General features: G+C 43.2%; 1 protein-coding gene across 1 annotated transcript; it reads left to right on the plus strand.

The window, feature by feature from the left end:
• The first annotated feature begins 21,669 nt into the window (after positions 1-21,669).
• Positions 21,670-84,406, plus strand: EPM2A (EPM2A glucan phosphatase, laforin). Its single transcript, XM_083176130.1, has 5 exons — positions 21,670-21,780; positions 30,193-30,453; positions 75,850-76,024; positions 78,627-78,868; positions 84,017-84,406. The coding sequence occupies exons 2-5, from the start codon at positions 30,198-30,200 to the stop codon at positions 84,292-84,294; spliced, it is 951 nt and encodes a 316-aa protein (XP_083032256.1). The 5' UTR covers positions 21,670-21,780; positions 30,193-30,197; the 3' UTR covers positions 84,295-84,406.
• Positions 84,407-144,179: the final 59,773 nt, after the last annotated feature.

Consider the following 144,179-nt stretch of genomic DNA (forward strand, 5'->3'; position numbering starts at 1 on the left):
ACACCCTTTTTTTTTTTTTTTTTTAAAGTATATGTCTTATGCTGGGCATACACTATCTGATATGTCTGTCAGAACAGCAGATATTTTATCTGATATCCTGAAACCAACAAATATTGCGGCCATACACAATGAGATCTTGTAGTGTATGGTCATATCCTTCCCTGTAAAGGGAACCTTTCTCATGCCTTCTGTGACAGAAAAGGAGAAATGAGGGGCGGTCAGCCATGGCAGCACATACTGTTCACTGCCAGATGCATACCTCCCAACATGATTCCTTACAGGAGGCGCACACACTAGACCATATTTCGATTTTGTCATTCCGAACCATCGGAATCTACAAACTCATTTAAATTGTTGCCTAATGCTTTTAACATTAGACTGCCTATTGAACCAATGATTTTGTCATTATTGATGTGTAAAAGTAATATTTAGTGCAGGTACAGTATAAGTAGTGACTGTAACATTTGGTATTCAATTTAAACAATGAAGAGGATTTCAAAGGTATTGGGTAAATCTAGCAATAAATCATATTGGTTGTGGCTGGATGGGGTAAATATTTTGAATGAAGCTTCTTATCAGCAGATGTGACATTGAGTGTAACCATACACATTTAACCTTTTTTGCTAATGAATACAATCAAATACTTATCTACAAATAATGACAACGACAACAGAAATGCCATTAAAATCAGTCAACCTTTTTATTTTGCAACACTTTAAATAAGCATGGTGGGAGAAAGAAAGAACGGCCATGTTAATCAGCGATACGATGTACACTGATCCAATGTGATGCCTATGGGCCATTCTCTAATAGAATGTATTGAGGCCCCAACTCTCCTCCCAATACACCAAAATAGGCCCGCTAGACAGCCAATGCCCCTGACCCCCAGGAGGGTAGGTCATACTAGATCAGTGTATTGGTCAGATACATAAAGTAGCACATTAGCAACTGGACTGCCGTTTTTTCCTGCTACAAAGAGGTTGACAAACCCCATTGGCAAAAGAAAAAAAAGGTTTGAATGGGCTATGGTGGGTGGTGAATTGAGGGTAAAATGGGCAGCCCATAGCTAGCATAGAATCAAAATGTCCCCAACTGTTAATTCAAATAACCTGACTAATGCCAAGTGAGGGGAGTGAGACGACTTGGCCTGAGGTAAAAACCTGAAAACCTGAAAATAAGGCACGGAGAACACGAGCCAATAGTGTCACCGTGTATTCAGAAGAAAACCGGGAAAAATCCCTCAGGACCCTCACCACTAACGGTGACGAGTGGCAAAATGCTCCCAAGTCGTGTCCATTCATGAACATCAGTAGTTTGCTGCATGCGCTGCTACAGTGTCAGGTAATGAATCAGGCCCAATATGCTAATTTAGTATATGAGTGTGTTTGCCCTAGGCAACAGGAGTGTGGGAGGAGTGTAGTAGAAACAAATAACCTTAGTAATGCCTAGGTAGGTGAATGGGACGACTTGGCCCAAGGTAAAAACCTGAAAACCTGAAAAAACCTCACGGAGAACACGAGCCAATAGTGTCACCGTGTATTCAGGAGAAAACAGGGAAAAATCCCTTGGGACCCTCACCACTAACGGTGACGAGTGGCAAAATGCTCCCAAGTCATGTCCATTTGTGAACATCAGTACTTTACTGTATATGCTGCTACAGTGTCAGATTATAATATATATGCTAATTTAGTATGTGAGTGTGTCTGCCCTAGACTATATGAGTGTGGGAGGAGAGTAATAGAAATAGCTGAATGCTGATGGGTGAGTGGTGTGGATGTATGTGGAGAAGTGGAGAAAGAATAGAACAGGAAAAGATATGGAAATAGAAAAGGGAGAGACCAGAAAACAGAGAGAAATGGAATAACAGCTGAGAGGAGAGCTATAGGAGGAATTACCATCATGTACGGTTTGAATGGGATATGGTGGGTAGTGAACTCCTCAACTTTTGATACAAATAACATGACTAATGCCAAGGGGGATGGGGGGGAATGGGACGACTTGGCCCAAGGTAAAAACCTGAAAACCTGAAAAAACCTCACGGAGAACACGAGCCAATAGTGTCACCGTGTATTCAGGAGAAAACAGGGAAAAATCCCTTGGGACCCTCACCACTAACGGTGACGAGTGGCAAAATGCTCCCAAGTCGTGTCCATTTGTGAACATCAGTACTTTACTGTATATGCTGCTACAGTGTCAGATTATAATATATATGCTAATTTAGTATGTGAGTGTGTCTGCCCTAGACTATATGAGTGTGGGAGGAGAGTAATAGAAATAGCTGAATGCTGATGGGTGAGTGGTGTGGATGTATGTGGAGAAGTGGAGAAAGAATAGAACAGGAAAAGATATGGAAATAGAAAAGAAGAGAGACCAGAAAACCGAGAGAAAAGGAATAACAGCTGAGAGGAGAGATATAGGAGGAATTACCATCATGTACGGTTTGAATGGGATATGGTGGGTAGTGAACTCCTCAACTTTTGATACAAATAACATGACTAATGCCAAGGGGGATGATGGGGGGGGGGGGGGAATGGGACGACTTGGCCCAAGGTAAAAACCTGAAAACCTGAAAAAACCTAATGGAGAACACGAGCCAATAGTGTCACCGTGTATTCAGGAGAAAACAGGGAAAAATCCCTTGGGACCCTCACCACTAACGGTGACGAGTGGCAAAATGCTCCCAAGTCGTGTCCATTCGTGAACATCAGTACTTTGTTGCATGTGCTGCTTCAGTGTGAGATTATGAATCAGGCCCAATATTCTAATTTAGTATGTGAGTGCGTCTGCCCTAGACTATATGAGTATGGGAGGAGTGTAATAGAAATAGCTGAATGCTGATGGGTAAGTGGTGTGGATGTATGGAAATAGAAAAGAGAAGAGTGCAAAAAACAGGGAAATGAAATAACAGCTGAGAGGAGAGAGAGAGAGAGAGGAGGAATTACCACGATGTACGGTGGCATGGATCTTCATGTTCATGCTCTGTTCAGGAGATACGAAGCAGGACCGGCATCGGAGAGGACTGTCTGCGGCACATGGGACAGCTGGGGTTTGCGTCCGTCCACTCGTAGATGCAGCATGGATGGTATCTGTGGCCGCAGGGCAGAACTGTCACCCGCTCTCCATTTCGGAACTCTTGTCAGACAGATGACGCATGATGGTGGTGTCTCTTCATCCTCTGCAATAGTGCAAGATGGGAATCCTGTGATCTCTACAGTCCTGGGCGGCATTTCATCCCAGTCGAGCACAACCTGCAAGGCTTCAGGATTATGTGTGCTGGCATCTACCTCGATTGCCAGTAGGTTCTGCTCGTTGATCTGTAACATCATTGCTGGATAACGAAGCCCACTCATCTCTACCATCGTCGCCGACTGGACATGCTGCTCATTGATGTCTACCACCATGGTCGGCAGGGCGTTCCGTTCAAGGATCTCTCTCATCCTGGCATTTATAATCTCCCTGTCGAGCTCAACATCTATGGCTGGGGGATTCTGCTGGTTGATGTTTTCGACTATTGCTGGGAGATTCGGCTCATTCTCAGCTGGAGGTTGAGGACCTGGATCTGGGAACAGATCTGCGTTTGGTCCTTCTGGTGGTCTCTCCAGAACAGCAATAGGAGAGCGGCTTCGGTCTCTGTTCTCCCTTTGAGGTCTTTGTACATGAGCACCTCCAGATGGTTCTGCCCGGGCTTGCTGACGATTTCTTTGGCGCTCTGACCGCAGCCTCTCCTCAAAAATGGTCTGCGCAGAATCGTCTGAAAAGATATACCATTTATATTGTAGCTATAATAATTACCTATAGATAACATGAACAGTGCAATAAATGAGCAGTAACTTTACAGTTACAGTGATAACATTTTGGTATATCATTGATAAAAGGGTGAATATCAGGGTTACATTTTTCTGTGAATTATTTTATTGTTTGTTAAGAAAAACAAATACAGTAACAAAGAAATAATGCACAGGTCCTACCAGAGAGCGTGGGGGTGGGGTTCCCGAGGCCTCCAACTGGCAGGAAGCCTCAAAGTTGATATTTTTGTGTATTTTTGATTTAAAAAAAAACTGTGCATTTGCTAATTTGCCAATTAGGTTAAAACCTAGGGTGACATTCTATGATTTGACTTAAATGCGCATGTTTTTTTAGCGCACCACATCGCCCCAAATTGCACTTTTTAAAATCGCACTTTTCTGTCAAAATTCGCATATTTAATGTGATGCATTTTTGAGGCTGAAAAGTGCGAAGTGGTGCGATTTGCGGCGAATTGGTGCGCTGTCTTTAGTCCTGAAAATGTTCGATTTTCATGTCTGAAAATCGCACGTTTTCAGGAAAGCGCAAATAAAAAAAAAAAAAAAAGATCGCGGGGTCCCCCGCCCAACATAAAATCAGGGTCCCCGACAAATAGGGGTCCCCTTGATTTCATGAAACCAGCACCAGGCTCAAGGTCCGGCGCTGGTTCCCAAAATACGGGGGACAAAATGACTAGGGGTCCCCCGTATTTTAAGAACCAGCACCGGACACAACCAGCCAGCAGGGTAATGCCACAGCCGGGGGAAACTTATTATATAAGCTCCCGCGGCCAAAGCATTAACCCCCTGGCTGGTCGGCAGGGGTCCTGGGGAAGTGGGGACCCCCCCAAATGAAGGGGTCCCCCCCTCCAGGACTTACCAGCCCATGCTGATAGTCCGGGGCTGTCCCCGATGCCCCTGGGCGGTGGGCATCGGGCTGATGGCTTGTGTAAAAAAAAGAATAAAAACTATTGTTTTCTACTGGCGAACTATGAGTCCCAGCAAGCCTACCCCGCATGCTGGGACTTGGAGAACCACAAGTCCCAGCATGCGGGGCATTAAAGGGCCCGCTGGCACTTGTAGTTCTGCAGTACAAAAAATAGTTAACAAAAACACACTGACACACTGTAAAATAAAAGTTTAATACACACAAAACACACACACACTGATACTTACCTACCTTGAGCCCGTAGGTCGGTCCCTGGATCCTGGGTCCGGGCTCCGGGGCTCCAGGGCAGAAGAGTCCGGTTCCGGGGCCTTGGTCCTGGTTCCGGGGCTGGTCCTGGGGTTCCGGGGCTCCTGGGCTGCAGAATCCGGGGTCGGGGATCCGAGGTAGTCCCCAGGGGTACCTAAGGAAGGAAATCCTACTCACCTGGTCCCCGGCGACGACCTCGGCATCCTCTCCGGTGATAGCGCTGCTCCCATCTGGTACCCGGCTCGCAGGACTTTGACAGGCGCAGAGATGTTTCCTCCTCGGCGTCTCTAGTCAGAATGATTTCTGGCCAATCAGGAGCCGACTTTCTCGGCTCCTGATTGGCCGAGAAATCATTCTGTTCAGAGACGGCGAGGAGGAAACATCTCAGCGCCGGACAACCTCCTGCAAGCCGGGTACCAGTCTGGAGCAGCGCTGTCACCGGAGGTCGCCGCCGGGGAGCAGGTGAGTTGGATTTTCCTCCTTAGGTACCCCTCTGGACTACCACGGATCCCGGACCCCGGATTCTTCACGCCAGGAGCCCCGGAACCCCAGGACCAGCCCCGGAACCAGGACCAAGGCCCCGGAACCGGACTCTTCTGCCCTGGAGCCCCGGAGGAAGAATCCAGGATCCAGGGACCGACCTACGGGCTCAAGGTAGGTAAGTATCAGTGTGTGTATTAAAGTTTTATTTTACAGGGTGTCAGTGTGATTTTGTGCACTATTTTTTACACTGCAGAACTACAAGTGCCAGCGGGCCCTTTAATGCCCCGCATGCTGGGACTTGTGGTTCCCCAAGTCCCAGCATGTGGGGTAGGCTTGCTGGGACTCATAGTTCGCCAGTGTAAAACAATAGTTATCATTCTTTTTTTTACACAAAGCATCAGCTCCATGCCCACAGCCCAGGGGCATGGAGGACAGCCCCGGACTATCAGCATGGGCTGGTAAGTCCTGGAGGGGGGGGACCCCTTCATTGGGGGGGTCCCCACTTCCCCAGGACCCCTGCCCATGCTGACCAGCCAGGGGGTTAATGCTTTGGCCGGGGGGACTTGTATAAAAAGTCTCCCCCCGGCTGTGGCATTACCCTGCTGGCTGGTTGTGTCTGGTGCTGGTTCTTAAAATATGGGGGACCCCTAGTTACTTTGTCCTCCGTATTTTGGGAACCAGCGCCGGACCTTGAGCCCGGTGCTGGTTTCATAAAATCAAGGGGACCCCTATTTGTCGGGGACCCTGATTTTATGTCACCGGCTCAGTGAGCCCGGGGCTGGTTACACTCGGGCGGGGGACCCCGCGCTCGGTTCTTTTTTTTACAACCTTGCGCTGTCCTGCAAATGTGCGATTTTCAGACATGAAAATCGCACATTTTCAGGACTAAAAACAGCGCACCACTTCGCTGCAAATCGCCCCTATTCGCACTTTTCAGCCTCCAATGCGCATCACATTAAATATGCGCATTTAGGCTGAAAAATGCGATTTCAAAATAGGCGATTTGCGGCGATGTGGTGTGCGAATTAAACATGCGCATTTAGCGCATAGCATAGAATGTCACCCCTAGTGTCTAAGCTAGAAAGGAAATTGTAATCACAAAAAATGCACTATATTATTACAGGTATATAGGGTGAGATTTAATAGGATGAGATATTCAGAAAGTGAGAGATTTGGGAAGAAATCTCCAGTTTTTTTAAAGTGGCAATCATTTACACTGCAAAACCAGTTTGATTTTGCAGTGTAAATGATTGCCGCTTTAAAAAAACCTGGAGATTTCTTACAAAATCTCTCACTTTCTGAATCTCTCATTCTATTAAATCTCACCCATAGTATTTTATTTGTACTTTTTTTCTAAGAAAGAGGTGGTGGTGGCCTCTCATCACAGCTCATCTAACATCTATCAGTGACTGGAGTGTAATAATGTATCAAGTCCACAGTTCAAAGGGCTTTGGATAGGCCGGAAAGAGCTACGTTTTCCTAAAGGGGGCAAGGAGGGGTAGAGTGTTGAGTAGTAGCCCTCATTCTGGTTGACTCACAAAGCTGTGAAATTTGCAGCATTGCGGATCATCTAAACGTCGCCTGCACAAGCCCCCCCTCGCACGCTGATTTCCGTGCACGCTTGCGAATGGATGTTTAGTATAAACATGCGCCTCGTCACCAGCACATTAGCATAGGAATGACTAGCGTTTTAATGGGGATGCCCACGAAATGCATTCCCATTGGTGCTATCCTTCGTACGCCACCCCATATCCCCTGTCTGCACTGCTAGGTGCAAACAGACTTGCGAATAATCAATTTGTGCACCCACTCGCACAATGCGGCTGCACGTGCACATAAATGTTTATGCGTGTGGGCTAAACATCGCTCCTCTGTGCGAACGCGCAGCGGAGCGATCAAACAAATGTAATAATGGACACTGCTGGATAAATATAGATTAAAATGTATTTAAAAAAAGAAAATCACAACAGATAAGGAGGTAATGTTACAGTAGGCCTAGGATGTGTACTCTGTATAAGTGAGGACTGAATGCTCTGTGATATTATTATTATACTCTGCCATGTAAATGCAGCTATGAGAGAATAGGGGTGGTATTGCACTCTACTCAGTACGTGCGGGGTGGTGCAGCAAATTCTGGGTTCCGTCTACTAACCCGGTAATCGATTTGGTGAGAAAAGGGGTGAATTGCGCACTCGTGATAAATGCAACCAGTAACCTTACTGGATTACTATGTAGCATCTGATGTCTAGAATAAACAGATGGGTGTAATGCAAAGCACTTTATTTATTAACACTATAATTCTAGGTCAAAACCAAATCATGTGCGGTATCATAAATAAAGGTGCTGCGAGTCAAGTGCTGGATTGAGGTGGAGGGGGGATTGGTTGGCTGGGGTATGGGCTGGGGAACGATGTGGTAAGCTGAGCACCGCACCTTTCCTAATGGGGCTGAGGGAATATGGGGGTGCCGACACTGCATTGGACAGTCGGCACCCCCATATTCCCTCATGCATTACACTCATCTGTTTATTCTAGACATCAGATGCTACATAGTAATCCGGTAAGGTTACTGGTTGCATTTATCACGAGTGCGCAATTCACCCCTTTTCTCACCATTTAAATGTAGCTGGAAAATTATATTGCAAACGTATTGTTTTCACACAAATTTAGTGATAACTTCTTAAGCCGCATACACACTAGAGGATATTAGGGCAAAACATTGCACAGAAAAGGGTTTTGAGCAATATATTTTAAAATATCCTCTAGTGTGTATGCTCAATGCCCCCTCGACTGAACACGCAGATCAATTCTCTTCACCCAAAATCTTTTCATCCAGCTCATGCTTCTAATCCCTCCATCCTGACCCACATATCTGCCCTGCCCTTCCTCCCCTATTCCTGTGTACTTTATAAAGCAACACCTGGTTATAACAAACTCGCACTTATCCATTTTCTATTCATTTCATAACCCCTCACACAGTGGCGTAACTATAGCACCGCAGCCCCCGCGGTCGCGGGGGGGCGCTATGCATATGGGGGCACCGGGGGGGCTGCGGTGCTATAGTAATCCCCCCGCCCCCCATCCCCCGCATGCTTACCTGTCTGCGCGTCCCGGCTCCCCTCCTGGCTTCAATCAATGCTATGGAGACGGACCACGATAAAATGGCCGCCCCATAAAGCAGACTGTTCTCTGAAACTGTCTGCGGTATGGGGGCGGCCATTTTATCATGGTCCGTCTGCATAGAATTTATTGAAGCCAGGAGGGGAGACGGGACGCGCGGACAGGTAAGCATGCGGCAATGGGGGGAGGGGGCACGGGGGGCCGGACGGACGGGGAGGGGGGGCGCCCCCCCCATTAACGGCGGGGGGGGGCGCCCCAAACAAAGCTACGCCGCTGCCCTCACACACCATTGCCACTTAATTTTGACACTCAGAGCCCACATTACATTATCATCAGACTTTATAGCCCCCCTTTATTGGTCCAGCAGCTGAATTCAGATGGCAGTTTTGAAGTTAGCCTTGTTTTAGGTGTTACCCCAATCCTCAGCACCAGTTTGCCAACAGTACCTACAAATGCTGAATGTTTTGTATATGTGGGAATAAAATGAAGTGTGAGGTAGGATAGAGAAAATCTCCAGCTAAGACCCCCCATACACTATTACACACACAAACACACAAAAAATTCACAGATCCTCCAAAAAAAGATTCTGTGATTATTTGTACCCAATTTTCCCTAATCCAGTCTGCACCCACACATTACATATATATATATACTGTATGACAGTGATTTGCAGATCATGTTCAGCAAATACAGGTCTACTGTGCAATAAAAGGGTCATCATTTTACTAGCAATGGTCTGCAAATCTGCTAACAGTTACCATGCAATAGCTATCCTGCAGCTTCAGCTGATCGGTGAAATTCAACATGACCAGCCTGATTTACCAATGCCAATCACTTTTTAGTCAGTCTGCGATCTATAAACCCCTTACATCATAGTTTTTTTTTTTAGAGAATCATCCGCATAATGCCAAATAGCACCAATTGATTTATACGTGGGGGCCAAATCTCCATCTGACACTCGCATACCACGCAGGCTAAGTGACACAGTGGTAGCTGTCAGTTGGAGAGAGAGATAAAGTAGCAGCCAATCAGCTCTTGACTTCATTCAAACCTAGCCTATAACATGGTAGTTAAGAGCGAATTGGCTGGTTCTTTATTTCTCTGATACTGTATATCAGTCTCTAAGGCTTAGTATATCTCCCCCTCAGCCTGTAAAATTACAATTAGTTGCTGATCGGTTTATACTTTAGAGTCTAAAGTCTGGAGATAAAGCACCAGCCAACCAGCTCCTAGCTGCCATGTTACATGCTGTGTTGGATAAATGACAATTATGAGCTGACTATCTGTCCACATTATCTCTTTCCAAGTCTTAGTACTGTACATAGACCTCTTTGGGGCCCATTTATCAACAGGTTAGATCTAGCCAATCAGCTCCTGTCATGTTTTTGAGACATTACATTTGGGGGCTGATTGTCTGGAGCACCAGTCTTCATAAGCAACATGTTTTAAATGGCTAAAACTGATTCAAATATTGGGCCCTGTATCTGTTCCCACTAAATCTCTCTCCAAGCTTTCATGAATCTCCCACAAAATGATAGGTAGGACATACAGCTCATGTGCAGCTAACTCCAACTGCCACCCGCATGCCGCACAGAGTGAGAGAAGGTAGGGAGAGATATACCATGCCATTTAGAAAGTCGGGTGATAAAGTACCAGCCAGTCAACTCCTTTTACTTTTAATGCCAGAAGCTGATCGTTTGGTACTTTATCTCTCTCCCAGCTTTTATAAATCTATCCCTTAACTTGGAATAACTACCCCAAAAAGCTCACTTACCATGATCTTCTTGACGGCTCCATCTTCTCTGGTCCTCCTGGAGCCGTCTTAACTCTCTTCTGCTCATTTTGATGTCCGAAATAAGCACACAAATAAGTGAAAAATAAAAGTGTTCAAGAAAGCACAGATTTTATGGTGCTCTGAACAGTGTGATCTTGTCAAAAAAGTGCCGGAAGTAAAACACTAGCTGTCGACGCAAACTAGTTAGCTCTTCCAGTGGCAGTCTCTGTCTTCATCCACAAGTGCACCAACTGACAAAATGCCACTGATTATGGGATGGCAAGATGGCCGAACTGCCTATGTCACTGCAGCCAGACAGCCATATTTGTTACTGGCATTTAGAAAATCAGCTACTGAGTATCTGTATTCTGGTGAATTGAGCTAAGCATTGCTGCTGATAAGTTAACAGATATTAATGATAGACAAGCTAAGATGCGTAAAACTTCATTAATTGAGTTGTGATGGTTTATTTGGATGTCTAAAATACATGTTTAGTCAGGAAAAAACAGATGCCGATCGAATTAAATCCCTCTAATTTGGAATACTGTTAAATAGAAGAGAATTAATTTTACCACTTTCTCAAATAACTTTTGGTTTAGTCCAGTGGTTCCCAAACTGTGTGCTGTGGCTCCCTGGGGTGCCTCGGGACACTTGCAGGGGTGCCCCGGGTTGGTGGTCCAGGACCAATTTAAATAATTTATTATCAATTATTTATGGACAAAACCAGTGCTGGTGGCTGCCAATCATAAAATATATGTACAATCAGAAGCAAATCCTGCGCTTTAACACATAACTGAACCTAAGAAGCACATATAAACACAATCTACTTCATTATATATATATATATATATATATAATTTTTTTTTTGGCCTAGGGGTGCCATGGAAAAAATTCTAATACCCTACTCTAGGGTGCCATGGTTTGAAAAAGATTGGGAACTAATTTTGGAGTCCCAGCGCTTATCAATGAAAATTGCACTAAACTGGGCTCATCATTCCTCAGGCATTCACCAGTGGGATCAGGATTTTGCTGATGAATATGTGCTACTTTAATAATGTAGCAGGGTACTGGTAATATATGTATACACTATGTATGCACTATATATATATATATATATATATATATATATTTTTATTTTTATTATTACTATTGTATTTATAAGGCGCCACAAGTGTTTCGCAGCACCGTACAAAGGAACAGTTCAGGGAGACAAAACAGTATTACATTGAATAAATAATAAAAATAGAGTACAGGTAAAGAGCGTGACAGTTCAATACACATTACAGCTTAAATATAAGTATTGAGGACTCAATCAACTTACTACTAGAGGCTCGTGGCCAATGATGGAGATGAGTATGCAGACAAAGATGGTTACTGAGTGTGAGTATGGGAGAGTTGTGAGTGACATGTGAAGAGAAGAGGGCTTTGACAACAAGAGGGAAGAGGAGCTTACAATCTAGTAAATTGTATTTATTATAATTCTCCAGTAAATACATCACTCATACAAACTTTATCCGTGATAATAATCAGTTTAGGTGATACAGAAAAATAATACATACAATCACCCACCCTATATCCCTTCATCTCCACACTGCAGATGCCTGATGCTTCGCTCCGCACTCCACTTCAGGTGAATTTACTTTTTTGATACTTTATTCTATATTTGATCTAAACATGTAGGATTAGTGTATCCCGCAGCAGACACCATGGACCATGACCTCACACTCAACTAATGGCCAGAGGACTATCCAGAAATTCATTTGCCTGAAGCGGAGGGTGGAGCGGAGCACCCGGCGTCCGCAATGTGGCGATTAAGGGATATAAGGTGGGGCTTTCGTATGCTGTATTTCCTATACTGTCATTTATAGTATGGGATGCTAGAAATTTTTGTATGTTTTAATCAATAAACCAATTGAACATTGCATCGGTAATGGATCCAGGACAAAATGGATAGAAACCAATTGATGACATCGTTCCCACATCTAGAGGATAACACTTAATACAAATATGGCTAGTATTAGAGCTGCTTGTCCAAGTGGCAGCTAAAAAAGCCACATATACAGAAAAATTCAGGTGTGCAAGTAAAGTAATTAAAAATATATATTTAATAATAGTAATAAAATGAATTAAGAAATTGCAATTAAGCAGAAAAGCGGCAGATGCAGTGAAACATGTCAGTCTCTGTATACCTCCAGGTGATGCTGTGACCACTCCTCACCCACAAAAGCTACCTTATTCCAAGTGACCACCCTAGACCAATTGTGAGACCCCGTGCACCCCTTTTGGATTCTGACTGTGATACCCATGTGCCCAGTACTCCTCATCTAACCACAGCAACCAATGGTGGAGGAACACTACCTCTCTAAGCCTGGAAAAGGAGGTTCCGGGACTACAACTGCACTTATTGTTTTAGGGGCTGCACCTGCATTTGGCTCCACAGAAAGAGGCACTGGAAAGCTGGCAGTCACTAGACTTAACCATTGGAGTATGCACGGCCTCTCCCATATGTTATTATGAATATATCTGTAGAGATAATTGCCTATATTGCAATTTCTTATTTCATTGTATCATTACTATTATTAAATATATATTTGTAATTACTTTACTTGCACACCTGAATTTTTTAGCGCAGCTACCGTTTCTGTCTGTAGTGAGCTCACTGTGTAACATTGTGTAACATGTGATTAGTGTAACTGCCATACACCCAGCAGTTACACTGAGGAGGTGTCTTATCTATGATGTATTCACTGATGGCTGTCTGCATGTCTTGAAAAAGGCTCAAATTGGAGCCGAAACGTTGACCTAAGATGTGGCAGTGTGTTTAATAAAGAAGCATTTGAAAATTTCAATTACAGTCTGGAGAGTGGCCACATACTTTACTGTACCCACGTTTATATATATATAGAGAGAGAGAGAGAGAAAATGGGAAGCACTCGTCAATTTCAATTATGCAGATAAAAAGCTATGTTTTAATCAGAATTTATGTCATCATCATAGCAAATGGATACTCAACGTTTCCGTCCCCACAGGGACCATCCTCAGAAGTCTCAACCATTACATCAGAAAGAAGTACAGGGGCACAGCATAACCATGCAGGCTGTAGGACTTTGCTGCGTGGATAAGAGCGTGGTTGCAGGACAGAAAACAGAGAGTTGTAGTAAACGGAGTACAGTCAAAGGAGGGAAAGGTTACAAGTGGAGTACCCCAGGGATCTGTACTTGGACCGGTGCTTTTTAATATCTTTATTGGTGATATTGCAAATGGAATTGAGGGTAAAATGTGCCTTTTTGCAGATGACACAAAGGTATGCAACAGGGTAGACACACCAGGAGGGGTAAAACAAATGATTGAGGATCTAGGTAGATTAGAGGAATGGTCAAGAGCATGGCAACTACAGTTTAATGCAAAAAAAAAAAAAGCAAAATCATGCACTTGGGACCCAAAAATCCAAAGACTAAATATAGTATAAATGGCACTATAATGGAAACTACTGAGGAAGAGAGGGATCTAGGTGTCACTATTTCAGGGGACTTAAAAGCAGGTAGGCAATGTAACAAAGCAATGAAGAAGGCAAGTCAGATGCTTGGTTGCATAGGGATAGGTATCAGCAGTAGAAAGAAAGAAGTAATAATGCCACTGTATAGGTCATTGGTACGACCTCACCTAGAGTATTGTGTTCAGTTCTGGAGGCCATATCTCCAGAAGGATATAAATACATTAGAGACTGTACAAAGAAGGGCAACTAAAATGGTGCATGGCCTACATCACAAAACATACCAGGAAAGACTAAAAGGTCTTAATATGTATACTTTATAGCAGAGAAGGGAAAGGGGGGACATGATAGAAACTTTCAAATATATCAAGGGTTTTAACAAGGTACAGGTGGGAGACATTCTTCACAGGAAGAGGAGCAACAGAACACGAAGACATGCACTGAAACTAGAGGGAGGAAGATTCAGGGGAAATGTGAGGAAGAATTACTTCACAGAAAGAGTAGTAGATAAGTGGAATAGTCTACCATCAGAGGTGGTAGAGGCAAATACAGTAGTACAATTTAAACATGCTTGGGATAAGCATATTGATATCCTTACAAAAAAATAAGGATCAAATATGGTTTGAGGTAACATGTTTAAAAAAGGGGCAGACTAGATGGGCCAAGTGGTTCTTATCTGCCGTCAAATTCTATGTTTCTATGTTTCTATGAGGATATTTTTTGTGTGTAATCCAGTGGGGAGTAATTCTGGTTTATATTGGAAATGAATTTCTGAGCTGTTATATCCGTGTAAATACAAGAATTTCAGGACACTCTCTATGGGTAACCTCCTTGCTCTTTCTGAATGCAGAGCAATTCAGAGTCAAACCCCCCTTTTAATATATATATATATATATATATATATATATATATATATATATATATATATATATATATATATATATATATATATATATATATATATATACTGTATATATACTACAAGTATAAACAAATGGCAGCAATCAAGGGTCTTGGGAATAAATCTTCTTTACCTTGCTTGAATAAGTTTTATTTGCAAGTCCCTTGAGTGCCCCCATTTGTTTCTTTTGAATACTGATACCGGATGGCACCAGGTCATTATGTACTTTTTAAGGATCCAGTGCCAGACCTATTAACTACTATATACTGTATGTGTGTGTGTGTAAACTGTTAATACAACCCGCAGTTAAAAGCTAAAACTAGTACACACCCACCAATAATATATGCCTATTATTTATTTATTTATTTACAGTTTCTTATATAGCGCAGCATATTCCGAAGCGCTTTACAATTGGAAACAACAGTGATTAAACAAACTGGGTAGATACAAACCGAAGTGGAGGTAGGAGGGCCCTGCTCGCAAGTTTACAATCTATAGGCCTATAATATATGCCTATTCCAAATAACATTAATAAACCTCAAAAGCATAATATCCCCTCCAGGAGACACTTCAGTACATCCCCTCAAATCTCCAGCACACCCTCCCATCCTTGAGAGCATTAATAGACTCCCCCCCCCCCCCCCCTTCTTAACATCATTACTCTGCCTCAACAGATACTTAAACCTTACTGTGTTTCCCCAGTACTGTAGTGTCAGTGATCACGGTTAGTGAAAAAAATGTTGGGTCCCGAGGACACCCTCACTTTAAAAAATTAAGGTCCCACATCACTGTTTCTGGTCCCATCACACATTATGCTTTTTGAGCTCCCCATACAGCACCAGACCACATACACATCCCCATAGATAGGATGGAAAGGGGAGATACAGTATGTGTAAAAAGCAGTTGGGTTAGAGCAATGGGCCAAAGAGTGGGTGAGGGGGAGTAAAATGCTTGGGTTAGGGAAGGGATGAGGTTAGATAGTAGCTGGGTCAGTGCTGGGGAGTGGGGAAAGGTACGGGTTAGGGGCAAGCAGTGCTGGGGTAGGGAGGGTATGAGCGTAGATCAGGGCTCGACAAATTTCTTTCAAATCTAGGAGCCAAGATGAAAATGTAGGAGTTTGACAAACTAAAAATAGAGGCAATGCACGCCATAATGCCTGTTATGTCACACACCCATTACATATTATACCATATGCCATAATGCCCATTACACATTATGCCACACACCGTAATGCCCATTACACATTATGCCACACACTGTAATATCCATTACACATTATGCCACACACCTTAATGCCCATTACACATTATGCTACATGCTGTCTCTGTCAAGGATTTGACAATGTACTACAACATATCAAAAATACTGTCTGCCCGTGCAGCAGGTTGTGAACTAACTTAAAGCACTTGGTAAGCAGTACTCCAAGGTGCATGATCACAACCATCAGCCATGATTAAAGCAATGCAGTGTGCATCATCTTAGCCAGTCATTTAAAGCTGTTCTTTCAACAGCCAATAAAAGTTGCTCTTAGATTCCTCACACTTGTTGGCAATGCAGACCTGGGAACTAGTATGAATGGGACAGTGTGAAATGAGGTCTGTGAGCTGAGATGATCTGTGCCCACATATTATGCCCACATATTATGCCACATGCTCGTTGCTGTGGGTTAGCATGCTTGGTCTGCCATGGGGTTAACATGCTGGGTCTGCCATTGGGTTAACATGTCTGGCCTGCCATGGGGTTAACATGCTGGGTTTGCCATGGGGTTAACATGCTGGGTGTGTCATGGGCTTAACATGCTGGGTCTGCCATGGACTTAACATGCTGGGTCTGCCATGGGCTTAACTTGCTGGGTCTGCCATGGGCTTAACTTGCTGGGTCTGACATTGGGCTAACATGCTCTCCGACTCCTGGTCTCAGCAGCCTCAGCGCTGGCATCTACTAATAATCACTGCACTGAAGCAGCAGTACAGGAGCAAGCAGTGTTCCCATGCTGCTGCTTCAGTGTTCTGATTATTAGTACAGTAGATGCCAGCACTGAGGCTGCTGACACCAGGAGCCAGAGGTCTGCATGAAGATGCTGATGCCACCCGCTGCTGCCTTCAGGTTACCGGCTTCTGATGCTCAGCACTGCCTACAAGGGACCCACTGCTGCTCAACCACCAATCGGAGCAGGAGGACCCGATGCTGCCTTTTGTATACTATGTCTTCTATAATGAAATTGAAGAGTGTGCGGGGCTGGTGGAGCACAAGCTTCAGGAGCCGTGGACGTTATAGGTTGTTTTGCCGGTGACCTTCTCCTTCATTATTCAGCAGGCTACCCTTTCTCAGCGGCTGCGGTGCCCGCAACCTCTTTAGACTGGCCTGCACCCCTTTAGACTGGTTTCTCTGGTGTTCTTTGTTTTTGATTGTCTAAGTGATACCATGTTCTCATTTCCGCCCCTCAAAATCCCGCATTTTTGCCAGGGCAAAGATCATCTCAGCTCACAGACCTCATTTCACACTGTCCCATTCATACTAGTTCCCAGGTCTGCATTGCCAACAAGTGTGAGGAATCTAAGAGCAACTTTTATTGGCTGTTGAAAGAACAGCTTTAAATGACTGGCTAAGATGATGCACACTGCATTGCTTTAATCATGGCTGATGGTTGTGATCATGCACCTTGGAGTACTGCTTACCAAGTGCTTTAAGTTAGTTCACAACCTGCTGCACGGGCAGACAGTATTTTTGATATGTTGTAGTACATTGTCAAATCCTTGACAGAGACAGTCTTCTTTATTTCCTCCTCCCCTCTCACAGCCAGAAGCTCCAGCACCTCCTCATTCCTCCTGTGCGCCATCTCCTCTCTGCAGCATTAAATGGACGTCATATGTCACCTGATCTCATTCCCCAATCAGCTTGCTTTTTTACATACTGTGTGAAAATCCTGGGTCGCACCTGGTTCACACTGGCGGACCCCCATGTGATTCCCAGGAATAATCCTACAAAAAACCTGTGTGCAATTCCCAGAGCATTACCACTGGGAATTTCACTCACTCCCATTCACACTAAGACACGACACAGGAAATTACCGCTTGCCCTGGCAAAATCCCTGTTTTTTGTGTGTCAGAAATGTGGTATAACAAAACCAGGAGGTTCTGTACCTGATAAGTTGATTGACAGAGTCAGGGTTTATGGGTGGTAACCAGTCATTTTCTGGGTGTGTCAGGGAAAATGCAGGTGTGCCTATGCATTTTAGGTGAAGGTTTGTAACGTCAGCACTGGCTGTTTCTATTACAGCCGCTGAGTAAGTCCTGGGCTATGCACAGACTGCATACACTTGAAAAAAGCTATCGATGGTAAGTGGTTTGCCAAAGGATTTGCAGCTAATCACAGAGCTGCGATATTTCTGCAAGCCGTGCTAAGCAATTTGCAGCCTTACAAGGGGTGGGATCTCACTCTGGCTAGGCGGCGTATACCGGATCGCAAGGCTATGCTAATTAGCAGCTGTGTGATCATGTCTGAATTAGGCCCATTGTTCTGTAAGCTACCCCAGTTATCCATACTTGCCTACTTTTGAAAACTAGTTTCAGGGAGATTATAGTTGGTAGTGGAATTTTGCACAGCACATTGAGGGGGCGTGTCATGCACCACCCAAAGGGCGTGTCTAGTTCCATATATGGAATGATTGTGAAAAGAGATTGTGCACGTTGCACCTAGAAGCGTGGGTGTGTACTGCTACATCTGAGGAGATTCTTTTAAAATGACTTATACCCAAATGTATATGAGCCCCAAAGCAGTTAGTAAGAGCTACTATACTTGGTAAATTGCTGGGAAATGGTGCTGATAATTCAATGTAAATGTATCGATCTCTCATTCCTTATTTTCTCAAAAATGTAACATGATAAAGTGTTATGTGGGTTAGGTAAAATGAGGGAGATTGCTAGACTAATGAGGGAGAGAGGGAGATTGCTGCTATTTCAGGGAGTCTCCTGCAGAATGCAGTTATCTGCGTTTGTAAAACCACATGGGAACATTCGTGGGGACAATAGCTTTCAAAGCAGACTCCCACTTATAATGCATTCCAGTTGCAAAAGAATAAATGGCTGAACATGGAAGGAGTAAAATATGACCCAAATGGCAACATATATTTTACATTTTAGAAATTCCTTCTAGTCTGTAAGTATATTTTGCTATGATGGCTGTAGTCTGACAAGCTAGACATTCAACTGAAGAGTGATACACTAGGCACAGTTGCTCAATGGCTTTGTTTATTATGTATTATGTATGGTACCTTATGAAATATGTGTTTGTTCTTTTATTTAAGTTCACCATACAAACATGATTGATGCATTTGCAAGAGTAGACGTTTCATAGTCTGGCTTCTTTTTTCTAGAAGTATGAAAAATGGAGGAAATAGATGTGAGGTTCTCATTGAGGGCCAGATTCTCTAAGCTTCAAAAGTGATAAAATAGAGTGATAAAAAGCCAGCCAATCAGCTCCTGCCTGACATTTTTCAAATGTCAGTGACATGGCAGGTAGCAGCTGATTGGCTGTTATCACTTTTTAAGCTTAGAGAATCTGGCCCATATTCTACATAGTACATATTTCTCCACTAACACATGCTGTGCTGCATTTTCTGTCTTTGCCCCTATGCTTCCACTAATTAATAACCCAAATGTCATTACATTCATATGTCCAGCCAACAAGTGCAAGGGGATCATTACATTTATATGTCCAGCCAACAAGTGCAAGGGGTTTTGTTTATGTCTCAATACAATTAAGAAAAATAAAAAGTTATACTTTTGGGAAATAGGCATTTGTAGTGAGGAGCTGCATCACACTTTTGTGGTGATTCAGAGATGGCCTCTGGCTGCTGCGCTATTGCATATCTATCTGTATTTAGACTTGCCATCCCTATGGCGAGCATCATTTTTCCATCTGAACATGGTCTCCGGTGTAAGTGTAATATACATATCTATATATTAAAAAGAAGACCAGGATACGGGAGGCGAAAAGAGGAGGTCAGAGTTAAACGGAAGTGATGTAAGGGGGGAAGCAGGAAAAAGAGGAGCAGCGTGGGGGAAGCCAGGAATAGTGATGGGCAAAACGGGTTGCTAACGAGAGCTGGGATCCAGCAGATCAGTCAGTGAAAAGATCGGTATCTTTTAGGCGGATCAACGGTTCACTTTGAAAGAAGGGGTAATTGATAATAACGAAGCATAATTTGTTTTACAATCATTTATTGGCATTTTTTTTACTTTTTTTTTTTTTTAAACAGTGAGCTGAACAAATAAGAACATACATAACCGAGTAAAACACTGATCGATGGCTGGGTGCAGAATCGCCATCGATGGCAACCAGCAGCAGCAGCCTTATTATTCTTTCTTTTACTTGCAGTAGCAGCACTGAACTCAGTTTCCTGAGTTAGTACATCTCACAGTTTCCAGACAGTTGGGATCCCGACAGTCATTACCTTGACACTGGGATCCCGACAGTCAAAACCCAGACACTCAGGGTCTCGACGGCCACCAGCTATTCTCCCTCGTGGGGGTCCACAACCCCCATAGATGAAGAATAGAATAGGTGGAGAGCGTAGCGAGACAACGTGCCTGCAGCGAGCCCACAAGGGGTTTTGTTGCGCTCGTCCCGCTGTCTGAGTCTGGCCAGTCGGGATCCCGACGTTGGCCTAATGACTGTCGGGATCCTGACTGTCGGACCATATACCACACCCATTTAGGTCAGCCCCAAAGCAGTTAGTAAGAGCTACTATACTTGGTAAAGTGCTGGGAAATGGTGCAGATGATTCAATGTAAATATATCTGTCTCTCATTCCTTTTTCCCCCAAATATGTAACATTGTAAAGTGGGCTAGGTGACATGAGGGAGATTGCTGAACTAAAGAGGGAGAGAGGGAGATTGCTGTTATTTCAGGGAGTCTCCTGCAGAATGCAGGAGGGTAGGAAACTATGTGTAATACCCATTACACATAATGCCACACACCGTTATGCCCATTACAAATAATGCCGTACACCACAATGCCCATTACAAATTATACCACACAATGTAATGCCTATTACACATTATACTACACACCGTAATGCCTATTACATATCCCACAGAAGTGAAGCTTACCTACTTTATTATTATTGTTTCTTTATATGGCCCACAAAAGTTCCACAGTGCCTTACAAAACATAGATGAGTAAAAAATAATAATAATAATAATAATAATGATAATAATAATAATGATTTACAGTACAAATTCAAATTAAATAAAAGACAGTTGAAGCATACACTGATGCGATGCTCGTTTTCCAGGTTTAAAAATGACATTACATGTTTGTTGCTAGGGGGAGAGCTGCATGCTCATTGCTAGGGGGAGAGTTGCATGCTCTCGCCAGGGAGAGATGTGAATGTTCGTTGCTAAGGGGAGAATTGCATGCTCATTGCTAGGAGGAGACTTGCATGCTCGTTGCCAGGGGAGACTTGCATACCTGTTGCCAAGGGGGGACTTGCATGCAGCGGAGGCAGTACCAGGACAAATAACCCTTTGCTTTAAGTATGATTCCCTTCTGCAGTGACCTGTCTTGTTGATTATATTTCAGAGAATAGACATAAAAATAAATGACTCATGAGTGAGAAGGTACAATGTATACTGTGTCACTGCTTGGAGAGGAGTAGGGCATACAATACTGTATAAAGGATAATAATAGCTTTCTCTGTGATATGTAGCATAGCACAGCTGTATAACATAAATATAGTGAAACATCAGCAGCATGTATGTTGTTCTTTATATAGTGGCTTTAAATATCACTTTCCCCCACCACAGCAACCTCCTCCTCCTTATAATGATGTCTGACCCATCCCACACACACATACACATACACACACACACACACACACACACACACAGGGAAGGAGGGGGTGCTCGCCTCTCTGCTCAGGGAGGGAGGGGGTGCTCCCAGCTCCAGGACTTGTCTGTGCCAGCTTCCCAGCCAGATCTGCAAATACAACCGGGCTTGTCCTCCAGGCCTGAGCTGAGCTGCACAGGAAGGTACAGGAACAGTTATACATATTTACATCAGCCTCCTGTACGCCCCAGTATTCATATTTACAGACTAGGGGACCTGTCAGGTTTGTGTCGCTGGCTGCTTGTTGTTATACAGTGCTAGTATGGTATGTATAGCTTCTCTGCTTCCTCCCCCTTATAGGGCGGAGATACAGCAGCACAGAGAACAGCAACACTGACTGGAGTCACATGGCAAGACTACATAGATTCAGAATTTGGCTGCTTTCCTCACGTCACATGGATCCTCTGCTATTCTTGGCTTTATTTATTATTAAAGGTGCCCATACACATTGTGCAATGCTCCCGCGGGCATCGCATCGCACAGTACAAAAATTATGTGCTGCACATACTTTTTGTACTGCCAACGCATGTGTTGCGATGCGATCCACCCGATAATGCGTTGCATTGCACGCTGTTATCGCAACATGTATGGGCACCTTAGCTGAGCCTATTATTTGTTTAGGTGTGCACACACTGTGACATATGGTCTCTCAGTGACATCTGTTTTTTTCAGCGACTGACTGACAAGTCACTACTGAAAAGTCAAAACTAGCAACCATTTAGGGCTGGCTGCGGGAGCGCACTCCTTGCGATTTATCACCCTGTACACACAAAAAACAGGTGATATGGTCGCTCAGCGACCATTTAGCCTGGGATACTGGCTAATATCACCCCCTGTGTACTTGGCTATAAATCTAAATTTAAATCTAAATTGCTTCAACTTTTTAATAAACACGTCTCACAATATGGGGTAAATTTATTACATGGGATTTCTTTTGAAGATGGGTTGTTGCCCATAGCTAGGGTTACCAACTCATCCCTTTAATTCGGGACACATATTAATTACACAGGTTCTGTGGCAGTTTAAAACCAGGTGAAAGCCAGCCACAGAATCTGTGTAATTAATATGTGTCCCGGATTAAAGGGATGAGTTGGTAACCCTACCCATAGCAACCAATCAGATTTTATTATTTTCGAGAAGGTGCTAAATAAATAAGTAGAATATGATTGGTTGCTATGGGCAACATCCCATCTTCAAAAGAACTTCTTAAATCTTAAATCTTCAAATTTACTCCTAACAGTGCATCAATGCCTACAAAAATGTACAATAAAACAAAAACAAATTTTATCACATCTTTAATCATATTTTTCTGTTTCATCTATTGAGGAAATAATACATACTGTAATATGCTAAAATGCCTGTATATTTGCTACATTGCTGGAAGTATCTGTGCTTTACATGGAGTAAATGAGTAAATGAGGCACATTGTGCTTGGGGGATAATTCAGACCTGCTCGCTAGGCTGTGTATATTCGCAGCCTAGCAAGCAGGTAAAGGCAGCCCTGCTGATGCACACCCACCAGCCGCCGGAATCCCCGCACTACGCAAATCCCCTTGAGCTCCCTCGGCAATACCACAAGAGGGGCTCCCTTACGATTTGGCACTTGATGTGCCAGTTTTACATGTGATAAATTACATGCGATTTATCGCATGTAAAACTGGGGAGCTGCGGGGGGGGGGGGGGGCAGCCAATCAGCAGCCTTCCAGCTAGACGGCCAGTCTTTGGAAAGTGTTTTTTTGAAATTCTGCTGCCACTTTCTGTCCCGCCTCCTGACACCTGCTGCTCACTGCTGCCTGGCATCCACCTCGCAGCTGCCTGGCACTGGCAATGCCCACCCCACCACTCATCACTCTCTGCCCTTGACCGCCCCTACACAAAGGTGTGTGCCAACGGTGATTCACCGCTGGCACACACCTATGGAATCAGATCCAATTCATTGTGGGTGCTAAAACATCCATTCACATGCTGAGTGAATGAACCTGGCGTTCAGGGGGGGGGAGGCGTACCAACATTTGAAGGGCGTGTTCTGGTTGACTCGCAAGGGTGCTAATTCAGACCCATGCGAATCAACCAGAATAAGGGCCACTGTGTATGCTTGGTATTTGGGTGTGGTATGATTGCCGACAGCCAGTATAGCGACACCCTAATCTCGACTGCCGGTACTCTGACTGGGGGGGTGACGCAAAGAATCCCCTTGCGGGTTCGCTGTGCTCTCCACAGGTTCTAGTCTCCCTCTGTGGACCCCCACGAGTGAAGATAGCCCCTGTCAGTCAGTATCCGGACTGTCTGGCATTTGAACAGTCTGGATTCAGATGTCGGTATACAGACCATCGTAATCCTGGAATATCGGAACATCAGAATATGACCACAGCTCTTCTAACTTGTAATTATTCATATATTCCAACGACAACCTGCCCCTGGTAATACGCAGACAGCTCCTTTGCTTCCCTAGATCTCGGCTGTATTACCGTGTACTGAGAATTGTGGTTCTAATTGTTACCTGTGCTCTGTTTTAGTTTATCAGTTACTATAATGTTTATTTCTGTGTACCCTGTATCGTCCTATCGTGTGCCATATGTACAGCGCTGTGAACCACTTGTGGCACCTTATAAATAGAATAGAAGGTACTTATGTATTATCTGGGCTCCCATGTTAAATGCACCCCATTTTTTCATACCTCTACTATCCAACTACGCATGGAGTTGATTTTATATAGTGTGGCGAGTGCAGCGAGCCACCGTGCCTGAAGCGTGGCGAGCGGACGCGGTCTCATAAGAAAAACGGGAGCCCAGATATTACATAAGTACCGAATAGAATATAAATATTATCTGGGTAACGTGGTTTAGCTACAGTTTAGTGCTAGTCGTTACTAAAGAATGTGTGTAATATGTCAGCCCACTTGCCTTGGTGTTCATATCTCTCAGACCAAAATAATATATATCAGTATAATATATCACAATATGCATAATTCAGAGCTTTAAGTTTTTCTCTGATTTAAATATTGGATTGTCAAGTGCAGTTTACTTCAATTTCTACTTGTAGATACTGTAGATCATTTTAGTTAAGTTTTATCATGCTGCAGTAGGGGCTGCGACTTTTGCTACTGAGAATTTATGCTAATGCTACAGGTGATCTGTCTACTGGGATGTCCACGAGCTGCCGCTGTAGTAGTCTGATGCGGTGCACAAATAGTCACACCATGAAGCGGACACCAACCGCACCATCAGACATGAGAGCAAATCTATGTTTGCTTACAATGGGCCTAATTCGTGTTTGTATGCATATGCAATCGCAAATTTCTCAGCTACAGAATTACAAATGTTAGCAAGTGAAGCTTCCGTTCTGAAATGAAAAGAGATGCCAACTGGAGTGATCACAAACTCATTTGCCACTATGTGTACATTAGCATTCTATACATGAAAACGAGAAACGTCGGGCATAATGCTTGTCCCATCGCTAAGCAGGATTGTTGCAAAAGTGTCAACACTGTCAGAATATTTTGTCTGCATAGATAATCACGCCCCCAACAGATCATTTCTGTCAATCACTCTGTGACTGTGGGCCTTATTCTAGTTCACTCTTAGAGATGAACTAGATGTTACATATGCCCCCTGCAGTGCACATGGTTTTGTCCAACTAAGAAGGAATTTGCCTCTAAGAGTGAACTAGAATAAGGCCCTATATTCTCATTACAAGTGCAAGAACAAAGGTCCCTTGGTGCATGAGGACTGCGATAGTGGCCTATGCTGATCGGCCCAGAATGCCTCAAGGCAGTTCTGTCCACTGACTAATGACACTCCCCACAAAGGAACACCTATTGTAATTGCATGTATCCCCATGCAATTCTGATCAGCATTCCCTAGCATGTTACCATCGGTGTCCAATGTTTTAAATGCACCCACCTTTGAATCAGGAAGACGAAGTGTGTAAATACTGTAGTTACATAGGCACTAGTTACTTGCATGTACTTAGTGCAACCAAAGAAATAGCTGATAAAGTTCTAAGTGGTGTGATATCAAATATCAGTTGTGGAAAGAAGACTGCGCATGGGGGAATATAAAATATCAAAGTTCAGGATGTTGACAAGGATGGTAGATAGACATGTTTAATGTCAAAATTCAAAATGTCGACATTGCCAGAGTGTCAACATTGGTAATGTTGACAGTTAGCATCCTGACCATGCAGTTGTTTCCTGCGTTGACATCTCCATTATTGCGCAATGAATGTATACCATTCTGAAGGCCCCCATGCACTGCTTCGATACATTGTATGGCCACATTTAGTTATACATTGTTTTCTGATTATAGGGTTGTAAAGCAGTTGCTTCAATATGAAGGGGGGGTTGCGGGTGCTGCGGGCTGAGGGGTAATACGAAAGTGCCAACTCCTGCTCATTGACAGGAGCTGGGTGCTGCTGCTATTGTAACATTACGTGTAGCAGCTGGCTCCTGAAATTGTGTAGGAGCTGGTACTGCAGCCTTTATGGAGTGATGAAAGCGGAGGTTGGCAAAGAAGCCACGCCCCTCCCGTTGAGGCTATGCCCCCTCCTGGTGTGACAACACCCTATTTTCCCACTGCATGCTAAAGATGCATTTATAGAGTCCTCCTGCTGCACCTGGTGTCTGAGAGGTGAGCAACACCTCAGTACATACTTGCCTACTTTTGAAAAGCAAAATGAGGGAGATTTTAGATGCTAGCAAAATGCACCGAGAGCAGCGTCGCGCACCATTGAAGGGGTGTGTCATGTTTCAAAGGGCGTGTTTAGTGACACATACTGTATGCGTATATATATATGCGTATCTATGCTGTTAATAGGATATCTATCATGGTGCTGTGCCTATTCAACTGTGGCCTAATTCTGTCTCCCCCATGCCAGGTCTCGGTTAACGTATCTGTTCCTAAATAATCTTGGGGAGCTGTCCCTATTTGGAGACCTGAATCAGCCACTTGAGTGATACTCCCTCGTAGAGGGACTGCCTTCAGGCACCTCTTTACTGCAAATGTGTGGTGCCACCCTCACTGATAAATCCCTACCACCTACAGAAAGCAACCAAGCCACAGGGATTCACATATACACAGGGATAGATATAGATATATCTATCTATCTATCTATCTATCTATCTATCTATCTATCTATCTATCTATCTATCTATCTATCTATCTATCTATCTATATATATATATATATATATATATATATATATATATATATATATATATATATACACACACATACATATATATATACACACACACAGTGCTTGAAGTGGAAATTTGAAAGTGGGGGTATGGAAAAAGAAAGGATTTATTTGTGCGCGCCGTAGGCCACATACCCCGTATACACATTATACACCACACTAGTGGGACCCCTTATACTATCTAGTACTAGTGCCCATTACACATTGTGCTACACGGTATGAGCCAAAATTCAAAGACAGCAAATCCAAAGGGACAGGGAGAGTGACAGCAGAGAGAGACTGACAGTGGGAACACAGAGAGAGAGAGAGAGAGTGAGACAGCAGGGACACGGACAGCCACATATGTATAATGGACATCACGGTGTGTGGCATATGTATAATGGACATCACGGTGTGTGGCATATGTATAATGGGCATCACTGTGGTTCCAGGTTGAACTAGATGGACGCAAGTCTTTTTTCAGCCTTACCTACTATGTAACTATGTAACTGTGTGTGGCATATGTATAATGGGCATCACTGTGTGTGACATATGTAACATTCAGAGATTCTTACCTTCTGATGTGTGGGGTGTCAAAGAGATGCAGTTTGTGGTTCTTGTGGTGCGGGGTGCCTAGGCAGTCATAGATGGTTGAGCTGGGTCCCTCCTGCTGAGGTCTGCAGTAGTCTCCATGTGATTGGGCTGGAGAAGAACCATTTCCCTTCTCGTCCTCCTCCCAATTCTGGATCTTGGGGCTCTCATACTGCGTTCGGTCGCTGGGGAGTTGGACTCCTAGAAGGCCTCTAGTCTTTTCCCGTGCTGTCCACCTTCTCACAATCACTGTGGGATAAGAGTGCAGGGGGAAGCATGAAGCACGGATGTCAGTGGAGCACACTGAGGAATACGTGCCCAGTTGGCATGGATGTGGACGTCTGCCCCACAGAGCAAATGTGCTGTGTGCTCAGCACCATCTGCACCACCCTAGTTACAACTCTGGGATAGACTGAGTATGGACAGAGTGTATAGGTGACTGGCTGTGACTGGTGGGTAGTGGGTGACAGTCTGTGAGTAGGAAGGTAGGTGTAGGTGAGTGGAGACAATGGGTGCGGGGTGATGTGCTGTGACTAGTGTGTAGATGCTGTGGAATAGCAGGTACTGACAGGCTGTGTTTGGAGTGGGAAGGTGGGGGTAACAAGTGGGGGTGACAATGGATGTTGGGTGACTGGGTGTGGGGTGACATTCTGAGCAGGAAGGTGGGGGTAAAAGGTGTGGGGTGACAGGAGGTGTGGGCACAATGGATGTGGGGTGACAGACTATGACTGGTGGGTAGTAGGTGTGGGGTGACAATCTGTGAGTGGGAAGGTGGGGATTAAGGGTGTGGGGTGACAGACTGTGGGCAGGAAGGTGGGGGGCAATGGGTGCGGGGTAACAGCAGAAGTGGGGACAATGGTGGGTAGCAGTGGCGTAAGTTCGTCCATGTCGCCCAGTGGCAAGATAAAAGATGGTGCCCCCCATAGATAGATAGATAGCTAGAGAGAGGGAGAATTATAAATAGGGGGAGAGAGAGCGATAGGGAATCACGGAGAAAGAGAGAAACAAGAGTGTCAGAGAGAAAGAAATAATGTCAGGGGTAGAGGGGTGCATCAGGGAAAGTGAGGAAATTAGACGGGAGAGTGAGAGTTTCAGGAATAGAGAGGGTGTCAGTGATAGTGAGAAGGGAGGTGAGAGGATTTAAGGGTAAAAGAGAGGGGTTAGGTACAAAAAGAGAGAGGGTGAGAGGGGAGGTCAGGCAGAGGGGGGGGGGGGGTTTATGGGAGAGAGAGTGAAAGTGGGGTCAGGTGTAGCAAGGGATGGGGTACATATATATATGCACACACATATATATATATATATATATATATATATATATATATATATATATATATATATATATATATATATATATATATATATATATATATCTTTTAAGTGTCCCTTGTAGGCAGGCAGGCAGGCAGGCAGCTAGTAAATTGTCTTTGGTGCCAGTCAGGGACCAGTGGTGGTGGGGGGAGGGAGCGGAGGATCAATAAGAAGCAGGCTTAATGGGTGGGGGGAGAGAGGTACGCTGTTACAGTCCCAAAGTTATACTTACTGCAGCTGCCGCTCCTCACACAGCTGACTGCTGAGTCCTGTCTCTGATTGACAGTTGTGCTTCCTGCCTCCAGTCCCGGCCGGCTCCCGCTGCCCGACTCACTGCCTCAGGCCACTGTCGCTCCTGCTGCCGGACCACACAAGTTCACCGGCCAGCACTGATTCCTCACAGCCCCGCGGTGGCCATCATAATGACGTCAGGACGTCGCACATTTAGGCCACGCCCCCGCAATGACGCGTTCGCGCATGCGCAGTCACTTTTTTGGGCAATGGGGATGAAAAACCGGGAGGACCCAAGGGATTTGCGGGGGGCCGGGAGAATGATTGACAAGGCGGGAGACTCCCGCTAAATGCGGGAGGGTAGGCAAGTATGCCTCAGTACAGTATTTGTATTTTGCTGAAGGCATGATTCATTAATATAGTTCATAAATGTTTCATTGATATAATAGTGTCATTATATGTATAAGGGGCATACACACGTACAGATGTGTGCTAAGCAATTTTGCTAAGCTATATAGTGTAGGTGATTTCCTTATGTCCAGATCGCTCATAGAGAGCACATACACATGCAGTGATTTGTGCTAAGCGATTTTGCTAAGCAATTTTGCCCCAGCATGCATTTTTAAAGTGCTTTTGGACAGCTTTTTATAAATTTATGCATCTTTGCTTTTACAAATAAATAAATACGGTACATTGTGTGAATTGCCAATAACTATGTAGTTAATGATAAATGCACTTATGTGCCAACAAGGTAAATGTAACCCTTTGATTTCCAAGTTAATTTGTCAAAATAGGTGTGAAAATTACCAAGCAAACATTTTAATTCATCATAATGACCTGTAATGTTTACCTTTTATATGAAATATAATGCATGTTTTTTACACAACATTTTTAATTTGAATTCATATAACAAATGTGAGTGATGCTGGCATTTTTGCATATCTCTCACAGAGCTGTTGGCACTGAAAAGTTAAAAAACAAAATACATTTTATACAAAATTTTCATATTGTAAAGTGAGATACTGTAGCAGTGAAACACTCGCCATGTGGAATGGGTACTTGTGTATTATCACGGTGCCCACTTTCCCTACATACGTTAATGTAGTGAAATCACACGCATGCTAATATTGTATGCCATGCGATGCGATGCAATTTTACCCTTCCCGCCCTCTGATAATCCCGCCCCTTGGCACATCTGGCAGAATTTCACTTTTTTTTTTGTTTATTTAAAAAATCCTACTCTTTTGCAGTGGCCATGAAGCAGATGCTGTTTCGGTTTGGTGTAGTCATCACTTTGAGTCATACAGACACTGAACTGCTGGTGACTGGATCGCGAGCTGAGATGGGAGCCTGGGACACTCCGTTTGCTGTTGCAATGAAGCCCACTCGCTGTCCTTTATCCACGAGTGAACCATCCCTATGGGTGGGGGAGGTATTTCTGGAAGAACCGTATACTGACAACTTTTGGTTCAAGTATATAAAAAAAGAAGTTGGAGTCCTAATTTGGGAAGGTACTGAAATGAAGGCATTTTCATTAGCTAAATGTAAAAGCAATATACAGATGGAGACATCCTCATCTGTCCCTTAAATAGGATTAAGTAAGCCAGAGCTGTCGGATTGAATCCAATGCTAATCCCCTACTGTATTGAGCCATGGCTCTCCAGAGAAGGCTAGTTGAGGAAGGCTCCATCTGTACTGTCTATCAGAGATCGAAATCTTTTTTATTCTATGTTCTTAAATAAATACTTAAATCACATCCATTTTGCTAAAGCCTTGAAAGCATTATACAAAATTACAAAGTTTCCTCTTTTGACATTTTTAAAATTTGTGTTTAAAAGGTGCACTATGTGCAGATATGTGTTTTAATGTGGAGGTTAAAGACATGGACTGAAACAAGTTCATTGGCATCGACTGGGAATTTGCGGCCTGATCGATAATCAAAGGTTTGCACATAAGCACAGTATGCAGTGTGCATGTGCGAGCTCGAGTCCGCCCGAAGGCAACAAGTGAAGGCTAGACTACGCTTGCTTCTTGCAGGGTGAATGACACCCTGCGGGCATTTGGGGGCGTGCACCAGCTTTTCTTGTTGTCCCCCAGAAAACTCAGGCGTTCCACGGCCTTCGCAGTGCAGAGTGTGTTCTTACACATTCAGCGCTGAGAGCAGGGGAAAAATAATTTGATAGTGAATCATTTCCCCCCTGTGTTCGCAGCCGTTCACAGGGGTGGGGGGGGGGGGGGGCGTGCATTCGGCGGGGTGGCGTTTACATGCCCCCTGGGCTCCAGACACCCGCAGCTCAGACTGATTCAGACCTGTCAGCAAGGCTGCATTTTTTTGTAAAAGGACAAAAGCATGCTGCAGTGCAGGTGAGGCAAATGTAACATGTACAGAGACCCCTGTGAGCCATTCATTGTCTGGCTGCAAAAATGGAAAAAATGGAAGCAGCGCTATAAGAGTTAATCAGTTAACTGCAAGTGAATCAATGTCTAAAAATAACAATTTTAATGGCACAAAATATACATTTATCCGGATGTAAGAATAAAAAATAAAAGCAACAATAATAATAATGAAGGTTAAAAACAAGTAATATTGTAAGTGGATTTTTGTCTTTCATATTATAAGACCTGCACTGGACCGGGCGTGAGTCCTTAGTAGAAAGTCCTTGGGGGAACCAATGGATTATGGAGGCCGCTGGAGGTGTAAGTCCTTGTTGAATTAGGGCAAAGGGTACCCACACGATGGAACAACCTCAACGATGTTTGCGGTGTTTTGTATCCAAGTTTGGAAAAAAGTTCTCCCAGGATTTGGAGCTCAGGTCCAGAGGATTAAGCAGATGAATCCAGTAGGCAAGGTTAGAAGGTGGCAATCCACAAAGCACCTATGCGTTTTGCTGACCCCTGTCAGTTTTATCAAGGTGTCTTGGTAAGGGTGCCTTGGGGTATATATACCCATACTTCCTGGCTGCTAATTAGCATACATAATTGATTCACTTGTAAATATAATAATAATGATAAAAAAGAGATACTCGAAGACAGACTCGAATAATATACATACTGTACAAATAAAATTAAGCTAAAAAGTGTAACCTAAATCAATAGAAAATATATAATAAATTTCTCATTTGTAGCACAATGTTTTGTTTCCGGGTCAATCCCGGGTCATTCTGAGCATATTGTGTAGTGCACATAATAAATCAAGTGCCAATAAATATCCCCAGAGAGGTCTAATGTTTCTCTCATGTCCTATATAAATTTCTTTACATAACGTTAATAATTCAACATGTTTGTAAGCTATTTGCCTGGCTGCAAGCTGGGAGGTAGGTGGAGAATTCTGCCTGGCCACTGTGATTGTGTGACCACCAGGCAACCCTTCTGGAAGGCCCTTAGAATTGTGGAGCGCTGGGCAGCCACTCAGTGAGCCTGTATAATAAAACGACAGCGCATGGGATTAGTAAGAAATGATTACGCCATTTATTTTATTGAGTTGTTGTTGTATGAATATTTCGTATCTTTTTCTCTTAGTGAAACACCTTCATTAATGAGTTTGTATTTCAGAATGTACAAATAAGAACTTTTTGTCCATTCTGATTTTATTTAATATAATAATAATGGGTGTTTTTTTTATCTGTTTCTTTCAGTTGTATACTAGTGTTTACCTAACTCCATTGCTTACCTTTAAACTGCAGAGGTCATGTCAAAAAGCATGTAGGAAATAAGAAAAAAATTATATACGTAATTCCCACCAAAGTGAGAGGGCTCGGTGATCACATCGGGAAAAGACACTGTCCAATGTATGTGCAATGATTGTAGTCCTCTGTTTATATCAAGTGTAGTATCTGTTCTTATCCCTCTGGAGAGAACGGAGAACCAGGAGGTTAGTACCTGTTCTTATGCCAGAGGATGAAGGGGGCCCATTGGTGGAGAATAGTGGAATACCTGTTGTAGTATCTGTTCTCTAGGGAGGGCTTGGCCAGGGCCCCTGGTGGAGAATGGTGGAATACCTGTTGTAGTATCTGTTCTCTAGGGAGGGTTTGGCCAGGGCCCCTGGTGGAGAATGGGGAACCACTGGAAGTAGTATCTATTCTTATTCCAGGGAAAGTCTGGTCCCCCAATGGAGAATAGAGAACCTCCTGGTGTAGTACCTGCTCGTGAGCCGGGGGTGGGCTGAGCCGTCGATGAGAATGATGAACCATTTGGTTCTCTGGCTGATGGACAGGCAGCCTGAAGTGCTATGTGTCTGTAAATGCACTGGCATTCTAAAGGTGATTCTTCTTTCTTAGTGGATGCATCCTTCCCAACTTCTATGAAACAGATAGACATTTTATCACTGTTGATCACCGTTGTGATCATTTATAATGTGAACCTACATCCGGCCTGAAAATTGATGCCAGCTTCGATTTGAGGAGCAGTGCAACCAAATCTCTGTGTCCAAGGAAGCTAGGATGCCACTATATATTATAACCAGATATATATGTATTTAGATTCAAGTGATACAAAATATATACTGTGTAAAGCCACATACTTACATACCAAAAGTAGTAAAATACATCAAGTAAATATATTTATCTCAAGAAATAGAGAGAGCAACTAAAGTCCCTATAATAAAATTGAGTTATATAAAAAAGAAAGTGAAATTAAGAAATCTGAAAATTTAAAAAGGGGGGGATGTGGTTCTACATCACTAGGGTACAAAATGTATCCCATTGCACTTACTAAAAGAAAATATAGCATTGCACAATACAGGCATGTGTCTTTTTATTCAATTATTTTCATTATACGTTTTTTCAATTTTAGGCTTTTTAGTTTGATTCATCAATTTACATGATTTTTACAGTTTAATTGACTTTAATAGGAGCTATTTTAGTAAATGACATGTTTGATGCATCATCCTCTCGATCTTTATTGCTTATTGTGTTCTGTGCTTGCCATGAATCATATTGTGCATTATTGTTGGATGTTTGTTCCCACAGGCTCTTAAAAACTGGAACATTAGCTTTATAAATGTACAAGTAATTTAACAGTCACAAAATGTAATATACACAGTGCAGTCATTAAACTGTACTCTGAACAGAAATTAGTTTTATTTGGGGAAGCGTATACTGAATTTTGGTGTTACAAAAATTATAGGAAATTGTAAATGACATTTTCAAGGGGTTTTGTATATAGATTGGATACTCTGGACGCGTTACCTGAGTGGTATTAAAAGATAGATTAAAGTGAAATGTGAGATTAAAAACACATTTAGATCGATGTAACAATAATGCAAATAAATGTTTAGAATAATAGGTTCTTTCTTATTATATATATTGTATAGGAAGACATTCAAATTGTCACATGGGGTGTATTTGATGGTGTAGTGCGGATTTCAGGAAGAGAGGCGTGACCAGCAGGAGATGGGTTAAAACGAGCAGGTTTAATGAATGAACTCATGCAAAGAATATATAACTGACATCAATACTTCTTGAGTGCATTAAATAATAATAATAATAGGCAAGTCTCTGATTTATAACAAGGCAAATCAAGAAAGGCAGTCCTTTGCACAAACAAGATAATTCAGGCAGGTAATTCTTAGAATAGAGGACAAGAATCAGACGACTTGAATTTGAAGAATAAAGATGATGTACCTGAGGATTGAGGAAAGGAAGATTGAAGATTGGATTATTTGAAAATTGGATGATTGGAGATTGGATGATTTGAAGATTGGACGGTTGCAGATTGGATGATTGAAGATTGGAACCAGGATCAGAACAGGAGGGTTTTGAGATGAACTGAGGAAGATCCAGGAAGGAAGGCTAATGGAGAGTGTAGCACACCAGAGACAGCAGCGATAGGATCAGAAGCCAGCAGGGACAACCAGCTGGAAAGCGCAGCGTGCATAGGCACTAGGATAGCCAAGACTTCCCCAGATGCTTACAGGCTGAAGAGACAATTTGCACTGACCCAGATTACCCTAGGCAGATCCCCTTTATAGCAAGGGAAGGACTTCCATAGGCCGACTGGACAGAATGGGAGGAAAAGACCTGACCTGGCCAATCACTGCTTTTGCCCTCAAGCAAGATGGCGACACCGTTACCCAGTGCCAGCCTCCTGACAGCCAGACTGCCGCGCTTCTGTGGATCCATGCTGCCGCTCACAGTGGCACAACGTCAGCACCACCCGCGCGACCAGGACCCCAGCGGACACACACCAGCCGGCGGCGTGCACGGACGGGTGAGTACTGTACCCGCCGTGCGATGCCGCGGCGGCGTGTGACACAAAACCCTAGCAGACACACGCCAGCCGGCGGAGCGCACGGACGGGTGAGTACTGTACCCGCCGTGCGATGCCGCGGCGGCGTGTGACACAAATCATGCATCTAAAAGTACAGCAGTACAACTTTAATCATGATAAATTAACATCATAGGCGAGATGTAGTATATGCGATTTTTATAAACGTGTGGTTTTCCTTTCCTTATTCCCTCTGGGGATAACATTTTGAAAATGGAGCATAGAATGCCCCGATATATAAAAAAAGGAAATGCCCCACATACATGTGCACCACAGTACCCCTATTGCGGATATATACATTAACCGGTTCTCTGGTTAATGGAACGCACACCTTGTGTTCCATTTGGGTACAGGAGTTTGTGGGTAGAATCTTTAATAGTTGCTTGTTTCATAGGCCCTTATTCTGATCGGTGCGTACTTTCCCGAATTCCTACGGTGCTGTCCGCACGCAACGCTGTGCGGTGGCGTGCGGACATCGTCCGTAGAAACGCCCACGAGTCCTCCGCATTCGGACGGACTCACTCTTTAAGAACAGGGCGTGTGTACGGACGACATACAAACCTTGCGTGTGCTGTGGACACGCACAGATTCTGCACGGTCTTACCGCGTAAGCACGGTCTTACCGCGTTAGAACGGACGGAAAGCTGGCCGTACGCACCGATGCGGAGTATTTACGCTCAATACAACACTTTTTTACTGAGTACACACAGCGATCACATGACCCACTTAGGCAATTAGGCAACCTCATTAAAAAGGGATTGTTATCTATTTGAATCAATTAAATCCTAATCTATATTGAACCACATTCCTAGTACATTCATTACACACATTAACCCTTACAGCATGTGACCCTAACATACATCTATATACACTATTTACATTTTTCTAATTTAAAAGATTTGAAACAAGTTACACATATACTTTCCCATTTTAAATAAACACACAGACAACTTCAAACTGTAATAACCAATTTATTTACATAATTTTTTTTTGTTTAACCCCTTACCGACGCAGCCTATTTTTGCCTTCCTGACAGAGCCCTTTTTTTCAAATCTGACATGTATCACTTAAGTGGGGATAACTTTTTTTTGCTTTTACTTATCACAGTGATTTTGAGATTGTTTTCTCGTGACACATTGTACTTCAAGTTAGTGGTAAATTTTGGTCGATACAGTCTGTGTTTTTTTGTGAAAAATACCAAAATATCGTAAAAAAATTGAAAATTTTGCAAAATGTTAAATTTTCTGCTTGTGAGACAAATAATCATACCACTCAAAATAGTTAATAACTAACATAGACCATATGTATACTTTATGTTTCCATCATTATTTCAACCTCCTTTTAATTTTTTTGGACACTAGGAGGCTTAAAATATGAATAGCAAATTCTCAAATTTTCAAGAAAATTTCAAACACTGATTTTTTTAGGGGCCAGTTCAGTTCTGATGTGACTTTGAGGGACTTGTATGTGAGACACCCCCATAAATGATGCCATTTCAAAAACTGCACCCCTCACAGTATTCAAAACAGCATTTTGGAAGTTTGTTAATCCTTTAGGTGTTTCACAGGAATTAAAACAAAGTGTAGGTGAAATTTCAAAATTTCATTTTTTTAGCAGATTTTCAATTTTAATACATTTTTCTAAGGAACACAGTAGATTTTACTAGAGAAATGTGACTAAAAATTGATTCCCCCAATTCTTTTGTTTTCATAAATATCCTATATGTGGCCCTAGTGTGCACGTTGACCAAACCACAGGCTTCATAATAGAAGGAGCACCTACTTGATTTTGGAGCCTCCTTTTTATGAGATTATTTTTTAGGCACCATGTAGGTTTCTAGGCACCATAAGATGCTAAAAGTTAGGAACCCCCCCACAAGTGACCCCATTTTGCAAACTACACCCCTCAGGGAATTCATCTAGGGGTATAGTGTACATTTCAAACCCCCAGGGGTTTCACCAATTGTGGTACAACTGGGCTGTGAAAATGAAAAATTACATTTTTTACACAAAAATGCAGTTCTGGCTCAAAATTTTTCATTTTAACAAGGAATGAAGGAGACAAAGCACCCCAAAATCTGTGCCCCAATTTCTCCCGAGTACGGCAATGCCTCATATGTGACCAAAAAATACCATTTGGGTGCATGGCAGGACTCAGAAGGGAAGGAGTGATATTTGGATTTTGCAGCACACATTCTGGTGGAATGAATGGTGGGTGCTATGTCGCATTAGCAAGACCCCCGAAGCACCAATACAGTGGAACCCCCCCACAAGTGACCCCATTTTGCAAACTACACCCCTCAGGGAATTCATCTAGGGGTATAGTGTACATTTCAAACCCCCAGGGGTTTCACCAATTTTGGTTCAACTGGGCTGTGAAAATGAAAAATTACATTTTTTTACACAAAAATGCAGTTCTGGCTCAAAATTTTTCATTTTCACAAGGAATGAAGGAGACAAAGCACCCCAAAATCTGTGCCCCAATTTCTCCTGAGTACGGCAATGCCTCATATGTGACCAAAAAATGGCAGGACTCAGAAGGGAAGGAGTGATATTTGGATTTTGCAGCACAGATTCTGGTGGAATGAATGGTGGGTGCTATGTCGCATTAGCAAGACCCCCGAAGCACCAATACAGTGGAACCCCCCCCACAAGTGACCCCATTTTGCAAACTACACCCCTCAGGGAATTCATCTAGGGGTATAGTGTACATTTCAAACCCCCAAGGGTTTCACCAATTTTGGTACAACTGGGCTGTGAAAATGAAAAATTACATTTTTTACACAAAATTGCAGTTCTGGCTCAAAATTTTTCATTTTCACAAGGAATGAAGGAGACAAAGCTTCCCAAAATCTGTGCCCCCATTTCTCCCGAGTACGGCAATGCCTCATATGTGACCAAAAAATACCATTTGGGTGCATGGCAGGACTCAGAAGGGAAGGAGTGATATTTGGATTTTGCAGCACACATTCTGGTGGAATGAATGGTGGGTGCTATGTCGCATTAGCAAGACCCCCGAAGCACGGTGAAATGATGAACCTAATAATCCATAGATGTGTGGTATATTTTAAAGCACTTCTTCATACATAGGCCGGGTTTGTCAGGGCAAGTTTCACAGTGGAAAATAGTTTGCTTTCGTATTCCCTTTTTATAGCAAACTTTGCACCTTTTTTGTGTCCTGCCCTTTTTTCCAGTGGAGGGGATTTCGTTAGGAAAATGCTGCCCTGATACAATACGGGGGCCAGTACTAGAAGTACTGGGGCCAGTACTAGAAGTACTGGGGCCCTCTGCCTGCTGGTTCCCAAATATTAGGCCCTTTATGACTTCCTCTTGAAAGTGCATAAATGTCCCCGTCTGGCTGGTAGAACGGAATAGTACGTAAGCGTTATACAGTGCCATCTGGATGATATACACGGCCAGCTTCTTATACCATATTTTTGTTTTCCGCAGGGCACTGTACGGCTTCAGTACCTGATCTGAAAGATCCACTCCGCCCATGTACTTATTGTAATCTAGGATACAAATAGGTTTTGAGGTGTGGGTACTGGTACCTCGTACAGGGACGGAGGTGGTACTGTCTCCGTGAATTGTTGTCAGTATAAGGACATCCCTCTTGTCCTTATATTTGACCAGCAACATATTTTCGGTGCATATTCCCCTGCTTCCACCCTTTCTCAGTAATTGGGCAATGTGCGTTTTTGGGAGGCCTCTTTGGTTCTTGTGCACAGTACCGCAAGCTGCTGTACCTCTTAAACCAAGGGCCTTAAACAGGGGGATGCTGGTGTAAAAGTTATCCACATAGAGGTGATAACCCTTATCCAGGAAGGGGTGCACTAAATCCCAGACAATCTTTCCACTAACACCTACGAGGGTGGGGGGGCATTCTGGCGGTTCAATTCTTGTGTCCTTCCCTTCATATACCCTAAAGGTACTTTCGCACAGCTTATACATTTTTATGCCATACCTTGCCCTCTTATTGGGAAGGTACTGGCAGAATTTAACCCTTCCTTTAAAATGTATAAGTGACTCGTCTACACAAATGAATTTTTGGGGGATGTACATCTCAGCAAATTTGGCGCTGAAATGATCAATGACCGGCCTGACTTTGAATAGCCGGTCAAAGGTGGGATCATCTCTGGGTGGGCACTGTGCATTATCGTTGTAATGCAAAAATTTAAGGATCGTCTCAAAACGAGTCCGGGTCATGGCCATACGATGAAGTGGGGTGCTGTACAGAACATCTGTACTCCAATATTGCCTAATTTCTGGCTTTTTAACTATGCCCATATGAAACACCAGACCCCAAAACGTCATCATCTCTACTGCATCTACAGGGGTCCACCTAGCAAATGATGACGTGGGGTTTTGGGCAATAAACTGTTGGGCATATAAATTACTTTGGTCCACCATTAAATTTATAAAATCATCAGAGAAAAAGACTTTGAAAAAGTCAATTTCTTTGAGGCTTGTAGTATCAAATTGGATTCCTGGGTTGGCCAAAAACTCAGGAACCTGGGGCTCAAAATTGTCTGGTGGTGGGGTCCATATGAGATCAATCATTGGGGGGGGGGGGGTCTCAGCTGCTCTACGGGGGCGTCTTTGAGGGGGTCCCTCATCACTAGAGGAGGAAGAGGAGCTTAAGGCGAATGCAAATTCATCGCTTGCATTACTGGCTGTGTCAGTGTCAGGGGCAATAAGGGCATATGCCTCCTCCGCTGAAAACAGTCTTTGCGATGATTGGGACATTTTTATTATTTTTGTGTAGGCGTGTATAGTGTAGGGGGGTACAAACTTTATTTCAACACGGGGGGTATGTAGTGTGTATGTAGTGCTTTAACACGTGTAAGTTAAAAGAAAAAAAAAAAAGTTCCTGCGCCAAAAATTGAGCACAGATGTTGGTCAGTAACATCCGTCACTGATCAGCGCTCAGCGGGCACAGGACACCCACAAAAGCACCGTGGGTGTAAAAAAAATAAAAAAAAAGACTCCACAGCACCCTCCAAAAAAAAAAAAAAAAAACAACTTCTGATGAGTCAAAGACAACAGGAATTTGATCCAAAAAAAAAAATTAGATCAAAAATGCTGATCAGTGATGTACGTCACTGATCAGCGCTCAGCGGGCACAGGACACCCACAAAAGCACCGTGGGTGTAAAAAAAATAAAAAAAAAGACTCCACAGCACCCTCCAAAAAAAAAAAATTAAAAAAAACTTCTGATGAGTCAAAGACAAAAGGAATTTGATCCAAAAAAAAAAAATGCTGATCAGTGATGTACGTCACTGATCAGCGCTCAGCGGGCACAGGACACCCACAAAATCACCGTGGGTGTAAAAAAAATAAAAAAAAAACCCCACAGCACCCTCAAAAAAAAAAAAAAAACTGCTGATCAGTGATGCAACACTGATTAGCAGTGAGGGGCAGCAGGCACACAGCTGTGGGTGCAACCTGACAGGGTATATATATAAAAAAAAAAAACCCTGCACCCCAAAAAAAAATGCTGATCAGTTAGTTTACACTGATCAGCACAAATGGGGGGGCAGCAGGGGGCAGCAGATACAAAATTATATCACACAATTATAAATCTCTGACACAATGACGCTGCTGCAGCAGCAGCACCAACAGCACAAGCACCAGAAAGTCACAGCAGGAGCTGGCAGCACGGATGCCACCAACGGTGATCAGGTCAGTATAGGCACAGATGGGCACGGAGACCGCTCTGCACGCTGTTCCTGACCGGAATGGCGGCTGCAGGGCTGTCTCCGTTATTTCATTTGAGGTGAAATGGCTGTGATTGGTACGTCGGTCCGACGGACCAATCACAGCCTTTGGGGGCAGGTGGGGTGAGGTGGGGTGACCACCAGTGACACCCTTACACCCGGTGGTGATTGTTGCTGTACTTAACAGCACCAATCACCACCGATCCCTGTGTCACCGGCGAACGTTATTCGCCGGTACACAGAAAACGCTGTAATTGGCTGTTCACATTGAACAGCCAATCACAGCGATCGCCGATGGGTGGGGGCATCGCTGCCCCCCCTGGGCAATGAGGGAAGATGTCTGCTGTCAGGGACTGCAGACATCGTCCCTCTGTCACCGCGTCTATAGACGCGGTGACAGTTTAATGGCATGACGTACATTTATGCCATGTGTCGGGAAGTACATCCCGACCATGACGTAAATGTACGTCAAATGTCGGGAAGGGGTTAAACTGGAAAAAAAAAACAATTACAAGTCCCCCTCAACTAGCTTGTCGATCTCAATCAGCACCTGCCGCACGTGGCCTCTGATCCGTAAGAGGGCCCCACGGAGACCCTCTTGTGCTTGTGCTGGCTCATCTGTGGACCAAATCAAAATTGAAAAATTATTAATGATATTCAGGCATACATTTAACATAGTCATACCTAAATTTTAAACATGCACCGTGACAGGTGTGTGTGTGTATATGTATATATATATATATATATATATATATATATGTATGTATATAGACACATATATAACTATATATATGACACATACAGCTATACATACATGCATACATACTACATGGAAAGCCTGTTTTTTCCCCTCTACCCTTTACTCTGTAGAACACCTCAGTCATAGTGCTCCTTCTCAATCCAAACCCACCCATGACTAAGCTCTGAGAAGCATGTCACGCGCTGCACCAATCCCAATTCTGCAAACAAAGTTCAGTGTCTGTTATATGATGGAGCGTGGCAGGGGAGTTACACAACTCTCAGGAATGCTCAGTACATTTGTGCAATCAAGCATGGCTTGCCTGCTGATGGTCTGCTCCAGAAATCATTGTCATAATGCCAGTTAGGTGAAGCTGCAGCACTAACCCACTCCCATGCACAAAATCATTACAAACACAAAATCATCAAACAATTATGGTGCCAAACATAAATGCAGACCGCAGGGGGTGGTTAGCTACAGGAGGGCCCAGGGGCACTGACCACTTGTTACTCCAGTCTAAGCCACGCCTGTCCATACTCCATTTATGCCATACTGAATCTAGTTTACAAAGATCAATCACCAGTAAACTCTACTCACCTATATGAGGCTACAGATTGTATGCTTGCAGCAGGGACATGTAACCCTTACATGAGCAAGTCATCCCTTTTCTTCCAGGATACAAATTAACTACACAGGTTCAGTGGCACTTAAAATCGAGCTGAAAGCCATCCGCACAACCTGTGTCATTAATATGTGTCCAGGATGAAAGGGATGGTTTGGCCACCCTATCTAACCCCAAAGTGTGTCTGTTGCTACCCAATTTGTTGTTTGACTTTATAGTATTTTCAAACACAATTGAATCACCAGTGCTACATATCAAATAGTAGATGACAAAAGGAATAATGATTCTTTATGTATACATACCACTTTCGGCCGCCTGCTCCACCTCACAGGCCTCCTCATCCTCCCCCTCTTCCTGGCCCTCCTCGGCTGCCACCACCTCCTCCTCGGCTGCCACCTCGTCCTCCAATGGCACCACCTCCGCCTCCACTGCCCACACATCCTCCTCCACTTCCTCCCTTTCCTCTGCCTCCACTTCCTCCGCCACCCTTCTTCACTTTCACCCTCCTCGGCCATAGCTGGCTCCGCCTCCTCCTGGGCCTGGGACGCCTCTGACTCCTCCCGGGCCTGTCTTGCTCGATCACGTGCTGTGTTTGGGAAAATTAAAAAAAGTGCCAATTAGTGGTCATTTGTATGAAGCCTTATCAAGCTATAAATGCAAAGGTTATAAGTACTGATAATTGTACAGGCAAACAGCTCCTTAGTGGCCTTTACAAAACACAGCCTGTAACATGGCAGGTATGCTGTGACATTTGGGCCATTGTAAGCATCACAAGCATTAATCCTCCCCAATAACATATTTTATGACCATTACAGGGTGTCAAACAGGAAGTAGCACACATATAGTGTATGCCATGTTTAACTCATGATCAGGTTGGTGACCTTAGTGGCTTAAATAATGTCAGGTAAGCAATCTGGTACAAATGGACATTTACTGTAGAAACACTCACATCTAGCAATACTGCCCCTGATTTGCTGGAGCAAATCCGGCTGCCGACGCCTCAGGTCAGACCACCGCCGCTCCAGCTGAGCGATGGTCCGCCGCACCTGTGTGCGGGCGAATATGCGGCGGCGGGCCACCGCATACGCATTCCGCTTCTGGCGGTTGTTGATGAATGGGCCCGCCCGCCCCAGCCTGGTCTCCATAACGGAGACCAGTGTCCTGAGCTCCGCAGCTGAAAAGGGTGCTGCTCTTCCATATGCCGCCATCTTAGCAATGGCACAAATCAAGCAATCATGTGCTGTCATTGGTTGATCAGAGTGATATTTGGTATTAACTTTATTGTTCGTTTTTACACTAACAGCGTGTATGCGCCCGAACAGACGGCTAACCCATTGCATCGCACACCCACACTTGCTGTACCTTTGCATAGTTTAGCAGACCATCCTAAACAGACAGTGTCAAATAAGATGGGAACCCATTATATATACAGTAATCTATAACAATCACCAAACATGGGTATAAGCAACAGGTGAACTAGTCTGCATCACTAGCCACTTACACCTAACTCAACAAGGTACTAAACAGCTATTTTATAATGAAAGCTATGCAGCAGAAACATAGCAAATAGTGGCAGAACTTTTCCCAAAATTAGGCCATGCTGCCATGTGTACACTTACCTTCTACTGGGCCATACTAGAGAGGTGGAATGAAAAGTAGCTAGCATCAAGGCTGAATTTGGAGAGCTTTCACATGTGATTTGGATGCTAGCACTGATTACTTACCTAAGTGGTGGACTGGATTTACATATGGAATGGGTATTGTCATTTCTACTACATACCAAACCAGTGCACAGTACAGATGTACATTCACATATCCATTTCATGTCTGACCTCAGTTTTATTTGGTGATTGGTGTACTAATCTGCATTTACCTACTAAATCAGACTTACTCAGTTTGCCTGGTTTTTTTTTTTAAATTTTCCGCAGCTAGGGGCGTGGCCTATGCGCCGCACGGTTGACGCTGCCATACGGAACGCGGCCGTACGGAACGCAGGGTGGCGCTGATGTACGCCGATTACAGAAATAGTATATAAAGGTGTGTTTGCCAAATGCAATGTGGTTGCACACATGTCTGCATCTGAGGAAGAGCAGGAGTTGCAGGACCTATTTGCTCAGATGGACTCCAGCACCACCTATGTCCCCATCAACCCTGAACAGCCATTGGGGGAAGAGCAGCCAGATGGGCCATCGACATCACGCCAATCGGCAGCTGGCCCATCCTCAGCATCAGCAGAATCATTGGGAACACAGCAGGTGGCTTCCCAACAGAGTAGCCTGGCCAGCACTTCAAGTACAGTAACCGGTGGCCATGGCCGTGGCAGTGGCGGTGCCAGTGGTCGTGGCCGTGGCCGCAAACGGGCAACAGAGGAACCAACCACCAGAAACATGGCATATGAACCGCAGGAGCTTGCCATCCTGGTGACCCGGGCACGGGATTTGATCGAGTGCCCACTGGAAAAGTTGACACACACAAGGAGATGGAAGATCTGGGAGGACATAACGGCGGAGATTAATACGGTGGCTCCACAAGTTCGTGAGGCGGAGCACGTTAAGAAGAGGCAAGTTCATGTGTGTTACATTTGAGCAGTACAAGTCCAGTAATGTTTACATTAGATATTAGATGGAGTTGGTCAATGGGCGGTGACATTGCTTCAAGCCACAGACATGTTTGCCATGTCATTGAATTGATAGTTATTGGAGGGTGAGTGTGATTGTATCTTCTAAGGGTTGTTTTTCAAAATTAATATAATGTAAGTTTGGTGTCAGGAGGCACATGTTGTATTATGTTTCAGATTGCAATGGGTGCTACAGCAAACATGAGGAGTGACATGTATTAAGATGTACACTTTGATTGCAGGTGGCACGACTTCAAAACAAACCTCAAAAAGAAATTGACCCAGCGGTGGGAACACAGCCACACCTCTGGGGCTGGCCCCATGCCTTCAAAGCTGCAGCTCACCCCCCTGGAACAGATGGCAGAGTGCTGCATTGCAGTGGAGGAGGTCCGGGGGGTGAGCACCATGGACAGCGAGGCCCCAGCGGAAGTCATGGCTTCTTTGCTTGAAGGTAATTATTTGCCAGGCCATAAGTAGATGTTTCGAATTTTGCATGGAATGTGTGGTAATTGGAATTTTCTCTTTCAACAGCATCCCCACCGCTTGGTCAACAATCTCTTGAGGAGGTTGTGGAGTCTGTGCCACCTGGCCCCAGTAGCAGGCCCGTGCAGCAGCAGCCGCCAATGTCCGCGGCTGAATTGGCCACGTGGGGGCATGTGCTTAAAAATATTGTGCAGCAGGGAGAGTCGGCATCAGAGCGGGTGCGTAGGGCCGAGGAGGTGTTGCAGGGCTTGACCAGCAGCCAGCAGAGTATTGCTGCGAGCCTGCAGGCTATGAGTGCCAGCCAGCAATCTATTGCTGCTGGCCTGCAGGTGCTGGCTGATCAAGCCCTGCGGCAAAATGAACTCCTCCTCCGCCATAATGATCTTATGGTGGAGCTAGTTACCACCAATAGGGTCCTAATGTCACCCGTTTCTGGTGCATTACCACCATTATCACTACCTGCTGCCAGAGGGAGAAGACGATCCACCCCCTCCCCAGCATGTGCTCCACGTGACCCACCATCTGACCGTGGCCGTGGCCGAAGAGCTGCTGCACGTGGCAAGGAGCCTGCCAGGGGCAAACGTGCCCGCAAATGAACTTGTGTCCCCATTAATCTCCACCCTTATGTCTTCCCAAATCTTCCATTGAGCTGTGTGTGTCAGCATCCTGTGTCAAATTCCGTGCCGAGGGTCACTACATTTGCCCTCGGTTCAAATGTCATGTTTGGTTCCCCTGTTGCCCTGTTTCGGCTAGCATTACTGTGTGCTGTACTTGAAGTGTTGGTGCTCTTCTTTTGTTGTGAAGCCACCTGATGTGTTCCTAATGATTCTGCCGTGGCTATGTATGTCTATAATACATGCATTTATTATATATTATTTACTTTTAGTCCTGCTATGGTACCATTTATTTTGTGACGCTTTCGAAATTATTTTATAAGTTCATTTAATAAATGTTATTTTTTCCCCCCAAATGTGTGGTTTAATTGATACATGTAGAAGTGACATGTGTCTTTGTATTATTAATATTAAGTTGTGGTCATTATTTGCAGTGTAAAAGTGTGTGAAAAGTGCAGCATATATGTGTGTGTTTAGTAATGGACCATTTAAGGTGCAATGGTTCCAATTGAAGCAGTGAGAAGCGTGTAATTAACAAGTAATGAGTAAATTAGGTGATTGTATTGTGTTCAGCTGACATTGGTTGAGGTGCGTCCGTCCTGATTAGGCGTTCCGATTGCCTAGCGCATGACCGAGTGGTGTCCGCAAAGCAATACTTGCTTATGGACACCGCACATTTCTTCCCTTTTTGTTCGCGTGCATTCGGCGTGCTATCCGAATGCACGCCTACCAAAATAAGTGCACTCCCCCGTGTCCACCCATGTTTCCGCCCAGTTTAGCCCACTTTGAAACTACGCCCCTGTGTCATTCCGAATGACGCCCAAAACACGCCCATATTTCACGAGTGATTGCGGTGCACATTTCTGTACGGTATTAGTGAGAACAAGTACGTAGACCATGCGTGGCACATGCGCATGGCGTTCCCCACGCATGCGCAGATGGCTAAAAAACGCTATCCGAAAGAATACGGGAAAGTACGCACCGATCAGAATAAGGGCCATAGTGTGAAGGTGTCAGTACTGTCCCTTTTTAACTACAAGTGGAATAAGAATTCTGGAATGCAAATAGCATTCAGTCTGTACACACAATTACTTTTTCCTAGGTAAACTAACCACTTCTACATATTTACTATAAATATTTACTATAAATATCATGTATACAAATACAAATATTCATGCTAAGAAATAGAATATAAAAAATGCTAAAAACTACAAAAAATATATAAATAAAGTAAATAAATATCTTGAAATTCAGACTTAAATTAAAATTAAGTTAGGACCATTCATAAAAAAAAAAATATTTAATCTCAAAATACATATTGCATCGCTTAGGGCTAAGGGTCCCAAATGAAAAACAATTTTCAGTCAGAAAGTGAATGGCTATCAGCATGCTGATTGGTAGATGGCTGGATCTATCCACCAATCAGAGTACTGACACTTATTCACTGTATGGAAGGGACCATAGAATGGGTAAGTTAAGAATTTTTTTTTTACAATTATTCCTGCGAATGTATGGGTAGTGACACCAGTTAATTGATTTGTTCACAATGGGTCAGATGTATTAAGCCAGGAGAAGAGATAAAGCAGCAGCCAATCAACTCACAACTGTAATTTTCAAACACAGTTCATTGGCTGGTGCTTTTTCACCTTTCACTTTATCTCCAGTTTACCTCTTCTCCAGGCTTAATACATCTGTCCCAATGCTTGTTAAGATGGCCCTGCCCATAGTGCCCCCATGTCTTTGCTCTCCTTATGGTATCTCCTTTGTCTTTACTCTCCTCATAGTGCCCTCACTTGTCCTTACTCTTCCCATAATACCTCCCTCATAGTATTAAACTCCTAGTGCCCACTTGTAGTATTGTGTGGTCATACCCAGTGTCAGATTTAATGGCCTGACAGTCTTTTTGGCGTATCCCCGCAACCTATTTTTATTATAAAGTTATAAATTACAAATTTAGTTATAAATTATTTAAAAAAAACAAAAAAAAATCACGCCACAACTTGCCACCCCCAGCAGGTGCCGCCCATAGGCCCTGCGTAGTACACATTCACGAGGCTGTCCTGCGATAAAAGCCTGCTACTTTTTAAAATCGCTGGCCGTGCGCAAGGTGATTGACAGGAAGCCAACGTTTGGGGGTGGTAACCGGCAATTTTCTGGGAGTGTTAGGGAAAATGCAGGTGTTCCCAGGTGTTTTAGGTGAAGGTGTGTAATAGAGCCCAGATCAGCCGGTTTCTATTGCAGCCACCGAGTACATCCTGGGCTACGTACAGACTGCGCACACTGGAAAACTCATTTGATGATAAGCGGCCTGCAAATGGATTTGCAGCTATTCGCAGGCCTTCGATATTTTCGTAATCCCTGTGCTCCGACAATCATGTCTGAATAAGGACCTCAATTTGCTTTTGATTATTGTGTGGAAAAAGGCCCTTTTACACTACATAAAATGTAGAAGTAATCATAGGAATGGTTAAAAAATGCAAAGAACTAGTACTGTACATCAGCTTTGTGCATGAGCATTACAGTGTTTAAGCTATTTCACATGGCAGTAAGCTATAACAAGTACAGCCATTAGATGTCAGCATTTACCTTTTTATTGTGACTACATGGCTCACTCTAGATACCAAAAGGAACCCCTATGAAAACAGCTAAGTAATTACTAAAGCCGGACCCCTTTCCCTGCGGATGGTACTGTAGTCTCTGTAAATGACATACGTGAAGGCTGCATAAATTGTTTCTATATTTTGATAGTAAAACACTTTTAGAATTATACGAATGGGTTCTTCTGTATCAGCTACTGTGATTTTCAGCAAATATTTTTTTTTTCAATTGTTCAAACTATTGCTGAAAACATGGTAATATTTATTTTCAGTTTGGAAGGAAAGGGTTCCAATTTAAGAAAGACATCTCTAATGCTGCTTTCCCACTGCCAAACCTGCTTTGACACGTTTTTTAAACGGTTCTTTAAACGGGTCAAAGCAGGTTTTAACCCCTTTCCCACTGCATGTAGTAAATGGTATATTACTGGTTAATTACCGTTTTTGTACCTTTCACATTGAACCCCTTGTGAAAGCTACAAAACGGTAATTAACCAGTAATATACCCCCCTTCCCCTGGTACCTGCCCTGTGCCCACCCTCCCCTGATACTTACCTGCATGGGGGATCCGGGCACCGGGGTTCACGCACTGCTGGGGAGGCATCGGGTCCGGAATGGGCACAGTACTTCGGGTCCCTCTGGATGCCGGGCAGTGGGGACGCAGCGGGGTCCATCCCACATGGGCACTGTGCTGTGGGTGCTGGTGGTGCAGCAGGGTCCATTCGAGTTCCATACGGCGTCGGGGCAGTCCCTGCAGCTGATGGGAACTAATAGTTCCCACTATGCGCATATCTACTGAGCGCCGTGCATATCAATGAGCCGCTCATTACATATGCGCATATGGGCGGTGGGCGGTGGCTAACTACTCGCAGTCATCTGCAACTTTACAGATCAGTGGTCAGGTCTGAATAAGGCCCTATATTATTAACGAAACACGCTCCCGTGGGTCCTTAGAGATGTCCTCCATCATCTATACATGCAGAATGATGGAGGAGCCATGATTGGGAATGTAGAATGGCCCTGCTCCCTCCCCCCCAACGTTGCTCACCACATTGGCAAGTATGTATGCACTTGCCGATGCCAGCTACTCTGGCAAGTCCTGTCACTCCAGATATCACGCTAGGCACACGACCCGATCCGGACTGGCCCACTGCACCCCACCTGTGCGCTATGACAACTGACCTGCTTGTCATAGTGCTACAGCGTCTGATGTCACGAAGAAAGTCCCGGCCCGTGTTTCCCCCTCTGCTCTGTTACTGCATGGCTGGGGAGGCAGGGGGATCGGGCAGCGCTGCCGCCATCGTCGTTGTCACAAGGAGCCCTGCAGTCAGTCACTGGGGGGAGAAAGCAAGGCGGAGGAGCAGAGCAACCCAGGCAAGAAGGAGAAGGTATGCGGCCAGCAGCATAACATGTCATGTAGCCTGGCCCCATCCCTCCTACTCCTGGGTATTGCCCCTCTGCCGAGCTCAGCCTCCATAATGGGCTTATTGCCCTGCTGTCTGTCCCTGTAACTTGCTTGCTGCAGCGTCTCACCCCAGCCATGCTGCACAGGGTGTCCTCTATATCATTCACCCAGAGACACACAGCATGGGAGAGCTACCTCCTGCATTGCTTATGCCCACACTTTCCTTATCACTAAGGCAGGTACAATAGTGGGATCCTAGGATACCACAGGGGCAAGTATAAAGGGCCTACTATTGTGTTTCATGATGTGTATGTTGTGCTACAATACAAAGACACGCCCCCTTTTGAGTGACCACACCCCCTATTTCTGGAGTGCGGCCCTTGAATATCTGCTGGAAGTATGAAGTGGCCCCCCAGCTGAAATAATTGCCTACCCCTGGTCTAATGTGTACCCAGCTTAACTACTTGAAAGTTTTAATGGGTCTGCCTCTCCATTCTTTACCACTGTTCAGGAGATAAAAACCTGGATCATTGTCTAGTCTGAGACAAAAGTAAAGGTGCCAATAAACAGGAACGATTGTTTTCAATGCTGCCTGTTTGGCCACCATCAGTAAAAAAGAAATGGTCATGTACTATTCCATAAAAAAATATTGAATTAAATAATTTTTCTTTTACAGTCTGTCCCTGTTTCCTTATAGGGGTGGAACATAAAAATAATAATAGGCCTAATTATGTTTACTTTATTGTTTCAGTAATAATAAATTGAAGTACACCAGCAAGGAATACCACACTTGATTGGGCATATAGGGGCAAATTAACCCTTTCCTGGAAACTCAGAGATAGCCTGCAGGCAGTGGCCTTATCTATTTGTAATATACTATTTTCTATTCTTTTTCACACTCCATATTGTTATATTTCATGAGATATTATTTAGGTTTAAATATGAAGTTATATTTATGATCTATATTTGATCCTCAGTGCACCACAAGAATACTTTATTTTCTTGTTGAATGTTTAAGTTCTTTACAAAAGTCGTGGGTAGCAGCACTAGAGGAGTATATGGAGAAGAGGATCTGAAGAACTGTATTTTTGGACTGGTGAGGTTCTTTCTCTGTATGTCTGCAGGCCTATTTATCTTTGCTTTATTTTCTTATAAGTTATCAAATATTGACATGTTTTTTTTTGTGTCTATGTCGATTTACGTCGATCCTATTAGCGCCAAAGGGTGGGAGGTGCCATTTGGGTGCCGTTTAAAATGGCACCCGAATTAAGCCGATATCGCACCCTTCGCTGTGCTGAATTCGTTTAAATTGCTTGCACCCCGATGGAGGTGTGAGCACTTTTAAGTGAATTCAGTCTGCTGTAAAGTGCTCCCGGTGCACCTAATAGGATCGACCTCTAAAGGCCCCCTTACACTTGGTCAACTTATTGTTCAACAAATTGAACCTGATTGACTCGAGATTTATCCTATGTGCAGGAGGTTCAATCTCATCCAATCTCTTGTTCATATCCAATGGCAAGGGATTGTGGATTGTGTCCTACACATCAGGGCACATCAGATTTTGTCAGATAAATTGACTCAAATTGGATAAAATCTTACAAGTGTAAGGGGCCCTTAAGTGTACCACGTCCCCATGTACCATGTCCCCATGCATGGCTCGCTTTGCTCCCCATGCAGGCACACTATTTTATTCTCCCTCCATGCCTTAGTGTATGCTAGAGTATGAAAAAACACCTTTTTTGAGAATTAAAAAAAAAAAATGTTGACCCTTTTCATGTCCAGTTTTTTTTAAAGCGGCAATCATTAAATGGCAAACCTGGAGATTTCTTACCAAATCTCTCACTTTCTGAATCTCTCATCCTATTACATTTCACCCATTATATTTCAGAACGATGTTTTATAAACACTCCATTATTCTGGAATAACTTTAGCTACATGAAGAGGTTTCTGCACCTTTTAGGAGATTGATTTTCATTTTACTTATTTTCAAAGTATGTGTGAGACATTTCCCAGAACACGGGAGCCCAAAAATCTGCCTAAACCTTTGAATATATTTTTCAGTTATATTTATTTTATCTCATTAAGTGCTATTATGAGAGAGTGTGCTGAATGAAAATTATATGCGCTTGGCAAAAAATGTACAAAATGTAAAAACTGATAAATAATTCCTTTTGTGCTAGCCAAATGGAAATAGCTCTGCTATGTGCTGTCATTACAATATCCAGTAAGGGAATAGATTTGCAGGCTGGGTTTGCAGCATCTCGCATACAAAGCACCTTCTATTTGTCAGCATCCTTTGGGTATTTTTTAAACTTATTTATGCTAAAACTATTAAAAATTATCAAAAGGTCACTTGGTAGCCATCATTCATACAGTTTGCATAAAGAAACCTATTGATTGCACTCAATATACCCTACACTATTATGGAAATTTGAATGCGTATAATCAGTCATATGCAGATTCGCAGTCCATTTTTTATTTCAGTGTTGTTATCTTGCACTCTTATATTACACATATAACAACTGAATATAAAAACATTAATTTATAACTGAGATAAATTATTGGATGTTTTTGATTTGCAGCGTAAAGCAAAACAATTTATCTATTTGCTGCATGTATTGACCCTGATGAAGAATTAGCTGCAAAATGGCCGTTATTTTCCCCCAAAAAAGTAATACGTTTTTATATTCATTTTATTTATATGTACAGTAGCTCATTGCAATCGATGGTGAAACCCCAAGTGCCACCACTACTATGCAAATCACCTTCCCCATGCTCTGACCAATCAGGGGAAGTCCTTCTGTGTTGCCTATTGTGCCAGGCCCCGGACCTGTAATTCGCTGTGTGACTCCTCCGAGAACCTCCCCTTTGCATATTTGCCTGCCAATGGGAAGGTGCATTTGGTTTCAGTCTCAGTCAAAGCATACCTCCCAACGTTGCATTTCATTGAATTGGAATCTGCCTCATCCCGGGTCCCCTCCCCGCACTGAATAGATGCTGTGTGCTGCTTTTCAGAGCAGAGCAATGGTGATCACTGGCTCCCCCAACTGTCCCTTCTGCCCGTGGGACACTGCAACCCATGGGTGGAAAATCCTCCAATTAGCGGGACTGACCGCTGTAATCGTGACAGTTGGGAGGTATGGCCAAAGTTCTATCCCAGAGTCCAGTGAAACCCAGTAAATGTAATTCTGGGGGCTGGCTTAGAAGAGTAGTGCCAAATGCTGAATCTAGGGTGCTGTGCGGTGGCTGTGATAGTAGACACAGCATGTACTGTATTTGTGCAATTGGTATCATGCTCAGGGCCGTCGAGAGGTATGTTGGACCCCGAAAATTTTCAGTCAATGAGACACTCATGCTGAGCCTGCTGTCAGCACAACACATGCTGTAGGTGCGTGCTGCTGCCTGGGATGGACGGAGGGAAAAGGGGGGGTCAGACCAGCAAGCCCCTTGGTAATTAGTACCCCCCCCCCCTCGGCGGCCCTGATCATGCTATGTAAGTTATGGGTATGATAAAGCTTGTACTGTAGTTATACAATTGGCACCATGCTTAAGCAGTTATGGTCTTACTAGAATCTGCGCATGCGTACCTTCCGCAATGCGCAGGCGCGGCGACTTCACAACGCTCACGGATGGGTCTTTCCGTGCGAAAAAACCTGTCCGCAAGAGTACGGTCATTGTGGGCGGCATAGGGGCATGTTGAGGGGAGCGACCGAAATAATGAGGGAAACTGGGCGTAAACATGGGCGTACACGGGGATGTGCAAAAAAATGTACGGTGCTACTACCACTCGATTGGCGAAAGCACCGTGCATTTCGGACACAAAACAGGCGGCCGCCACCGACACCTCCAGACCACCCCTACAGATACCGCATGAGAGCGGACGCCTGGGTCTGCTAATTAACGCTGATTACTGGTCAAACACATACACCTGAATGTAATAAGCAAGTCCAAACCATTATTTCACTACCTACAAGCCACACACAGCCCTCAAACACATTTGAAGCATATCTTTCTACACTTCTCTACATGTAAAGGTTGGTTTCATTTTAGCTAAGATTAATTTTAAGACCTGCTTATATATGCCAAGGTAGTTATTTTGTAACCATTTACACACATTCAGTAAGTGTTTTCATATACTTTAAACAGCAGCACACTCAATCTACACAAGTCGATATGTGTCAACGTTTTCACTGTAACACCAACATAAGTTGTTTTAAAAGTAACAGCAATGTGGGGACACATAGATAGTGATTAAAATGCAACATTAGAACATAATAAATATACATGTAAGGAGGGTTAAAATGTATTTTTATTAGGGTGTTCATTAAGGTAGACAATTGAGGTAATCGAAAATAATAATTGATGAACAATTAGAATAATTCATTTAATTGGCTTAATCATAGTTGAAAGGCTAGATTAGCAGGTCCATATATGTGAAGGGTATGCCAGCGTGCACGGACGTATGCTCACTCTCACGATCGGTGACATACGCTGAGTTTTTCATTGAAAACAGGCGAGACCCGTCCGTGCAAGGTGGCGAACGCTCAGCTAGCCGTAAGATGTCGGTGTGAAAACGGACGAGACCCGTCTGTATACGGTGGCGTACGCTCTGTTGTATGCTAGTCGTCGGTGTCTAAGAGGAGATCCGTCCGTGTACGGTGGCGTACGCTCAAGTGTACGCCACTCCCCTTTGTCAGTGTTTGTGACCGTCCGTATGCGGATGTTTTGTGGGTGGACTTTCGCTCAACGTCTGCATACAGGAAACGTACGGTGATACGGAACGTACGTACGTTTGGCCGGCCGAACCAGAATAAGGTCCAGAGAGAGGAGGAGAACGCAGTGAGAGAGGAGGAGAGGGCAGATAGAGAGAGCATACAACACCAATATTCTAGGAGGTGCACAATAGTGTAGTATTTTTTTAAACAATTTTTTTATTTCAATAAAACAGCCCACTCACACAAAGTCACCAAAGTGACGAAACACATTTGGGGATAGAGCTGAGGGATTACAATGTGACATCACATCAGGGACGTGCAGTCAGGAGAGGCCGGTGAGGCAGTGCCCCACCTGTCATTAATGAGTAACATAATAAAATGATACATAGAAAATACTTATGACACATAATGTGTCATAAGTACAGTTTGTGCTGTATATTATTATAATCATGTTCACCCCATTTTCTTTTTTTTTAAATGGTTTAGGAGGCACCAAGTGCGGTGCCTCCCGCTGGCAATGTTAAAATACAGAAATAGGGGCCGAGAAGTGAGCGGGGCCAAGCACCGGGCTGTCAAAGCCCATTCAAAAAAGGTGTATAAGCGGCACCTCGAGCAGCGCCTCAGTGACAGGGACATGCTTTCTGCCTCCATGAAAGTACTACCCTATCGAGGCAGATGTGATTGAGCAATCACATCTGCCTCAGTGACAGGGGCGTCGTGCTTTCATATAGGCAGAAATCGCATGTCTCTGTCACTGGGGCACTTCCAATGCCATTTCTACAGGCGGGCGGTGGCACTGGCTCTTACAACTGTGCCTACTCTCCTTCCTACCATCAGCTTCTGTTACAGCTCCGCAGCGCTTCTTACATCCATAAGCAGGAAGACCACGGAAGCCTGCTGGAAGCCTGCTATGATGTACTGCTCCCGGCTTCCTTGTTTGCGTGTCTGTGCACCGTGTGACTGCAGTGCACTCAGCTGACTCTGCCTCCTAAACTAGAGGAACAGAGCTCAACGTGCTCTAAGTACTGGTGCCTGCAATTTAAGACCAAAGGTATTTAGGTGGTGCGTGGGTGGGTACAAGATATATTAGGTATATACAGTAATAAATAAGGGGAGTATGGTGGTCCGGTGGATGGGGGGGGGGGGGGGGTGTATATACAGTATATAACGTGTGTATTGGGGAATGATAGGTATATAGTATTCCAAGAGTGTGGGGATAATAGGTATATTAGTATATTAGGAGTGTGTGTGAGGTGTGATACTGTATGTATTTAGGATGTAACATGTGTGTGGGGATAGTAATTTATGTATATATAAGGTGTGGGGGAGGTGGGTTGATAGGGGTAAAATATAAAGGGGTGTGTGTGGTGATAGAAATTTAAGTATGGTGTTATAGGCATAAAGCAAATAAGGGGTGTGGGAGTTTAAAGGTTGTGTGTGTGTATATTGCAATATTGGTAAATGTGACAGCATCGCTGACGGCTCTGTCGGAAGCGCTGGGTCTATGTTGCTTCTGCGCTGAAGCAACCTGGACCCAGCACTACCCACAGAGCTCAACAGCGCTGGCTCCAACAAGCCAGTGCCTCACTAACCACTAACCTCACCGCACGTCACTGCATCACATACCTGCTGAGGAAGGAGTGCTGCCAGTGAGAACACAGTGACTGTCTGCAGGGTGATATACCCCTTATGTATAGCAAGTTCTATCGTCTGAGAGAGAAAGGGATGTAGTTTTACTCGCTGTCAACAGATGGCAGTGTTTCGGAGACACACAATCAGACACTAGACACTATATATATATATATATATCTATCTGTAAAGAAAGGATGAGAAAGAGCGCCTCCTAGTGTAATATCTCTTATTCGTGCGATACCCTTCACCATGTGGGAAATTTATCACCCCAACAAATGAAGGTGTACCGTAAAAGGTGGTTCACCAACACTGTAATCTGAGCCTGTATACAATGCCCCCACAGACAGTTGTTGCAGTCAGGGTTCCCACAGCTTCTATAGTTTTCCTCCTATATGGAACCTGGTATATCCCACTGTTTGCTCCACAATGGTTTTATATATATTAAAAAGCAGAAATGGAGATAATAGTGTAATATGTAAACAACAGTTTTATTACACGACACAATGAAACAACAACAAGGGGGTGTCTCACATACAGCGCTCTGTGTATAACCTTAAACATAGAGATATCACCATTGGTTTGTTTCCCTTTAAATGGAGATCTCAAATCTGCAGGCTTTTTGGTGAACCTGAAATGATATACACCCAATCTCACAGATTATGTGAGAGGGTGAAATAGGAGAAAATATAGTGCAGATTATCCTTGGTTTTAAAAAGGGTTTAATTTGCAATCCGCACTTACAACATAAAAGCTTTTTAACAGCATGTAGTACAATCCACCAGGCAAAAACAGCTCACAGTCAGATGGAAGAGGGTCTTACAACCAGGGGTCCAACGTCCAGTCCGGAACCAGAAAGCGGGATCCACCGATCAGCACCTTTAGACGACTTGTGTTCAGCCTTGGATGGGGATGTGCACCGTCAAACACTCAACGCGTTTCGAAGGAATCTTCTTCAGGAGTGTAATTCTCTGTATGTCTGGCAGGCATATTTATACCTCCAGGCTAAATTGTGCCAGCTGAAGCGAATACGCTCCGTCCATCAGTACCGGATGTCCGGGTAGGAACAGCCGGAAGTGACGGATTTTGCGTGTCATATGTGTTAAAAGGAAGATGGCCGTGCGTTCCAAACGTCCGGTTTATCGGACGTATATATTTGAGAACAACACTGTATGAATATACGATTATCTATATGGGCGCATCTCAGCAATAAAGCTAGAAACATCTAATAACCCAAATAAATGGAATATAAATGGATAGATAAAATATAGCAGTGGATAATGGCCGTGCGTTCCAAGTAAATAGACTTTGGAACGCATTGCGGAAGTGATCGCGTATTATACTAGTTAATCATTACAGGCCATCTTCCAAGAACACAAAATACATTTCATGAACATAAAATCACATTATATCACAGATTTGGCTAGTATAAACCAGATAAATACAATTTATTGTAAATGAATCTACGTATAAAAATTCATATAAAAAACATCATATATAAAAAACTTAATTTTAGACAAATATATAAAAAAATTTTTTTGATATAATCTGGTTCAGTGACTAACCTTCCTCTAGATATGTACATTAAAATATAAAAAACAATTTAATACATGAAAAAAATGTATTGGATTGGCACATAGATCAAAATAGGTCACTTTATCCAGGATGATCTATAATAGATGAAAAGATTGGTAAATATTTTGAATATTCACTGAGAACAATAAATAACCAAACCAGCCAGGGATAGAAAAGAAGTGGGTGTGCAGAAAGAATTAAGTGAGAAAAGGTTTCAACTCGAATTCACCATTGAGTCCTTGTGGGACCAAGGTTCTCAATCGATGAATCCACCTCATTTCTGTCTGCGAAAGCTTCAACTCCACTCCTCCAGAACACCAGTTATTTGTAACCTGTTCTATTCCCCAGAATTTTTTTATCTTACATGGGTTAGACTCATGATGTTCTTTAAAATGGGCAGATACAGTATGTACAAGTAGGCCTTTTTTGATATTGTATGTGTGTTCCGCGAGGCGGACCTTCAGTTGTCTCGAGGTTTTCCCGACATAGGAAAGGCCGCACTCACATTGTAGAACATAAATAACGTTTTTAGAGTGGCAGGTAATGAATTGCTTAATTTGGTAGTTCTTTCCATTATTCTCAAATTCTGTAAATTTCCTAACAGAAGACTTGACAGTTTTGCACATAGTGCACATGCCACATCGGTGAAAACCAATTGTCCTTACACTCTTCCGAGTTGACAGTTCGGAGGAGCTCCTCACCAGATGGTTACGTAGTGATGGTGCACGCCTATAAATGAACCTAGGTTCTGCAGGTAATAGGTTGCCTAAAATTGGATCTTGTGTTAGGAGTTTCCAATTAAGCCTAAAGACTTTCTCTATATCTTTATGCTTTGAATTATATTGGCTAATGAACGCCCATTTTAGGCCATCGTCTGCTGTTTTTTCAACTGTATTGATTTTTAAAAGCTCAGCTCTCTCCACCTCATTGATTCTCTTCCTCGATTTTTCTAAAGAGTCCTTGGAATAACCTTTAACCTCCAACCTCCAAGCGATCGGCTAGCTCATCAAGTTGGATATTACATGACACAATGACAACTCAGTTGCCTTTACAATCAGACACTAGACAATATATATTCTGCTGAGGAAGGAGTGCTGCCAGTGCGAACACAGTGACTGTCTGCAGGGTGATATACCCCTTATGTATAGCAAGTTCTATCATCTGAGAAAGAAAGGGATGTAGTTTTACTCGCTGCCAACAGATGGCAGTGTTTCGGAGACACACAATCAGACACTAGACTATATATATATATATATATATATATATATATATATATATACATACAGCAGTGCAATGTAGCCACACTATATATTCAATTGCCCCCTCTGCATGTCTCTACAATTGCTTGATACTGATCCCGCATGCCCCCTGCATCAAACTAACCTACCTTTCCACCCATCGGATGGTGCAGTGTGGCAGGCATATAAAGGGTGTGGTCATCAGGAAGGTGGGCTGCCCAGGGATGTGGCATCATGATGATATCATTGTGGCTCCGTGCCCTGCTATATAGTGCCCAAAAAAACAAAGCAGACACTGTACAATGGGTGATGAGGCTATGATTGTTCGACTTGCTTCATCAGGTCCCCCTTGGACATCCACGTGTTTCTGTTTCAGGCGGATTGGGGGGCCTCTGGCGGGGAGAGCGGAATTCTTGTCCACCTTTCTGGGGGGCCGGGTCCACCACATTTTTTGGGTGCCTCCCGGCCATTCCAGAGGGGTAGGCAAGTATGACCAGCATTAACCCACTCCTGCCTGTATTTGTTAATACTGTATGTTCCTTTCTTATGCTACATTAACCCTGTGTTGTCTTGAGACCCTATGTTCTACCTGGTTAATAAATCAATCACTTTTCATTCATTTATGTGGACTGATGACTATCACACACCACTGACTATGTTTTTTATAGTCAAAAAGCACACTTACAAAATGTGCATTTTCCAAATATGCTAATTCTTTTCAGTTTGTTCAATGTAAGCCATTTGCAGAATTGATGGGTCATGCAGAACTGAAATGGCTCATAGTCCATATTAGTTTTCAAACATAAATGTATCCACTTTATATACAGACAAAAAATAACCCACATACGGTAAGTGAAACCTTGCAGGTACTCTAATTAGGTTTCACATCTGCTCCTACACCAGAGATTGTGACCTTCGGGTCCATATGGCTCCGTTTTTGATAGTGGGGTGCCCGTGCATGTGTGAGTATGCGCATGTGCAAACCCAATGTGAGGGGCAGGAAGGGGGTGGCCGGGGGCTGGAACAGTGGAACACTTAGCGTTTTATGGGTGTCCCCATAAAAAAGCTGGATGTTCCCCTGAAAATGCAGATGTGGCGATGCCTTGCTCAGACGGGCTGGTCAGCCCCAATTAAGCTATCTGCAGGCATAATGGGGATTTATGCAACCCTCATTTATGTCAGTGGAAAAGATTTTGCTCTTAAGATTATGTCAAAGCCGTTACCATTTTCTTTACAACAGCAAACATTTCATGTAACAGCCTTGGATCACAGCTGTGTGAGGAGATGATCAAAGTGGATTTCACAGCCACAACAGGAAAGACTCTTGTGATATACAACATTTCAGAGATTATCAGACAGCTCTTATCAGTGTCCCCATGTTGCAGTCATGTACACGCAGATATGAGTGTGGTATAGTTAATCCATAAGAAACTCAAATGTCGTCTTTGCCATTCGATATATGTTTTTTTTTAGTTACTACAATTTTATTGTAAACCTAAGAGTGGTTTATTTGTTATCAGTAAACATGTTTTCTCTTGCCTAATCTCATTAGGGGCCAGATACACTAGGCTTCAAAAGAGATAAAATGGAGAGTGATAAGCAACCAGCCAATCAGCTCCTACCTGACATTTTTCAAACCCAGCCTGTGACATAGCAGGTAGGAGCTATCCTAGAGAGCAGGGTCGGTGGTATTGGAGAGAGTGGGAGAATAGAAAAGTCAGTATTTTTCTATTCTCTCACCGCTCGCCACTCCACCGGACTCTGCTCTCTGGTCCTCGCTCCACGCCTGCCTCTACCACGGACCCTGCCGCTACCTCTCCTGCTGCTACCCCGCCTGCAGCTCCGGTCACCACCAGCCTCTACCACAGACCCTGCTCTCCTGTCTCTACCCTGCCTGCAGCTCCCCCGGGTCTACATGTGATAAATCGCATCCGATTTATCACATGTAAAAAATGGCACATCAAGTGCCAAATCTTATCAAGCTGTCCCGGGGAGCTCAGGGGACGACTTGTCCTTAGGAGAAATCGTCCTAATGTGTGGGGCCTTTAAAAGCAGTGGGTATGGATCATTGTATACACCAGGCATGTCCAAACTATGGGCCTCCAGCTGTTGTGAAACTACAAGTCCTATCATGCCTTGCCCCAGTTGTGCTATTAGGGAATACTAAAACTAAGGCAAGGCATGCTGGGATGTGTAGTTTCACAACAGCTTGAGGGCCACAGTTTGGTCATGCCTGGTATAGACAGACATTAGGTCTACAAGCATTAGGTCAACCAATGTAGTGTTAATGGCTCTGAAATGGTATTTACAAGTCATGAGCAGGTCTCAGAGGGTGATAGGCTATGCCCCTTGTGATTTCACCAGGCACAGGTAGAAAGTAAACAAAGGAGTTCACTCTCAGCCCCTTATTCTAGTTGAATCGGACGGATGCGTATTTTGGACGGGCACCAAGTGTTCTTAGCCCCTCCTACCGTATGGATCGCTCACACCGTCCGAATGCGGTAAGACGCTGAGCGAATGGACTGCGAGTGGATGTTTCATGCGGACCCCTCCCTCATCTGTGGGAACATCCCCCATTCTCTGATGGTCGAATGATGGACCGAGCGGTCAGGCAGCACCGAGTGCTCCCGACCATTCGGACATTTTTCCATATGAAAGCAGACTTTTTTACACCAGTGCATACTGCGCAGAGAGGAGACTTTATTTTTACCTTTTTTTACTTCTAATTATTTATTTTACCTAACTTTATTTTTATTTTTACCCACCCCCTCCTTTTTATGCAGTAAAAACGTCATATGTGATCCTGTGTCGCAGAAATGTCTATTTAAAATGACATCCACTGTTTTCTATGGGTGAAATGGGTTGAATTCGAATGGTAAAAAAAAACCGGTATTGAAATGGTAATATACAGTACCAGTTACAACATGCAATGTGAAAGGGGTTTAACTGGCTTTAGACACATTTTAAGAAACGTTTACAAAAACGGGTTGAATGCAGGTTTGCAATGTGAAAGCAGCAGTATTCAGAGCAGAAAGTACCAATGCAGAAGTGGATTTATTCTAAGTAAAACAGTAAAACGTGAAGACTCATTTTACCCTTATCTCTATAGCAAATCACTTTATCACTATTCAATGCAGCTACGTATTCTTGAATATGTGTTTGTTTACTATTGATTATAAAATACTAATTTTATACCCCTTTCACATCGCACTTTTAAAACGGTATATTGCCGTTTTTTTCCCTTTTTAAAACGTTTAAGGGTGCACTGTGAATGCACCACAGGCAATTTACCGTTTTAAATTAACTGGCATTTCGAACCGTGTAAAAAGCAGAGTCCTACACGGTTCCTTGCCGTTTTTTGTGCAATGTGAATGTGTACAGTTTGTCTGAAACGGTATTTCAGGCAAACAACACAAGCACAAGCACTGATATCCACTCACTCGGCACTTACTTCCCAGTGATGAACTGACTCCTGGAGGGGGAGCAGATCGGCTGCACATAGTAGTTCTCCAGCTTTACTCCGTCGAGACTTGGCAGCAACAGCAGCCGGAGGTGAGAGGACACACTCCTCCTCCCAGCAGCAGCAAGGGGACAACCGCAGCCTGTGCCCGGCCAGCCTCCGCTCCCTCTGTCATCCCCCTAGTAGCTGCGTTTTCACCTTGCTGCCTTTGAAGTGGGAGCGCTCCATCTAAAATCACCGTAGCACTTTCACCTCCTACCTCCCATGAGATCTGTTTGTTCATATGATTTAAATCATTGAATCCTTGCCACCGTCAATCTCCTCAGATCGCACACTCTCCTCCCCCCCCGTGCTGCCGCCGCCGCCACATCGCACATCCCCCCGCCCCCCGTGAAGATACTCAGCGGCAGCAGCAGCACGGCCACCGGCAGCAAAAGGAGGTGAGTGTACACTCTCCTCCCCCCCCGTGCTGCCGCCGCCGCCACATCGCACATCCCCCCGCCACCCGTGGAGATACTGCCCATGGAGCAGGTGAGCGCCGGGGAGCCCCCCCCCCGCCTAGGGCGCTCCGGTGCTTAGCACCGGCCCTGCCCAGCACAGGTATCCGGTCACATAATGACAGGCAATGGTCACACTCTGCATTGAAACGTGTTCAGAATGAAACGTTTCAACTGCAATGTGAATGACACTGAAACCTGCATTTAAAACGGTAATGTGGCCACTATTAAGGCTCTGACCCGTTTTAATTACCGGTTTAAAATACCGGTTTTTAAAACGGGTCTGCGATGTGAAAGTGGTATTAGGAGTTATGTTTGGGAGGAATTACGTTTTTCATCCTCGTGCTCAAGTACGTTTGTGTGTGGAACTGAAATCTGGTATATTAGTTTTAAAATAACACTCCAAAGGCAGGATATAGATCCCAGTAGGGGCTCTTTGAAGCTGCCATGATCGTTCCACTCGATGTTGAGGTTATCTCATACAGTAGTTTAAGTTTCTTTGCATTTCAATACCCTACTATGTGCTGGCACAGAATGCCACGGGTAAATTGTTATCTGCTATCACTTTCTGACATATTGTCACATTCGCAACAATGTCATCTTTCAGTTAAAAGGTAACCATGATAATTAGTGTAAAATGAGTTTATTTTGGAAGGTCTTATATAGCGTTGTTTTTTAGTGTTCCAACTCCAGGTTTAATCTTAGTATACTGTGTGCTTGCCAATTAATTCTGAAGGTAGGTTAATGACACTTCGGGTTAATGTAAGTTAATTACGCCTTGGCATCCCTCGCTGTAAATTACTTTATCAGATTGCATTGGTTATCAGGTGAGCATTTGAATAATGAACCATGAGTTCCTGCATTCCATAGGAGACTTTTGGAAAGATCTTTAAAGTTTGCTTGACCTTGGGTAACTAAATTCATGTTCTGATGCTGGAGGCAAAACACATAGTCATTCTTTCAGCTTGATAGGAACTGCCAACAAAATCATCATTAATTCTGGTTTTCTGCTTTTCATTTTCACCTAGATGTTAGATGTTGTTTTGTAAAGCTATATTTTCAGGTTGTCTCGTTTTAACATGGAGCTGCAAAACACAATTTATTTAGTAAAACTACACATTCAGTAATACACAAAATTGGGGATTTCCAAATCTAGGGCGCAATCGGGAATAGTTTCACCTAATTAAAAAAATTATTCAATTTTATTCCCACACAGTAGCATATATCCAATCATCTTCCCAACAAGGTATAGTCACCTAAGTGGACTTTGCTAAATGCTGTTGTACTCAATCTTGGCATGACCTGCTCGTCAGTCTTGGAGAAATCTTGGTTTAAGGAGATTCCATATGCAGGACCATCACCATTTTTCTGCCAGCTAGTATAACCTGTCTAACAGGAGTATTCAATTTGCCGCCGCTATTCCCATGGTAGAAATAGCGGCGGCTCCCTATTCAATGCTGTCTTTAGAGACAGCAATGAAGTGGGATCACGGCAGAACGGGTCCGACTTTAGAAGCTGTTGGCCCGTTCTGCTGATAATGGCCGTAGATTGTCGCGATCCCGGACGCAGATCAACAATCCACTGCCGTTTCTTGTGACCATGCCCCCTTTGTGACGATTGCCAGGCGGGACATTGAATCCCGCCTGTCGTTCAGCTGTCGATCAGACCGCAAATGGGCCAGGATCACGGCTGTCAGGAGGTATCGACAGCCGTGATCCTGAATTGAATACCCCTATAAATTAGGGATGTATCGAACCTTCTTAAATTGGAGTTAGCAGAGAAGTTGCCAATACCAACCAATCAGCTTTGAGCTAACAGTTATATTGTATAAAATCACAAGTAGGAATTAAAAGGTTGCTATGGTTAACTTTTCCACCTGTCCTCTTTAGAAGGCTTGATACATTTTCAGCTAACTCTTGTATCACAATTTAGAACAAATTGCTGCCTTACTGTAGTTACCTACCTTTTTAATGGCAAAGATGGGTCCCCTTGCCATAGCCCAAACTCCTCTGATTGGTACTTATTTGTATTTACTTTCTTTTGATGGAATTTTATTATTATTGTCCTCCAGATTCTGACTCTGTGCGACTACAGTGCCTAGAATTTTAATTTTAGGATTTGGATGACTGTTAAGGTGCCCATACACGGTACAATTATTGTATACAATTTGGGCTAGATCACGTCGCATAGGTTTTGCAATGCAATGAGATGAGATCTAGTACGAAAATTATGTGCAGCACTGACTGTAGGTGCAAGGTATTAGAATTGGTTGTGCTGTCGAACACGCCTAGTTAGATGCCTAAAGATAGTTGACAGTGTCTAGATCATCAGTAACAAAAGTTAGACACAAGCGTTAGGTCGAAGGAAAGGTTATTAACAGACATGATAGAATTTTTCATGTTTTTTTTGCAAGTGGACATAGAGTTAGATTAAAATAGTGTGCGAGGGAACACTGTACACTTATTTGCTGTCCATGTCAACCTATGTCAAAACAGACCAAAAAAACATGAAAAACTTATGTCGACTTTGTGACCGTCGATCATGCTCCCGTCGACCTAATGCTGGCATCTAACTTTCTTTGCTGTCGATTTAGAGACTGTTGACTATTGATAGGCATCTAACTAGATGGGTTCGACTAAGCGTGGTCAACCATAACATGGCCGATCTAGACACTGTTACTACTGTTAATACTACAGGTTGAGTACGCCTTATCCAAAATGCTCGGGACCAGAAGTATTTTGGATAACGGATTATTCCGTATTTCAGAATATTTTTATATTTCAATGATGTATCTTGAGTATCTTGCATTTATGTTGTGCAAACACATCAAACACATGAAATACACACAAATATATTTTATTTGTTCATAAAACAAGGTTTCAAAACATGAAACAAAGGTTGTGTACATCTCACATACTGAATTTAAGTGGCAAACAATAATTTTCTTGCACATATTTAGTGCTACTTACATATCATATCCTCAGTAGTGCTGTTATAGATGTCCCCAGTAGTGCCAGTTACATATCATGTCCCCAGTAGTGCCAGTTACATATCATGTCCTCAGTAGTGCCAGTTACATATCAGGTCCTCAGTAGTGCTGTTATAGATGTCCCCAGTAGTGCCAGTTACAGATCATGTCCCCAGTAGTGCCAGTTACATATCATGTCCTCAGTAGTGCTGTTACAGATGTCCCCAGTAGTGCTGTTACAGATGAGAAAAGAGTACTCGCACAAGGCGAGTTTAGGCAGCGCTTATTTCAATGAATAAACCAAATAGTGTATGAAAGGTATAAATTTTACTGTTTAAAATAGCATATAAATACAAATTACACATTTACAAGAATAAAACAATAATAATCATAACTTAATAAAAATGGAAAGGTGGGGAAGTAAAAGTAAATTGGAATCAATAATTGCAATGATAATGAAGATAAAGGGATTTATTAATTGCAACACCTCCTTTGTTATTTATTTACTTACCTGCACGTGCAATTTGAAATACGTGGGGAGAACCACACGATGTTTGAGGTCCAGATTCCTCGAACATTGTCGGAACATCATAAAAGGGTCTCTTCTCCACAGTGTCTCCAGACATTTTTCTGAATATCATAAAAATGATCCCAAGGATTTGAAACTAACAGGATTAGAACATGTGCCGCCCACTAAGAGGGGCGGTGTCAGGTTCTGTATCCTGTGTAAACAGGAGATCTTTTGGACATTTAAAATGGATTCACTCTTTCCCAGAGGTTTGAATGAGGCAATGGAGCTTAATATTGTCCTCTAATTTATTTATTGGCTTCATTTTTATTATATTTTTTATTCATATCCCCCTCTTTTTTATCTCCCTCTCTTCCCCCCCCCCTCCCCTGCCCTTTTCCTCCACCCCCTACCCCCCCCCCCCCTCCCTTTCTTTCTTTTCTCCCTCTTCTGTTGGCATGTGCTCGTGACTGATATTCCCTCTGGTCATGCACGAGCATAGCAACATGAATTAAACACTAAATTTTGATTTGAATGGTTCTGGGAAAATCCCTTATGAAGAAATGGAGGACTCACAATATAGTATCCCATCACAAATATACATTAATGGAAAAGTATATCTAAACGGATGTGTTTTTCTTTATTGGAAATGAACAAGGATAAAAATATTCTTATCTACCCCACTCTGAGGGATTATATTAATTGTGTTTACAAAAGGACGTCAAGTATATATGAAATTCCATGTTTGATGCCCAATGTAATTGTTATGAACAAATTCCAACATCATTAGCTCTCTCTATCAACGTTTTTAAACATTGAAAATTAACTTTACCATCTGACATCAATTTCTGATTTTTTATCTCGCTCTTTTTAGGGTTCTCTTGTTTGATTGGGATTTCCAACATAGGTTACATATATCTTTTGGTCAAATCATGTAATATGTTTTCATCAAGTTACTGTATACATATACTTAATATTGATTTGTTAGTTCTATCACGTGTCCTCCCTTTGGAACGCATGTGCACTCCATACGTGGGAGGAGATATATTTTTGACTAAATAGAGACCCCCGTTCACGTGACCACTCTTGTCACACAATGACGCTGTAATGATAGGTGTACACGGAGGTTAGCGCCGTCACATGCCGCGCCCCTCTACGTCCCCTACCCGACCATTCACTCCTCAAAGCTGCTTTGTACTTCCGGGGTAGAGGCGGAAGTGATTGCACTCCATTGAATTTGGAACGCAATATGCGTTCCACAGGCACGTTTATTACATATAACGTGCTTTATACACACCCCAATGCTTCTCAATGCCCTCCATAATGTTTATGCTGCCGATGACACAAAGTAGTCATTCGGTAATCTCCAGGGTTATTGCTTTATATGATGAACATTCCTCTTTTAAGTGTGTCAGTATCCCGATCACGTGACCTCCGCACATCACGTGACTGGAGCTGAATATAATAAAAAGTCTTTTTCTGTATACAATTTTGAATGTATATTAAATAGTTTATAATAATTGATATGTTATATGTCTGCCTACCTATTTTTTATATTGTTTTTTGTTTAATTTGAGAGTTTGAATTGTCAAATTGCATCTCACAGGTGCACTAAATCACTCATTACGGAAGGTATATATACCTGAACCAGGTATACAGTCCCCCACACCTTTGATAAAGCTGCAGGACGCAGTGAAACGCGTTAGGTGAATCCCCTGCCCATCCTTGCCTCAGGACATCGCTGTGGAAACTTACTCCTTTGTGGACATTTGTTTTACATCTATAAACTGGATTTTATCCAAAGGCGGACACCGTGCTCCAAGATACCGCTGGTAAACAACATCCAAACCTAGCGAGGTCTCCAACTTGGACACGGAAGCCTATTGTATTCATTGCTGGTAAACTACTGGTCACATCGCTGCAGTAACATCCCTCCGGTGTTTGAAATATCTACCATCTGTCTCACACCCCAATCAGAGGACTGATTCCATCCTGCGATCCGTGACCCCTCCAGCGGCACACTATACAGCCGCACACATCGTGAGGACTTCCCAGCTATTACATAATTCCTCAAAAAGGATCCAGAACTTCAAGCTGGTAAAGTGCACTTACCCGCTTTCCACAATTCAGTGATCACAAATAATTTTTCCACCTTACATATGTCCACTGAGGCGGGATACCTTTCTTATCAATGCAATTATTGATTCCAATTTACTTTTACTTCCCCACCTTTCCATTTTTACTAAGTTATGATTATTATTGTTTTATTCTTGTAAATGTGTAATTTGTATTTATATGCTATTTTAAACAGTAAAATTTATATCTTTAATACACTATTTGGTTTATTCATTGAAATAAGCGCTGCCTAAACTCGCCTTGTGCGAGTACTCTTTTCTTTTCTACCAGTGGGGAGTGACTACCCTCACACCCAGGCAGCAGCTTACATTGCAGGATCAACTCATTGTCAAAGCGCTTGATTATTCCTAGTGAATTCCCCCTTTTCTCTTTTTTGAGTCCATCAAGCTGCTGACATGAGCTGCTTCTCCAACTTCAATGAGAGACAAAATAGGAGGCAGACATATATCTCCAAATGGGATCAACCCCAGGAGTCTCTAAGGAACAAGAGCGATGAGGAATGCATTACACTCTTTGAAAAATTGGAGGACTTATTGAGAGACGAGACTAAACAATGGCTTGACAGCACCAATTTACAAAAATATGCTGACAAAAAGATGCTACCACGAGGTCTCCGTCTCCACAAGCCATCAATTTTTCAAGAGAACACTGAGTTTCAGACCAAGTGGGATGATATTCTTGACAATTGTTCTTTTTTATTGATGAATTTAGTAATTGATTATAGAAACAAAAAAGTCAAAGAATTAGAGATGGAAATAGAAAATACTAAAAGCAAATTAGAACCTTTTAATCAGACAAGAGAATTTAAAGAGAAAGACACGAGAGTGATAGAGAGACTAATTAATTTCGAACAAGAAGTAATTGATAATAAATGTAAAAAATTCCAGAGGGATCTAACAGATTATCAATCTAACAATGTTAGGAATTATAGATTGAAACATAGGAATCCCAATCAATCAAGGACAAATAACAATACTAATAGAAATTACGTTAATAACAGAGGCAGATCAAATGATAATAGGAGAGCTTTAGATATGATGGGTGATATCCGTGTATATGACTCACCCTATCGCAGAGATAAATATTCCAATAAATCACAAAATTCACCGTCTGGGAATAAAAATTATAATAATTACATTAAAAAAACTGACCAGGGATATAATCCCAACCCTGAACATACTCATCAAAGGTCAGGAGCTAGACCAAAAGACCCCTCCAATAGAACTTACAAAACCTTAAACTCTGATACCCTTTTTTTAGGCCCCCGCCAATACAGAGAAATGGGCAAATATCAGGGGGGAGGAACACCAAAGAAAAGACGACATCTAAGTACAGAGGAGCTAGAGGAGGAAAGAGAGAGTTCAGCGCAAGAAATTAACCTCAAATATACCAATCACTAATATATTTAACATTTCCTCCCGACCCCTTAATGAGGCAGAGTCCAGACTATTGCAAAAGGGCTTAAAATTCTCTCCGTCGACCGATGCCAATATCTTTACACTTTTTATAGAATTGAATCGTTATATCCGCACATTGTGCAGACAAACATATTTCTTTTCACAAAAATCTCGAAAAGATAACGACCCTGGATTACCCATCCTATTGGATAGTGGTGATCAGACTTCGTTAGACATATTGGCAGAACTGTGGACGGAGAGTAATGATTCCCCTAAAAAAATCTATGATATTGATAAGTCTAAATTAAGAAAAAAGTCCAATTTTTATCCGATAAGGGCTAAGGGCACCAGCATTGAGTCTTTCTACAAGACAACACTGGATGACTTTAAAAGGCTTTGCTCTAGTGACAAACACAAATCTAAATATAACTTCAGAGATAACCTCACAGTGTGGGAGAAAAAAGCCCTTGTCGGTCTCACTGGAGACACCTCCATTGTCTTCAGGGAGTCCGACAAGGGTGGAGGGATCGTCATCCAGGATAGAGACTGCTATGTGGATGAGGCCCTTCGCCAGCTGTCAAATCTTTCTTTTTACTCCAAATTATTTGATAATCCTACACAAAAATATATTTTGGAGCTAAAAACACTCCTGGATCAAGCACTTACTAACTCTATTATTACTAAGGATGAACATCAATTTTTGTTTAACCCTCACCCCTTGGTTCCCATTTTTTATCACCTCCCTAAAATTCATAAAAACCTCACTTCCCCACCTGGCCGCCCTATTATTTCTGGTGTCCAATCACTCACTTCCAACCTTTCACAATTTGTTGATTCCCATTTACAATCACGGGTGACCGCCCTCAGATCACACATCCGTGACTCCACTCATTTTCTAAATTTGATAAAAGATATTGTTTGGAAAGAGACCTATCATTTCTTAACCCTCGATGTGGAGAGTCTTTACTCTAATATTCCACACGAATTGGGAATTAACACCATCTCTAAAAAATTGAGAGAGGATGGTGATCTGACGGCGGAACTCCAACACTTCCTCACTAATTCCATATCATTTATCCTCAAGCACAATTACTTTCTTTTTCAAGACACTTTTTATTTACAGGTGATGGGTACGGCCATGGGGACCAGGTTCGCGCCAAGCTATGCCAACCTCTACATGGGGGAGGTCGAGGATCAACTCATTTGGGGGTCCTCGTTTGGCGCGAACCTGGTCCTCTATGGCCGGTATATAGATGATTTATTTTTCATTTGGGATGGGGATCACACATCTATCACTTCCTTTGTCTCACATTTAAATTCAAATTCTTTTAACTTGAGGTTCACCCGTGAATATCACCCCCATTCTATTAATTTTCTTGATCTAACTCTAAGGAGTGCTGATGGCTTAATCCATACTAGTAATTACCAAAAATCTGTAAATACCAATTCATATTTGCATTTTAAGAGTGGTCATTACCCTCCTTGGGTGAAGAATATACCCAGATGTCAGATGTTGCGACTCAGACGCAACTGTTCACAATTAGACTCTTTTGACAGCCAGGCCAAGGACCTCATCTCTGCATTTCAAAACTGTGGATATCCTTCCCAACTTGTTCAAGATGCATACATGTCCAGCAGAGAAAGAGATAGGGATGCCCTTCTGAGGGACAGATGTCCGAAGGACAAATGCCCCCCAGATCCCTTCTCTAATGGAGAGAATCGTATCTCTTTTATTTCTACATTTAATAGGGATTACAAAGAAATCAAAAAAATCATAAATAAGAACCATTCAATATTAAAACAAGATCCCTTACTGAGGGAGATACTTCCTCTCCAACCGTCCTTTATATTTAAGAAAAACAAGTCTTTAAAAAATCTGTTAGCTCCAAGTAATCTAAAATGTCCTAAAAATTCAACTCAAATTTTGACCCCTTCACTAGACTGGCTCCCAATAAAACCCTCAGGATGCTATAAGTGTGGTGGTAATCATTGCATTACGTGCAATTTTATCACCAATAAATTGACGGAAGTTAATACAATCACAGATAAAATGAAGATAAAGGGATTTATTAATTGCAACACCTCCTTTGTTATTTATTTACTTACCTGCACGTGCAATTTGAAATACGTGGGGAGAACCACACGATGTTTGAGGTCCAGATTCCTCGAACATTGTCGGAACATCATAAAAGGGTCTCTTCTCCACAGTGTCTCCAGACATTTTTCTGAATATCATAAAAATGATCCCAAGGATTTGAAACTAACAGGATTAGAACATGTGCCGCCCACTAAGAGGGGCGGTGACAGGTTCCGTATCCTGTGTAAACAGGAGATCTTTTGGACATTTAAAATGGATTCACTCTTTCCCAGAGGTTTGAATGAGGCAATGGAGCTTAATATTGTCCTCTAATTTATTTATTGGCTTCATTTTTATTATATTTTTTATTCATATCCCCCTCTTTTTTATCTCCCTCTCTTTCCTCCCCCCCCCTCCCCTGCCCTTTTCCTCCACCCCCTACCCCCCCCCCCTCCCTTTCTTTCTTTTCTCCCTCTTCTGTTGGCATGTGCTCGTGACTGATATTCCCTCTGGTCATGCACGAGCATAGCAACATGAATTAAACACTAAATTTTGATTTGAATGGTTCTGGGAAAATCCCTTATGAAGAAATGGAGGACTCACAATATAGTATCCCATCACAAATATACATTAATGGAAAAGTATATCTAAACGGATGTGTTTTTCTTTATTGGAAATGAACAAGGATAAAAATATTCTTATCTACCCCACTCTGAGGGATTATATTAATTGTGTTTACAAAAGGACGTCAATTATATGAAATTCCATGTTTGATGCCCAATGTAATTGTTATGAGCTCTCTCTATCAACGTTTTTAAACATTGAAAATTAACTTTACCATCTGACATCAATTTCTGATTTTTTATCTCGCTCTTTTTAGGGTTCTCTTGTTTGATTGGGATTTCCAACATAGGTTACATATATCTTTTGGTCAAATCATGTAATATGTTTTCATCAAGTTACTGTATACATATACTTAATATTGATTTGTTAGTTCTATCACGTGCCCTCCCTTTGGAACGCATGTGCGCTCCATACGTGGGAGGAGATATATTTTTGACTAAATAGAGACCCCCGTTCACGTGACCACTCTTGTCACACAATGACGCTGTAATGATAGGTGTACACGGAGGTTCGCGCCGTCACATGCCGCGCCCCTCTACGTCCCCTACCCGACCATTCACTCCTCAAAGCTGCTTTGTACTTCCGGGGTAGAGGCGGAAGTGATTGCACTCCATTGAATTTGGAACGCAATATGCGTTCCACAGGCACGTTTATTACATATAACGTGCTTTATACACACCCCAATGCTTCTCAATGCCCTCCATAATGTTTATGCTGCCGATGACACCAAGTAGTCATTCGGTAATCTCCAGGGTTATTGCTTTATATGATGAACATTCCTCTTTTAAGTGTGTCAGTATCCCGATCACGTGACCTCCGCAAATCACGTGACTGGAGCTGAATATAATAAAAAGTCTTTTTCTGTATACAATTTTGAATGTATATTAAATAGTTTATAATAATTGATATGTTATATGTCTGCCTACCTATTTTTTATATTGTTTTTTGTTTAATTTGAGAGTTTGAATTGTCAAATTGCATCTCACAGGTGCACTAAATCACTCATTACGGAAGGTATATATACCTGAACCAGGTATACAGTCCCCCACACCTTTGATAAAGCTGCAGGACGCAGTGAAACGCGTTAGGTGAATCCCCTGCCCATCCTTGCCTCAGGACATCGCTGTGGAAACTTACTCCTTTGTGGACATTTGTTTTACATCTATAAACTGGATTTTATCCAAAGGCGGACACCGTGCTCCAAGATACCGCTGGTAAACAACATCCAAACCTAGCGAGGTCTCCAACTTGGACACGGAAGCCTATTGTATTCATTGCTGGTAAACTACTGGTCACATCGCTGCAGTAACATCCCTCCGGTGTTTGAGATATCTAGCATCTGTCTCACACCCCAATCAGAGGACTGATTCCATCCTGCGATCCGTGACCCCTCCAGCGGCACACTATACAGCCGCACACATCGTGAGGACTTCCCAGCTATTACATAATTCCTCAAAAAGGATCCAGAACTTCAAGCTGGTAAAGTGCACTTACCCGCTTTCCACAATTCAGTGATCACAAATAATTTTTCCACCTTACATATGTCCACTGAGGCGGGATACCTTTCTTATCATTGCAATTATTGATTCCAATTTACTTTTACTTCCCCACCTTTCCATTTTTATTAAGTTATGATTATTATTGTTTTATTCTTGTAAATGTGTAATTTGTATTTATATGCTATTTTAAACAGTAAAATGTATACCTTTCATACACTATTTGGTTTATTCATTGAAATAAGCGCTGCCTAAACTCGCCTTGTGCGAGTACTCTTTTCTTTTCTACCAGTGGGGAGTGACTACCCTCACACCCAGGCAGCAGCTTACATTGCAGGATCAGCTCGATGTCAAAGCGCTTGATTATTCCTAGTGAATTCCCCCTGTGCTGTTACAGATGTCCCCAGAAGTGCCAGTTACATATCATGTCCTCAGTAGTGCTGTTACAGATGTCCCCATTAGTGCTGTTACAGATGTCCCCAGAAGTGCCAGTTACATATCACGTCCTCAGTAGTGCTGTTACAGATGTCCCCAGTAGTGCTTCTTTTATAAAAAAAAAAAAAAATCACTTTCTGCAATGTATGGTTTTTCTAAATTATATTGTTAAAGGATATTTGGATAAGTGATACTTAACATGTATAACCATTTAGCTATAGTCTTCTAAACTACATACCTGTAAAACGCTACAGTGGAACTCACATGAGAAAAACACCAAAGAAAAAGTTGTCAATGAACCTTCCACTGTAGTCAGACAACAACACTCAAAACCATTGACTATTTGTTTTAACCAAGCTGTCAAACAACATTGAAAATGTCTTTATGTTCTACATGAAATTGCCTGTGGCAAGATTTTCTTGTCTCTTTGCCCAGTTATTTGGTTAGCAATTAATGTTCACTGTCTCCTAATCACTTTAGAAAAAAATAATTGAAAGGCTTGTTCTGTTATACGGTTCCGAGCATCTTCACCTCCCCCCGGCTGGATACCCTTTGTTGTCAGTGCTGCCATTGCATTACTCTACCACACTGTCTACTTTATTTTCACAGGAAACGTGTTATGATTACATAAATGCAGAATTAGTGCTCTCACATTGGAGTCATTTTATAAATGTACAGCTTTGTAAATATTCTAATCTTAAAAACCATTAGTGTCACTATCTGAGAGCAGATGATAGATGGTGATTTAATTGAAGTGCAATAGTTGAAGGATATTTGTACTGGTCTTTTAGAGGTTTAACAACATCTTGAAGGAAAGAGGAAATCGTCATCATTTCTCAGCCATTCACACAAGTATTGTTTCCGGCAGTAGATCTGTAATGGTTTGTGCAAAACACACGGATGTACTGAATTTGGTTAGTTGTGTTGTGTAACGTTCATTCACGGAATACGTTGTTCGTTCTTTTTAAAGGGAAACCATTGTGCTCTGGCTTTAAGTTCTTGATAAACTTACCAAACAATATATAGTGCAGTGTTATAGACTTTTTGTTGTAATAGATTTTATTATTCATACTGTATTGTGTACTTTTATATTGGTAGGTAATGGGCCACATTACGACCGCTGCTGTGTTTACAATGAAAACAACATAGTGGATGGAGTTTATTGCTACCCTATAGGTCATTGGATTGAAACAACTGGACATACTGATGAGATGAAGCACACCACGGACTTCTACTTTCACGTTGCTGATAATCAGACCATGCACTTCTCCAGGTATTATCAATTCATTAAAAATGTGTTGGAAACTATTATAAGAGCTCTCACTAGTCCTAAAATGAGATCTGTCCCCAATCAAATCCACCTCAATTCCACTGAACCCGTTTAGACAGCACGATACATACAGTACCTCTTAGCATTTGGGAGGAGGTCATCGGAAAAGGTGGCGTGGCGGTGCATCACACCCTTTGTGGAACATGTTGATGCGCATCATTTTATTGCCTGCTTAGATGCTTTTCAATGCGGCTCTGCTGTGCAGAGTAGCAGGTGAAAAAGAGCGACCTACCTTTACTTCTCAAAGTACACTGACCCACAAGTAGGAGGATGAGACAGTGTACAAAATGTAAGCCTATCCTACAGTGACGTTACTGGCAAATGTGTAGAGGGTACATCTGCTATGGGGCCATTGGCTGCTTCAGGGGCCTGTTACACATTAAGGGGGTGGGATTAATGCTGGGAAGTATCCGTCCCCATCAGAGTTCTCAGGAGTAAGGTAGTACTTGCTCTCCCCTCTCTCTCTTTCTCCTTCTCTCTCCTCTACCTGCAATAATGTGTGTGTAATGGGGCACTGACTGTCATAACGTGTAACAGAGGCTCCACCTGATTAGGCGTCTACCTGTAACGGAGACTCTACCTGATTTAGCGTGCAACAGGTCTTTGTCTCAGGTAACGTGTAATGGGGCACTGCTTGGCATAATGTTATGGAAAATATGTTATGGAGGCTCAAGTATAACGTCTATTGTGCGTAACCGAGGCTCTACTTAGTGCAATATGTAGAAGGGGCTTTCCCTAGCATAAGGCTGGAGCTCCTGCCTACTGGAGCTTCTGGAGTCACCGCACCTCTTTCTCCCTCTCTCATTCTGGGGGGGATGCTCTAACATCCGCTCCCCAGCTCCGCCGCACTTCGCATTCATAATTATGCAGTAACATATGCGATAATTATGGCAAAAGACAGCTCTTGCGTTAAGAGCTGTCCTTTGCGATAGAGTCAGCGGGTCCCATGGGGACCCGGCGGCTCTCCCCTCCCTCCCTTACCTGGCGCTGCTGCTGCTGCGCCAGGCTCTTCTCCTCCCTGCAGCCGGAAGAGGATCAGTGCAGGGAGGAAGAGGTCACAGGTCTGGGCAGCACAACGCTGTGCTGCCCGCACACAGGTGAGGGGGGCGATGCGGGGCGGCGGGGGTCCGTGCGGGGCGGCAGTGGGTCGGGGTGGGGCGGAGGGTTGCGGTAGAAGCCCATTGGCTTCTATGGGGCATCGCCAGATTTTTCTGGTGATGCCCCCCACCGCGGTAACCCGGTGGGGGATGCTTACAGCATCCCAAAATGCGGTAAAAACCTCGTTATTTCTAGCTTAGAGAATCTCCCCCTCTCACTCTCTCCTTCTCTCACTCTCCCCTTTGCCTTTTGTCTCCTTCTCTACATGGAACAATGGGGCAGATGTATTAAGCCTTAATAAGAGATAAATGCAAGTGTGATAAAGAGAGATAAACATCCAGCAAATCATCTGCCAACTGCCATGTTACAGGCTGTGTTTGAAAAAATGGAGTCTATGCCTGGTGTAACATGTAATGGGGACTCTACCAGACATAGCGTGTAATGAGGACTCTAGGGTAACGTGTAATGGGGCCTCTGTCAGCATAACATCTAACAGGGTCTTTGCCTGTTGTAATATGTGTAATTGGGGTTGTACCTAGCATAATTTGTATAAGGGGCTCCTCTTGGCATAATGTGTAACGGGGGTTCTACCTGGCATAATGGGCCTAATTCAGGCCTGATTGCAGGACAAATGTGTTCTCGAAATAGGCAAATGTAACAGCAGAGAGTTAGAGTTGGGTGAGTTATTTTGTAAATACTGGCTGCATTATTTTTATCATTGCAATTTAGAGTTCAGTTTGAATACACCACACCAAAATGTAACTATCTCTACACGTTACATCTGCCCCACCTGCAGCGCACATGGTTTTGCTGATTTTGAGAACAAATTTGTTCTGCGATCAAGCCTAATGTGTAATTGAGGATCTACCGGGCTTAACTTATATAAGGGGTCTATTGTTTAATGGGGGCACTGACTGGATTATGTGTATTTGGGGAGCTACCTGGACACCGAATAAGGGTACCCCATTCTCTCACACTGCTCACTGCGCTCGCCATGCTTCAGGGACGGTGCCACCCTGGGCTACACACACTATTATATTCTACCTCTATTCACTCACAAAAAAATTATATTGACCTTTTGCTTATATTGACCCTTTGACTATATCTACCTAATGCATGTCGACCCTTTCCATGTGTCCACCTTTTGACCATGTCGACCAATATTGATTGACCTTTTGACTGCCGACCTAGACATTGTCAATGTAATGACTTCATACCCTGTGTACACAGCTGCTGTGTCTTAGCTGTGTATAAATATGAGAATACTGCAGCAGACATTTTGTGATGGTCTAGCAAGCTTCTGTGATCCGCTGCTGAGTCTGAAGATGCAGCATCGGATCACTTGCTAGAACATCTGCCACCTGAGTAACCCTCAGTAACCCTAAGCTAAAGTGAATACTGTATACTTATTAAAATGAAATCTCCTTATTTTGCATCTTAAACCTAGAATACTGCCTAATATCTATCTGGGAAGTTGCCCTCGTCAGCTGGAACACATCACAATAAAGATGAAGCATGAATTAGGAGTGAGTGCTGTCCTGAACTTCCAGACTGAGTGGGACATAATGCAAAACTCAAAAGGCTGCAATCGGTATAACGAACCTATGAGTCCAGATACTTTGTTCAAGTTATATAAAGAAGTTGGACTGGCGTACATATGGATCCCTACACCTGATATGAGTACAGAAGGTATGTGCAATATGTGGCGGCTGTTTCACTTTCTTGGTTTGAGTCATTAATATACTCATGTCTTCAGTAATTGTGATTTAGAGATCAGGAACTGAATATAACATCACCTATACTCCGTATAGCAGAGACATCTAATAACGTGGCTTCGCATTCCTTACGTCACCATTTCATTTCTGTGTGCATGATAACTTTGTTTTCACTTTTGTGACTTTCTATCACAATTCAATGTGATCTGTGGATTGTTAATTAATCTGCATTATGAAAACAGTTCTTTAATTAATCCACTGAATCAGACAGTGGGAAAGTCAAAGTATGTGCCTGGGGCGGATTGGGACTTCTGGCGGAGGCGGCATATGTAATTGGGGGGGGGATATGAGGCGCGGCGTAATGTAATGCGGGGGGTGCTGGCAGTGGCGTATGTACAGTAATTGAGGGGGTAGGTAGCGGCATATGTAATGCAGGGGGTTTGGCGGCTGCTGATGTAATTTGGGGGGGGGTGGGCCCGTGTTTGTAATGCGGGGGGGGGGGGGGGGGGCGAGCTCACCTGCTCCTTTCTGCTGGCTCTAGATGGGGGAATGGGAGCTGGGAGCCCGCTGCCGCCGCACATGAAGGCCCATGGGAGGTGCTGTTGCGCATGCCCTCCCGCTGCCATTTTGGATGTGGGCAAAGTGCAGTGGTCCAGCCAGCCAGCCAGCCAGCCAACTATTTAAAAATATAACGAAATAAAAGCTAAGTTTTATTTACAAATCATATCATAAGAGTGCCCCAAAAACAGAGTCCTCTTTCTCTCCCCATTTTTGTCTAAACATTTATTCGTTACAAATGAATTTATCATTTATCTGCACAAAGCACAAATCAGGTTTTTTTTCCTGTAAAATGATTATAATTAAAATTGTGTTCTAAGTGTTGTGCATAGATTATTTACTTATACAGAGAACAATCGATCTAGATATACTGCAGATTTATATCTATCTATGTACATTTTTAAAATGTTGTAAAACAGGTGACTCAGTCTTGCATCCTGGTTATGGCTTAATAAAATACTTCTGTAAACTCTTCAATTTCTTTAGAGCAATTACTATGTTGCCTGCAGCTTTCAGAAGCTTTAATACTAGATAGAATGCAATCTAGTTCTATAGAATGTTCATTGAGTATATAGCAGACCTTAAGTACCCACCACAGGGCAGGGACTAAATGATTACATATTCTCAATACTCTGCTACAAGATATTATTAGCACTATATAAATATACAGTAAATAGTAGACTATGTCCAGGGAGGTTTTGTGAAGCATTAACAAATGCACCAATAATGCTCTGTTAAATCGAGGACATACAGTAGCACAGAATTTCTTTTTATTTAGCCCTATTTTTTAATGCCCAAGAGGCCATAGGTTTACAAGGGGTGATTCAGGTTGGTTTACAAAAGCAAACTCCTTTAATGGACAAAAACCATGTGCACTGCAGGTGGGGCAGACGTAACATGTGCAGAGAGAGTTACATTTGGATGAGTTATTTTGTTTCTGTGCAGGGTAAATACTGTCTGCTTTATCTTTACACTGCAATTCAGATTTCAGTTTGAACACACCCCACCCAAATGTAAAACTCTCTGCACATGTCACATCTGCCCCACCTGCAGTGCACCTGTTTTGAACATTAAAGAAGTTTGCTTTTGCAAACAAACCTGAATCACCACCATAGAGTAGTTCTTCTTGTCGCTGATTTAATTCAAGACACCCTACATCAGGCATGTCCAAACTATGGCCCTCCAGCTGTTGTGAAACTACAATTCCCATCGTGCCTTGCCACAGTTTTTCTATTAGAGAATGCTAAAAATATGGCAAGGCATGCTGGGATGTGTAGTTTCACAGAGGCAGAGCCGAATTTCCCATTAGGCACGTGAGGCACCGGCCTAGGGGCGGCACATGTTTGGGGGCGGCACTTGGATGCCTGTGATAGTACTGTCAGCCCAAAATGTACCAATAACTGCAAAATATCCACTGTACTGTACTATATTCCATCTTATATAGAGTGTAAATGGATAGGACATGCAGATACTGCCCCTATAAACTGTCCTACTTAGTAAACATCATTGTTGTGCCTAGGGGCGCCCTCCTCCCTTAATCCGCCCCTGCACAGAGGGCCACAGTTTGGACATGCCGGCCCTACATATTAATTTTCTATATATTCATAATGGGAACCGGCACCTGCACAGTAGATCTGCCAAGCACTGGGACTGCCAAACGCGCAAAACCGGAAGTGGCGACTTTGCATGCGCAAGACTCCGGCTTCTACTGGAACATATGACTGGCTAATAGGATTTCCAATAGGAAGCCACTGCCAGTCACAGTGAAGCCAGTGTAGTAGCTTACTGAGGTGGAAGGGTTTACTAGGGGGGGGGATGGATAAAATCTGCAACTGATTGTTTATAATCAATGAATCATTTCAGATGTTCCAAAGCTAGCAATGAATCCATATCTACCGCCTGTAGAGTCTACATTGATACCATAGCATGAAAACAAGATTCCTATTTATATTAAAGTTCCTAAAACAAATTTGTGCCTCCATTAGGGAAACAGAACGATAAAGTTAAATTTTGAAATTCTGTGCAGTAACTTTTAAATCAAACTGGAACTGTTGGTGATTAAGACATGAAAACATATTAGCTTTTTTCAACCCTTCCTAATGAGCATATAAAAAAGAAATCAATGCCAGCATCGATCATTCCTCTTGAACATTTTGTCTCAGTGGTATGTGCCAGTCAACTAAAAAAAGAAATTACTTTTTATTTAGAGCAATTTACCTCATTTGCCAGGCTATAGAACCATGACTTTTTAAAAATGAAAGAGGGCAAAATATCAAAGAAACATAAAAGATTAGAATGTTGTTTCTGAAGAATTATCTTGGAGCTTTCTCTTCTGTGTAACAGAAATAATGTTTCCTGTAAATTAATGTTACCAAACATTTATTATTGCTTACTGGTGTGTAGCCACAGGGAATATGCATCTGTATACTTGGGGATCAGACACAATGTGGTTTACTGGGGTTATGCTGTAGGTATGGATCTATAGTTTTCAGGAAAAGGTAAGATATGTGGGAAAACACACACACACACACACACACACACACACACACACACACACACACACACACACACACACACACACACACACACACACACACACACACACACACACACACACACACACACACAGTATAACAGTATAGTAGCTCTTACTAACTGCTTTGGAGCTCATCTACATCTATATACAGTAAGACTAAGTAATAATAAAATATTACTCTCAGATGTAGCAGTACACACCCACGATTCTAGGTTCCACGTCACAATCTCTTTTTACAATCTCTCCATATATGAAACTAGACACACCCTTTGGGTGGAGCATGAAACACCCCCTCAATGGGGCGTTGTGCAATATTCTACTACCAACTCTAATCTCCCTGAAACTAGTTTTCAAAAGTATGACACACACACACACACATAAGGATACTGATTTCGATTAAAGACATCACATAATTCCTACATGTTGATGACTTAGCTATATTGTTCATGTGTAAAGCTGGGTACATGTGTAAAGCTGGGTACACACTCTACAATGTGCAAATGATACAATGTCATCAATTTTCCTTGATTTACCTGGAAATCCTGGATAAACAATATAGTGTGTACATACTGTGCAATCTTTCAAAAGATATTGTCAGTGACCACATCCAGTATTGTGCTGTTGTTGATGATCTCCTCAGATTGAGCTGCATGTATGGGATGCTGTTTACAACCAACAGGAGCCAGAAAATAGTGTGTGCACACTATAGAATGTGAATGATTTATCTCTACAAATTGTCTCGTAATAATAAATTGTCCATAAAATCACAAAGTGTGTACGCAGCCTAAGCCTGGGAACTGTAGTTTTCATGTTGGCAGCTGGATAAGACAATCCCCACTTCTGAGACATGTGGTCAAGAATGCAAAAATAAGTCATTCTCTCCTTGTATATATATGTAAGGCCTGATTCTGATTAGTACGTCAATGCTTAGTTTTTCATATCAATCTAATGTTCCTCCATCTGCGCAGACATAGGACCTGTTCTGTGCATGTGGACAATATTGATAATAATTGCATTTATAGATCCCTCTTCTCCAGGACTCAAAGCGCTTTACAGATATACTGTAGAGAGGAATTCAGTTAGAGGTGGCGACAATTTTTTCCCCAATTTACTCAAATGACTTTTTGATATATTTTATTTTTCGTGCTATCCTATAGGGACACCTCTCCCCCCAAAAAAAATGAATCAGGAATACACACAGGTTCATTTATTTATTAACAGTTTCTTATATAGCGCACACACATTCTGCAGCGCTTTACAGAGAATATTTGAACATTCACATCAGTCCCTGCCACAGTGGAGCTTACAATCTATATTCCCTACCACATGTACATGTAAAACAGTCCTGTTTTCTTCTGGAATGGGCCTGCCTAAGTAGCAGAAAATAAATATATGATAATCTGTGCCATACCAGGGATACTTGGGTAGTGAAAGCAATTACCTGTGATCAATGATTGCGGATAATTGCACACCCACCATTATATACATAGGGCCTTATTCAGGTTTAGTCGCAATTCTCAGAAAATTGCAAATAGGCCTTTACGAAGTATTGTGCATGTGCTATACTCGTGCAGCGCAGTATGGAACCAGAAGCTGATTCAGGTAGCTTGGGCCTTGGTCATATAGGGCTTTGAAATTCAGTTAAGTCAGTCAATCTTGAAATGTATTCACCATCTTAGAGGCAGCCAGTGGAGGGAGTAGCAAATGGATGTTATATGGCTGTGACAGGGCTGGTTGGTAGCTGTGTTTTGTGGCAGCTGTGTTTTGTACCAGCTGTAATCGGTGTAATTCTTTAGCTGGAAGACAAAGGTAGAGGGGATTGCAGTAGTCTAAATCCAATGATACAAATGCATGTATCACTTTAGGCAGATCTTCTGCCTAAGTACTGCATGGTCACTCACAGGCCTCCCATAACTGCAGCATGATTGACATTTTATTTAAAGTAATTTTGCAAAAAGTTATAATAGCCATAATGTAATTGTGTAAACTTTTTGGGCTAATACTGTACTTTATTTCTATTTTGAATAGGTCGAGTTCAGATGCTGCCACAAGCTGTGTATCTCCTGTATGGGCTTTTGGAAAATGGCCACACAGTGTATGTTCATTGCAACGCAGGGGTTGGAAGATCCACTGCTGCAGTATGTGGTTTTCTCATGTATGTGATTGGTTGGAGTCTCCGAAAGGTGCAGTACTTTCTTGCCTCAAGAAGACCAGCTGTCTACATTGACGAAGAGGCGTTGACACGTGCTGAGGAAGATTTTCATCAGAAGTTTGGTCAGCTTCGTTCTTCTGTGTGTACATTGTAGGACAGAGTTTCATAAATCATAGACTTTAGGAACGCAACATTTGTTGCATGTAGATAATTCAAATGGTTTTGTTTTTAAACTTTTATTATTATTATTATTATTATTATTATTATTATAAGTTATAAAATACAATAAAATAAAACTAATTTAAAACCAATCTATTTCAACCTGTTTTCTATTCTTTTTTAGCAAATTAAATATGTACCTCAAATTGATATCAAGTCATTCATATTAAACAAATTGTACTGCACATAAAATAAATAAAAGAATTTGCTTAAAACTAAGATATTAATAACAAATGTTTTTAAAATCTTTTTTTAAATATGATAAGATGAAAAGGAAGACACAGTTGGTGACTTCCGAAAGGCCATCGCAGTTTTGTCCCAGATGGATACAGTGGGTACTAAAACGGAATCACTGAGAAATGATTTTGGTTGTTCAAATAACAGTAGAACCTGAAATGCTGAGAACAACTTTTGACTTTATATCAGTTGCTTCATATTGTATAATACATGGCAGCATGGTACAAAGCCTGTTCTTCCCATGTAATGTTTCAAACTGAATTCTGTTCAGTCACCAATTGGAGATCATGTATTGTATGTGGTTCTATTTTGTAATTAAGATTATGTCAGGTATGGATTAACTTTAATGTTTTGAAATTGTTATGTCTGTTTTGGGTATACCTTATTCTAAATGATCCTAAACATTATAGCCCTGATGTCTTGCTCACCTCCTTTCCATAAGATACCTATGTGTTAATTGGATAAATAAATGCACATACAGTATAGCATAGTTGGAGGCCACTAACTGGGCTGCCGATTTTGAAATCGGGTCCATCGCATCGCATCGCATCCGACCATATCGCATGCGATGCGATGCGATGGACCCGATTTTTCCATAGGATTCAATGTTAAAATGGCCTGAGTCCATTTTAACATGGAATTCAATGGGAAAATGGGTCCTTTTCATACCCCTACTATCCAAATGGGCATGGAGTTGGATATAAACCTATGGCGAGCGTAGCGAGCCCGAAGCGTGGCGAGCGTAGCGAGCTCCGCCAGGGGACACAGAATACCGTCCCCTCGTGGGGCTCGCTTCGCTCGCCACGCTTCGGGCTCGGTGGCTTGCTACGCACGCCACAGGTTTATATCCAACTCCATGACCACTTGGATAGTAGGGGTATGAAAAGGACCCCTTTTTCCCATTGAATTCCATGTTAAAATGGACTCAGTCCATTTTAACATTGAATTCTATGGAAAAATCGGGTCATCGCATTGCATCGCATGCGATATGGTCATATGCGATGCGATAGCTCATCGCATCGCGTCTGATTGTATGCCTTAAGTTAAGGCATACAATTAAAAAATCGGCAGCCCAGATAATACATAAGTACCGAATCAGCTATTGTCGAGCATATCATATTACAGACCGGGTGGCAAGTATGTTACAGATGTAGCTTGGCCAGACTGGTCTTTCTTCAAGGACACCTCATTCAATTTCCAAGGGGAGGTGCCCCTTATCCCAAACTATGTCAAACTTTGGCTGCTGGACATATGTAAACAAAAAATTACAAACAGCAATGAAAGAAAATACATTATGGTATAAACAAAATAAGCTAAATAGAAACCTGCATAACAAAACAGAAACACAAAGTGGATAAGTGGATACATTTAGGGACAGGAGGAGCTCTGCCATAATGGAACTGTTTATCTGGATCTACTCCATCACCCTCCCCCGCCCCGCTCCCATCCACCCGACCACCACCAACACATATACATATATATATATATATATATACACATTATATAGTACCTGTGCGTAGAGTACCTTTGAAATAAGACAGCATGCAATTGTCTTAAGCCATCTAATAGTTGGTAGACTTCTAACAGGACAGTGCATTGAGTAATCACGACTGTTGGGTGCCAATAAACCGTTAAAGACAACCAGTTACAGCTGAACATAACATAAGATACATGATCAGGTCCATTCTCAAGAGCAACACTTTCCCTCCATAGATCCACTTTGTAATATATCCTCAGTACACGATCCATGAAACCTCCACCAACCAAACACAGAAACAGTAACAGCTGCTGTTCTTTTTTTTATAAATGCGTTGAGCACTTGTTGTTTGTTATGAAAATGGTATCTGTACTTTCATTGGCATTATTAGCTGCACTAAATTCTATTATGTTATATACTGTACATAAGACATGCCACAAATTAGAAACATAAAATTAATCTACTGTAGGCTAGTTAGATACTGTATGTGAAGATCTTCCCAAATCTTTTCTCATTTACATAGTTATGGGTGTGTGTTCAGGGTTGGACTGTCCCAGAGGGAAACTGGGGAAACCCTCTGTGGGCCCCGCCCCACCTCCTCCTCTAGGAATCAGGGTCCAGACTGTGCATTTGAATTACACATTATACAGAAGTTACATTATACTTCACTGGACTTTAGTGTATTCTCTAACAGTCTAATACCACTTGCCACAGGGCAATTTAAAATCTAGAATTGTTAATATGTTTAAGAAGGTATACAGCATGCCAACGGTCAGGATCCTGGTAGCGGAATTCCGACATTCCTCATTCTGATGGATCCCAGTGATCATTTTTACTCTAATCCTAACCCACCCCTCCCTCAGCCTAACCGTAACCCTTATGGTGGCCAATAAGGCCAACAAGATACTAACAGAAGAGCAAAAAGTCCAACGCTAAATAATTCTGGCGATACTTTTTTTTTTAAATTACTCAATCATATAGTATTTCAAATACAAAAAAAAAGAAAAAAAAAGAGTAGCAGCGCTGGCTAAAAAGTATGGATTAAGATAAGTTAAAATAACATAAAATATATAGGAAGGATTGGACTGATTGTACAGTTTAAAATCAATACATTTTATTCACTAATGTGACCAAAAGATGCTGGTAAAAAGTGCAAAGGGCTATTCCTGGGGGATTAAATTGCAGTGTGGGACTGTCCATTCCTATTATGCCTGGGGTCAGGACCGTATAAAGTGCAAATGCAAACAATGAATTGGGTTACCGTCCACCTGTAGACATAGGGTTGGGGTGTCATACTCAATTATTAGTCAAAAATAATAAAAATAACCATGTCAAATATAAATATAAATATAAAAACATGCTCCTCTCTCTGCCACATTCTCTATGTACATTAAAATATGCGTACTTCTTCCATTACGTGATTACTATTGTTGTTATGGATAACCATAGCAACAAATACACAGTGATCCCGATCACGTGACCGTAGTGCGGAGAGAATGCCATTCTTCCGCCCAAACACGTGACCGGACTACAGAGAACAGCCAACCATCCGGTCATGTGATGGTACATCTATTCCAACTCTTCCGGACAACAAAGCCGGACGCGTGATGTCATTACGCACGCACACCTCGCGATCACATGACCGGACGTGTCCCATAGCCGTCTACAACTATTATATGAGTCAGACGGACACGTTACTTCCGCCCTCACTAGTACATAGATTTTTGCCCTACTTCCTCATCCTTTCACCCTCAACCAATACGGGGACACTATAGTGAGTCAATGCCATTTATCTAACCAATGAAAATCTGACTCTTTTCCGTGCCGTGACCACTGTCCACCAATGAATTATTTCCTCCGATTATTTTATTATTATTTATAATACCATGGTTAATTTTATAAACGCTTCCAGATAAATATGAATCAATTCTATATGTCTTTTTCTGCCTCCTCTCCATTCCTTTATTATATTTTTTATACGGATTGGACCGATTATGTGCTTTACTGTGTATCATGTGACCAATCTATTTCCTGTCTAGTCTGGTATAAAAACCCCTCAGACACACTACCACATCACCTTTGATAAAGCCGTTGAGACGGCGAAACGCATCAGGTGTTGCCTACCCCCACTTTTATTCGGACTGTTCCAGACCAGTCTTGGACCCCATTTGGACCCTACCTAACCGTGGACATTACTTACCATCTTGGAGGACCACAGCACCATCTTTGGGAGTACCAGCTCTGGTTGTCTCCCCTACTCTGGACGGTGACTCGGCCCAAACTCCAACTCGGGCCTTGAGTCCCAAGGAGAGAAACCATACACCCCAACCCTATGTCTACAGGTGGACGGTAACCCAATTCATTGTTTACATTTGCACTTTATACGGTCCTGACCCCAGGCATAATAGGAACGGACAGTCCCACACTGCAATTTAATCCCCCAGGAATAGCCCTTTGCACTTTTTACCAGTATCTTTTGGTCACATTAGTGAATAAAATGTATTGATTTGAAACTGTACAATCAGTCCAATCCTTACTATATATTTTATGCTATTTTAACTTCTCTTAATCCATACTTTTTAGCCAGCGCTGCTGTTTTTTTTTTTTTCTTTTTGGTATTGTGTAGTTCGGGCCTGACAAACCCGACATAAATCAGCAGCTGCTAGTGATCCAACACAGGTCACAGCGCCATCTACCCCACCCTCCTTCCTTGTGAAGAAGTACAAGTATTCCAAATAATGCCGCTGTCTTGTTGGGACTGCTCACAAGCCCCAACTTAGAAAGAAACAATGGGAGAAACAAAACTGCGCAGAATTTGGAATATTATTTATTCAATAAAATACAACAGCAGTCACCCGCAACGGAATCTGCTGCGCTAAATAAGAAACTGTAAATAAATAAATAATAAATAAATATTAATAGGTGAAAATCCCCTTAAGGCAAACATATTAGTATTGTTTAGGCCCAACCGTTATTGTAGGCTAAATCACCATATATTTTGCTACCATCAATTAGTAAGTTAGTTGGTTTAGATGCCCCAGATATTTACTTAAGCAGTTTCGTACCAACTGCTAGGTAGATTGAGCTCTTACACATTTCCCCACCTGCTGTGAGCATCAGCGGCTTCCTCAAAGAGAATTGTTGAAATAGCAGACGGGGAAACGTGTAAGAACTCAATCTACCCACCTTTTCTCTTCTGCATACTAAGAGTGACATCCTGTACCTTCAGAACTCTGTGTCCTAGCAGTTGGTGTTATACTCCGGATAAATTTGCCTAATAAAGACATTCAGCGTCAGCAACTGGGAGGCACAAGGGAACTTCTACCTCACTGCAATTCTGTAAGGTATTTTAACTTTTTATCTATCTGGCCAGACATGGACTGAAAATGCATGCACCGCAAGGTAAGTCTCTGGAAAATTACAGTTTTGTATACCAACTTGCATGATTTTACTAACATCTATACAAGGATAAGCATGCTACCCCTTTGACTGTACGGAACTGCTTAAGTAAATATCTGAGGCATCTAAACCAATTAACCTACTAATTGATGTTACCAAAATATATGGTGATTTAGCCTACAATAACGGTTGGGCCTAAACAATACTAATACGTTCACCTTAAGGGGATTTTCACCTATTTTTTTTTTTTTTTTGTAAAGTATTTTTATTCGATTTTTGCATTATTTTAACATATAGTGCACATTTGTAAAAAAACATTTATAGCAACGGAAAAACATTGGCAATAAACAGTTTACAGTTGTCACCATAAGTAGTCATGTCTTATTTGTACAAAGATATAACAGTCTACAGAAAGGTAAGGTAATCCGAGTGGGAAACAGCAGGGGGTGGGGGTAAGGCAGGTTTATGAGTGTCTACTGGTGTAATGGTGAACAAAAAGCAGTTTCGCCAGCCTGCTGGCATTGCGGTTTCACGGCCTGCAGAGTAATTGTGTGTTTTCGCTCCAAATCGGAAGCTAGGGCAAAAGTTGTGCTTGGGTGACTGTCTAATCTGAGACTGTTATCCATTCAATAGTGCAAATACAAAGAAAAGTTTAATACTGTAACGGGGTGGGGGGGGGAAGAGGAAGGGGGGGTAGAGGGGGGGAGTAGAGAGGCTGTAGGGAGTGTTGCAGTAAGTGTCATGATTTTGTTGCGTTCTGCATCTGTTGAGGGGATAGCATACGTAGGTGGGCGGTTAGAGGTGGAACTTCTCAGTCGAGGGGCTAGTCACAGGGTATACATATAACGTATCAGGTCTTCTGCGTCACGGGGGGGGGAGGGGGCATGGGGATTCTCTGGTTAAGAGCACCTGTATGCCGGGGGAGAGGTTTTCCTCGTCCGCTGCCCTACTTCCAAAGTGTAGTAAGTGCTATTAGTCAACATGTGGTAGCAGGTCTAGGGATTCCAGTATTTTACTTTGGATATCCAAGGGTTTAGTTTTAATATATGGTTCCCATTTCTTCAAGAAAGACTTGTTCAGTGTTTGGTTGGAGTGAATGTTGTTGTATCTGTCACAAGTCATGTAGCTGTTTAATAGTTCCTCTACATCTGTTAGGTTGGGTTTGTGGCTGGTGATCCAGGACTTCAGTATGGCCTTTTTTGCTGTTGTGAGGAATAGAGTTAAAAATGGTATAAGGTATTTTTGATCACTCTTCAGCTGCCATGGGTCAAAGTTTAAGAAAAGTATCGGTATGGGGTGGAGTGGGACTTTCAGGGCGAGTTTCGTTTCCATATAGTATAGGATTTTAAACCAGAGTTTTTTAATGTGGCTGCAGGCCCAAAAATTGTGGAAAAAGGATGCCAAGTGATATCCACACTTAGGGCTTCTACCTGACTCCTCAGGATCAAAGTGGCTTCTCTGTCTCTGGGACATAAAGGCTCTATGTATCGTTTTGTAATGGGTTTTCTGGAGGGCTGAGGATTGTAAAATTTTCATCGACGACTCATAATGCTTAAATATGTCTGGTGTTTGGAGGGATGGAATGTCATGTAGCCACGAGTCCCTTGTTTTGTCTTGTAGAGTAAGGATAGCGCATTCCTGTAGCTCAGTGTATATCAGTTTAGCTCGAAAAGTGTCATTTTGTATTTTATTTGCCCAAGTGTGGAGGGTTGATTGAGAAGACAGTAAGATGTCTTGTGTTGGGAGAGATTGCACGAAGTGCTGAATTTGAATTATAGGGAAGAGAGCGTTGCTAGGTAGCCCAAATTTGTCTTTAAGAGAGGAAAAAGAAAGGCTTTTTCCTCCTGGATCAAATACCTGGGAAATTAGTTTTAGTCCCTTGTTTTCAAGTCTCTTAAAGATTGGGCTTTTGATGCCGGGTGGGAATAGAGGGTTACCACAAATGGGCATCCATTCTGTAATTAATGGGTTTAGACCTATTTTGGTGCATACGTGGTGCCATGCATTGTATGTATCTTGGAAGAGGGGGTTGCTATATATTTGAGGTGGGATACTTTTTTTCGGGAGGTGTATGAGAGCTTTGGGCGAATATGGGAAGAAAATGGCACTATCTAATTCATATAGGGAATACAAATCTACCTCTTGTAGCCATCCCATTGCCACTCTAGCCAGTAGGGAGCAAGAGTAGGATGAGATGTCCGGGAGTCCCATGCCTCCATTTTGTTTGGAGAGGTTCAGTTTAGCCAGGGAAATCTTAGGTTTTTTTCCATTCCATATGAATTTAGAGCAGGCCTGTGTTAAAGTTTTGACATCAGTGGGGGGTATTTTTATTGGGAGCATTTGCATTGGATACATTATCCTTGGGAATATCACTAATTTAACAACTTCTATTCTTCCCAGGAGGGAAAGGGGTAAAGAAGTCCAGTCCTGTAGTGTTTTAGTTGATTTTACTAGAATTGGGGGGTAGTTTTTCTTGTATAAGTCTGACAGTTTGCTTGTAATTTGTATGCCTAAATATTTAATGTGGGACGTTTGTATTTTGATGGAATGTAGTTTGTCAGTGAGGGGGAAAGATGGTGGAGTGCCTCTTAAAATCAGAAGTTCCGATTTGTCCACATTGACTCTATAACCTGAGAAGGTGCCAAATTTATGTAGTGTGTCAAATATCAATGGAATGGCATATTGTGGGTGGGACAGGAACAATAACATATCATCCGCAAAAAGGGATACCCGGAGATCCACATTGCGGACCCGGATACCCTGATATTCTGGGGATGTTCTTAAATGTATGGCCAATGGCTCTAGGGCCAGGGCAAACAGCAGTGGTGAGAGGGGACACCCCTGTCTTGTGCCTCTCTGGATAGGAAAGGGTTCCGACAATAGGCCATTGCAAATGATACTGGAGGAGGCACCCTCGTACATTGATGACAGAAATTCAAGGAAGACATCCGGAAAGGCAAAGGATTTCAACGTGTGGTGTAGATGCTCCCAGTGTACCATGTCGAAGGCTTTCTCTGCGTCTAAAGAAAGAATGGCTTTCGGGTCCTCCGACACAGCACACTGGGAAGCATGGATCGCTGCCAGAACTCGCCTAATATTAGTGGTTGAGCTCCTGCCCATGACAAATCCTGTCTGGTCTTTATAGACCAGCCTGGGTAGTATTTGTTTGAGGCGTTCAGCCATGATTTTCATTAGGAGCTTATAGTCAATATTTAATAACGATATTGGTCTGTAAGAGCTGGGGGAGGCTAGGTCCCTACCTGGCTTGGGAATTATTCTGAGTGTTGCCGAATTAAAATGGTCAGGGGTCGTGTGGGAAGACAGAATGGTATTAAATACTTTGGTAAGGGTCAGAACTATTTTAGGGGATAAAAGCTTGTAATAGTCAGGTGTGAGTCCGTCTGGACCGGGGGCCTTGCCGGATTTAAGTCCCGATATGGCCTTGGCTACTTCTAGGTCGGTTATGTCTCGGGTCAGAAGTCTTGCTTCGGTGTCGGTAACTTGCGGTAGTGAAATGGTTTCCCAAAATTTGTCAGCATTGGATTGGTCAGAGGTTGGTTTAGAGTATAGATTTGTATAGAAGTCACATAGTAACTGGGCTGTTTGGGCATTGGATGACGTCAGGGTATTGTCCGGTCTGCGTAGTGGTCGTATTGTCGCAGGGGGTCTCTGTCCCTGTAACAGTGAGGAGAGCATTTTACTCGATTTGTTTCCAAATCTATGAAACCTTGCCTTTTTGGCGAAGGAATATATGGATTCTGACCTTTCTATTGTGGATTCATATGTTCGCTTGGCTGATAGGTAATTATTCTTAGTGATAGGGGAGGGGGACATCCTGTTATTCCGGAAGGCGTCTCCAAGTGTTAACTGAGCTTGTAAGTGCTCCAGTTTCACTTTCTTTTTTAGATGTGCCATTTGGGAGATCAATTCCCCTCTCAATGTGGCTTTAGACACCTGCCAGAACAGCAGGGGATCCGCTCCCTCGGTTTCATGATTGTCCCTAGCATAGTGGTCCCAGGCCTTCCCAACCGCTGTTCTGAGATGTGTTGAAGATGCCAGAGCTGGGGGGCATCTCCAAGAGGGAGTAGTGTCTGGTCTCTTGGAGAGGTGTAGTCTAATATGTACCACTGCGTGGTCTGATAAAACAATTGGGGCCATCTCAGCTAGTTCAACTTTGGGGAGGAGGAAGTGTGAAAGTAGAATATAATCTATACGGGACATTCTATTTGTGGCTGCAGAGAGACAGGAGTAATTTTGTTCCGTCGGATGCATCACTCTCCAAGAATCTAACATTAGCATTTGTTCACACAACTGGGGGATACCAAATTTAGGGAGTCTGCGAGGAGAAGTGTGATGCTGTTGTCTATCCAAATGATTGGATGAGACTAAGTTAAGATCACCACATAGTATCATTGGGAGCTGTAAGAAAGGGGTCATGATAGTAATCAGTTGTCTGAAGAAGGGGTTGGAGTATTGGTTTGGGGCATACACATTTATACATACAAATTCTTGTTGATCACATTTCAGCTGGCATAGAACAAATCGGCCCTGAGGGTCCGATACAGATTTTATCACCTCGATATCTAAATTACTTTTGGCTAAAATAACTACTCCTCTCGCCTTTGATGTGTATGAGGAATTCGCTAGAACCTTCCACTTCATCAAGTTTAGTTTAACTACTTCTTGCGGTAGCAAGTGCGACTCCTGGATACACACCAAATCAAGCCGGAGCTTGTTCAAGTGGACCAAAATCCTTTTTCGTTTAACTGGGGAATTGATCCCACCTACGTTCCAGCTTCCTATGTTAAGTGCCATGGAAGTTGGAGAACAGGTGAATAAGCATTACTATAATAACAATTGCGTTGATGGCTAAATGCGTAGAACAGCCGGTCTGGTCTACCTTTCCAGGGTGGGACTAGGGGGGAGGGTGGGTGTCTGTGGGGAGGGTGGGGAGGAAACAACGGGGCATTGTAACCTGTGTGCCTTAAGGGCTTACTTCCGTTATAAATGTGGCGAGAAAGGAACACCTCACCTTACAACTTGTTGCGTAGACTCCTACGCCCTTCAGCTCACACACAAAACTAGGTTAATAAACATTTAGCCTATATGTGAAAGAACCATTGTCGACTTTTTCAATTAGCTCATAATATCAAACCATTAGTTGAGCAGTCTGTGGAACGGCCCCGCCGGGTTGTCAAGTTCTTAGCCGTCAGTGTGGGTACACATAGGTGCCGGCCATTCTTCGTCCCGGAGCATCCGCAATACAAAGTGTAAACCAAGAAGAGAGGGGAGTTAATTAACTCAGGGATCAAGTTACTCGCAATCAGACATATGGGAGTGTTGACGGTTCTGCCCTTGTTCTTCTCTCAGAAAGCATTCAGCGTCTTGTGCCGACATGAAGTCTCTGAATGAGGAGCCGTCATAAATCCGGAGTCTGGCTGGGTACATTAAGGCGAACTTCCTCTCCAGCTTAATGAGCTTGGAGCAGATAGGTGAGAACTCCTTTCTCTGTGTCCCTCCCAAGAGAGGTCTCTGTGTCTGCGGGACATTGTCCAAATGAGTTCTTTATGAAGATAATTGAGCGTTTTAAATATGACTGCTCTGGGTCGCGCGCCTTCTTGGGGTCTCAGTGGTCCTAGCCTGTGGGCCCGCTCCACCACCATGTCAGAGCAGCGGTCTTGTATGTTAAGTAGCTCTGGCAGCTTGATCTTTATGAACTGGAACAAGTCTGCTCCCTTTAATGACTCTGGCAGTCCAATGATGCGCAAGTTTTGCCTTCTGGACCGATTTTCCAGATCTTGCACCTTGTTATATAGGTACATTAAGTCTGAGGAGTGCTGTTTCATCAAGGGTTTCATCTCAGCTACGTCCTGAAAGCATTCCCCAACTCTGTGCTCCGTTTCTGCTACCCGCTGCTGTAGCTGCGCTAGCTGTCTGTTAATTTTGTCAGTTTGGTCTTGCAGCAGGGGGGCCATCGCTGCCCTTATTGCGCCCACCATATCCCCATATGTTACCGCATCGTCAGGTTGTGGTGTTACCTTGCGGTCTGGAGTGGGGGAGACAGGCTGCTGGGTCTCAGTGTAGCTATCAGCTGCCGGGGGAGAAGGAGGCTTGGTCCGGGGAGGCAGCGGGGATGTTTTCTGTGCGGGCGCATGTGTAAGTTCTGCTGCGGTCGCCATCTTGGAGGTGGCAGGTGCTGGCGTTTTCGCTTTGCTGGCACGGATCCTGGAGCCGGACATTTTGTCCAGGAACTGTTCCATGCGGGTCTGCGTCTTGTCGGGGGCAGTGGGAGCTGGTACAGCGGCTTTTGGAGGCTATTCTAGCCGTGAAAAAGGTTAGTGTGAGCCGGTGGGCAGCGGAGCTCCCTTACATGCGACTGCTCATGCCGCTGCCGGAACCGGAAGTGTGATTTTCACCTATTAATAGATGAGAGGGGACTGCTGCTGTTGTTTTTTTTTTTTTTTAGGATATTCTGATATGTCAAGGCACTGGTTAGACCTCATCTAGAATTTGGAGTACAACTTTGGGCTCCTCACTACATAAAAGAACATTATAGAAATGTCCAGAAAAAGTCCAGAAAAGGGCAACATCTAATAAAAGGGTTGGATTCATTAAAATAGAGCATGAGGACAGATTAGCCAAATTAGGAGTGGTTATGCTAAAAAGGGACATATAAAGACAGACATGCTTAACATGTACAAATATAACAGAGGACAATACAGTATAATGAACTGTCAGGCACCTTTGAGGTAAGAGACTAGAACATGTGGGCATGTGCTCAGGCTGGAAGAGAAAAGATTTCGTACCCTCCGAAGGAAAAGCTTTTTTATGGTCAGGGTAGTAAAAGTACAGAACTCTTTCAGAATAAGTCCGCAGACACAAAAAATACATTTAAATTAAGCTTGGACAAGCATTTATTGGATGAAAAACATCCAGGGGTACAACCAATAAACATTATTTAGCCCAAAGTGAAATCAAAGTAAAAAAGAAAAAAATTCAAACAGGGATTTAACATCTATACTTACACCCTATAACAGGTGCCGTAAAAGGTTGAACTTGATGGACGTACAGTATGTCTTCTTTCAACCTCAACTACTATGTTACTATGTTTCTATCATGCAGTCTGTGATCTATTATGCTACACCAGGGCAGCGATGGTCTCCGTTTGTGAAAGCAAAGGTGTGTAAACTGCTGTTTTGGGGCAGGAAAGAGGCCAGGGATCTCAGTGATCAGAGTCCTAGGATCCATCTTGGATCACTACTGTAGCAGGAGGTATCTGCTTGTTATAGACGCTCCTGATGCATTACCATACAGCTCTATCTCATGTCCTGTATAAGAGCGTTAGACCATTGGCCAGATAATGTAATATGTTTTCTCTTTATCATTAATATTTTTTTTTTTAATTTTATAACTGGAGGGAGTGGATGGTCACTAGATTGTGGTGGTGATGAGGAGTGGGGGGGGGGGGGGTGTGAGGTTGTGGTTGCTTTGGAATTGGTACTGGTTCCAACAAGAAGGATGCAGTGTTGTCATGTGGGACTGACTACAAAATTTGCCACTGAGCAATGGTGATAGCAACTCCAACCACATCTGAACTAGGCTGCTTGGGGGTCATTCAGGTGCGGTTGCTCTTACTACTCCTGTTCCAATGATTAAGAGTATGCAATTATGATTATACAGTATGCTAATATGAGCAGAACCGAAGCCGCGCAAAAGAGTGGCCAGTGCAATTGCATCATTTGCGTATCATGCCGCATGATTGCAGAAACAATGCTAACCTCATCGCACTTCAAGGCTTGAGTTTAGACTTGCAGGCTGAACTGATCTCCAGAGACACATACTGTAGGCCTCTTCAGTAGCAAGTGGGATGTGCATGTCCAGAAAATACCAGCTGAACAGCCAAGATAAGCTTGTGTTCGTCTGACCTCTCACTGTTCTACTGACTTCCTGTAAATAACTTTCAGTCTTAAATCTTGCCTGCTTACGTAGCTCCTAGAGAATATGCACGCCTCTAACAATCAGATGCTTGAGCACCAGCAGTATACAGTACGTAAACAACTGAAAACTACAGCAGGCTTCGGATCATAAATTAACATAAAACATAGATTGCCATAAAAATTACATTGCATTAAAGTTAATTTTAATACAATTACATTGAATTTAAAAGTCTGGCAAGTCTTGGAGTCCAGAGCATGGGGTGAATTCACAATGTCTCGTTTACAGACCAAAAAATGATTCAGCAGAAAAAGTAATTGGAGTTTAGACTGTATAAAGGATTGTTGGAACTAGTATAACATACTGGGGGAAATGTACTAAGATGTGTATTCTATTTCACATGGGATGTTGCTATGGGAAACCAATCAGAATCTACTATTTATTTATTTAGCACCTTCTACACAATAAAAGATAGTATCTGATTGGTTGCCCATAGCAACATCCTATGTGAAATAGAACTCCCATCTTAGTAAATTTCCCCCACTGTGTTTACCCTTTACCATTCCTGCCTAGAGATGCAGCACAATTACATTATTCCAGGTTGTGTTCTGGTCAAAATGTACTTTCCATAAGATACGTTTTATTTTAGTCAAAGAAAAAGTGGTAGAACAGCGCCTATGTTATACTGATGTATAGAACAATACCACGGCTAGGTATAACAAGAGTTTTATTAATACAATTAAAATTAATAAAATAAAAATTATAATTTGTTAGCATGCATGTTGGATAAAATGAGCCTTACATTTATAAACAGTTAAGTACTGATATACTGCACCTCCACACGAATATTTCCAGGTGGAGAAAAGACCACATAGGAATCCGGTCTAATACCCAGCTGCCATGGTGGAGTCCAGGCAGATTTTTTGTCCGTATTTAAACAAACTCAATGGTGCTGTTATGCAAGGGGTCCACAAGTTAGAAATGGTGGAAACTGAGTAGGATTAAATGGTACCTGGAAATCCTCCTTATTAGCTGGTCCGAAATTAAATAGATTTGTATCCTTGGTGTGCAGTCGATTTAATGTCCAAATAAGAAGTAAAGGCTCAATTTAAAAACAGGCTCACAGGTTTTATTTTAGTCACCTGTGAGTGCCTTTGTTTATAAATACAAAATATACATCTCTCTCTCTCTCTCTTCCTCTCTCTCTGCTTCACAATACACTAGTCCATTTAACCAATTACAACAGACTTTTCCGCTTTACAGTACTTTGCACATACTGGGCATGAAGAATAGTATCCCAGATATTATAATTCTGCACTGGATTTATAGTTGTGACTGTTAAAACCTCCACTTCAATTGCCAGCATTTTGGCTCTGCTATGACAGCATTAATCGGGTGCAATACACGTATCATTGGAAGCTATTGTACACATTTTCTTAGTCATAGCTTCAATAGCTAACAAAATATCAAAATGGCGGCTTCTGCTATGTACTTTCGGTACTTGTTTCCTAGAACGCCCCCCATCGTGGGCATCGCATGTACATCGCATGCCATTATAATGGCATGCGATGCGACTGATGCGATGTCTGCGATTTTACATAGAAATACATGGTAAAATGTAAATCGCGTCGGTCGCATCGCATGTGGCCAAAAAATCGCATGCGATGCGACCAACGCGATTACCGATTTTACATAGGGAACAATGTTAAATGGCCCACAGACCCCAAATAGCCACCCTGAAGTGTGAAATGGCCCCCCCAATTGTTAATGCCACCCCACGATCAACGTCAACCCAAAGCGTGGCGAGCGCAGCGAGCCCGCGTGGGGCGGCGGTATGCGTCCTCCGACCTTTTCATACCCCCACTATCCACGTCGGCGTGGAGTTGAGAATAGAAAGTGTGGCAAGCCCGAAGCGTGGCGAGCACAGCGAGCCCTGTGAGGGGACGCGGAATACGAGCCCGAAGCGTGGCGAGCGCAGCGGAATACATGTTAAGTAATCCGTGTCCGCTCGCCACGCTTCGGGAGCGTGTTCCGTGTACGCTCGCCACGCTTCGGACGCGGTGGCTCGCTGTGCTCGCCACACTTTCTATTCTCAGCTCCACGCCGACATGGATAGTGGGGGTATGAAAAGGTCGAAGGATGCATACCGCCGCCCCTCGCGGCCTCGCTGCGCTTCGGGTTGACGTTGATCGTGGGGTGGCGTCAACAATTGGGGTGGTCATTTCACACTTCAGGGTGGGTATTTGGGGTCTGTGGGCCATTTAACATTGTTCCCTATGTGAAATTGGGTCAATTGGGCCATTTAACATTGTTCCCTATGTAAAATCGCGGTAATCGCGTCGGTCGCATCGCATGCGATTTTTTGGCCGCATGCGATGCGACCGACGCAATTTTTTTCCTTGCGATGCCTAAGATAAAAATCGTGGGCGCCCTTCTAGGAAACAAGTACCGTACTTTCACTTTGAAGTGTGACCGTGCTGACTTTCATTTTGACAAAGGAGTAATTTTGTCCATCGAGTGGCCTCTAGTGGTCACTTGCAGTACTTCACCTCATAGAGGTGAGGAGTCGTTAGCATTTTATATAACTAGATAGATTAACTCCAAATCTTAAAACATTTTAATTTCAGGATAACACCACTATACTCATGAGTAGAATGGGCGGCATATGATGTAACAAACACAGGATGGCTGATGTGTAGTTAAATGCATGTCGGCTAAGAGACTAATGCTGAGTACACACTAAGCAAAGTGACTGTCGGCCAACAGGGTGACCAATGTAATAATACATCGGGATGTACACAATGAACGATATAGCACACAATATATCACTCAGTGGTTACATATAGAAACATGATTTTATTCCAAATATCTTCTGATCTGCATGCACTTTTGCCAGATCAGAAAATGTGATGAACGACCTACAGTATATTGGTCCGATCCACTGGATTGGATGTTATATCATCTAAATGTGTATCCACCTATAGGGTCTGATTTATGTTCGTAAGGTTAAGCATAAAAACAAGCAACTGAGTTGAGGCATATTTAGCAGGTGCAGAGAGATTAGCTTTGGGTGGGGTGTATTCAAACTGAGCACCCAAAACCCTCCTGCATTAGGCTCCACCCACTGTTCAAAGACTCACAAATTGCAGGTTGTGCAGCACGTTCTCCTTGCTCTATGTCCTACAGCTGTGGCTCCCTCTGATGTCCAAAAGTGATCAAGAGAGTTTAGAGTATTTCAATTTGTACACTACAGTATGTTTTATATATCTATTACCCCATCCAGTATACTTTCAACGTTAAGGCAGATTTGACTATCAACTTCCCAAGAAGCTATGGAGGCACTGACCTGGGAGGACAAATGTCTCCGACCCAGGTTGCATCTTCAAATTCTGAGAGCCCCATGGCAGCTGTCCAGTAAGACCATACGTTAAGATGGCCCTGATGGGGGGAATGCCAGACTTGTGTGTGTTACTCCGGTTTCCTCTCTCAATCCAAATATATACTGGTAGGTCTATTGGCTCCCAACAAAATTAACCCTAAAATGAATGTGTGTGGTAGGGGGGATATAGATTGTAAGCTCCACTGGGGGCAGGGACTGATGTGAATGTTCAAATATTCCCTGTAAAGCGCTGCGGAATGTGTTCGCTTTATACTGTAAATAGCTGGTAATACATATGAAATATTGGATGAAATAGTCTCATAACAGATAAAATAGGATCATGACTTCTATACAGCTAAATAAATGAGACTGCAAATTTTTAAGTCAGAGGCTGCAAACAATGTAAAATATACTACATTTAAAAGAGTTATACTATTGTTAAAACAGCCAAGTGTAAGAGACCATAAAGAGATACTTTTAGATACAAAAACGAGTTTGTGCTTGTGTGTATTAAATATAAATATAAAATTATGGACTACCTGAACAATCGCTGCTGAAAGTTGATGGCAATGTAATAAGCTCACTGCCGCGAGTAGGCGAAGTTTATCACAAATGTTAGTGACTGTGAAATTTCAAAAGCAGAATAATAAAAATGACAAAACAGATTAAGTCTCTGTGTTTCCCCAAGATGCGCATTCAAAAAGTTCCTATGTCGAAGCAATATAATGCAGCTTCCATCATAAAATGCTCCATAAAAGCTTCACAACACTCCTAAAGATTATGGCATTTAAAACAATCATAGGGAAAATGCATTAAAAGATGAATTTTAATGGAGCTTTATTTGTTTATTGACTATGATTATCTACTTTCATGCCAGAGACATATCTCTTGGGTGCTGAGAAGTGCATGTAGGTCACTAGTGCAGATTTACAGTATATGTGACATACATTCACTAAAACATTATGTTGCTCATTATGTTGCTAATGTTATCGCACTGGGATATTACAATCCTCTATAATATGAACCCTCATATTCCTATCAGGGCATAGGCCTTGCATTTGCTAAAGAGCCAACGTGCTTTTGTATTACAGTATACACAAAATTATCTCTGTGTGTAGTAACTAAAAAGCCAATTAGAGGCTCCTTCCAGCTATTGCTGACAAAAAATGGGTAATTATGCTATTGTACTATATTAAGCGGTACCCATTAATGTGTTACAGGACCACAATTACCCACTTTTGATATGAGACTTTCAGAGTAGGGATGGTCATCGACCATCGATGATACAAAATTGTAAATGGTCTATAAGATACCTTGAATACTTTTTGCCATTGATGGGGGAGTTATGGATGGTTTCCCACTATCAATGATGCAGAATCAAGGATTTATTTTTTTACAAAGTGCCAGGATGCTAAGTTTAGCTCCACCCCCAACCCGCAGGCTCTTATTGGCCCATAAGCTTCTGTATTATATTATATAGTAGGGGTGACCAATGATGGGAAATGGCCATTGCCAGGTGTATAAGGGTCTCTGCAGTCTGACATAAGGTGTATAAGAGGCTCTGCTGTCTGGTGTAAGGTGCAATATGGGCTCTACTGTGTGGTATAAGGTGTATAAGGGGCTCTGCTGGCTGATCTAAGGAATATAAGGAACTCCACTGTCTGGCATAAGGTGTATAACATACATACAGATATATAACAGTATAGCACACTATGCTTTTTGGCATAAGGTACTGTATATAAAAGGCTTTGCTGTCTGATGTAAGTTATCTAAGGTCTCGACTGATTGGTTTAAGGTGTATAAGGGGCTCTGGTGTAAGGTGTATAAGGGGCTCTGCTGTCTTGTGTAAGGTGTAAGATGTACTCTGTTGTCTGGCATAAGATGTATAATGGGGCTCAGCTGTGTGGCGTAAATTAGTATTAGAGGTGCTGCTGTGTGGTATATCCTTTGATAAAGTTGCTAGGTAACAACGAAACATGTTAGGAAGCACCTGCTGACCCTACTCTTTGGACAAATTGGAGGATTTAACGGAGTTTCCCATTTACTATCCAAGCCGGCTTCGATTTGGTCCATGTTTCTGTCCAACCAAAGTAACTGCATTTACAACTGTTGTATTTGGGACACCACCACCTGCTGAAAACTGGATACAAAGTGTCGCAAAAATCGTGAGGATACCATCTTGACTGAGACCAGCAATTATTCCTCCAGCGAAACTAAATCCTGCATGGTTTATGGACTCCCTTAAAAACACAGTCTGCAGTTTGGACATCCACCAGGGACCTCACTTGTTCACCAAACTGGGACTCCGCCATACAGTATAAGTATAAACCTCCTTGTCCTTTTATGTGTGATTAGAAGTAATATTATTTTTTAATTTAAAGTGACTTGCTGCTATATATTGTGTTCTTATATAATTTTTTTTTATATAAAATTAAAAATACCATTTTATTGTTGTACTACCCAATTGATTCTTGGTAATTAATTTAACCTTTAAGCGCTCCACCACATCTCTTTGTTCTTTTTCTATATTTCCAGGGGACTTGACACCCCCTAGTGTGAGCCGCTTGACTCCACATCCCCTGAAGGCGCCTGTTTGTTTCTAGCACGAAGTGCTGGGAAACATATTGGTTTGCTGCGGTGTGGTATACTGTGAATAACAGCACTACTGGTTCTCATACAGAATGGATAGTACATGCTAAACTGCTTAAAGCAATGCAAATACAGGAGGGGGTACATATCACTTCCTTCCTGCATTTGCAATTGCTAAAACTGCCTTTGGACTTCAAACCTCATAAAGAACACTCAACACCCTAAGCACAGAGGGACACAGATAAGCGTAATGTCACATAAGTTTTGTTTATTGAATTGTGCGGTGTTTTGAATAAATACTTACAGAACATATTGCAGAATGTGTTCGTCATGCCTGAGGGTTCAGTTTGGCTTGAGTTGGCGTGGGAGCTTAGTGCTGGAGCAGAGGCGTAAGGTCATTCCAGTTGCCCAGAAGTAAGATAAATATCCCCGTACAGAAAAAATACCGACAGTGTTTTCAAGCGCTCCCTATATTCATATGTCCAAACTCCACTCCGTCCCAGATTTCTCTGATGTTTACTCATGTGACATAAAAAGGAGAGAGAACTCTTGACAAGATAAATATCCCCCCCTACACAAAATGATTAGTATTTTAACTGAATCCTCTATACCCTACACTACATTCTTGCACCCTCTCTACCCTGTACTACATTCCTGAGCCCTCTATACTCTAGACTACATCCGTGATCCATCTATAAACTACACTCTCCCCTTCCACTGTGTGAGATGCTAGATCCAATTGGGCTAAAAGACCTTTGACATCACAAGCATGTGACCCTAGAGCAGTTTTGCTATCCATTTGAATAAAAATTCCCTTTAGTGACCAGTCCCCCTTTTCCCACTGTGAGTCCTGTCCCCCCTCACCAAGTGCAACCTCTGTCTCCCTTCCTCCAGTGTGAGCCCTGCCCCCCCTTCTCCCAAACATTTAAATAAGATAAGTGGTCAGGAAAAGGTTAAACCTATCATAATATATAAATGCACAAACATAATAGAACCAGTACTGCACTTTCTAAGCTCACAATCTCTCACGTCAGGGTAATGCTCCTGTCTCTTCCTCCTGGCAGCTGCTCTCTGGTCCAATGCAATGTGTGAGGGCTCAGATCCACACATACAGTAAATGTGGTAGAAGAAGCATGATGTGGTAGCTGCTCTATTGATCATATTATATACCAGTATACCAATGCTATTGTTGTCATATCCCCCCTGCCAAGAGAAGGTTTTTTTTCGGGCAACCAGAAACTCCCCTGCATTTGCCTATGATGTCCCCCTTTCTCCAAATCTCCAAATTTACCTGTGTCAGCCATTCCCCATTCCCTTGTGTAAGTGCCACCCAACAACTCATGTGCCCCCCCCCTTTATTTGGTTACAAACCATTTATCCGGGACAGCTAGTGCCCACTGCTGCTCCTTCTGCTTTATCTACTCTCCACCCCACAGGCAGTGTTTCTTAGCCTGCAAAGAATCAGAGAGATTCCCTGGGGGCTGGCGGTCCAGCAGAAGGTGACAGATACACACATAATCATCTATATATTATGCACTTTAGGAGGAGATAGTGGGGGCCTTGAAAAAGGTCTGGTGGCAGACCGAAACGTTGGCCCTTGGACCACTGTCATGCACATTGCACTTTATTTGTTGTGGTGAGATGGAATAAAATAATTTCTACATCTAAGAAGTCCGGTGAGTGTCCTCATCTTCTTTCGCTATATATATATATATATATATATATATATATATATATATATATATATATATATATATATATATATATAGCGATAACATTATAGACTGGGCTGAGACTTTGAATTGTATGAATTGTCTTCTCTCACTCAATTTTGCATTCTAAAGATATATATACATTTATTTTGTGAAGCCTCATTGTATGAGCCCTCCCTTTCATATATTGTTCTCATTAGGATTGTGTCTCACGTTCATGAATTTACATGCTGCACCCCTTTAATGGTGACTCCGCCCCCTGGCATTTTTTGTCTCCTCTCTGCTATATATATCTTTAGTATACCTCAGGAGGTTACTAATTGATTATTTTTGGATTATACCTTTATAGGATTTTACTAATTTTTTACTGAGTGTGAGAAAGGAAGTTCCTATCCTCAAGCCTGTGGGTTAAATCCATACTTTTGGATCTCACCCCCTTGGTATGTACGGTTACCCTCTTTTGTTTCTAAGAGTTCATCTTTCTTAACATTTGGGATTTATTTATGAATATCTATTATCTGTAGGCTATATACACCTTCTTGCCCACTCTCTGAAGGAGTTATATTTGGATTTTTATCCTTGGCTCTAACCTCCGTCTCCATCCACACTGGTATGTGTATATTTAGTTCCATCATCTATTGCTTGCTCCCCTTTTTTCTTGATTTCTTTTAATTATCTAATTTTTTATAACAAATTGTTTATCGATCTGATGTCTAAATGCATTATTGCAGATTTTAACTGACTGTACGTGTAAAGGAACATTGTCCATTATTGCCACTGTTGTCTGGATTTCTGGCCGTATTTGGCCATGGTATGTACAATTCGTGTAAGACGAAACTTCCATATATGAATTTCATTCTGTACATAGTTTGTGCCAACATTCCCTTTCTTGTACCACTTTTTAGCCATGCCCCATATGAAGTCGTGTAGACGAAACGCGTTGGGCTTCCAATAAAGAACTGCTTTTTACATTCGAGGTCTTCGGTATTATTTTGAAGTATACGAATACTCCGTCTGAATATAAGTGACCGCAGGATCACACCAATCTGGGACTATTAATATATTTTTTGGCTAGGTGGTACCATTTGAGCGCACTCTGGACACCCCCCTTTTGTGTATCCTATCTTTTGTCTCTCACTAACAGGAGAGTCGCTCCAGAGGTGCAGCTGGTCGAAAGACCGACTTTAGCGCAATTCCTGACCATATTGTTTTGTTTTCTGTATGCTCTTACTGTTAGAGGTTCAGGTCTACTGCTATATCTTTGTGATAAGGTCATAATATTACATAGGATTGTGTATTATTTAATAAACCCTAGGAATCACATCTCTCGGTCACTATGCCGATCTTCAAAGATCGCAATATTAGATTGCAGAGAGTCAAAAACATCTTTCAAGAAGAGGAGCAAGCAATCCAACTGGATGATGAGGATTATTACTGCTACCTAAATGTCATTGAAAAATTAGCAGTAAAGGAAATGAAAGGCTGGTATGACATCATGACCCTCGAAAAATACCTGGAAGTCGGTCGCATACCACGAGGGTTGAGAATTCAAAAGATACCTACATTAGGAGGAGGAAATGAGACTTTCATGTCCAACTGGAACACTATTCTAGACGATTGCTCTGGAAAATTGATTTCCCTTATCATTTCGGAAAGAAAAAGAGAGATCTCTAAAATTGAAGAGGAAATGAAGAAAATCGAAAAATCCCTGGAAAAATTTGAAAATAGTGAAGAATTCAAAAGGGATATCGCAGATCTCCAACACAAAATAGAAAGTTTGGAAAGTGAAATAATCCTCAAAAAACAGAAAAAATTTCTAAGAGATAGAAATGATTATATCTGTGGACAGGTCCATAATTGGAGCAACCAAGACAGACGAGCTGATTATAAAACTTGGAACACTCAAGATAGACGATCCGATTACAACAATCCCGTCCAACACACTGAAAGTTGTTCTCAAAACTATAGGCAGAGGCCTTACGATAATCATAGACAAAACCAGAATGAATGGCAAAGAACTGACCGGAGGCCTTATCGGAACAGCTCCCCTAGACGTAACTTTGAAAGATTCCCCGATAGCTCATGGTGTCTGTTCTCAGTCTATCGGAACCGAATTCCATCATTTCAGAATAATTTCAGAAAGAGATACCCTTCTGTCAGGAACCGTTATGAAGTATTAAGATCTCCCTCACCTGATAATTGGAAAACCACCTCATTACATTTTTTAGAGGAGAAGAGAGGTGCTACGCGCCCTTTCATCCACAGGAGAGAAGAACTCCACACTAGATTAGATTCCCCACAAGGGAGGAAACGCAGCCTACATGGAGAAGAAGAGGAAGAAGAGGAGGAAGAACAAAGCCCAAAACGCAGCAGAGGACTAATGTCATCACAGATTCCGAAACAGGGGTTGTTAACCTCTCTAAGAGGGAGCTACAACCACCACAAATCTAATTACTAGAAAAGGGCTTAAAATTCGCCCCAGATAGCCATGTGAACAAATTTGATCTCTATATCGATTTAAATAAATACATTAGGCATCTGACCTTACAGAGACATTTTTTGAAAAACCCCATAGTGAATAACCACACAGATTTGACACCCAGTCCATTTTCTGTTAAGTCAAAATTTTACCCAGTTGAGTCACGGGGGAGTTTCTTGGAAGTTTTCTACGAATCTGTCAACGAAGATTTAAAAAAAGATGAAGGAATTAAAATTGCGTTACAACAGCAACTTGAAACCTCAGGAGCTAAAAGCCATGAAGAATTTCTGTAAAGATGATGAAATTGTTCTGAAGAGCGCAGATAAAGGAGGTGCCGTGGTCTTACAATCTAAAGATGCCTACATCACTGAAGCCAACAGAATTTTACACGACCGCGTCACTTATGTAATACTGAATGAAAATCCCACCGAGGGCTTCCAAGAAGAATTATTCAAACTTCTATCCTCAGCTCTAAAGGAACAGATCATCACCAAAAAAGAGTTTGAATACTTATATGTCAAGTTTCCGCTCACTCCTTTATTCTATCATCTACCAAAAATCCATAAATGTAAAAATTCCCCTCCAGGTAGACCGATTGTCGCAGGAGTACAGTCGATCTCTGCGAATTTATCACACTTTGTGGATTCCAAACTTCAGCCATTTGTTTTGAAGAATCGTTCCCATCTCAAAGATTCTACGAGTGTCCTCACTAAACTTGAAGATTTTGTCTGGTTAGATAACATGTTTTGGGTCACCATAGATGTGCAAGCACTCTACTCATCCATCCCTCACTTGGGAGGAATAGAAGCTATCAAAATGATCTTATCTGGAGATCCCATACTCTCTAATGGCATGGTTGACTTCATTCTTGGGAGTATACATTATATCCTTACGCACAATTACTTCGAATTTAATGGTAATTACTACCTCCAAACACATGGCACAGCCATGGGTACTAAATTTGCGCCATCTTACGCAAACCTAGTTATGGCCGTATGGGAGGAACAGTATGTCTACCAGTCCGATTTCTTTTCGAAGATTGTTTTCTACCAACGTTACATTGACAATATGCTTGTCATCTGGTATGGTGACCCCTCAGAGATTGAGAAGTTTGTGAATCATCTCCAGAACAACCATCTAGGCTTGAAGTTCACATTTAAAATGGACCCCATGAAGATAGACTATCTGGACCTTGTACTCCAGGGTACTGTGGGACAAGTCATTACAACCATGACCCATTTCAAAGAAGTGGACGCTAACAGTTTCATTCCACAAACCAGCTGCCATCTTCCCAGATGGAAGGAAAGTGTGCCGTACGCACAATTCCTACGTCTAAGGCGCAATTGCAGTAAAATGGAGGATTCCCAATCCCAATCCACCATTTTGGAAGAACGCTTCCTGGAAAGAGGCTATGACCCTAGTAAGATCAAGGATGCACAACTCAAAGCCTTAGGGAAAGAGAGAACGGACCTCCTGCTGGGAATGAAGAATAGACCAAAAGAAGATCCGGTTTTTAAAAAATCTCGACCGTTCATCACCCAGTTCAATAGAGAGAACCATCAAGTGAGGAAAATACTAGAGAAACACTGGTATATATTACTCAAAGATCCAGTATTGGGACCTACTCTACCAGCTAAACCTGCACTGGTCTTTAGAAGGGCTAGTAATTTGAAGAACATCCTGGCCCCAAGCAAGCTAAGAACACCTAACAGTAATGTCCCCAGAAATACCTTCCTTGGTTTATCCAACCGTTGTGTTCCGTGTAATAAATGCATGTGTTGCAAATATATGGAAAGGAACTCCTTCAGCTTCAAATTACCCTCGAATTACACCTACAAACTAGGGTCAAGTTGTACCTGTCTCACAAAGTTTGTAGAGTACAGAATCACATGTGGCTGTGGGCTAGCCTATGTGGGAAGAACTAAAAGAATCTTGAAAATCCGAATACAAAAACACCTACGTAATATTAAAAATAAGTTCCTCCTACATAGTCTGTCGAGACACTTCTCTGCTAAACATGACAGCAAGGTGGAGAAAAACAACTTTTCATTCACAGTGCTGGAGCATGTGAAGGCCAACCCCAGAGGAGGGGATAGGGAACTCCTGTTGGCCAAAAGGGAAAGGTACTGGATTTACACCCTTAACACCCTGATTCCCGAGGGGTTGAATGAAAATATTGATATTGTCTCCTTTCTGTAGATCTGCTAAAATGCAATGTATACTTCTCTGTATATGCATATATCTATTATTTATTTGCCCTTATATTTTGGATTTAGACACATTTTTACCATGTCATACCTAATATATGATTCTACTCTTGTATATCATGTACATATACATCCAAAATATGACTCATGTAAATGTACACCCAAAATGTTCTCCACTTACTCAGGTTTATTCACCTAGTTCACTTATTTTTCACCCATTCTATCAATTAAGGGTACCATTCTGTATGATACCCCACATACCCTCCCTTTGGAGCTATATGCTCTTATAGGCCTCTATTATTATTATTATTATTATTATTATTATATAGGCCTCTAATATTATTATTATTATTATTATTATTATTATATTTCCTTCCATTGATCACTTATTAGTTTTATCACTCTTTGTCCCATTTATAGGTACTTCCACCCCTCACCCCATCTACTATAGCCTCATCATAGAGTCCTACGTTCTATTCTTATGTTTCAGCTAAATTTATATGGGTATCTTCAACCCCTTATTTGTTTATTAATTATTTTTAAGTACCACCCGGCTATATTTTCTAAGTCTAATATGGGTGAAACTGCAGACATCGTAATCTGCGCTCCACCTGTCCATCTAAGCGGCACTTCCGGGTTGCCCTAGCTGGGTTGGAACGCAGACAGCGGAAGTCTGCGTCCCACGATCACCGGACACCACTACGCCGGCACTTCCGGGTTGTCACTTTAAGGATAGAACGCAGACAGCGGAAGTCTGCGTTCCACGTTCCCCTCAGTACTAATGTACCATCACGCTCCTATACCACTTCCGGGTGTCGCTTTTAAGATGGAATGCAGACAGCAGAAGTCTGCGTTCCACGTTTACCTTGGCACTATTGAACATTCACGCTCCACCTATGAGGTCACTTCCGCATCCGGAAACGCCAGGTGGAACGCACACATTACGAATGTGCGTTCCACCGCCGCAATACATTTAATTATACCACCAGCCCCACAAATGGGTCAGTTTCATCCCCTCTTTATATACCTATATCTCCATCTAAGGTCCCCCTTCCCTTTGTAGGCGTACAGCGCCATATACAGCTCTATTGAGACCTATTAAGGTCGTCCACAAACCGGAAATAGGGCTATAACCCTTCCCCTATATAAGAAGGCTGCATATGTCCATTCATTCTATCCTGGTTTGCAGTGGAGTAAGCATCCACATTCCCCTACTGCGGTAAGTGCTAACATTTTGGGTGCATACAGATGGAGCAGGTCTCATCTTGGCGAGAGGCACGCGCGTCCCCTTCCGACGGCGCTTCCATCCGTTCCCCCGGGTCCACGCCGGCTTGACGGCGGTAACCCGGGGTCCCCGCTGCCTGCCCGCACCCCCCCTAAACCCCCCTAACCCTGTCCGTCTTCCTGAGGCGGAGACGGACAGGGTTTCCGTCGCGCTGGCGACGGAGACTGAGACGCGCGTGCGCGTGAGACGCACGCGCGTCTCAGTAAATTCGCTGGCGAGGCTGCTGGCGGGTCGCCAGCGGGGACGTTCTGGCGATCCGCCAGCCAGGATGGGAAGTGCCCCATCTGTATGTGAACCATTTTCTGTATCCTTGAGAGTTACACCTATCCACTTGGTTACAATCCTTTGAAGGGAATTGTTATTTAACTAGAAGTACGTTTTATCATATCCCCTGCTTGGTACTCTCTAGCGATAACATTAGACTGGGCTGAGACTTTGAATTGTATGAATTGTCTTCTCTCACTCAATTTTGCATTCTAAAGATATATATATATACATTTATTTTGTGAAGCCTCATTGTATGAGCCCTCCCTTTCATATATTGTTCTCATCAGGATTGTGTCTCACAATCATGAATTTACATGCTGCACCCCTTTAATGGCGACTACGCCCCATGGCATTTTTTGTCTCCTCTCTGCTATATATATCTTTAGTATACCTCAGGAGGTTACTAATTGATTATTTTTGGATTATACCTTTATAGGAATTTACTATTTTTTTACTGAGTGTGAGAAAGGAAGTTCCTATCCTCAAGCCTGTGGGTTAAATCCATACTTTTGGATCTCACCCCCTTGGTATGTACGGTTACCCTCTTTTGTTTCTAAGAGTTCATCTTTCTTAACATTTGGGATTTATTTATGAATATCTATTATCTGTAGGCTATATACACCTTCTTGCCCACTCTCTGAAGGAGTTATATTTGGATTTTTATCCTTGGCTCTAACCTCCGTCTCCATCCACACTGGTATGTGTATATTTAGTTCCATCATCTATTGCTTGCTCCCCTTTTTTCTTGATTTCTTTTAATTATCTAATTTTTTATAACAAATTGTTTATCGATCTGATGTCTAAATGCATTATTGCAGATTTTAACTGAATGTACGTGTAAAGGAACATTGTCCATTATTGCCACTGTTGTCTGGATTTCTGGCCGTATTTGGCCATGGTATGTACAATTCGTGTAAGACGAAACTTCCATATATGAATTTCATTCTGTACATAGTTTGTGCCAACATTCCCTTTCTTGTACCACTTTTTAGCCATGCCCCATATGAAGTCGTGTAGACGAAACGCGTTGGGCTTCCAATAAAGAACTGCTTTTTACATTCGAGGTCTTCGGTATTATTTTGAAGTATACGAATACTCCGTCTGAATATAAGTGACCGCAGGATCACACCAATCTGGGACTATTAATATATTTTTTGGCTAGGTGGTACCATTTGAGCGCACTCTGGACACCCCCCTTTTGTGTATCCTATCTTTTGTCTCTCACTAACAGGAGAGTCGCTCCAGAGGTGCAGCTGGTCGAAAGACCGACTTTAGCGCAATTCCTGACCATATTGTTTTGTTTTATATATATATTTATATATATAGAATCCAATAGGCTGGCACTCCACCAGTTAAAGTCAAATTATTTGCCCGGGTGCCATCAGGGTACATATGAACCAAAAATAGAAGACACAATGCAGCGGCACTCCCACAGGACTTTTACCCAAAAAACTGTCAGACCACTCTGGGGTTCCGTTCGACGTTTCAGTCGGGTAGACTTTTATCAGTGTATGCCTTGTTCTTGATAAAAGTCTACCCGACTGAAACGTCGAACGGAACCCCAGAGTGGTCTGACAGTTTTATGGGTGAAAGTCCTGTGGGAGTGCCGCTGCATTGTGTCTTCTATTTATATATACATATATATATATATGTCTAGAGTCCGTTTGTGTGTCTCCCAAACACTGCCATCTGTTGGCAGCGAGTGAAAGTACATATTTTTCTCTATCACACATGCACAAATCCAGAGGCAATCAAAAGGCAGCAGACTATTTTTCGAAGCATTTTCTTCATGGGGCTTACTAGTATATATATATATAAAGCCTTTCTTGATATAACAGATGTACAGTATATTGGTTTATCGCATTTTCTTTTTATTTCCCCTTGTCTGTTATGTATTAGAAAAGTAAACAACTAAACAAATTCCAATGTTTTAATTGTATGTGTGGAGTCATTGAAGTTAATCTATTTTTATTTGAAGCTTGATGTGTGATATGCCAAGTAGCATACATTGACCTTTTAGAACAATGTTCCCATTTTCTAGTTATTACAGAAATCCCTTAATATAAGCCAGTATATATTTTATTGTTGCAAATTTCATTATTTAAACATTTGTTATGAATAAGGTTGAAAACTTAATAAAACATTCATGCACCTCAAAGTCAATTTAATAAAAGATGTATTTAATTAATTTGTTTATGTGTACTGCAGGCATAAGATTTAGTTTAGAAACTTTTTGTTTTTAAACTTTTTTGTTATTTCTTTGCAGCACAGACTAAGCAATGAAGATCTGCCTGTAAGGACAGGGAGCCAAATTAATGTTTTTATGACAGTAAAAATACCTTTGTGCATGTGGATAGATTTGTTCTGAAAATCAAAGCACACGCATCAGTAGTAGGGAGTAAGGTGACATTAGTGACAATGGTTTCTACCCTGTTTACATGCATTATTCAGTGTGTAATTACCACCATGAAGCCAAGGAAGACAACAGCTCTAGATACAGCAGCATTAAGGTGGCCATACACTACTGCGGCTTCTTGCAGCAGTGTATGGCCATCCAATCCCCCTTGAGCCACACAGGACCTTCCCGGCGGTAGGATCGCATGTGATATATATTGCATGCAGTCCTTTTGCTTGTGATGCATCGCATGCAACCCCTTTCCAACCTCCGTCTCAGAAGTAATGCCCATGGGACCGCGCATCGATGGTATGTCAAACACCTGCGATTTTGGCCGATTTCACCTGATTTTTTGGCCCGATCCATCAGAATCAGGTGGAATCGGCCCAAATAGCATACATGTATGGGGGCCATTAGACTTCAGGTCTTAGTTGGTTAGATGAGATCCAACATAAAGTTAGCTTGCTCACTTAGATTATCCTACTGATTTGTAGGCTTAGATAACCCACTAAGCAGAAAAGTCACTTGGTTTGAATTCATGTTACATGCATCTAAAAAACATATCCAAAATACGACCGTATCTCACACAAGACACTACTAAATCTCTTATCCATGCACTCATTATATCCCGCATTGATTATTGCAATAGTCTCCTAACTGGACTTCCCAAGAACAGACTCTCACCACTGCAATCCATTTTAAATGCTGCTGCTAGGCTGATCTTCCTTGCAAGACGCTCATCGTCTGCTGATCCGCTCTGCCAGTCCCTCCATTGGTTGCCTGTATATTACCGTATTCAATATAAAACACTTCTACTTGCATATAAAGCTATTAACCATACTGCACCAGCATATATCTCTGCACTTATCACACAATATCTCCCATCTCGACCACTCCGCTCTGCACAAGATTTGCGTCTCTCATCTGAGCGGATCACCAGCTCCCATTCACTATTACAGGACTTTCATCGGGCTGCTCCCATCCTATGGAATGCCCTTCCATGCACAATTAGACTCTCCGCTAGCCTCCAAACTTTCAAGCGTTCCCTGAAAACTCACCTCTTCAGGCAAGCCTATCATATTTAAGTTCTACACGCATAACCCTCTGAGGCACTTATGTATTATATAGCTTCCCTTCTGGACTTGTAACTTGTTGGGACTGCTATGCTATTACTGGTGCCTGTCCTTGTGTTTCCCTCCTATATCCCTATAGATTGTAAGCTTGCAGCAGGGCCCTCCTACCTCCATGTCTGTCTGTTGTTACCCAGTTTGTTTTATCACTGTTTACTATTGTAAAGCGCAACGGAATCTGCTGCGCTATATAAGAAACTGCAAATAAATAAATAAATAAATATCAAGATAATGGATCCATGAGCAATTATATTAGGATCACCGAGATGACATTCTATAAACAACTTGTTAACCACTTGACAATTGACAACTCAGAAAAGGTTGTTTTTCTTGTATTTAATAAAGTAAAAAAATATTTTTTTTACATTTTATTGTTATAAAGAAACAATTACAAAACAAAAAAGGTCTAAATCGCATTTTAAAAATGTATTTATATATATATATTTTTTTTAAATATATACCTGTAGGTTGTTTTGCACAAACCTACCCCTCACCTGCTCCATGATGGGATGAATAGCTGCTGGTACTTGTCAGCTGCATTCTTCCTGCTCTCTTTGGGTGGGAGCTCTGCTGCTGGCGCGACTGGTAGCTGCAGCTCAGTACCGCCCTCCAGTGGCCGGCGCCCTAGGCAAATGCGTAAAGCTGCCTAGTGGTGGAGCCAGATCTGCACAGAAGTGATATTGACTGCTTTCAATTAACTGATTCAAACTCACAGGTAGGAGAGGTGCCCCCTTGGGAGCAGGAGCACGGCTACAGATGACTCCATTGTCTCCCAGAGTTCTGCATACCCTTAACTTCTGGGGTTTGGTCTGGTCAAGTAACACACTCCTGGCTGCAGTCACAGTGCCAGGAAAGTGGTTAAAGAGGCACAATTTCACATATCCATAATCCCTTAATCTTTATATGGTTGTCACACAATACTGTATGTACAATGGTTATAAAATTGTAAAAATAACTTAACGGACAGTTATTATTAAACGTAATTTAGAGGGTGCCACCTGTGGTCCGCAAATCTCAAGTCAGTACATACAATACAATACCTGATACAATTTACATATAGCAAAAACTCAAATACAGTATGTGGGTTATTGACCCAGTATTAATTCCATTTACATATATATTTATTATATTTATATAGTGTATGCTTCTATTGATACTCTATTCACAGGACAGATAGATCTGACACCCTAGGTTGCTTGGGGTCAGATGCATCCATTGTACTGCTCCTCTTCATATTAATATCCATGTACTGTATGTGCATTACCTGAGTGTGTTGAAACATCTTTTAGAGGACCACTATATAAGATCCTACAATTAAATTAGTCTGCCTACCTATTTACTACTCAATGGAGATTATCAGCAGTTACCAGCTCTGCCTGGGTGCTGTGTGCTCATTGATGGCAAAGTATACAGCTGCTCCTGAGGGAGAGACACCACTGCAGGTCTGCAGCCAGCCAGACAGAGCCAGTCTGGAACCAGCCAGACAGAGACTGACCTATCAGCACCGGAGAACTGCAGCTAAGGTCCGGATCCAGGTATAAAAGAGCCTACTACGTTCCAACAGCTTTGTCCTGTATGTCCATTATACTGTAGTTCTGCCAGACTGTTTGGGAATCTAATGCGGTAGTAATACTCCATAAGGAGGAAGGGGAATTTCTTCAACACAATTAACTGTGCACTTTAAACATAACCCAATATTGATTGCGGATTATACCAATATTAATGCAAGACACTATTAATACTAATATTCTTATGTTTATGGACAAGAGCACATGCAGATTTGATTGTAGGCAATGCACATTAATTATGTTTTGTGCAAAAAGTTTTTGAAATCACAACCAGTGCGCACCCAGGTGTGCAGCAAATATTCCACAACCCCTCCAAAACAGAACAAATTGTAACAATAAAGGTGATATCTTCCACACTTATGCGCACCACACTTTCATATGTGCAAAGGAAATTTTTCTAAATTGCTTATCTCAAATCAGGTGATCCCAATCTGATCTCTTCTTCATGTCTCTCAATTTAGTGCCATAAAAGAGAGAAAAATATAGCAACCATAGCGTAAAACAGTTTTAATACAATATTATACACTTGGGTCAAAAAACATCAGGAAGATCCTTATAGTAGTTGCAATTACCATATAAAAATGAGAACTGACAGTAAGTTCTCTAAACAAGCATAAAAATACTTTAAAAGGTGATCCACCCAGTCGCTTCAACAAGGAGACAAGAAAGTCAACACAATTACCAGGTTTTGTTGAGAATTTAAGATGGACTCAGTTCTCTGTATAGGCAAAATGTGCAGCTAAGTGCCGTTCCTGGAACTCTGCAGAAGTCCACAAGCAGCATCAATTTCCTCCTGTCCTCGCTTCTGATAGTGGGTCTCCGGGGTCCTTTATAGGCCTACGCGTTTCGACCACGTCCGTGGTCTTTATCAAGGCAAGAAGAGGGGAGTGTCCATCAGTATCAAAGGGCAGATTTTTATAGCACAGGATTACACTAGACGTCCTATCAGAGGCTTCCAGATTGGACACCAATGATGCGGCGCTTCCGCCGTCACGTGACACACGTCCACGGGTCCGTTTGCCGATTAGTTAACCTGTGTGGGCACGTTCTGCCCTTCCTAAAGATGGCCGCTGTATTACTTCCTGTAGTGGCGTAATCTGATCCGGAATGTTGTTTTACTCTCCGTGACGCCCGCAGATATGGGTCACATGACCGCGGTAGTCACCACCGTCCTCCCTATTAACTTTGTTTGTTTCAGTTGTTATGGCAACCTATAGTCAACCCTTTGTATCTCTGTAAGAACCAGATAAGACAAAGGCATGGATTACAAAACACATTTAAAACATAACATCTCAGCGTTTTTTTATGTATAAAAGATTTTTCCAAAACAGCACACAGAGAGAGTCCCAGTGAAATTTCTACAGGAACCATTTTAGCTCGAAATCCGAGTTTAGACCCCCAGGTGCCAGAGTACCATATTCATATATATATTGCATTTCTTTTTTTGCAAGCATGGATACAGTATTTTTATATCTCATGTTCTTTTTGACAAGTTAGATGCCTGCAAAGCACTTAGGAGGTTATTCTGATCGGAGCGGCCAAACGTGCGTACGTTCGCCAATAACGTACGCTGGCCGTACGCGGCCGTTAGGGTTAGGTCCACCCACAAATCAGCCGCTTACGTACGGGCAGAAATACCGTAGAAGGCGAGTGGCGTACAAATGAGCGTACGGCACCATACGCGGACGGGCCAGCCCTTGCACTCCGACAACAGGCGTACAACTGAGCGTACGCCGCCGTTTACGGACGTCTTTCGTCCGTCTTCCCACCGACTTCTTGCGGAGATCTGAGCGTACGCCAGCTTGCACGGACGGGTCCCTATTGTTTTCAATGGAAAACACAGGTTATGTCACCCAGTGGCGGGCTGGGCCGGGGGGCAGGGTGCCATGTGCCCCCCGGGCCACTTTACCAGTTGCTGCTGCGGGCCGCCTGGTAATGATCCACCCATGCATGTCCAGCGGCACTTTCTCCTGTCAGCGGCACTGGCCGCGGCTGCAGGAACATGGCCGCCGCCCCCCCTGCACTGAGGACGCATTTTCCTCCTCCTGTCAGCGGCCGTGGCTACAGTAACATGGCCACCGCTGCCCTGCACTGAGGACATGTCCTCAGTGCAGAGGTAACATCATGATGCCGACGCTGCCCGACTGTGCGCCTGATGTGTTAGGAGAGCCGGTGAGCAGAGGTGGACACTGGACAGAGACAGAAGCCGCAGCACCACAGTCCCGCAGACGACGCCACACCTCAGGACAGGTGATTATAATAATCATCTATGGCAGTCAGTTGGGTTTTTGGCACTGCCTTAAGCGTCCCAAAACCCTTGTAGTTGATTTTAAGTAAAATGTCAGCGTCAGTGCTATCAGTGCCTAATTCTAATTATCAGTATGTAATGATGTACAGTTTGTAGTTAATGTTAGTGTTGTGAAAGCGTTGCAGGGCAATGGTACATAATGGAGAACAATATATTTGATCTACCATTGCCCTGCAACTTTTCCTCTCCCATTAATCCATCTAAATTTGTCTGCGGTGTCCTCCTGTTATTATAGAGGAAGAGCAGCCTGCGGTGTCCTCCTGTTATTATAGAGGAGGAGCAGCCTGCGGTGTCCTCCTGTTATTATAGAGGAGGAGCAGCCTGCGGTGTCCTACTGTTATTATAGAGAAGGATGAGCCTGTGGTGTCCTCCTGTTAGTATGACACCACAGGCTGCTCCTCCTCTATAACAACAGTATGACACCACAGGCTGCTCCTCCTCTATAATAACAGGAGGACACCATAGGCTGCTTATTCTCTATAATAACAGGAGGACACCGCAGGCTGCTCCTCCTCTATAATAACAGGAGGACACCGCAGGCTGCTCTTCCTCTATAACAGTATGACACCACAGGCTGCTCCTTCTCTATAATGTTATAGAGGAAGAGCAGCCTGTGGTGTCCTCCTGTTATTATAGAGGAGGAGCAGCCTGTGGTGTCATACTGTTGTTATAGAGGAGGAGCAGCCTGCGGTGTCCTCCTGTTATTATAGAGGAGGAGCAGCCTGTGGTGTCATACTGTTGTTATAGAGGAGGAGCAGCCTGTGGTGTCCTCCTGTTATTATAGAGGAGGAGCAGCCTGTGATGTCCTCCTGTTATTATAGAGGAGGAGCAGCCTGTGGTGTCATACTTTTGTTATAGAGGAGGAGCAGCCTGTGGTGTCATACTGTTATTATGAATGGGGTGTTGTTGTTGTTGTTATTATAGAGGAGGACCAGCCTGTGGTTTCCTATTATTATTATTAATATTATTATTATTATTTATACAGGGAAGGAATGTTTTTTTTTTTTTCCAGCCTTCAGCCCCCCCCCCCCCCTTATTAAAAAACTATTTAAAAAGTTAATCGTTTTTCACCTTTACATAATGTTCAGCATTATGTGAACTTTTGTAAAAAAAATATATATATTTATTTACACTTTTTTTTTTGCATTATTTATTTTTTATTATTTGCTACGTAAAAGTTACCATAATAAAGTATCTATGGTATAATCAACTCCAGGCCTAATCTTTTTTTTTTTTTATTAATCCATATTTTTCAAACGGAAATCCTCCATTTAACAATGCGCTTTTTGTTGTGGGCCAGTGCTATGGACTTGCCCCCCAGGCTAATAGTTGCCAGCCAGCCCCTGATGTCACCGCTCGTGAGAGTGAGCGTACGTCCGTGTACGCTGCCATACCCTTCACATATATGGACCTGCAAATCTTGCCTCTCAACTACTAATCTGACAATTGATTAATTAATCTATTTGTTATTCAATTATTGTTTTCTATTAACTCAATTGTCTACCTTAATAAAGACCTAATAAAACTACATTTGAACCCTCATTACATGTATATTTGTTATGTTCTAATGTGGCATTTTAATCACTATCTATGTGTCGCCATATTGCTGTTACTTTTACATCAAGTTATGTTGGTGTTTCTGTATATGTACTAAATTATGTCCATAATTACTTTGTCCAAAATGTGTAACATGTATACCTACCCTGATGTTATGTGTGATGTTTTAATCGAACAACATTAAACATTCATGCATTTTCACTATGTGTTATTTTACTCAAAAACACACACATTCACACATCAATCATTACCCCTCACCTCAAATTACAAATATAACTTACATTACACATCTGTATGTACCTACCCTTACAAGCCCTCTAACATATTTATTATTAAAAACACAGGCAATTAATAAGACAATATAAACGTTTATTTTGAACAAAAATAATAAGGGGGGGGGGGGGGATAAAAATAAATTAAATGCGGGCCTCCAGAAGGCCAAAAAGAATTTGTAAATACAGGAGGGTCAGGACGATCTCCCGCATCAGGGCTGCCACCTCCTCCTGCTGCTGTTCAGTGTCTGTAGTGAAGGGATAAAAAAAAAAATTAATATATAACATACACAAATGTTTGTTGTATTTGTACATAATAAAAAGTTCAGAGTTATGTGTGAAGGCCACATACATTTTTAAACTACATTGAAGATGGGTCTGCTGTAAACACAGTACTAAAAAATAATATGTTAACACACACATACTGTACATAGTAAATAACATTAATTCAATTACTCCTTCATCAATGAATGTATGCTGTATCCCAATTGGTACTTTGGTTTTGGGGGACTGTCCTCTAACCTCACAATTAGCCTGTGCTATTTAAGGGTTATGACATTGTTGTGGCTTAAGCACTCCTTAGTATTTTAAATTTAGGACATTGCTGTACAAATTATAGGCCTACAGCTATGTTTGTAAAGCATGCATCCGCATGGCCTCACACACTATGAACAAAACAATCTCTACATTTAAGTTGCACCAGTGGCAGATTAAGCCTTTGGGGGGCCCGGGGTACTTTAGAGCGGGGGGCCCCCTTGCACTTGTCATTACTGGCCGCACACTGCATGGGCGAATATTATACTGTCAAAACACAGAGTAAAGGCAGAATAAACTTGGTCAATGGTTACCTGCAGGGGATATATATATATATATATATATATATATATATATATATATATACACACACCACATGAAAAGCCTGTGTTTGTCCCTCTGCCCCTTACTCTGGAGGAGACCTCACAGTCCTAGTGCTGCCTCTGATTAAAAACCCTCCTATGACTAAGCTGCTGCTGCTGTTCTCCATGGACCTGAGAAGCATGTAATGAGCTCCACCAATCAGAGCTCAGCACAAACTTCTCAGCCTCTGTCCTCTGGTGCAAAGTGTCATGGGACTTAGTCAACTCCCAGAAATGCACTGCACACTTGTGCAATCAGTGTGTCTTGGCTCCCGATGCTCAGCACCATAAATCATTGTCACATTGGCAGATAGGTGAAGCTGCAGCACTACCCCACCCATGCACAAAACATTTAGCTAAAAAAAAAAAACCATAACTTAAACATTTTATTTTTAAAAAATACATGACAACCACAGGGGGCCCCTAGCTAGAGGGGGGCCCAGGGGCACTGACCCCTTGCGCCTCCATTATAATCCGGCCCTGTGTTGCACATCATGCTGGGAACTGGAGTTACCCAACACCTGGAGCCACATAACTACCACACCACTAATGTCGGATATCTCATTGGATGTACTGTTATGTCAATTATTCAAGGGGTGAGGCATGGCCACACTCAAAAAAACCACCAAGGGGAGCCTTGTTCCTGGAGAAGGACAGGACACACCTCATGGTCGCCCTGCAGTGATATGTTGCAACTAATGTTGATGTTGGATACACATATGTGGTTGTTGTGATTGTTTATGTGTAGAAATGTGTAGGTCAACATTAGACACATTATTTACTTACGGCTACTTGAGCCATCCTGGTCGCCGCTGGTTGGCTGTGCAATGGTTGGGGGGGTCAGGAGCAAGGGGGATGGTCCTGGAGTTTGGACCGAGGTAGTGGGTGTGAGTGGGGAGTGGAGAGGTTTGGGGGTGGGTGGTGGAGAGGTGTAGGGGGGTTGGAAATGGGGTGGGGAGGGGGGGGGGTGGGGGTTGTGGAGGGGGTGGGGGTTGTGGAGGTGGTGGGGGTTGTGGAGGGGGAAGGGGATGGGGAAATTGTGTGGGTCCAAGCTGCACCCAGTGTCTCCAGTGTTGGGGAGGGGGAGGGGGTGGGGGTTGGGGAGGGGGTGGGGGTTGGGGAGGGGGTGGGGGTGGGGGAGGGGGTGGGGGTGGGGGTTGTGGAGGGGGAAGGGGATGGGGAAATTGTGTGGGTCCCAGCTGCACCCAGTGTCTCCTCTTCTTCCTCCTCCTCTTCTTCCTCCTCCTCTTCTTCCTCCTCCTCCTCTTTCTTATCCTCCTCCTCCTCCTATTCCTCCTCCTCCTCTTCCTCCTCCTCCTCTTCCGGCTGCTCCCGGGCTGCCTGGTCCCGGGCTGCCTGCTCCCGGGCTTCCATACGTGCCCTTGCCCGTGCTGAAATGTTCATGTTGATGGCATAGAAATCGAAGATTGGGTTTCATAAAAAAGGGGGAAAGAAAAATTCACATTAGTCATGCTCATAACCTTCAAAATTATCATTGCTGTGATATTTCAGACATTTATCATGCAAACTATTTGATATCCTACACCCAAAAACTGATCAACTACTTAACCCCCCCCCTATACACCCCCTATACACCCATATACACCCATATACCCCCCATATACACCCATATACACCCATATACACCCCATATACACCCATATACACCCATATACCCCCCATATACACCCCCATATACACCCATATATCCCCCATATACACCCCATATACACCCATATACACCCATATACACCCATATACCCCCCATATACACCCATATACCCCCCATATACACCCATATACACCCCCATATACACCCCATATACACCCATATATACCCCATATACACCCATATACCCCCCATATACACCCATATACACCCATATACACCCCCATATACACCCATATACACCCATATACACCCATATACCCCCCATATACACCCCCATATACACCCATATATCCCCCATATACACCCCATATACACCTGACCCATATACACCCATATACACCCATATACCCCCCATATACACCCATATACCCCCCATATACACCCATATACACCCCCATATACACCCCCATATACACCCATATATCCCCCATATACACCCCATATACACCCATATACACCCATATACCCCCCATATACACCCATATACACCCATATACCCCCCATATACACCCATATACACCCCCATATACACCCCCATATACACCCATACTGTATATCCCCCATATACACCCATATACACCCATATACCCCCCATATACACCCATATACACCCATATACACCCCCATATACACCCATATACACCCATATACCCCCCATATACACCCCCATATACACCCATATATCCCCCATATACACCCCATATACACCCATATACACCCATATACCCCCCATATACACCCATATACCCCCCATATACACCCATATACACCCCCATATACACCCCCATATACACCCATATATCCCCCATATACACCCCATATACACCCATATACACCCATATACCCCCCATATACACCCATATACACCCATATACACCCCCATATACACCCCCATATACACCCATATATCCCCCATATACACCCCATATACACCCATATACACCCATATACCCCCCATATACACCCATATACACCCCCATATACACCCCCATACTCAGCAACATATTTATAAAAAGTACACAAAACATTGCTAAAAAACGCTGACATACTAGTAATCAAAACTTACATCGGGCAATATGGCGGCGAAGGGTGCTCAGGAAAACTGGCTGCCGCCGGCGCAGGTCTGACCAGCGCCGCTCAACCTGCCCCAGGCTTCTGCGGACGCCGGTCGTCGAGAAGATCAGGCGGCGGGCAGCAGTATACGCCCGCCGCTTGTCCGCATTTCTAACATATGGGCCCCTGGGCCCCAGGTGACGGTCCATGACGTCGACCAGGGCCAACAGCTCAGGGGTGGAAAATGGCCTAGCTCTGTTAGAAGTCATATTGGCAATGGCGCAGTTATTAATTGCAGGTACATATATCACTTTTGGTGCTTGCTGATTGGTCGAAAAAATTGTTTGTTTGGTATTAACTTTATTAATCCCTCTTACATTAACAAACTGGATGCGAATAGAAACTTACGCGGACCGTTCCGATATACACACACCACAACCAACAGCATGCATTCAATGAAGAGAGAAGTACTGTATTTACAGTGTGCGGAAAATAATACACGCAACCCTCTACTTACAACTACGCTGCTTAAAGGGGGCACGATACACCGATATCCATGGAGAGGAGTACTGTATTTACAGTGTGCTGAAAATAATACACGCAACCCTCTACTTATAACTACGCTGCTTAAAGGGGGCACGATACACCGATATCCATGGAGAGGAGTACTGTATTTACAGTGTGCTGAAAATAATACACGCAACCCTCTACTTATAACTACGCTGCTTAAAGGGGGCACGATACACCGATATCCATGGAGAGGAGTACTGTATTTACAGTGTGCTGAAAATAATACACGCAACCCTCTACTTATAACTACGCTGCTTAAAGGGCCACAATGCGACATGTTGCTGTATGACAATTTCATACACATTACATATGTAAGGAAAGCATTGTAACGTGATGTTTTGAAATGTGACTCACAAGGCATACACGAACTCCAACAGATACCAGCTGACAACACTCATCATTGGAATGACAGGTGCACACATTTCACGATGTAGCCCACAATGCTCCACAACCTGTGTATGTGCATATACAGGTGATTGATCAGGTGCGTTGAGACCTGCGTAATTTAAGCGGGAATTATCGGCGGGAAATATCGGCGTAAATTTGCATCTACATTGCGGGAAAAAATATACGCCCCCTTGTTCATGGCGGGAGATTAACATATAAATATTCAGTCAGATGCAGCCCACAATTGCTGCAAACATGTCTGACTCAGACGATTCTGCAGCTGAGGACGCTCTGCAGAGAGCTACAGCACAATCCCTGCTTGATGCACTGAACAAGAGGGAACAGGAGCGGAGAAGGAGGGCCCAAGAGAGGAGTCGCCTGCAAGATCAAGCGGGCCCCTCAGTAACAGGCCCTGGTGAACCTCCACCAGCTCCACAAGGGCCAAGCAACCAGCCAGAACAAGAGGTTGCATCTCTCCAAACAGGTGTGACCCAGCAGGTGCATGGTGAGAGAACTGGGGCCACCAGAAAACAAGCTGCAACATCTAGGGTGAGGACTGAGCAGGATACCACCACCAGAAAGAGAAACCCTGCATTTGTAGAGGCCGAAATGCGAATTCTAGTGCCCAGGGCACGCGAATGGATTGAATTGGCAACCAGGAAGCCGGGTGCCAGTGCAAGGAGAAAGCTTTGGGACAAGATCACAGAGGAAGTGAACCAGGTGTCACCAGTGGTCAGAAATTGGGACGCGGTGAAGAAAAGGTTAGTGTGTTTGTCAGGGCTATTTTTCAGCAGTCTCCAGCAGGAACTGAGGCCCTTATTGTAGTTCACTCTTTCTGGCCAAATATTTCTTAGATGGACAAAACCATGTGCACTGCAGGTGAGGCAGGTGTTACTTGTGCAGAGATAATCAGATTTGGGTGGGGTTTTACACCTGCCTCACCTGCAGTGCACATGGTTTTGTCCATCAAAGAAATATTTGGCCAGAAAGAGTGAACTAGAATAAGGGCCTCAGTTCCTGCTGGAGACTGCTGAAAAATTGCCCTGGTCTTTGTCCCTCTGATGTCATATGTGTGTACATATGTTACATGTATGTTTTGAGACTAATAGAAAGGTGTGTTTGTAGATAGTGCTACACTTCAATGTCACATGTGAACACAACCATGTCTAATAACCCACATTGATATATGAAACATGCACCATTGGTGTGATGTGAGGTTATGGGCACAGTTCTGCTCATGTTAAGTATGTGATGGGACAAGAGAAAGTGTGTTTTTGAAAGAGTTGTTGTAACATGTTCCATATGATGCTACTGAAACAAGAATGAGCAAACTGTGCACATGTAGCTGGTGAGAAACTACACATCCCAGTATGCCATTCCATAGTTAAATTACTCCATAATAACCACATTGTCAAGCTATGGTGGAATGTGTAGTTTCACACCAGGTGGAGGTGCCTAATTTGGCCATGGATGATGTCATTTCTGCATAGTGATGTATGTATGTGCATTTAGTGGCCTAATGAATGAGATGAGACACTGAAATGCCTCCTAATTTAGACATGAATGTGTGTGTGGGACACATATGGCAAAAAAACATAAGAGCACCCACACTAGGAAATGTCACGTAGCTAGGGGTACCACATAGTCCCTTTAATTCCGGACACATATTAATTACACAGGTTCTGTGGCTGGCTGACTTCAAGACTCCACTTCACCTAATTTTAAACTGCCACAGAACCTGTGTAATTAACATGTGTCCGGAATTGAAGGGACTAGGTGGTAACCCTACACGTAGCACAGTGGTGCACATATCTCATGGTGATATTTGTATTTTTAAACTTGTAGGTGGACTGACTTCAAAAGTACACTGAAGAGGAAGATGACTGACCGGTACAACCACAGCATGTCCACCGGGAGCGGTCCTATGCCTGACCATTTGGAGTATACCCCCCTGGAGCAGGACTCCTTGGACGTGATTGATGTGGGGGAGATCAGGGGGATCTCCAATATGGACAGTGAGCTCCCGGCGGAGGTCTTTGATGCTCCTTTTGATGGTAAGTCACAGTAATGCATTGTATTTAGAAAGATATTTTTTATTGCGTATGTGATGGTGACATTGTTTTCAATTCTTATCCTAGCAGAAGCAGAAAGCCAGGATGTACCGGCAGCATCTTCCTCTGCAGAGCCACAGGTGGAGCAAGTGATCCAGCCTCCACCAAGACGCCGCCCCCAGCCCCAGCCACAGGAGACATGGGATGAGAGCCTGTTGGTGACGCTGGAGAGGATCGAGCAGCAAGGGGTGGATGCTGCGATCCGTCAGCAGCAGGTGGCGGATTTTCTGGCGGAGTGGAAGGCCACAAACAAGCTGCAGGTTGAGGCCTTGAACCGCATTAATGAAACTCTGGCGGCTGGCATAGTAAGCATTGGCCAACACCTCAGCCGCCAGAATGAACTTCTTGCGGAGCAGCTGTCCACCGCCAGGTCCCTAAGGGACAATCCCCCATCTGCTGCCCCACCCCAAGCTGCTCCCCAACCTTCCACCTCGGCTGACCCTCCTGTGTCGACTAGGGGAAGACGCCGAAAGCCAGCTGAGCCAAAGGCCCCTGTCCCCAAGGCCCCATCTAAAAGGGGCAAAAAAGGGCCCAAATGAGACCTGGTTCACTTCCTCTGTGGTTGGAGCCCAAAGGTTTAAATTGCACTGGACATCCGCTTCCTGAGTTGGCCATCGATCCATTTGCGTGCCATGGGCATGAAAGTTCGTATTTTGACCTCTACAAATGCAGGATTTTTTTTTTTGGTGGTGTGTATCTTGCTTAGTATTCACCCTGGTTGTTGCAGTATGTAATCTGGTGTCCCCATTTCTTTCACCATTGCATTTGCAGGGTAACACATGTTTGGAGATATGCAACCTCTTGTTCTGGCTGTTTTATTATTTGTGTGTCTATTTTATTTGTTTATTTGATTTCTCACATTAAAGTGTCAAGCTGTGATGCTGAACAGCAAATAAATTTATTTTACAAATTAAATCTAAATTGTGGTATGTGTCATTTCTTGTGTGAAACAAATACTAGATTTATGTGTACTTACTGACCAGGGTATTTTGGAACATTTGTTGAAGTGTGGGAGAAGTTTCCCATGTGTAACCCTCTCCATGGCCATTCCCATGTTCCTATCCAACTTTTCCCTGCTAATTAGTTTGTGTCAGCACATGTGCAGAGCAACTTAATAGGTGAGAAAGCAGTTTGTGTGCAGGTGAGGTAGCTCCTACAGTAGTAGGTAAAAGCAGGTCCAGAACAATGCTTTCCTCATGGAGTGGGTGAGGCAGACAAACAAGGGTGAAAAGGTACATTTGTGTAGGAATGCATATGTGTCCTCCCTAAAAAAAGATGTGTGAATGGGCCAAACATGATAAATTAGCTTGTGAACAAACATGCCTAACTTTTTAAATATATATGATTTTACAGTGTCATAAGCAGATGTAGGAATCCTTTGTTAGAGAGATGAGAGTGCAATAATGTGATTGGTGGCATCTTACATCCAGAGTGTAGTCAAATCCAAATCATAGCAGATGAGATAGTGGTACAGGTCATTATTTTGGGTACTATACAAAGATTGTGTGGAAAATAGTGGTCATGGGCTTCAAACATTGCTGAAACATCCTTTGTAGGTGTTAGATGTGGTTTATGTTATTGTATCCTAAATACAAAACCTATGTTAGTATTAGAGTGAACACGTTGACACATGTCGACTTGTGTAGATTGAGTGTGCTACTGCGTAAAGTCTATGAAAGCACGTAGTGAATGTGTCTAACTGTTTAGCAAATACCTACCTTAGCGTATAAAAAGATTCTTACCTTAAATTAAACAAACCTTTAAATGTGGAGAAGTATAGAAAGAGAAGCTTCCAATGTGTTTGCGTGCTGTGTGTGTGGCTTGCAGGTAGTGAAATCATGCTTTGGACTTAATAGACTGCAGCATTGCTTATTACATTCAGGTGTATGTGTTTGAGTAGTAATCAGCGTTAATTAGCAAACTCAGGCGCACGCTGGCATGCGGTATCTGTAGGGGTGGTTTGAGATGGCGGCTGGCAGCCGCCTGTTTTGTGTCCGAAATGAACGGTGCCTTAGTCGATCGTGCGGTAGTAGCACCGCTCATTTTTGGTGCACACCCCCGTGTACGCCCATATTTACGCCCATTTTCCCTCATTATTTCGGCCGCTCCCATCAACACGCCCCTATGCCGCCCCCATTACCCGTACACTCGCGTACAGGTTTTTTCGCACGTTGAGACCCGGCCGTAAGCGTTGTGAAGTGTTCGCGCCGGCGCATTAGCGTATCTGCACATGCGCAGATCATGAAAAACACCGGGACGTACGCGTACGGCCCGGCCGCTCCAACCAGAATAAGGCCCTTAATGTGGCTGGTGCAACAATTGTGTTTAATTTTAAAATGATGGGATAATGAATGGGTCTCCAGACCCTTCTTTATATTTCTTAGGTGTTCCCCCAGGCGTGCTTTTAGTGACCTGGAGGTTCTCCCTATGTACACCAGGTCACATGTGCATTTTAACATATATACAATATTACTTGTATGGCATGTAATAAAATCCCGGATAACCAGTTCTTTCCCATTTATTTCAATTTTTTCAATTTTACTACTTCCATCTCCTTTTATTCCACGGCACCCCAAACAGATGCCCCATCGATGGAACCCTTTGGTTCTAATATTCCCATCTCTTTGTTTTGGTAAAAAGGCACTACTGACAAGCAGTGGCGTAGCTACGTTTTGGGCGCCCCCCCCGCCGTTAGGGGGGGGGGGGGCGCCCCCCCCATCGCCACCCCGCCGAGCACCCCTACCCCGCCGCCCCGCCGAGCACCCCTACCCCGCCGCCCATGCAAACCCCCCCTAAATCCCCCACAGACTTACCAATCATAGGCGTGCGCAGCCCGTTTTATTAGGGGGTGCACCATTGGAGGGGGCGTGTCCATCACTATCTACTGGGCGTGTTCATCATCTCCTATTATTACACATAATGAAACACACTAGACATAATGTCACGCACAATAATGCCCATCACACATGCCACACACCGTAATGCCCATTACACATTATGTTAGGGCTTAAAAAATTTTTTGTAAAACAGGGACAATAGGGACTGTGCACATCGAAGGCGCGCGCCAAAAATTAACACATACTTATATGCATATAATATACACATCACACAGCCATTACATAGTATACCACATTCCATAATGCCCATTACACGTTACGCCTCACACCATGATGCCCATTGCACGTTACGCCTCAGACTGTGATGGCCATTACAGATTATGCCATGGGGGGGGGGATGTGAAATGTTCTTTGCCAGGAGTCACATGCTCCCTGGGAAGGGGGTGGTTAAATGCTCGTTGACAAGGGGAGTTTCATGCTCATTGCTGGGGGTGCGCATTGCACACCAGCGCTCCCGTGAATCCGCACTTCTGGGTAGCGCTGTGCACTCTTCTTATAAGATGCCCACCGGAGCCGCAGCCTCCTTCCCTTTTGAGCCGCTGGCCGGATGCTGCACGCCGCACACTGAAGCTACTTTACCTGTCAGCGGCAGGCAGCATCTGGTCAGCCGCTCAAAAGGGAAGGAGGCTGTGGCGGGCACGGGACACTTGTACCCCAAGTGCCCAGGGGCAAATGCCCGCACACATAGTATACACACACACACACAAATACAAAAAAAAAATACGGTTTAACCTCAATATCCCTGGAATCAAATAATCCATATGGATCCGCCTGGTATCAGATTGAAGGCCCAGCGATTTGGGTTCGACTGAAATCAACCTCGAGCTTCAGTGATGCCGAAGGGGGAACTGGCAGCCATTGAACTGGGTGGGGGTCGGAATTAGCGGGTCCCATGTTATCCTATAGGGAAAACGTTCCAGCTTTGCCTGGCAGTATCTCCGGTTCCCAGGGGGCTAGAGACACGGGGCTGGGCTCGTTGGAAAGCCCCATCCCTCAGCTATGATTAGGAGGTGCCTGTGCACCCCCGGCACCCCCCTTGCGCACGCCTATGTTACCAATACCGCTGGTCCCGGCGGCTCCGTTCTTCTGCTGAGGACCACCAGAAAATGGCCGCCCCCATACAGCAGACAGTTTCAGAGAACTGTGTGCTATATGGGGGCGGCCATTTTCTCGTGGTCCTCAGCAGAAGAACGGAGCCGCTGGGACCAGCGCTATAGGTAAGTCTGCGCGGGGATTGAGGGGGGGTTTAACTATAGCACCGCAGCCCCCGGTGCCCCCACATGCACAGCGCCCCCCCCGCGGTGGCGGTGGCAGGGGCTGCGGTGCTATAGTTACGCCGCTGCTGACAAGATTATCCCTTAAATTTGGGGCCTTCCTATAGATAAATGCTGGATTTTCTGGTAGGACCTTTTTAAGTATAGGGTCTTTATGGAGGACTTTCCAATGTTTATGAAAAGATTTCTCAATTTCTTTAAATTGAACATTGTAGCCCGTAATGAAGGCCCATTCGTATTTATTACTCGTAGATGTTACCCTATCTTCTTTGTATAATAGTTCTTGTCTATCTGTCCCTTCCACTTGTGATACAGCTTTTTCAATGATGTCTTTCCTATATCCACATTCAGAAAATGTTGTTACCAGACCGCCTGCTTGTTCTTGATAGGTCTCTTTGTTGGTACAATTCCTCTTAATTCTCTTCAATTGGCCACTCGGAATCGAGTTAAGCCAATTGGAGTGATGGCAGCTATCATAGTTTATATATGACCCGGAGTCTGTGGGTTTGTGGAAGGGTTGCCTATAGGTTGCCATAACAACCGAAACAAACAAAGTTAATAGGGTGGACGGAGGTGACTACCGCGGTCATGTGACCCATATCTGCGGGCGTCACGGAGAGTAAAACAACATTCCGGATCAGATTACGCCACTACAGGAAGTAATACAGGGGCCATCTTTAGGAAGGGCAGAACGTGCCCACACAGGTTAACCAATCGGCGGACGGAACCCGTGGACGTGTGTCACGTGACGGCGGAAGCGCCGCATCATTGGTGTCCAATCTGGAAGCCTCTGATAGGACGTCTAGTGTAATCCTGTGCTATAAAAATCTGCCCTTTGATACTGATGGACACTCGCCTCTTCTTGCCTTGATAAAGACCACGGACGTGGTCGAAATGCGTCGGCCTATAAAGGACCCCGGAGATCCACTATCAGAAGCAAGGACAGGAGGAAATTGATGCTACTTGTGGACTTCTGCAGAGTTCCAGGAACGGCACTTAGCTGCACATTTTGCCTATACAGAGAACTGAGTCCATCTTAAGTTCTCAACAAGACCTGGTAATTGTGTTGACTTTCTTGTCTCCTTGTTGAAGCGACTGGGTGGATCACCTTTTAAAGTATTTTTATGCTTGTTTAGAGAACTTACTGTCAGTTCTCATTTTTATATGGTAATTGCAACTACTATAAGGATCTTCCAGATGTTTTTTAACCCAAGTGTATAATATTGTATTAAAACTGTTTTACGCTATAGTTTTCTTTTTTTTATGGCACTAAATTGAGAGACTTGAAGAAGAGATCAGATTGCGATCACCTGATTTGAGATAAGCAATTTAGAAAAATTTCCTTTGCACATATGAAAGTGTGGTGCGCATAAGTGTGGAAGATATCACCTTTATTGTTACAATGCACATTAATTAATCTACAAAACTGCATGTCAACAATAATCCTAGATTATTACCTGTAGGAGCTGATGTGCTTGTAACACAGATTTGCTTTTCAGTGTTTGTAGTACAGATAGCGCAGGGCTTGTCGTTGCTGGGGATGGCGGAGGACTCGCCACCCGCCATCCCCCGCCCCTCGCCATCTGTATGTCGGAAGGGGACGCGCGTGCACGAGGTGCACGCGCGTCCCGTTCCGACGGTGCCTTTCCCCGGGTCCCCGCCGGCTTCCCCGGGTCCCCGCCGGTCCACACCGCCCCCCCGCAGCCCCCCGCAGCCCTGCCCGTCTCCCTGAAGCTGGAGACGGGCAGGACTGCACCCGCCGCGCCGCCTCGCCGCCCGGCTATTGAGACGCTCGTGCGTGGGAGACGCACGAGCGTCTCATTCAGCCAGAGCGCCAGATTGCTGGCGGATCGCCAGGGACACGGTCCTGGCGCTCCGCCAGCAATAATAAGGCCAGCTCCATCTGTATGTGTCCAGTTTTATGATTGTATGTCTTTTTATGTATTGTTTATGATTGATACTGTTGCAACCCTTACCAGACTGGAAGTTGCCAACTATTAAAAACAAAAAAATTGGTATATTAACCAATTTTGTTACAGGCAGCGGTCCATCTGTGGTTTTATATTTATCATTTTGCCAAGGTTTAGCACCTTGGCTATTGGAGCTGCAGCCTGAGACAATTAAGGTTAATTAGCAAGTGCAATGCTCTTTATTTACATTCTAACTTAAGGCGCCCTACCATGTGGTTTTACCAATTTGTAACGGGTTGCTATGGGCAACCAATCAGATTTAATCTAGTTGCTCATTCAATAAGAGGTCGATTGTGTTTGGTTGCTATGGGCAACATCCCATCTTCATTAGAACTCCCATCTTAGTAAATAAACCAATAATAATTTACAGTAGATCTTCTAAAGATACATCACAACCTATGACAAACTAATATGTCAACAAAACTGGGGCTGTCAATGAAAGCTTGGGGACCATGTGTGGCCCCAGGCGCCATATTACCACTATGTACAGACTCCACATCAAAATGCGTCTGAAAATTATTTTCAAACAAGTTACAGGCATCGGCCTATCAAAGTAATGGAACAACACAAAGGACCATACACACTTTACGATTTTCAGCTGAAAAACACTCAAAACAGGCGTTTTGAGCGATTTTCAGCTGAAAATCGCCTGGTGTGTATGCCCCCCAGATTGCCGACTAGCGATGATGCACGCTCCCGCAGCACACCTAGCGATGATGGCTGGTTTTTCAGCCATCATCGCCAAGTGTGTACAGCAGCTGGGCTGAAAGATGAAAGTCTTTCAGTCCAGCTGACAGCCCGCTCCCTCCCCCTGTTCATACTCACCCTTCCCCGCTCCAACGCTGCCTGCCTCTCCTCTGGCTCCAACAGCTTCTCTGCTCCACTCCCCCGGATGGACATACAGCCCGGCGTGATGCCCCGCCTCCAGCAGTAAGCCCCGCCCCCCGCCTGACTTGCTTGCTTCCTGCTCCTTCTGTGTGGAGCATAACCCCACTGACCACCAATGAAGGTGTTTTAAGGCAGTGATATATAAATTGCTGGCACATGCCAGCAATGTATATATTACTGCACCACTGGGCACCAATGAAATTTTTTTTATGGCAGTATAATATATATATTGCAGTAATATATACATTGCTGGCACATGCCAGCAATGTATATATTACTGGCACCACTAGGCACCAATGTTATTAATAAGCCAGTAATATATATATATATATATATATATATATATATATATATATATATATATATATATATATATATATATATATATATATATATATATATATATATATATATATATATACATATATATATTAGTGGCACCAATGAGCACATATGTTATTTTAAATGCAGTAATATATACATTGCTGGAACATGCCAGCAATGTATATATTACTGGCAATACTGGTCACCAATGAATATTTTTTATGGCAGCAATGTTTACACACTATCGACTGGGCTGCCACTCTCAATGCTCTTTAACTCCCCCATGGCAACGAGCACTTCACTCCCACCCCTGGCATCAATCATGAAGGGCACTAGCACTTATCATGAAGGGCCCAGGGATCGATCATGAAGGGCCCAGGGATCGATCATGAAGGGCCCTGGGATTGATCATGAAGGGCTCTGGGATCGATCATGAAGGGCCCTGGGATTGAGCATGAAGGGCTCTGGGATCGATCATGAAGGGCCCTAGGATTGAACATTAAGCCCCTGGCGTCGAGCATGAAGCCCCTGGCATTATGGTATGTGACTTAATAGGCATCATGGTGTGTGGCATAATATGTAATGGGCATCGCGGTGTGTGACATAAGGTGTACTGGTGTGTATAACATGTAATGGGCATTGTGTGGCATAACGTGTAAGGGGCAATACGGCTGCATATAAAATCATAGCTATACACATGGGTGGGATTTCCTTGGGCAGGGCGGCATTTACCTGATCGCTGGGCTCCGAATATACACAGCCCAGCAATCAGTTCTGAATCCAGCCCCAAAAACAGAAATGCATTGAATAAAATGGCCCCTGCTCCCACCCTTGGAATTCTAACCCAGCCCATTGTGTAAATATTCTTTTACATGAAAGATTTCCAGCAAAGTCTTTCACCTCCTGAGAATCTTTTGCTCTTTGGGGAAAATAGCTCAGTGTGTACGTACTACTTTGGTGACAGATATATCTTTCATAGATTTTGGCTAAGTCTTTGGAAACCAAAATCTTCTAGTGTGTATGGGCCTTAACAGGAATGTCAGCACCAGCAACTGTGTGTGCCTCAACGAAGCAACACTTGAACTTCTTCGCCAGATGCGATCTAGTGCCTGACAGCGCACAAAATTCTTGAATTTTCCCCATGGAGGTGAGGAGCAACATTAGCCTTTTATTACATAGGTTGTTACTGGCTATGCTACTTTGCAGTTCACTTTACTAGTTACAATAAAAAATAAAAACCCTGAGAACAAATATAGAAGTTTTGAGCATTAACTGAAATTGGCCGAATACCAAATACATTTTCTGGATTTTTTTTGCTTTGCTATCCTCAGCTATTTTTTTTTATCTTTTCTTACTTGAATGAAACCATATTTAAAGTTTAATTAAAATGCTACCTAAATAACACTGGAAATAAATTACAAAGTATTTACCAAAATAAAGAAAAAAAAAGGAAGGAAAAAAAATAACAGAATGAGGAGTAAATAATCTTATATAGAAAGTTATGCTTTGTCGTGGCTCGACGGCAATGTTCCCTCTCATGAATATCACAAGTAATCAATGCTTCATGAATTTTAAATCTCCAAAAGTACAAAAATAATTTAAGTTCATTAACAGAAGGACACATTGATGGCAGTGATATTTACCCTTTTATGTGAGTCATATTGCCTATACTCGTATTTATAATCATTTGGCCGATACGGAAAAGTGCTTGTAATATTTCCACCCCACCAGAACTACATCGTAGTGATTTGTATGTGGCATTATTTTATAGATTTCCTGCATGATTCACACTTTTGTGACACAGAAATCCTGATACTTTTTTTGTATTTATGTTCTGTGCGATTAAAATATGCAATTATTATAATTTAATATTACATATTTATGAAAAAGTGAGGAATTCATTATACAAATGACTTGAGTGTCCTGTAACTCATCATTTGTAGCTCGATCTATGCCTATATTGCCGCAATGTATTAATTAAATGGGCAAGTAATTCATTAAATGTGACTTAAATGCTAATTAGCTCTGTGACCATTTCAGGTTTTCACAGTAAAGAAGAGCAAAAGTGCTGCAAAATATTGCAATGGAACAGATGAAGGCAGGGGCGGATTGGGAATTAAAAGCAGCCCGGGAAATATCTTGAAGCAGCCCTAAATGGGGGTGGGGGTTTTGTGCCGCAGGTGCGCCAGATTTTTGGGAGGTGTGGCCTATTGATATGGGGGTGTGGCCTATTTCAACAAGGCCACGCCCAATTTTTGCCGCTATTGGGGGGGGGGGGGGCATGGCTAGTGGCTCTCTGAGCTGCTGGCTATGTACCCAGCCCCTCAGGCTGCAGAATAGGCGCATGCGTACAGGGTCTATTCTGCAGCCTGTGGGGCTGGGGAAGATAGAGACAGGGGGGGGGGGGGGAGTGACAGGGGGGTCTCCCAACTGTCCCCCCGCGCCGTGGGACACTGAGTATGGGCCACCTCCCTTGAACACATTATGCACCATAACAAGAGGGCCCTGTACACATTATGCCACACAGTATGAGCCAATATTCACATTATGACACATGGAATGATCCAAAATTCACAAAATGCCACACAGAATGAGTTAAACAGAAAAAAAGCTAAAGTTCACATTATGCAACGGAATGAGAAGACACAGGGTGAAAGGGGTTGGTAATGAAGGGTGAGAAGGGGATGACGAGGGTTGAGAGTAGAGTGGCAGGGTGGAGGAGGATGCAGGGAGGGTGGGAGGTGGGACAGAGGGTGGCTGAGAACTAAGGGATGGAGGATTTACACAGGGTGGCACAGGACGCAGAGTGTGAGGGGGGCATGGTGGCACAGGATGCAGGGTAGGAGGGGGAATGCAGAGTGGCAGAGGATGCAGGGAGGGGAGTCACAAAGTGGTGGAGGATGCAGGGAGGGGAGACAGTGATGCCCATTATACATATGCCACACACCACGATGCCCATTATACATATGCCACACAACGTGATGCCCTTTATATATATGCCCCACACCGTGATGCCCATTATAAATATGCCACACACCATGATGCCCATTATACATATGCCACACACCGTGATGCCCATTATACATATGCCTCACACCGTGATGCCCATTATACATATGCCACACACCATAATGCCCATTATACATATGCCACACACCGTGATGCCAATTATACATATACCACACAACAGGATACCCATTATACATATGCCACACAGCTTAATGCCCATTATACATATGCCACACACCGTGATGCCAATTATACATATACCACACACCATAATGCTCCATTATAATCTGCTGCACACCCTGATGCCATTATATGTATGCCGCACACCGTGATGCCCATTATACATATGCCACACACTGTGAGGCTCCATTATACATATGCCACACACCGTGATGCCCATTATACGTATGCCGCACACCATGATGCCCATTATATGTATGCCGCACACCGTGATGCTTCATTATACATATGGCACACACCGTGATGCCCACTACACATATGCCACACACCATGATGCCATTAAACATATGCAGCACACGGACACTTTTACGCATAATTGTCCCGGCTGGGGTGGAAAAGCAACCAAAGTAGTTGTTGGACTCAGGAAGAGTGTCAGGACCCCTCTTGCTACATATATACATATATACATATATATATATATATATATATATATATATATATACATACATATTCACTTCACTGAGACAGGCTGTATTAGTTATTATTATAATGTGACCATCAGAAAAAAAATAAGGCAGATGATCTTGCAGAGGCAGCAGAGCTGCCTGTCATTTTCCCTTATCTGTAATTTCTCAATGGCATAAATGAACATTTTAATGCAGATGAGAGATCATGATCATAGCAATAATTACCGCTGCCTGGCCTGGCTGCCTGCTCGGATGCTCCTGCTCCTGCTGCCGCCGCCCATCAGATATCATCCAGCCCTGCGCGTTGCTGGGATGGATCACATGGGGACAGCGCCAGCGCAGCCATCCTACGGACCGCGGGAGCAGCTGAGTGCGCCGGCGCATGCACACCAGCCCTCCCGCGGCCATTTTGGCTTTGGGTGGATGCGATGCTGCCCGCGGCCATCTTTAATTTGGGCACAGTGCCGCGGCCCAGCATGAGACGGAGACGCTAGCTGCTGCGGCCAGGCACAGGTAGTTAGGGTGAGCGCAGGGCGGCCACTTATGCTATAATATGTGCCGGCCCACCGGGAAACGGCCCGGTTTCCCGGTGGGCCAATCCGCCCCTCGTTGAAGGGCAGAATTTAGACCTGATCACTGCTATGTGAATTCCTACAGTGGCTGATTATCAATAGACTGCGCATGTGTATGGGCCGTAATGCACGTGGGTGAAGTGTGCTGCGATGCAAGCCTGCTAGTTTTTTCTACGCCCACCGTTTGTGAGGTACTTGACAGGAAGTCGGCATCTAGGGTGTTAAGCGGCCATTTCATGGGCATTCTTAAAAGAAAATGCAGGCTTGCCGAAATAATCACATTCCTAGGGACTACGCATGTGTCCCCAAGCATTTTAGGGGAGAGTGTGTGATGTCAGGTCTGGATCTCTTCAACCTTTAACATGTGATCTCCAAATGGGTCCAGTAAAGTGGGCCAAGTGCAGCTGTAGTGAAGCGGGGCACCTGACCCAAAGCATGATGAATGAAGCGAGCTATGCGATACCTGAGCATGCTACCCTTATTGGGGGTCCGCATGCTCAGGTATCGACATTGACCCCAAATTAGCATGAAAAACTCATGTCAACCTTTTCATGTGTCAACCTTTTCCATGTTGACCTTTTGCATGTGTCGACCTTTGTAAATGTTGGCATGTTGACCATTCATCAGCGTGGACCTTGTAGATGACAATGCAATTGATACAATGTTGCTCATGATTTCCCTTGAACTCACTGGAACTCTTGGACAAATGTTAAGTTTATTTATTAACAGTTTCTTATACAGCACACACATATTCCGCAGCGCTTTAAGGGGGAATACTGTATTTGAACATTCACTTCAGTCCCTGCCCCAGTGGAGCTTACAATCTATATTCCCTATTACAGTGGTCGACTACCCATTGCTCGCGAGCTACCAGTAGCTTGCGGCAGCGATCCGGGTGGCTCGACCACTCTGCCCCTGCATTATCCATCCTCCCGCCCGCTCCTCTGTTACCCAAAGCTCAGCCTCCATTCTCCTTGTCTGCTCTGAGGGGAGGAGAGCGCATCCCGCGTCTCTCCTACCCCTCACTGTGCATTCCTATGATTGTGCCGTCCGCCAATCAGAGCTCGCGGGCCGGCAGCCAATCAGGAGCCGGCCCACGAGTTTTGATTGGTGGACGGCCCAGTCACAAGGAAGTGAGGGGAAGGAGAGACGCTCGGTGCTCTCCTCTCCTCAGAAGGGAATCAGCAGCAGTGGCGGCGACACCGGACACAGACAGCAGCGGCACTGCATGGGGACAGCAGCACTGCAGGGGGACACCGGACTGTCCTCTCCCCGGCAGCAGCAGCAACAATGGTGAGTCTGCTGGTGCTGGGAAACTGGCATTGTGGGGGCATACTTGTTCATGGCACTGTGGGGGCATACTTTTTCATGGCACTGTGGGGCATACTTGTTCCTGGCACTGTGGGGGCATATTTGTTCTTGTCACTGTGGGAGCATACTTGTTCATGGCACTGTGGGGGCATACATGTTCCTGGCACTGTGGGGGCATACTTGTTCCTGGCACTGTGGGGGCATACTTGTTCATGGCACTGTGGGGGCATACTTGTTCCTGGCACTGTGGGGGCATACTTGTTCCTGGCACTGTGGGGTATATGTGTATCTGGCACTATTGGGGGCATATGTGTATCACATCCCCATTTTCATTGGCTGCACCCCATGTGGCATGTGGCTACACCCGCTCACAGTACCGCCAGAATGTTTATGTAGAATGGCACCACAATCGGGTTGGCATTGTTTATCTGGCAGTGCTCGGGGGCATTGTGTTTATGGCATTACTGTGGCTATTGGGGGCATTGTGTAACTGGCACGGTTGATGGCATGTGTATATATGGCACAGCGTCTTTTCAGAGAGGCCGGGGGCAGGGCCAGCAGCTCTCAGAGCACTGGCCATGACCCCATAGCAGATCAAATGTGGGATGGGGCCTTGCAGGAGTGCCATGATAGTAGGTCATAACCCCTAATTTCGGGCGCGTGCCTTCGGCACACGCAGGTGTTCCATTTCCACTGTCTCCAGTGTTGGGTGGTATGTTTGCAACATATTGGACATTGCAGTGTGTGGCATATTGTGTATGGGGCATTGTGGTATGTGGCATAATGTGTCAGGGCCATTACAGTGTGTGGCATAATGTGTAAAGGGCATTTTTTGATTATTATGCAGATTGGAGACCACTGCCCTACTACATGTACACACACACACACGCACACACACACACATTCAGTCTAGGGTTCATTTTGTTGGAAGACAGTTTATCTACCAGTATATTTTTGGATTGTGGGAGGAAACCGGAGTTATCGGAGGAAACCCACACAAGCAGGGGGAGAATATACAAACTCCACACAGTTAGGGCCATGGTGGGAATCAGACCCATGACCTCAATGGTGGGAGGCAATAATGCTAACCATTACACCATGGCCCTTATTCTGATCGGTTCGGAAACGGCCGCATGCGGCCGTTCCGCCGATGTTTTCGCTCTGCGCATGTGCAGAGGGCACTCTGCGCATGTGCAGGTGAAATCGCCGCACACTTCTTTTGACCGCCGCAAAGGGGGCGGATAGGGGCGTGAGGGGCTACTTAGCCTCATTTCCCTATGCATACGCCCCGCGTTTCATGGGCGTTCCCATGCAAACGCGGGGCGTATGCATGGTAATGAGGCCATGACGCGCGTGTAGGGGGCGGGCAGCTGACATCGCCGGATGTCAGCTGCCCGCCCCAATACAAGATTTCACACGGACAAGTGTCCGTGTGGTCTTGTGTTGCGGGACCTGGTGGAGCGTGCGGCCCTGCATTCGATGTTCGGCGACCATCGAATGCAGGGGCAGCTCCCAAGGTGGAGGAGGCGTATCCCCGTCCACTTTCATACGGATCGTCACATATCCGCGTACGGACGGAGGTGGCGATCCGTACGCAAGGCGGGGATTCGTCTGTGCGGTCGGAGCCGCATATGCGGCTCCGGCCGCACCGATCAGAATAAGGGCCCATGTGTGCAGCCCCATCAGTGCATGCCGATTTCACAAAAAGATATCATCAGTGGCCACATCCAGAAGTATACAGTAGCTGTTGTTGATGATATCCTCAGATTAAGATATGACAGAGGACATTGTTAACGACCCACAGTAGCGCACAGCATTAACGATATAGTGCAACATAGTAGTAGTTATATCATTATCTTTCATGTCATTTTTTTATAGTGTGTGTGCACCTTAAGGGGTGAGAAAGTCCTATAACTGGTAAGGGACGTTATTTAATAAGAAACATTTTTAATGTGTTAAACTCCTTTAACACAAGGAATCTGAAACAGCAAAAACACCATGAGGTACGACAATATCTTAAAGGCAATTAAAGATTACTATAGAAAAATATTAATATAACCTTCATTACCTTGTGCAATTTTATTAGAGTAACAAGGCTTCAAATAGTTTTTTATTATTAATATTATATCACTATCTCAGATTGTATGTAGAAGAAGGTATATTTTTATCTGCCTCTCAGCTGATTAGTAATAAAGATGCTAATGTGCTATAATAGATTTCTGTAAAATGAGGACTTCAGGCTGATTAGCGGAGTAATGGGAAAGAAATAAATTACTCTTTATGCAACCTCTTACTAAAGCAAAACCAGTGGATTAGCAGAAAGGTCATGCTTCAGTGATGTGTGCAGGCGAAAATGACTTGAAACGAGAGTTGTAGGATGTGGCAAGAGAGCAATGTCAAGATGAGAAACCTTTTGTATGTACTGTAATTCTATTTCTAGCTGAGAAAATTAAAATCATCATGTTTAAATCGCATCACACTTTGGTTATTATCAAATATGACTAATAGTACATAATTGTAGCGTTATATACATCCATTTATTTCTCCATACATTATTTTAGTATCCTACATCCCCAGTAAGTTATTTGGTGTCAGAAGTGATATTTATTTTTGATTAGAATTGATACAAAACCTCATACAGCCATCAACTGTAGGAAGCCTACACATTGAAGTATATAGACAGGGATGCATCATCTTTATACTGCTAAGGGTAAGATGTTTCCCCCTATTGGGGAAATGTAATAGAATGAGAGATTCAGAAAGTGAGAGATTTGGTAAGAAATCTCCAGTTTTTTAAAGCTGCAATCATTTACAATCATTTGATTTTAAAATCAATCTGGTTTTGCAGTGTAAATGATTGCAGCTTTAAAAAATTGGAGATTCTTTACCAAATCTCTCACTTTCTGAATCTCTCATCTCAATAATTTTCACCCAATATATTCGGCTAGCAGCCAATCAACTTTTGTAATTTTATAGACAGCTAGATAAATAATAGAGCAGCTAGAAAATGATTGGTTGCTATGTGTAACTTTTTCACTTTAGAAGGTTTTGATTGATCTCCACTGATCACTTATTTGAAACTACTGCTCCTGATGAAGACGTGTTAACACATTGAAACGCGTTGAGCCACCATCCATTCCCACTCCAGCTGCACTAGTTACCAGACCACCCGGACTGGCTTAATCATCCAGAGGATTCCACAGTCTCAGTTTCTTAAAGCAAAGATTGAGTTGAGTGCACAGAGAACATCAAACCCGAAAAATTCTGCCACTCTCACTGAGTGAATCCGGATCCATATGCTGGGCAATTCTCCGGGACATTCCTTACCATCTTCTCCAAATATAGGAGTCATACCGTCCCATTCTACACTTGGTAACTATTGATCATTTGGAGCTATCAATATCGGTACAATTGATACAATACCTTTCAGACTGTTTTTAACAATCCCCGTACTAGAGAATGCTCTATAGACAAATTTTATTGTCAATTTAATAAATGTATAATCTTTGCAAATTGTGTTAGTATTTTTATCAGTCAAACCACAGCGCTGTATACTCTCTTTTTACTTATTTGAAACAGACAGGCAATACCCTGAAGGTGCATACACACTGGGTGTTTTGCCCAGCGTGTATGCAGAACAATGATGGGGAAAATTGCTGGGCTAAAAATCGCTCAGCACATACATCCTGAGCGATTTCTGCCCGTCCAAGCGATTTTCCCGGGGTGGATGACTTTCCAAAGCAGGATGCTATGGAAAGCCATCCACTCCATTGCTCATCTGCTGGTAATACCAGCAGATGAGCTGCGGTAGCTCAGGATGTTGTGGGAGCTTGCATCAGTGCTCACCGTTCATCGCTGGCCCGAAAACACTGGGAGGCTTTTGAGCTGAAAGCCGCTCAGTTTTGCCATTTAAGATGCTTTCAACTCACAAGCTGGCCAGTGTTTTCAGGCCAGCGATGAGCTTCCTGGCTATATGTTCCTGGCTTCCTGGCTATACGTTCAATGTCGGCTGATCCACTGTCAGTCCCTCCATTGTTTGCCTA

Source organism: Crinia signifera, chromosome 3, assembly GCF_055691185.1.
Source record: "Crinia signifera chromosome 3, ASM5569118v1, whole genome shotgun sequence".
Lineage (NCBI taxonomy): Eukaryota > Metazoa > Chordata > Amphibia > Anura > Myobatrachidae > Crinia > Crinia signifera.

Coding starts and splice junctions, on each gene's coding strand:
- EPM2A (XM_083176130.1), top strand. CDS start 30,198: ATGAAGCAGATGCTGTTTCGGTTTGGTGTAGTCATCACTTTGAGTCAT. Junction 30,454..75,849: donor TGGAGTCCTAATTTGGGAAG/GTACTGAAATGA, acceptor TTATATTGGTAG/GTAATGGGCCACATTACGAC. Junction 78,869..84,016: donor ACCTGATATGAGTACAGAAG/GTATGTGCAATA, acceptor TATTTTGAATAG/GTCGAGTTCAGATGCTGCCA.